Genomic DNA, 121896 nt, shown 5'->3' with positions numbered 1-121896 from the left:
GAGGAGATACGAAAATCTAGGTTCAGGTACGTAGCCGAATGGCACAAACGCTCACGAAACGAACGTTTTCGTTTCGCGTCGGAGAAATGCCATTCGGCTACGGGGCCAGGTTACTGTCCCATACGGAATACACGTTTAATTATGTAAAAACTTAGCTATAAAAAACATCTGTAAAAGTTTAATTCACTAAAAACCAGTTTTAGCTGTGACACAAACACTATATTCTCAAGACTTCTATTTTTAGGTCTACTGCTGAAAGTTTTCAACTGAATGCACCCGTTTACAATGCAAGCTGTGGCCTCATTCTTCGACCCGTCACAATGATATCGGAAACGTATTGATTGTGTTCCAGAACGTCTAATGTACTAACCAGTACAATTCTAGAACGTTCAATACCTTAGTACCTTAGTATACCTATATTCGAGTGCCAGGAAGCTCGTAGTAAGTACGATATATCAGAGATATCAGCGCACGAGTCAATGGATACTAAAAGCTCCTGGCATCCTGGCTCGTTTTGGTGGACGACATTCGATTCGTAAAGTTACGGGTCACGGCTGATGAGAGTAGCTCAGGCCACGTGGTCACTGTTGGCTACTGAGCCGAAAGGCATTTCTGCCGATATCGAAACGCCGCAGAAATGTAGTCTGGCTCTGTCGCGCCAATATGCAAGAGCGATAGAGATAGATAGCTACGAAATAAATTATTATCGTGAGCGTTTCATGAGATTGTCATGCATTCGGATACGCACACAGAAATGCCATCCGGCTACGGGGCCAGTACTAACCAGTAGAATTCTAGAACGTTCAAAACCTCAGAACCTGATATCTATTTGAGGGTTTACTGGTGAAACCCGATAAGTTGTGCATACTGGTTTTTGAAATCCGAACTATGTGTTATTTTCACAATGTTGTTATTTCAAGGACAGATTATCTCGATTTATCGGGTTTCACCAGTAAACCCTCGAATTTCGAGTGAGAGAAAGCTGGGAGTTTGCGAGGTACCCCACTGGTCAGTTAGTGCTCTTCGGTACCGATGAGTTTCCATCAGGTTGATTTTTAAGTCGCGTATTATCGCTGGGAGGACAGTGTGGTGGCGGTTCTGCGTCGGCTTCAAGTCAGGCAAGATGCTGCGCAGGATCAGAACAGGGATCACTGAGCCAAAATAATTAGTTAGTATTGTAATCCCGTGACCACAACATAATGTGATGTTCGAAACGTCGGGCCAAATATAAATGTGTTTACGCGATTAAGTCCCGTTTTGTTCTAAAATGACTTCTTGCTTAATTTAACAGTACTTTAATTGGACAGTACCTACTTAATCATATAGGACAAACTTTCAAAAAGGGTCAAGTAGCCTAGTGTTTGACATTAAGTTTCAATTTAATCTTTGTTTCTGAATAGAGACCCCGTCTCGTATTCACCACACTGGGCGCTTATCCCTATCAACCTTTTTTACTTTTCTTTGAAGGAAAACAATCTGTTTCTGATGGTAATGCGATTTGAATTCGAATTCAAAATTCATTTTAAAATTGGTTTAGATTTATAAAATGTTATTCTTACGTTATTTACGTAAATAGGTTAGACGTTTCTTCGGTTTTTATTCGTTGGCCTATAGTTCAAATACAATTTATATTTTTTATTTTATCATCCATCAACGCAAAAAAGTTGTTAAACATGTTTTATAAAAATAAGTCCAACCGTATATCATTATTTCTATGATTATTGAGGGAATAATATTAAATAAGTGACGTTCATCGTGGAATATGCATCACATAAATGAAATATGTATTTTTGATGTAGACCGGTCCCTACATTGATCTAAACAAATAATTTACTTCTATTAAATACATTCCATTTAGAGATGGGCCGAATATGCGGTAAATATTCGGTATTCGGCATATTCGGCAAGCTTTTCAATGTTCGTATTCGGCCGAATAATTCCGTTGCATTGCCGAATATTTACCGAATAAACAAAGTCAATAACTAATGAAGATTTTACGTATTCCATTGAATAGGAAACTCCTATTTTAGTAGCTTTCTAAGATACTACTAAAAAGAGATATATAATAAATACAATTATTTTGTAAAAAAGTTAAAAAACCAAGTAAAAGAGTTCACAGTTGTTTTAACTAAGTTTTAGTTATCCACTAAATCATAAGAACATAGCCAAATATTCGGCCGAATGTTCGGTTCGGTAAGAGCTGAACCGAATGTTCGGCCGAATATTTCGTATTCGGCAAAGTCCATATTCGGCCCATCTCTAGTTCCATTCATGGAATAAATATGTATTCACAGGTCCTACCCAAAATTAACACTCAACGAAAAAATATGTAGGTATTACTCGTATGGTTAAAACTTAAAATTAGAGAATCGCAACGTACCTATAGTAACCTACCTACACACTGAAAAATATCTAACCACACGATGCCACGATTTTATTTTTTCATAAACAGCCCACAGCGCATGCCTGTAACCACTAACCAGCCTGTACCGCGCAAGCGCGAACCCCTCGCAAAGATGGCCGAACGCGCCCGGCTCTTGACCCATTGTACTGACTTATTTTCATCGTAAATCAAAACAAAAGCTATCATCACGTCCAAAAGAAGATAAAGTTCCAATTTTAAATTATGACAATGAAAAAAAGTAGTGATTTTGTTTGTAGAAGATGTGAAATGTGAAATACGTAGGGGATTTGTGAGACAGTGTTGACAGATCAGTGACATTCCTCAGAGATGAGTGGCTGCAATATTTTACATGGATTATCTGGACTTTGCTAGGATTTGCGAAGTACGGAATGTGCTAGGAAGATCCGTCACTTGTTGAAAAGGGGACGTTGAGAGAAAAATGGACCGTGTCGGAGATTTGTCAAGGACAGCCGGATGCAAAAGGTACTTGTGATGTTAACTATTTATCTCATAAGATCACAGTAGACTATTGAAATTATTAATTATATACATATCTTCTACTGTTTTATTAATTTCTCCAAAACAAACTGCTGTATTTAAAATTGAATTAGGTATAACATTTACAACAAAATTAGCAGTCTTCGCAATTAATGTTATCTTATTTATTAAAATGTACTCGTATTAATAATGAGGACTAAAGTAAAATTTCTTATAGCTATTAATTTTAACTCTTTACAAAATCTTTAGTACAGCCCCATTCAATGAATGAATTGACAATACTTAAATAAATTTGATAAAAATATAAAAAGGGAAAAAAAATCTCAATGAAATATTATGGGCTATTCAAATGTTCAAAAGGTCTTTAATATCGTTTGGTCCTACTTATTGTCACAATTATGAATGAAAAAATAAATTTATCCAGGTTGTTTATTCATTTACATATTAGTATTACATTTCAATTTAAAAAAAAAATTGAAAATATATGGTATCTGTTTGCACAAAAAACGTGGGCTGAGTGCTATCCTTGTTTTCTAAATAATTATGTATACTTATATTAAGGGTTTTGAGGTTATTTTCACTAGACTTTATTCTGATAAATAACTGTGAATAGTAATAACTAATAACGTACGGATAGTTCGGGGTCAATTCGTATTGTCCTGAAACTCCTGAATGATGACCCTAATCTTCTCGACTATTTAGGGTTGTCAAATCAAGTAATTATCTTTCTATGGCAGCTCACATGAAGCGACGACGTCATGTTGCACCAACCCTAAATACGTTCCTACCCTACGCCTAACTAAGCCAAAATGGCCTAAACAAAGTGTCTGATCACCGAAATTATCAGCATTTAGCGCAAGATGGACTAGTCCTGTCTCTGTCACTTTTTACTGTGATATTATTATAAACATCCTGTTATTGCAGGATGTGTGCTTCCGATCCCTTTAAGCTAGCCAATTAGTTTTTGCGATTTGCCATTTAGCTAGCCATAAAATTAGTTTTATTGCGTACAAATTAGTTGCAATTTTAACAAATGATACAATTAAGTCTATTTTAAGAAATCTTTTCAGTTAAAACAAAAAAATGATTTGTCATTATCACAGGGATCGGAACCCGTTCCCAAATCCTAAAAGAACAGTTCATTATAAATTTTGTTCAGTGGGAACAAAATAATTTCGGTTTCGGTTCTTATTTCGTTCCCTCAAAGAACGGTTCCTTACAGTAACGTTTAAATGAACGAACAGAATTTTAGCGTTCCTAAAACCAATATTATTTCGTTCCGAGCCGCGCGGGAGTAGGTATAGCGACTGTAGCGAGCGCCGGAGCCGAGCGTTTTCGCCGACGCACGAGCCGCCTTTCGCTGTCTCTTTTTCACACGAAGTTCATTTATATTTCTGTTTCGGTTAGCCGGCCGGCCGCGGCCGGCAATGAAGGTGAAGGTAGGTTGTTTGTTTTGTTTACTTCATTTACTTGAGTTGCAACTTTCGGCGTATAAACAGTGAACGTGCAGTGTAGTTGGGGAGTTTATTGCAAAACCTAAAATTTTTTGACCAAAGCATGAAACTTGGCACAGTTGTTCCTTATATCAAAATAAGCCGATTAAGATCGGGAGCCTTCGGGAGCCTCCCCCCTGGGGCCCGGGAGGGGGGGTCAAAGTACCGCTTCACCCGGCTTGGTTTGAAAAATTCTAACTTACCCCGTTTAGTTAATAGGTCATGTTTGGTATCGTTTTCGAGTAAATCAATAACGTAGAATTCGTTTTTAGTACTAAAATTATAATTTAATGGTAAATAAAATAAAATTAAAAAAATGAAATTTTCATCCATGATTTACAAATTCAAGTCATCATAAATGACAAACTGTTTGCTTTTTCTATAAATAAAAAATATGATATGAAAGCTTATTTAATATAGATTATAAAAAATATAACTTTTATCCACATTTACAAACGTTAAGTTCCACAAAAAAATTACTTTAAGACGCGCGGCGTCGGGACGCCGCGAGCGTAATTTTAAAATGCCTCTATTTTAAAAACTCTATTAGACCCCGTTTAGCTATTAGGTCATGTTTGATATAGTTTTCGAGTAAATTAATAACAAAGAATTTATTTTTGGTACTATAATTATAATTTAATGGTAAATAAATTAAAAAAAATATTCATTTATGATTTGCAAACTCAAGTCAATAAAAATGTCAACTGTTTGCTTTTTCTTTAAATAAAAAATGTGATGTAAAAGCCTATGCGTATGTCACCAAACACCAAGACAAGTTTGGTGGAAACTTTCTTCACGAACTGCTTGGTGTCTGATGACCATGGTCCAAATGTTTCAAATGCAATTGCCGCAAATATGTAGTTGTTTTTTAAAAATGCATATTTGCGCGTTTAAACTGGGCGTTTTGCAGCAGCAGTCCCTGGTTTCTGGGCCGAGCGTTAGACGTTGGACGGAGCCAAGGTATCCACACAGGTCACGCCCCACGCCAAGGGTCGTCCCAGAAACCAAGGCAAAAGCGAGCAACCATCAGGCCGCTTACCGTCTGCTGCTGACAAGCCGACAGGTTCGAGGGTTGTCGGTATGTTCGATGTGCCGAGAGCCTTGCGGATTAAATCGTTAAGTGCAGCATGTCACAAAATTCGGCCAGCACTAGACTGGCAGTGGAGTCCGTGTTGTCCTAATGCGTCGGCAACAAGGGTGTGGTTGGCATGTCTTTAGCCCCAGTCTTAGACAAATGGCAGTATATGATGAAGTAAGGCAGCCTCGGAAGGAGGTATGTTCTCCAAGTGTCGATCTTTTCTAGTAAAGAGGTTCTTCCGGCACTCATTCACTGTTGTGTAAGGACCCTTGATCTGAAACAATATGTGCATTGTCATTTTATTTAAACAGATTCTGCGACTATCAAATTACAACATTTTGGTGGATCACGTACCTAACCTTCACTATTACACACTTACCTATCATACAAAATAATTACAAACTTAAGTAGAATCTGATTAGCCTATCTATGATATTGCTCCATCTCGTAATAGTTTGAAGCCTTGGGTGGCCATGTTTCTCCCTTGTTGATCGTTTCAAGCTGCGTTTATCGTACCTATCCCATACTATGTCTAATCTAGAAACTTTTTCTTTTGGCTTTGTAGCTTAGCCAGGCCACCCAAGGTGTCAAACTATTACAAGATGGAGCAATATCAGAGGCAAATCAGATTCTACTAAAGTTTGTAATAATTTTGGGCATATAATTAACCGGGCAACTAAAATATTAAACGGGAAGTTATTTTTGAGGCCCCATTTTAGTCGCCAAACTATTATTTTTGATACCCATTTCTATGGTTATTCAGTCGCCCGGTTAAATACGTGCCATAATTTTGTATGATACGTAACGTAAGTGGGTAATACTGAAGGTTACGTGATCCACCAAAAAGTTGTAATTTGATATTTGTAGAATCTAAAATGATAATGCACATATTGTTTCAGACCAAGTCGTTGCGCAACGGTGAATGAGTAATCTTTAGGTACCATAAAAGATCGACAATTGGAGAACATACCTCCTTCAGAGGCTGCCTATCAGCATATACTGCGCACAGTGTACCAGGGGCCCATTTCTCGAAGCTACAAGTTACAATTTACAAGTGGTTTTCAATGTCTAATATGACAAGTTGGAAAGAGACTTCCGCTTGTAACTTGTAACTTTCAGTTTTGAGAAATGGGACTCAGGGCGTTCTTGTTTGGAGTCAGGCGTTGGTGCCACACCAAAATTTGCCAAGTCCGTCTTCTTGGGGATGGAAGGAAGAAGGAGACGAATGGGTACCACACTGGTCAGACAACACTGAAGTGGCCAGTATATGCTTAGAAGTTACAAGATGTTAATGTAAATCAGGTTGCAAAAACCGATGCAACTGCAAAAAGAGGGTAGAGCCCTCTTTATGCAGTTGCATATGTACCCAGCTATGTCTCTGTGAAGGGAATGTATAGTATGAGTAATCTGTCAATTAGGACACCACAAACTAAACTATAAGTGCTAACTTTTCAGTGTTGGATACTCTATGGCAGTTCCGACTCAATTATAATAAGCTCATTATAATTGACTTTAGTTAACTATAATAATTTCAAAAATAGAACTTCATACAATTTCTATACTAATTTGCAGTACCTGGCAAATTTTCCTGCATCTGCTGAAACACATTTTTTTTATCTGTCGCGTTGTCGGCCAATCAGAGACGGTTATTACAAACAATTGGTTGCTAGGTAATTCGATGTTGATACAACGGTGAAAGACTCTATTGACATTAATTTTAACTTGCATGAATGATGATATTTCCGTCCATTGATGATGAAGATGATGACTCGTAGAAAAAGTATTGTATAGACGTGTGCGCCGCGCCGGCGCGCCGCCGCCGCCGGCAATTTCGGCCACGCCGCCGCCGCCGATTATTAATCGGCGTGAAATCGGCGTGACCTTGGTAGTTAATAAATTGCTCAAACTTAGTATTTGATTACATTTTTCGACTTTTTATGCAATTTCCAATACATATAATTTACTTTTATTAAAATATTCTGTATTAAGCACTAAGAAAGATGCGAAAAACCGGATATGGGGGAAGAAGGATCGTGACGACTTTGACCTGGCATACGCCTTGACACATTTGTTTACAGCACCTACGAGAATACCACAAGTGGACAGCCAAGAACTTTCCCTGTTGGATCTTCTGCTATCTTTTCATCTAGATCACCATGTAATCTATTCTAGATTTCATGACTCCTCGAAATATTGTCCGTTCCAAAATACCCACATGCCCACCGCGCCGGCAAATTGCTTATGGCCGCTGTGTGTAAGACTGTAAATCAGCAGATTGAATAGGAGGCGATTGTTTTTTTCGCCGTACTCCCCCAAGTAACCCAGGTTTGCTTCAATTTGCATGATCCTAATTTCGTTACTGATCTGGTTCTGCAGGAAATGAAGCTTTTCATTCCATTCTCTGTTTTCCAATCACTGGCAAATGTCAAACCGGGTTTTTTTGTAAGCAGCCTAATATGTGTCCCACTGTTGCGTAAATGCCTCCTCTTCCGTCGTCCACTCATCACGGTTTGATGCCTGCTCCCGCCGTCTGAGTGATATCTCTATTTTTAGTCTGCCTTTGCCCCGGCGAAGCTGCGGTAACCAATTTCATTCAGTTGCTACTTTGGCCCACCGACCAGGTGCAAACATGTCCTGCACGTATCGTATAGTGCATGGAAAAATATTCAGTGGTTCCAAGATGCAAATAACAGAACCGCATTTCCTAATAAACTGTCTGCGTCCAACTCAAAATGCCGAGGCCTATATGCCGGACGTTCGTTTCCAGCATAGTTCAGCGTGTAAGCTCTTTTTTTCCTCGACACAGATAACGTCGGTATCATTGGAATTTTGCTGAAGTTGTATGCTTTAATTTAAGAGGTCACCGATGTAAATTCAGCTTTCTTACCCTTCTGGCGTAGACCCAACCTCAAAAATATCAGCTTTGGCGTGACCCGATCTACAAACAAGTCCGTTATCATCATCATCATATCAGCCTTTTTTCGCCCACTGCTGAGCATAGGCCTCTTTTCTAGTATGCTACTTGTCCCGATCCTGAGCAACTCTTATTCAGTTATGACCCGCAATTTTCCGGATGTCGTCCACCCGGCAAGCCAACGGATGTCAAGCGTTTCTTACATCTGTAAGCCGACACCGTTCTGTTACAATATTAGTCCACCTGCCATAGCTTTGCCTAGCAACATGGGCCCCACTCCCAACTCCATTTTAGTTTGATTTTATGACGAAACCCACGTCTTGCACCTTGTTACGGAAACCAGCCTGCTCGGAAGATTGGCATTCATCAACTCAAGTTCGTTTTTACTACTCCTTCTGTACTGTACCAAAAAGACTACGAATTGTAAATAAAGTAACCATAACCAACAATACGATATCTAGTTTATTAGTTTACATGGCACATCATTGAGCACCGGCGGGCAAGTCAAAGGGTGGCCAAATAAGCAAAAGGCATTTCGAAATGAGTTTGATACAGCTATAGCCGACGATCGCGTTTGGCACAAAGTTCTTCTTTAATTTCATCACTAAGCTCATCATAAAGAAAGAGATAGTTCTAGATTCATGATCACTTAGAGCAGGAATCTTTTGACGGAAGCCAACATTGATCAAAAAAGATTTTGTGCCAGCAAAGGGTAACTATTTGGGTATACTCGAAAGTGTTTTTTCCTATCCCGTGTTCATTTATATGTGTTATTTAACTCATATTTTATATAAAAGTATACTTAGTACACCTGTATTAATCAAATTTTCAAGAATAATGACAAATAAATGATTTTTATATAAGAAACATGAAATCAAGGTCACGCCGAATTCACGCCGAAAATACGCCGCCGCCGCCGATTTTTTGGCAAACGCCGCCGCCGATCATTTTTTGATCGGCGCACACGTCTAGTATTGTATACAATAGTGATATAATTAAACTTTTCACTCTCGTACCGTACTACACATGGTACTCGACTGAAAAGTTTTGTATTATATCACGATTGTATAAAATACTATTATATAAATTTCTTTCAGGATTCACTACAATGAATAAATAACAGGTACAGTCGGTCTTTAGAGTGTGTGGTCCGACCCGAGTGTTGCCGTTGTCGAAACCGGAGTCCATAATAATGAATCTTTTTCTATTTATGCATTAACACACCTCTGACACTGGAGATCAAATATATGAAAGAGGCGCGTTCCCCGCACACAGTCTAAGCTCGCGTAGGTGAACGCGTACTATCCTTTGTGAATAGGCTTTAATATCATATTTTTATATTTATAGAAAAAGCAAACCGTTTGACATTTATGGTGACTTGAATTTGTAACTCACAGAAGAAAATTTATAAAAAAATTTTTTTTAATTTCATTTAACATTAAATGGTCATTTTAGTACCAAAACTAAATTCTACGTTATTTATTTACTCTAAAACGATACTAAACATGACCTAATAGCTAAACGGGTTCTAATAGAGTTTTTTAAAATAAAGGCATTTTAAAATTACGCTCGCGGCGTCCCGACGCCGCGCGGCTTAAAGTTTTTTTTATGAAACTTAACGTTAGTAAAGGTGGGTAAAAGTTATATTTTTCATAATCTATATTAAATAAGCTTTCATATCATATTTTTTATTTGTAGAAAAAGCAAACAGTTTGACATTTATGATGACTTGAATTTGTAAATCATAGATAAAAATTTCAAACTTTTCATTTTTTTTATTTTATTTACCATTAAATTATAATTTTAGTACCAAAAATGAATTCTACGTTATTGATTTACTCGAAAACGATACCAAACATGACCTATGAACTAAACGGGGTATGTTAGAATTTTTCAAAGCAAGCCGGGTGAAGCGGTACTTTGGCCCCCCCTCCCGAGCCCCAGGGGGGAGGCTCCTGAAGGCTCCCGATCTTAATCGGCTTATTTTGATATAAGGAACAACTGTGCCAAGTTTCATGCTTTGGTCAAGAAAAAAAGGTTTGGCCTCTTTTTGTCGATAAACGTCCCCACTAAGTGATAGTGTATGCTGGATATTGAAACTATTGAAAGTGATAACGTGAACATAATAACATTAAGATGGGAAGGAAGAAACAGCATAGAATATACACCATGTATATGTATGACGAGGCTACAAAAAAATCGAAATGTTTAATGGAAAACTGTGACATAAACATAAGTTTGTTATTTATTTACTTTGAGCTATTGAGCTAGGTTTGGATAACTTTACATTAATATTAAATAATATCTGTCAATGTTAACCTGATAAACATAACAGTCCCAAACTATGTGTACGTTGTACGTAATTTGTGTATGCTTATAGCGTAACTAGCGAATAAGTGTAGGTACAAGGTACATATACAACCTTGGAGGACTACACATTTATTTTATTGTCACCATACCAACTGGTAAAGGCTCTCTTGATTTTCTTTCTTTCTTCTTTCAGAGCTTGTGTATGTTTTTAAAGGTTTCATTTTGTAAGTCTTTCTTCTTCGATGTCAATATTAGAGATGTGTTTCATCACTCATCAGGACAGGAATGACACACTTTTATATGAACTAGTTATAAATATACGTATCGTTTTTAGGGTTCCCTAGTAAACAAGCAAATTTTGTCACTAAAAAGGGCGGCAAATTTTAAAATTGTAGGGCTCACCGGCCAATTGTCTTCATAAAGCCTGTCTACTTAAAGTTTCACGTTAACGGAATCATTAAAGGATTAAGACGATACAGGAGGCAAGCACGAATTCAGATTTTTAGGTCTTTATCGCCGTCGCGCTGACGGGGGCGGAACCCACAGAGGGGCCCTGTATAGTTGTGTGTGCGCGCGGCGCACGCACACAGACGCGTACGCCGGCGGCGCAAGTACTCGCGCTCGAGCCGACCGACCGGCGCCCGCAATCGCTCTCTATCTATATTTTTCTAGTTTTGGACTTCTGATTTGCGTATAGTTTTGGGCTCCGTGAAGTATACTCGTACTGATTTGAATAGAATGCAAATTTGTCATATTTTAGGTATTCTAAATATTATTCTTTACCTTATACATAATGTAATTATCTTAAAAGGAATCATGATACCGAAATAAAGTTATTCGGTATGTAAAAAACTAAAGCCTTTTCGATGTCCCCGCAAGCATATAGCTCTGGAACCCCACTCTGGACGGCCGGTTAAGGCAAACAAGTAGGTTCTTATTATTTAGGATTATACCGTTTGATAACATATGTACGACGCCGACGATATGAAAAATACTAAATGTCGCTCATATGATATGTTATTTTATTTTTATGTAATTTTGACTAAATTTGATTTTAATCAATTCAGATAATCTGATACGTAATACTGATGATATTTACATCGAATATGTCGTATGTTAGACCAGCTTCTCCCTGTTTAGATATCAGATTGCATTGACGAGGTTTTCATTGCCGATTTATTCAAATGCTAAATGCTTCACTGCTACTGTGGATTCAGCGATCCAAAAAGAACATTGGAATTTTCCAAACACCATTCAGCCTTGTTCTTTCTCACTTCCTATCTTTCATGTGCATGAGATCATTTACAAATATTCATGACAAAATAGATTAGTAGTGGTCATTCAAGGAGTAATATTTAATATTATTAATAATAATCGCTTTAATAACGTAAATGTATCAATTTTATCTTAAAATTCAACGTTTTTAACATGATTTTCTTAAATAATGCAATGGTATTTTTGTCTTAAACAATATTCGAATTATTCGTTTTATCCGAATTTCAACTTACAAAAAATCCGGATTTTAAAATTGGCGGATATCCGGATAAAACGAATATCCGGATTGCAAGCCCTAGTAGAACTGGAACTAATTAAGTACTATGGACAGGGACCTTTATTCTGAAAACGTCATAATTACTATTAGCAAGGATGATTCATATAGGATTGATTATGTTCATACTAAGAATCTTACCTGAATTTTTTAGCGCCACCTATTAAATAGTATCATAACTACACTGATGATGCCTACAAATATCTTTTCTAGGGTTCCGTAGTCAACTAGGAACCCTTATCGTCATGTCTGTCTGTCCGTCCGTCCGTCCGCGGATAATCTCAGTGACCGTTAGCACTAGAAAGCTGAAATTTGGTGTCAATATGTATATCAATCACACCAACAAAGTGCAAAAATAAAAAGTGGAAAAAAATATTTTATTAGGGTGCCCCTACACGTAAAGTGGGGAGAGATTTTTTTTTTATTTCAACCCTGACGTGATATACCTATTGTTAGATAGGTATTAAAAAATGAATAGGGGTTTACTACTCACATTTTTTGATATTGTTAATTTTTTCGGAAATAATCGCTCGGAAATGTATGGGACATTTCAGGGGTAAACTTTTTTGTATGGGCTTTGTCAGTCCCGGTATATATCGTCCTTGCTATTAGGCAACTACTGAAATAATATTTGTGTGCTCTAATTCAATGTGCACCTCTAACGACTCTTACGCAGTGGCCATTGAGGCCAATCAATTAAAGGTGAGGAAACAGTCTCAGCTGTTGCCATTAGATTTCGTGAAAATAACATTGATCGCGTTGGATATGGTAAGTATGATTAAGAAACTAAAGCCTGACCAGAAATATATAACTATTGTCAGGAGTGCGCTGTTATTCTGATGTATGGAGTGACAGTTCAGTATAGTATGATGACTATGAAGAAAATAGTTTTAATGAAATTCCGCTACATGGCGCGTAGTCATATATTTCTGGTCAGGCTTTACATGTGTATAAAATAAAACAAAACTTATGAATCTTATGATATAATCTTTCCAGTAATTGCCTATATGTTTCCAGTAATTGCCACAAAAAAATTGTTAAAGTTAGTGGTATTCCCAGTAGTTACTAGGAGTAAAAGCTGGGAAAATAACATTGTAGTTACCACTGGTAACAACTTAGTGGTAACTCTAACTAGTGGAATAACCCTTATTTTATAACGATATTTCACTAACGAATGTACCAAAATATGATTGACTTTTACACTGAAGCTATAATTATGATAGAGTACACATAATCTTGATACACATTTAATTCTAAAAATTAAATTCTCTTCGGGAACTTGTTCTAACTTTTTTCTTATAACGACTGCAACTATATTACGCTTGCATGAATAAGGGCACATCGCGTCCAGTTCCGGTTCACTATAAATAGTATAAATGGATTGCATGGGTTGTGCTCTCTCAAGGACTGCATCTTGGTCCTTAAAAACATTTAAAAACATATCACTATTACAAATTCACACAGATTAAGTAACACACATATTTATACAAATTAGTGCAGATTATATTTTATACAGCTTTCTCACACTATAAGCACTTACATCCACCTCAAGGTCATCAGAATCGCTTGGATATGGGGTAGTTTTTTCTCTATATATATATTTTTTTTGAAGACTAGATCTTCATCATCTATGTCAAAGCTTTTATCTGCAATAAAAATATTTTATTTATTTTGCATACTTACATTTCTAGATAATTATTACAATAAGTTACAATCTTTTGAGAATTGGGCCCTTGGTGTATCTACATGGAATACACAACTGTAGTTGGCGAGTGTATTAGTGTCTACACTGTCTACAGACGACCAAACCGACCAAGGTCAACAAGTACGGGATTGTAAGAGCGGGAGAGCTACGTCAACCGGGGTGGCTTTAGGAAAATTTGGGGTTACTTTGATGGTATTTGAACGGCTTTAAAATTAACATCATTCATTATTTACTGAAACTGTTCATGTAACTAGTAGCTGGATAATAGATCAATAAATATTCTTGTAAATCTACCATAGAAAATCGCGAATTAATTTACAGTATGACTTTAAAACTAAATTTTCAAAGTCACCCCTGCGTTTTAAAGCCACCCCGGTTGACCGTATAAGGCTTTCTCATTTTTTACAAATAACAGCGTCCCTAACTGACCTATGTCGGTACGGTCACCTGTAAGTACCTACTTTAGGAGTGACACCGAATAGGGCTTGTAATCCGGATATCCGCTGATTTTGAAATTCGGATAATTTACGCGTTAAAATCCGGATAAAACGAATAATTCGAATATTGTGAATGACAGAAATACCATTGCAATTTTTAAGAAACTCATTTGGAAAACAAATTTTAAAGTAAAATTAACACATTTACGATATTAAAGCGATTTATATCAAAAATTACTCCTTGAGTGGCACTACTACCTAAACTACCTTATTTAATAAGTAAATAAATAATAAATAAATATTGGGGGACATCTTACATAGATCAACCTAGCCCCAAACTAAGCAAAGCTTGTACTATGGGTGCTAGGCGACGATATAAATACATACTTATATAGATAAATACATACTTATATACACAGAAAACATCCATGACTCAGGAACAAATATCTATGCTCATCACACAAATAAATGCCCTTACCGGGATTCGAACCCGGGACCGCGGCTTAGCAGGCAGGGTTTTTTTCATGAATATTTGTGGATAATCTCATGTAAGTATATCAGTTTAACTCAATCAATCAAGTGACACTGAGTACCGTATCAAACGCTGCACTTTCATTATTGTTAGCATCCGAATACATTATAAATAAATAAATAAATTGCTAACAGAACTAAAACTGTTCAAATTTTCTGACAAAAAGAAGTCTTCTATGTATCCCGCGGCGGAAGACCTGTTTAGTATTGAAGTGCAGAACAAGATGAAGTAGTTAAGCAGATACGCTTTTACATTTTATCCTTTCATAAATACTGGTGTACCTTTGAAAAATAGACTAAAAACATTACATGTGCCTATAACATTTGAAGAGTTCCCTCGATTTCTCCAGGATCCCATCATCAGACCCTGACTTGGTGCCAATGGGACCATCTCGGGGTTATACCGGTTCGATCCAAAAAAAAATTTTGAAAATCGGTCCACGATTCTCGGAGATATCGAGTAACATACATACAAAAAAAAATAAAAAAAAAATAAAAAAAAAAAAAAACATTCAGTCGAATTGAGAACCTCCTCCTTTTTTGAAGTCGGTTAAAAATAGGTTGCAAGTGTTGCAACACCAAAACTTTTTCGCTGTATACGTAACGTAAGGCCCTCTGGCTAAGAACGTCTACCCGAGAGTCCCAAGTGTAACTGGAATGTAGTCACGAAGTCATCAAAGATAAGAGGTGAAAATTATTAGAGAGAAAGATCATTCAGCCTTGTTATTTAACAAAGCTAAATGGTGTTTGTAATATGTCATAGTTCTTTTTGCATTTGAATAAATCGGCAATGAAAACCTCGTAAATGCAATCTGATATCTAAACAAGGAGTAGGTCTAACAAAGGTAATATTCGATCTAAACGATCACAACATGACGTTTTGCCTCATATGGAAATCAGATTATGTCTTTAGCATTAAAATTCATTAATATCAAATATTAGTCAAAATTACATAAAAATAAAATCATATATCTTATGAGCAACTGAAGTCATTTCATAAAAAAGGCAAGAATGAAATAACTAAGTAACCTAACCTAACATTAAGGTTACGAACAACAGCTGAAGCCTGATTATAAAATAACAATTTCCTACGGCGTTTTTTTCGTATCGTAGTACATAATTATGTTACAAAATATGAGATTTATTAAATAAAATAAAAATATTCGAAATATCCGTTTTATCCGAATATCCGAATTTTCAAATATCGAGTCGAATCATCCGGATTTCGAATTGGACGGATAATTGCAAGCCCTAACACCGAACCACTGGGCAGAGTTTCAGTATTTAGGTTTATGAAGGTTTAGTATAGGTAAGTAAGTTTTACTCAGTGGCTCATTCTGTGCATCGATCAAGTCATAAATATCATCATTAGTGCCCCTTTCACTCGCAGCAGTATAAGAACATTGAATGAATTGGGATTCTTCGAGTTCTGGGACACGGGAGTCTTGAATACTAAAAACAATTTATTTTTGTGACTAATTGCACATTGTCTTATCTTTAATTGTGACGTTTTTAGACTAAAGGTCCATTGTTGATAGTAGCTGATGTAATTTCTATGGTAATTGACTATCTACAGTACCAACAATGAGAGTCCTTTTAATTTAAAATGTCACAATTAATGGGAAAGTAGTCTGGCAAAAAAATCTGGCTGTGAGCGTTTGTGCATTCAACTACGCACACAGATGAGATGACCGTACCAAGGTCAAATAAGGACGCTGCTATTTGTTAGAAATGTTAGAATGAGAAAGTTATTTAACTCTCACGCTCTTGCTAATAGCGGCGTCGCGTCCTTATTTGACCTTGAAAGGTACGGCCATTGCAACAGAACCGCTTTGTTCGGAAGTCCATCTCACAAAAGTGCTTACAGATTCCCATCTGTACTGATTGACCGTACCAAACCAAGGTCAAATAAGGACGCTGATGTTTGTTAGAATGAGAAAGTTATTCAGCTCTCTCGCTCTTGCTAATAGCGGTGTCGCGTCCTTATTTGACCTTGGACTGTACGATTGCCTGTAAATAAATAAATACTTAAGCGTCGTGACATTACTTAAATTTTAAAATCGGTAAAATTGAAAGCACAAAATTAAAAAAAAAAACAAATCAGCTGTAAAAATATCTGCATATATATATATATTTACATAAACTCTCGCCTGTATTCCCGAAAAAGTGGGCAGAGCACATGAAAATTGTTTCACTGTATCCCACTGGGGTTGAAAGAAAATGAACGTTTGATATTGCAGACCTCATTTTAGGTAGGAGTTTAATTAGTGATCTAGTGATAGTAGCGATGGGCTTCATTATCACAATTTGATATTATTTCAGCCCCATAATTGCTAAAAGTCGTAATGATCTAGCACAATCGGTTTGATCATCATCGGATGTCTTCTGGGCTCACTCCATCGTAGGCCACGTCTTTGCCTTTGGCTAGTCTGTGGCCAAGAGTAAGCCCATTTATAATAATAATAAAACAAAACCGGCCAAGAGCGTGTCGGGCCACGCTCAGTGTAGGGTTCCGTAGTTTTCCTTATTTTTCTCAAAAACTACTAAACCTATCAAGTTCAAAACAATTTTCCTAGAAAGTCTTTATAAAGTTCTACTTTTGTGATTTTTTCAAACATATGGTTTAAACTTTTTTTTCCTTTAGGAGCGATTATTTCCGAAAATATTAATATTATCAAAAAACGATCTGAGTAAACCCTTATTCATTTTTAAATACCTATCCAACAATATATCACACGTTGGGGTCGGCCCCTCCTAAAAATCCTAAAAATATCAGCCCCCACTTTACATGTAGGGGGGGGGGGGTACCCTAATAAAACATTTTTTTCCATTTTTTATTTTTGCACTTTGTTGGCGTGATTGATATACATATTGGTACCAAATTTCAGCTTTCTAGTGCTAACGGTTACTGAGATTATCCGCGGACGGACGGACGGACGGACGGACAGACATGGCGAAACTATAAGGGTTCCTAGTTGACTACGGAACCCTAAAAAACCAGTTCGGTGCCCGGTGGACTTGGTCACAATATCTACTCTGAATCGAATGGAATTTTAAAGCCGTAAATTATCGAGTTAAATCGTATCCCACTGAATTATTAATGGGATTGATCTGAAGCCCTGTCTTACCGCAACAATACGCTTTTGTTGGCGCCTGCTTTTGTTTTTATGACAGCTCGATTTAAATTAAGGGCGGCTTTGCTTTGCTTATTGATTTTTACTATTAGAGTTTAGAGAAGAAAACTTAACAATATAATAGAAGGTTAGTCCGAACGGTTCTCTGCAGCCCTAACCATCGGCAGCTTGGGCCCTGCCCCGCTGCTGGCGGTACCCTAGGTTAGGTTTTTTTTTATAATATATTTTTTTTTGTATTTTACTTTTATATCGTACCGTACACTCTCGTACCGTATTAGGCCACTCAGCAAGCTCCGTGGCCTAAACATTAGGGTGGATCAAAAAAACATTTTTTTGGAATTAGCAAACCTAATAGTTATCAATCAATGACCCTTAGTCTATTACTAAACATGGTACCTACTCGACTGAAAAGCTTTGTATTATATCACGATTGTATAATAGTATTTTATACAATCGTGATATAATACAAAGTTTTTCAGTCGAGTACCATGTTTAGGCCACGAAGCTTGCTGAGTGGCCTAATAGTACGGTACGAGAGTGAAAAGCTTAATTATATCACTATTGTATACAATACTTTTTCTACGAGTCATCATCTTCATCATAAATGGACGGAAATATCATCATTCATGCAAGTTAAAATTAATGTTAATAGAGTCGTTCACCGTTGTATCAACATCGAATTACTTAGCAACCAATTGTTTGTAACAACCGTCTCTGATTGGCCAATAACGCGACAGATAAAAAAAAATGTGTTTCAGATGCAGGAAAATTTGCCAGGTATCGCAAATTTTTTATTGTATATATTATTTATATTGGGTTAATTGGATGTGTCAATATTATGAGCCAAGAAGCTTGAAATAAATGAATTTTTTTTTATTTTTTTTTTTTTTTTTTTAATTAGTATAGAAATTGTATGAAGTTCTATTTTTGAAATTATTACAGTTAACTAAAGTCAACATTGCGCATTGTGCGCATTGTAATATGCCTACTTGAAAAATAAATATTTCATTTTCATTTTCATTTTTTCAACTATAATGAGCTTATTATAATTGAGTCGGAACTGTCATAGAGTATCCAACACTGAAAAGTTAGCACTTATAGTTTAGTCTGTGGTGCCCTAATTGACAGATTACAGTCGACAAGTAGAAAAAATACTATTTTAAAGCAGGAAACTTTATTATACAATTTATAATCATTTGTAACTGTTACAAAATAATTGTATTCATGCGGGCGTGCAAATATTGTAAAAACAATACTCTCTTCAAAAAGAATAAAAGGCAACATAAATTATAAAATCATATCAAATTAAAAACCTCATTTTTTTACCAATTATCTGTACGTAAGTGAGCTGCAAAAGCGCATGTGCAATAATTTGGCAGTGAAAACGCCAAATATAACAAAAAATAAATAATATATGAAATGAAATGAAATATTTATTTTCCAAGTAGGCATATTACAATGCGCATATTATGAACATCAAATAAAGCTACGCTGGCTCTAACCCTACGCCTCAGCCTCGAGAAGATTTCAGTCCCCCCTCAGTTAGAGGGGGGTATCCACTATGGGACCGGCAAGAAACTCGGCGGGCCACTTCTTTTCAAAACATTACATCTTATAATTAACATGCATTAAAAACAAGATATAATTTAATAAGTTCAATTCAATTCAATTCAAAATATCTTTATTCATGTAGGCCTATATCTCTTATTACGGTAACAAAACTGTGTTATGATATACTTATTAAACATGTTGATTCACATAAATTATAAGTTATAAGTATAATATAATACAGTAGTAGTATACTGTTACTGTACTCATAAATCACTATTCACTAGGGCTACATTTCAAAATCGCTAAGTCTATTCACTTAATTCCACACAGAGGCGTGCCTGACGCGGGTTTTAAAGATAAACCCGCTTCCTATTATGAGTTAGACCGGTTTAGTTTGTGTTTACATTAGGGATGTACCGACTAGTCGCCGACTAGTCGGGAAAGCCGACTATCCGGCCATATTTGTAGTCGGCCATTAGTCGGCGACTAGTCGGCAAAAAAGGCCGATTAGTCGGCACTTGATAAGTAATAGGAAAACAGTACAAAAATAAATTAACGGATGATTTATGGTTATATTATGTACGTATTCGTTATGCCTTTGTTTGTCAAAAGAACAAATATCTGTAATTATAACAGAAATAAATGTCCTACCTAAGTCTATCGGTTTCATAGGCAGGATCACTATTTATATAAAGCTAAAACATGGAAAATGTGTATAAATATTCTCATAAACCTTTGAACCTGAAAAAAACATTAAAAGCGCGAAAGAACCAAAAATGTCATCCAAACATTCTGGTGAATTTAGTCGAAAATTATGTTATGGCCGACTAGCCGACTAGTCGGCCGACTAATCGGCCATCCAGGCGCCGACTAGTCGGTAGTCGGCCTAGTCGGCCAAATCACTAGTCGGTACATCCCTAGTTTACATTTCACTAATATCCGTTTATACGTAACTTTATTTGTTTATGGGTTTACTATTGTTTTTTTTTTGCATTAAAAATAGTACCTGGGTGAATCAACTTTTTCTTGCCTGTTATTGCCATGGTTACGGTCTCCTGAGTCACGCTGGCGTTACGCAAAGTTATGCTACTTAAACTATGCAAATATGCATTTTCAGGTGTTAACAAGCCCTTTCCTTAATTTGCCACCTACAAACATGGACTACTATACATGCTTGCATAATTTCAGTAGCATAATTTTGCGTAAAACCAGCGTGACTCGAGGGACCGTAACCATGGCAATAACAGGCAAGAAAAAGTTGATTCACCCACCTACATTTTCTATTTAGAGCGGAAAATGTTTTTCATCACACTCGCGAAGTAATAACCAAATTTGAAACAAAATGTATTGAAATACTTACGCTGACATTCCGAACATTAGTTCGCCATCTTGTAATTTTTGACAGGTCGTGGAAGGCCTCGCTCAACTTTACCGCCCTAGGGCGGTAAAATAGGTAATAACACCGTTTACGAGTAAGTATAATCATATGGCATAGTGCCTATTTTAGAGTCAAAGAAGGACAGATGTCAGATACATATAAGAAAATAAACTTAATTGTCCAATATTATACATAATTACGATATAAACATCTTTTACTAGCATTTGGTTCCTAAATGAACCGATAGATGGTGGTCGTAAAATGAGTTCGATTTAATACGTCCTCTGGCTGCGTAGCCAACATGCCTAACGTTTACGCTAGCGAACTAAACTATTACTGTCGTATAGTAAAAATTTTCTAAGATGTCCGAATGGTCATAAAACCCTTTTTCGATAGTGGTTCAGATCGAAAGGTAATATGTAAAATCATTATTCGCATAAAAAGCTACCTTCTATTGTAAGAAATAAGGTTCATAATAATATACACCGTGTTTTTTTTGTTTTCCGTTAAATTCGACACGTAGCTAGGTTCATTATCAGGAACCACCCTGTATGTCACTTTTAGTTAAATTCGCAAAAAAAATGTTCATCATTTTCATACATTATAAATGAATTTATTAGTGTGAGAGACCCTTAAGAACAACATTCAAGTTAGTGTCAAGTGATTGACGGCACATGTCAAAACAAATAGCATTAGGAATTGGTAAAGGCTGTCACACACGTGTTCAGTAATTATCTTTATTTTTTTAATAACTCGATAACCGTAAGAGTTAAGACGCTAGTTTCTTAAAGAAATTAATTGTATTCGATCTAAAAAATCTTCCCTTAAAGTTAACGGAATTCAATAAAAACAGGTTGTATGTATATGAGTAAAAGAGAGATTCAAAGAGCTTTGTTATCGTAGAGTAGGAGATCATCACTTTGGCTATGCTGGTTGGGCTATAACAGTGATACAGTGATACAGTAATTTATTGGTAAAAAATAAAATATACATTTACAAGTCATTAATTTCATTTTTTAAATACTATTTACATTCATATTTAATACCTGTAATCATTATATTAATTATAACAGATTATACATAAGAAGAGCGTTTATTAGATTTTTTTTTCAGTATTAACCATAATTTATTATAGGACCAGGTTACACAGAAACTTATATAACATATCTATGAAATATTTGTTTATAATATCTAGTCTATATGTGGGAGGGCAGCATCGTCGTCAAAGCCGAGCCATCGGGTGATGGCCTTGAAGCGGTGGCGTGTGCCTCGGATGCACATGCTGGTCGCGCGTATTACAGCAATGTTGATTGAGCGTTTATTCGAACTCTATAAAGTTTATTTTACTTATTAAATGCCTACTCATTACATAACTTTATTTTGCCATATTTTGCAGTGCATCCACAGAAGCTTTTACTTGATTATGCCTAGTATTTTATTAGAAGCTAGTATGTTTGTTTCGAATTAATTATAGTTTAAAGTTTTTGTTCTATTATATTAAAAAAAACTTTTATTAAAAAAAATCGTCAAGTTTTAGGGCCACCCTGTATAACATTATGGCGCTTCCCCTACCCTCAAATTTACTACATCGTCCATAAACATCGGACATTCAAATTCGTCAATATTCGCGGTAACATTTTGAGTGGCCATAAATTTTCCCGCCATAAACACTTTGATAGCTTATTTGTCAACCCTATTATCATGTTTACGATGCACGACCCGACAACTGCTTTAAACCTGTAGTTTGATTGTGTATAAATAATAGATTGTAAAACGGGGATGTAAAACAATCCACCCTGTATAAGGCAATTTAGGGTAGAGCTAGTTGGATTGGGTCATGGGGTGAAACGGATCAAACTATCATATTTTTTTTTAAATTCCATTGGACTTTTTTATTGATACTTTTTTGGTCTTCTATGTATGTATATCGAATATAAGTTGAATATCAAAGGGGTGTATTTAAATAAAACTATTTTAATTCGACCTTAGTAGAATATAAAAAATGTAAATATCCTCTAAAAGGTGAATGTTTACATGTTTGAACCAAACTTTATTATGTGAAATAGGGTCCGAACTTTGTATGTAAATCAAAAAGTAATTTAATGGCGATTATATGAAAAAAAACCCCGGATTCGGCCCATGTAAACTTTGTTAAAAATTAAGAATTTAGATTTTTACTTAAAATCTTAAATAAAAGAGTACACGCCCATCTTAAAGACTGGCAACGCACGTTAAATCCTTCTAGTGTTGCGGGTGTCCATTTCTTAGATAATTATTTCAGAAATCATCCCTTATTAAGGGTTAATTTCAATAGAAAAGGAGTGCAAATTCAAAGGTCGGCAACGCGCCTGTGACACCCCCTTGAGGTGAGGTGAGTTGCAGGTGTCCATAGGTTACGGTGACCGATTTCCATCAGGCGGACCGTATACCTGTTTGCCACCGACGTATAATAAAACACAAAAAAAGACGCTTGGGTTTTTTGTTCATCTTTTTAGTATATTCTACATTCTGTGAAGTCGCCATGAGATAAATCGGAAGCGGTCAAAGTGATCACAAATATTCGAACACGCCTGCATTGTCCAGATATTTGTGTTCAGATATTTTTGCACGCCCCGGACGCTCAGATACAGGGTGAATCTGAGTAACCCGTCAAATTGTAACCACGCATTTCTGAGGTGAAAAGAAAGAAAAAATGTTGTACTTATACAAATGAGGAAATGTTGCAAAAAAAATGGATTTTTTAAAACTATTTTTGAATGTATTTTCACATAAAAAGTAAATGTTATTCACAAAACTGGCACTTAACATATTTTTGACTTTTTTTTTCTCTAAAAATCTCATTTTTGAAAGCTTTAAATACTTCTCACTTTTTGACATCTATCAATGAAGATAGTGAGACTATTTCTCATAAAAATAAGATTTTTGTTTAGTTTAACTCTGAAATTAGGCGAAATCCAGAAAAGACTTAAATGTCAATTGACATTTAAGTCTTTTTAAAATGGGATCAGGAATACGCTGTTAAAATATGTCGGGTTACTCAGATTCACTGTGTATATCTGACTGTATGCTGATTTTTATTTTATCGATGGGCCAATAGTTGACTATAAATAAAGATTTTCATTGCATTTCAATAAAATAAAGTCGAGCGCAACCAATCAACGAAATAACCACAGCGATGCCCGTGCCGTGCAATTTGAACGGGCTTCGTATAGTGTCCGTGCTGTTCAATTAAAACACCCTGTATAGGTATGGGGGGTTATTCTGGGAACTAAATAGAAATAATATCAAATTTCATTACATAGAGATTTCTTGAAAAAATCTCTTTCTGATATTTAACTCCCGACGCGAAAACGACGGGATGTTATATTATAAGTTTGACGTGTCTGTCTGGTCTGTCTGTCTGTGTGTGTGTCTGTCTATGGCATCGTGGCTTTCAAACGGATGAACCGATTTAAATTTCATGGTTATTGTTTGAAAGCTAAATTAGTTCGCGGGAGTGTTCATAGCTATGTTTGATGAAAATCGGTCCATTATGTCTGGGGCTTTTTCAACATTAAAATGTTGTATCGTGGTTATTCCAGTCGAAATTCAACCTAGAGCAGTAAGTATTGCATCAAAATGACTGCCGTTAGTGTTAAAAGAAGGTGTAATTGCCAGAAAATTTCATTTCGGCAGTCATATCACGCTGCAATACTGCATAATGCTGATAAAATTGCCTCATGCATAAAAATGTCTACAATATATTCGTTTTTTGAGTAAAATAAGGAAAAATACTTAAACATATACAGGTACTGGTTGAAAACACAACAGTTGCATAAATAGTAATATGTATATAATGCGATGAAGGTGAAATTTGTCGACGAATTCTTCTATGAAAAGTCGCACGCAAAATGTTTCAGAATAGTCTCCCCACAGAGTCTCCCTTAACTGCAGCCGCCTGCCTACTGCTACTAGGAACACTTCAGTTACATCGGGTCTCTAACATTGTAGGATGCAATGTTAGAGATAATTTCTTTTGATTTTATAGGATTTTCGGTCTGTCTTTTATAGAAATTGACATATTATTATCGGTCTGTTTTTTTACCGGGATAGTCGCATTTGTTAGTTTATTGAGCATATAGTTGTGTGCATGCGAGATAACACGACTCGCGTCGTTCGCATGTACATATAAGTACAGTCAACCAATTGGAACCCCAGGCCACTGTAGAACTATGTCATAGTGACGTTATAAATCAGATTGTAAGAATTCTCTTACTGCTTATCATTTTGACATGGTTGTAGTGGCCTAGGGTTCCAATTGGTTGATTGTACACAGATATGGAAATGATGGACAATAGGAGCGTCAACAACAGGACAGGAGCGACAGGAGTATGCAATACAAATCTCTTGGCATCTCCTGCCATCCTGTATCTGTGACTGTTGCAGTGTCTTTGTTGCCACGTTAACATACATACATACATACAGTTCCTTTGTAGTGCGCGTGCCGCGGCCGCTGCAGGACACCATCGCGAGCGCGGACTTCTGGCCGAAAGGTGTGATTTTTCGGCGGTTTCGGGGCAACCTGCCAAATTCTATACCGGGACAAACGACGCAACGGAGACGCGCTGTGACGTCATCGCCCAAATCAATCGTTTAATTTTGTTGTTCGTATTTTTTTGCAATGTTCTTATTTACTGTTGTTAAAATTTAAGTTTCATGGCGCATTGGATTTATCTGTAATGTCATTGAAATATGTTTTCAAATAAATAAATACATACATATTATCACGCCTGTATCCCATAAAGGGGTAGGCAGAGCACATGAACTACTGTTTCAATGCCACTCTTGGCAAAAAGGGGTTGAAAGAAATCCAAATTGTGACATTGGAGTGACAGGTTGCCAGCCTCTCGCCTACGCCACAATTTAACCCATATCCTACAGTCGACTTCTACGACACCCACGGGAAGAAAGGGGGTGGTGAAATTCTTAACCCGTCATGTTACCCTCTGCTGGGACACACCTCGGACACTGGCGATCAAATACATGAAAGAGGCGCGTTCCTAGCACACAGTCTAAGCTCGTATAGGTGAACGCGTACTATGCTTGTATGCGTGAAATATGATAGGTCGACTGTTCGCGTTTTTGACAGGCGGTAACTGTGAGGTAACCGAGAGGGGGTGGGCGGCACTTTCAGCGGGGAGTAGGAGTGGCCATACTGTACGATAGTACTCTTTATTATACTGTGATCTGTGACTGTTGCAGTGTCTTTGTTGCCACGTTAACTTGATAAAATAGCTTTATATACATGTAGTGCTGTAATATTAATGCTTCTTTATGAAAATGAAAACACAGTGGGATTATAACAATCCTTTTTTCACCTCTTACGAAGAATTCGCGCACGTAAAACTCTGTTGCAGTCAAAAAGTATCCGTGTATGCGGAAAAGTATGCTTTTCCAACTTTTATCCGGGATCCGGAACTTTTCATAACAGATTTCCTTTTTTGTTTACAATGTTCCAGTGCTGGATACTCGCATGAACAAATATTTGAGTACTTTTTGGGATTTGGAAGTTGTTTAAAAGGTTATGTTAAGTAAATGTTATGCTCACATGTTTTATTACTGACAGCAATGTTTCAATTTTTTTTATACCACGTCGGTGGCAAACAGGTATACGGTCTGCCAGTTGGAAAGCGGTCACCGTAACCTATCGACGCCTGCAAGTCCTGCAACTCAAGGGGTGTTACAAACCGTTATTAATTAGTTTTATTAAATATGCAGGTTACGATGAAAAGAAGAAGATAGAAAAAGCCTTTTCCCCTCACTAGCTCGGAAACACGTGTTTTGTCCTTTAATATCAGCGGGTAAAAACGCATTTTATCCATTAGTGGGTAAAGTAATTTGACCTTGAATAAAGTCAAATTAACTGCTTTAAAATTGAAAAAAGTAGGTGAATCTAGTAATAAAGATGATTTGCCACCTGTGGCATGTATTTTACTTCTCGTGTGTTAAAAAACTCGCAAGTTCAGGATTCTATTCTCGCACCACTCGCTTCGCTCGTGGTTCAACTATAGAATCCTTTCACTTACTCGTTTTGCAATTCCACACTCGGCGTTAAAATACAATGTTGCCCCCTTGTATAACAAATAACTATTAAATACTTGATTCTTTGGAGATTTGTTCACCTAAATATGTAGTTGCCAATGCATTGAAATAAATGTTTAAGACGATACGGTAGGGGTCAATTCTCCATACAAACGCTCTCGCTTATTTCCTCCCTGATTTTTGAAGACAGAGCAATGAATTTTTCAACACAGATTGTTATTATTTTTATCAGTGTCAAACCGTTTTGATTTTTTTGATATTCTGTTTTTTAAAGACTCTAGAGCCAATCAAAAATTTCCAAAAACGGCCTTTTTCATTGTGGCGCAAAAAAAGATGTGATACTCAAGATTGGTAACAATTAACCAAAAAAGCTAAACGGTCCGACATAGATTATTTCATTTTTATTCAGATTCTCAAATTTCGTTCCGATTGATTAAGTTTTGAAGGAGGAAAGAGTCGACAGCGGAACCTCGATTTTAAAGATTTTTTTGAAATTTCTTTTGACTGAGTTGTTCTTAATGGACAATTTTTTTTCGATAAATCTAGTTAATAACACTTGTATATTTAACTAAAATTCCCAAGTTGAAAGGGGGGCCCCTTTCCATTTTAGCATTTTCGCTACCGTATCCTTTTAAACTTGGCTACATGTAGATCATTTCACTCACGCAGACGTGAACTCTGTGTGCTAAAAAATGAACTATCAGCTGCAAAAGTCCATGGAGAAATGATGAATGAATTCATTAGCAATGCATTTTTGCAGCTGCAGGTTAGTGTTAGTCTACAGGACCCGTAGCCGAATGGCATTTCTGCGATAGGAAACACCGCAGAAATGTATTCTGGCTCTGTCGCGCCAGTACCTACGCAAGAGCGATAGAGATAGATAGCTATACGAAAGACATTATCGTGAGCGTTTGTGCATTCGGCTACACACACAGGCTCCGTAGCCGAATGGCATTTCTGCGACGCGAAACGAAAACGAAACGCCGCGAAAGGTAGTCTGGCTCTGTCGCGCCAATACGAAAGAGCGATAGAGATAGATGCCTACAAGCGTTTCGTTTCGTGAGCGTTTGTGCCATTCGGCTACGCACACACGTCGTGCCGATCGCGATCGGCCTCCACAGTCATCAAACCCGTTGTCTAAACAGCAGTGTGTAAATCGTCTGCAACAGACGCAAAGGCCTGTGATGATGGTGACAGCTACACAAATCAAAGGTTGTCTGGAAGAGGTCGCACTTAAAGATAAGACCACCTGTTGGGCATTTTCGCGAAAAAAGATTCAAAAATATTTTTTTCTAAAATAGGCAAATTTAATATTTTCCCTACTCAAAATAACGATCCGTCCTTTCCATCCTTGGCAGAAAAAAGCGTCCCAAAGTTAATTTTTCCCTTTGTTACTATTTTTCAAACATATTGTACAGCGGTTACAAAGTGGAAAGTTTGCAAAATAATAGAAAATTTTGGGACCATTTTTTTGTCCTAGATCGAAAGGGCTCGTGATTCTGAATAGGAAAAACATTAATATTTACCTACCTTAGAAAAAATATTTTTGGTGATTCTTCTCGCGAAAATGCCCTGTTACCTATGTTTATTTTTTTTTCTTGTGTACTATGTGAGGTGTGTATTTAGTAAAACGTTCACTTTGTCGGTTACCATTAAGGCGAGATTTACTTGTATCTTTATATGTACAAACTGACAAAGCGGCTTTATAGTAATCGACAAAGTGGGACGTTTTGCCGTGCACACTTACCAATAAAGAGTATTGTATTGTATTTGCGAGCCATCGCGAATATCATTTTAGTAAACATGACCAAAATAAAACGAATTTAACGAACGGGAAATAAGTATCCTTTCAACCATTTTACTCGCTCCAATTTTTACAACACATTAAACGGTCGCATTAAAAGCTACCAATAAATAATTATTTTACAATTCGAAATAACCCAACTCGCACTTAACCGCGATCCAATGGAATAAGACCCGAGTAATACCTAGTAAAATTTTATTATCAATTTGAGAATTTATGCCCACAGTTCGTTCTGAATCCGCTCAGTGCGCGGGGTAATGAAATAAGTCATTTAAATTGGAATAGAGATTTCAATGGCGGTTACAGATCACTTGCGTGGTAGACGGAACAAGTACATAAAAAAAAGTATTTTAATCCCACTCATTTCTAACTTATTACTACTTACCTACATCTAAATATTTAGACCTCTTCGTGAGTGAAGGCCTCTCCCAGTTTCTTGGGCTTCGGTGTGCCAGTTTCTCAACCTATTAGTCTGTCAAGTACAAACAATCTTACTTTATATTTTTGTAGGAAAATATTTCCACTCTCATTATAAATCAGCAACTTTCAAATCAAGGGTTCCTTCTGGGCAATCTCCATTGTAGCCCACGTCTTCGCCTCTGCTAAGTCTGTTTCCATGAGTAAGCTCATTTACAGTTAAAAAAACATAAAATATTTTGCTTCAAAATGCGGTAACGATAAAACATAGCAATACAAATTACTGCACAATGTCAAATTGTAAAGCGTGTTTATTTTTTAAAATACGTATATGAACATCAATGGGAAAATTTAAATTTATAAAAAGAAAATTAGATCATGAAAAAAATATTAACTGCTTCTTCAAAAAACACAAAACAATGGTAAATCCACAACTACAGGCATCGTCAATAAACTAAACCTAAAAGTACAAAAAAGTCAAAACGCATGTTTAACGTGGAGTCTAAACACGTAGTCAATGACGGGGGGACATTACGTGGGGGATAAATGCGGGTAATATTGGATTATATCACTGATTTATGTAAAATCTTTATCGGTGGCGACACCTGGGATTGGATTTTGGTATCGTCAGCATTAGGTGTGGTCGGAATTCGGAATAAAAGAGCGTAGCCGTGTTTGCATAGAAAATCGGCCCTTTCGCCAAATGTTCACTGTAATTTTTTTTTAAAGAGCTCTCGTGACAAATATTATTTACTGTAAGTTTGAGGTTTCTATCTTTTTTATTTTCTGAGATATGATTTTTTTATTAATTTACATAATATCCATTTTTTTTAACATTGGCTAATGCGATTCACTTGAACTTTTGGGACAATAATATACATGTAATGACTCACATGTTCTAGCAATAATATTTAATAGTGCCGAAAAAATCTTGGCTTAAAGTAGGAAACAAATCTTCAGTATTTTTTTTCTCGCTTTTTAGAAAAGCGACACCTATAGTTCTTTGTCAAGTAATTGCTTATATAAAGGCCCGCAATATATATTTTTTTCAAAATAATCCAGGAGGTACTTCATACTTGAAAATGGAATAATAAAGGATACTACCCATACCGCAAACGAGCTACACAGTAAATAGGTGAATTTTAGTCGCAAACCTCTTTATTATTAACAATATTGGTACTGGAAGATTGCATTCATAAGGGTATTACGACTAAAATTCACCTATTTACTGTGTAGCTCGTTTGCGGTATGGGTAGTATCCTTTATTATTCCATTTTCTAGTATAAAGTACCTACTGGATTATTTTGAAAAAAATATATGTTGCAGGCCTTTATATAAGCAATTACTTGACAAAGAACTGTAGGTGTCGCTTTTCTAAAAAGCGAGAAAAAAAAATACTGAAGTTTTGTTTCCTACTTTAAGCCAAGATTTTTTTCGGCACTATTAAATATTATTGCTAGAACAAGTGAGTCATTACATGTATATTATTGTCCCAAAAGTTCAAGTGAATCGCATTAGCCAATGTTGAAATAAATGGATATTATGTAAATTAAAAAAAAAATCATATCTCAGAAAATAAAAAAGATAGAAACCTCAAACTTACAGTAAATAATATTTGTCATAAGAGCTCTTTAAAAAAAAATTACAATGAACATTTGGCCAAAGGGCCGATTTTCTATGCAAACACGGCTACGCTCTTTTATTTAGGAGCATTTTTTTTACTGGTGTTAGAAACTAAACACATCCAGTGTGAATTTCGTGATTTTCGTGTCAGGAAATAAAAGTTATCGAAACCAATTGATTCAAAAACATCATCATCATCCTCCTTGCGTTATCCTGGCATTCGGGTCATAAGAGCCTGGGGTCCGCTTTGACAACTAATAATAATATAATTAATTTGGCGTAGGCACTAGTTTTTCGCAAGCGACTACCGTCTGGCCTTTAAAGGGTAACTAGGACTTATTGGGAGTAGTCCGATTTCTTCACGACGTCTTTACTTCACCGCGAAAAGTGACTGGCAAATATCAAATGACAATTCGCACATAGGTTCCTAAAAACTCATTGTTACGAACAGGGGTTCGAACCCGCGACCTCCTGATTGAAAGTGAGCATGCTTACCACCAGGTCACCAGCAGCGCTCTTTTCAAAAACATAAGGTTAAGGTTCACTTGCACCACCTGCTTAACTCCGGGTTAGTGGGCTGTCAACTGCCAAATTCCATATAAATATTCCAAATAGCAAAGTATAATTCCAAAGTATACAACACATTCTCCTAGAGTGCCCATCTACTCGATACACTGGAGGCCCCCCGGAAGACCTGATAGAACTTAAAGACGAAGCTATAAAGTGGATTAATTCTCTGGAGTTAGATTTATGAATTCTCTGTATTTGAATATTTATTGCCATACGATTAAATAAATAAAATATTCCAAATAGTGGGTTAACCTCGGGTTAACCCTCCATTTCGGTGGTGCAAGTGACCCTTAATGTTTTTAAATTGACTCTTAATGATGATGACTCTTTAATTATTGACGTTTTTTAACCCCCGACGTAAAACGTACGGGGTGTTATAAGTTTGACGTGTCGTCTGTCTGTCTGTCTGTCTGTCCGTCTGTCCGTCTGTCCGTCCGTCCGTCCGTCCGTCCGTCCGTCCGTCCGTCCGTCCGTCTGTCTGTCCGTCCGTCCGTCCGTCCGTCCGTCCGTCCGTCCGTCCGTCCGTCCGTCCGTCTGTCTGTCTGTCTGTCCGGATGAACCGATTTTGATTTAGTTTTTTTTGTCTGAAAGCTGAGTTAGTCGAGAGTATTTTTAGCTATGTTTCATGAAAATCGGTCTACTATGTCGCAGTCAGGGTTTTTTCAAAATTTTAATTTTGTGATTATTGAATACGGTACCTACTACCGTACCGTACCGTTTTAAGACGTCACGCGTAATGTTCCTGGTGTTTAATTCTAGCAAATTCTAGTTAAGCTGCCGTTTGGGGGCGCAGTTCACCTTATGATTAATGTAATTTTCAGAATATTCCAGTACATAAAATAAGCAGGTTTGTGCATTCTAAAACCCGTTGTACACCTGGCCATTCTAATAACTGTTTTAAATACTATACTTTAATCAAATTTCTTTATTATTAATATCGTATTTTGCGCAAAATGTCCTATTATTTACAATTGTTTTGCCAATAGGTTATTACTTAGTCATTTGTTTCCAAGTCATTTATTCGACATAAATTTGCTTCAACTATTCACGTACAAAATAGATCACGTAAATAATGTCTAGGCATCACAGGCTCTGAATAATTTATTTTCAAATAGCTTTCTGTAAGATGTTTATCTTTCAGGTTAAAAGTCGTTGAAATATCGAGAAAAAACATTTATGAATAAATCAATCAATTTACAAAACAAAAATAAATAAATACGAGTACCTATAACAAAACAAATATTTAACAAAAAAATAATAAGTTCAAAAACTAAACCCCGACTACTATAAAATGTGCTCTAATAAAAAGTAAGATAGAATTGTTTTATGAAATTATCATGCATGAAATTCACAGCTGTGTATTCTTTTCAATACATAAACATGTTATAATAAGTTTGTAAATTTTATAAATACTTGCAGAGATTCCGAAGATAACCGTGGTCGTATGCCACAATTATAAACTTTAAGGTAAGTACAAGAATCTCTGCAAGTATTTATAAAATTTACGAACTTATTAACATTGAGTTTATGTATGGAAAAGAATACACATCAGTCTGTCAATATCATGCATGATAATTTCATAAAACAATTCTATTCACATCTATATCACTATATCACATTTTATAGTAGTCGGGGTTTAGTTTTTGAACTGAACTTATTTTTTTCTAACTTACTTTGGGGTTACTATTTATTTTATTTATTAAATATGAGGGCGCCGAGGCTTAGGAAAGCATGCGTCCGGCTTCGCCCGACACCTTAAGAGTTAGAGGGCGCCGACGGCGCCCGGCTTAGGACCGCGATCGTAGGGCTTCGCCCGACACTTTAAGTTAGAGGGCGCCGAAGGCGCCCGGCTTAGGACCGCGATCGTAGGGCTTCGCCCGACACTTTAAGCGCCGAAGGCTTAGGACCGCGATCGTAGGGCTTCGCCCGACACTTTAAGTTAGAGGGCGCCGAAGGCGCCCGGCTTAGGACCGCGATTGTAGGGCTTCGCCCGACACTTTAAGTTAGAGGGCGCCGAAGGCGCCCGACTTAATACCGCGGGGTCGGGCTTCGCCCGACACTTTAAGTATGAGGGCGCCTTCGGCGCCCGGCTTAGGACCGCATGGACAATTTTAGTTAGAGGGCGCCGAAGGCGCCCGGCTTAGAACAGCGTGCGTCGGGCGTCGCCCGACACTTTAGTTAGAGGGCGCCGCTTAGGACCGCGTGCGTCGGACTTCGTCCGACACTTTAAGTTAGAAGGCGCCGAAGGCGCCGGGCTTATTACCGCGTGCGTCGGCGTGTGACCCGGCCGTCGTTTACATAATACATAAAATACCTACACCTAACATCCCTAATGCTATCAGAGTTAGAATCAGCATGTTAATCATTGATATAGATTACAACTTTAATGTTCTGTGATCATAACCTCACTCCGAAATTACTTGATTAAAACTGTAAGCACTAAGTAAGTTTAGACACCGTCAGCGATATCAGTAATTTCACAATCTCGTGTATGAGCGTTATATTAAACAAACTTCCTAGTTTCTAAGCGCTAGTTGTAGATTAGTTTCTGCCTGGTAAAAACAGTCGGGTAACTCAGAAGTTTGCGGCCAACTCAGATCGGTAGCCTGATTTCATCAAAGCAATACAGTAGAACCCGATTAAAACGATCACGTTTAATACGATTTCCCGCAAATTACGCCATTTTACGCCGGTCCCTACAAGTTGAGACCTGTTTTCAGACATTTTTTCACGGTTAATACGACTCGCGTCCCCGCTTAATACACCATCTAAAACCACCCACCTTGCATTACTTTACAACTTAATTTATGCGGGTGACAAAAATAGGAACTAATTGTAGTGAACTGATTACGCGATTCTGGCGACACCGCCACCCGTAAAGATTGTAATTTGTCGTCCTAACTCAGCGGTTAGTGCGATAGTTCGTACCTACCTAGGTACATACACTTCGCTCATTATCACTGTTGCGGTGTTGAGTTTCTGAATTCTTTGTCCTATCTTTGGTTCAGTGATGGCAAAAATAAGAAGAAAAGCATTATCGCTCCAAGAAAAAGTAACAATATTCAAAATTTACGATTAAAAATCACAATTTTGTCGCGTTTAATACGATTTCCCGTATAATACGCTTTTTTGGCTGAGTCCCCTCAGAATCGTTTTAAGCGGGTTCTACTGTACTTTAAATTACGTAGGTAGGTAAAGTTTAATAGCAGAAAAGATTGGTAGGAAATATCTATCTTTGATCTAGAAATATACGCGGGGAACGATGATCAGGTTACGTAGCCGAATGGCACAAACACTCACGAACTCATATAACCCGGCAACCTTCAAATCAAGAGTGAACAGGCATCTTCTGGGCGAGCTCACTCCATCGTAGGCCACGTCTTTGCCTTTGGCTAGTCTGTGGCCAAGAGTAAGCCCATTTATAAAAAAAAAAAAAACGAAACGCTCACCAAACGAAACGCTCGTAGATATCTATCTCTATCGCTCGTGCGTATTGACGCGACAGCCAGACTACCTTTCGCGACGTCCCCAGGGGACAACTTGCAAAGTCGAATAGGTAGACACTAGGTGGTTAAATGGTTGAGACTAACTCCCTTTTTCATTAAACATTCACTAAAATCACTAAAGTTATCAAGCCGATAAAGTTAATTTGTCCTTTTCCGTATTGGTGTGATAGAAAGGGACAAACGAACTTAATTGGCTTGATAACTTTAGTGAACATTTATGAATAAGGCGGTATAAATAAATATTAAAGTACTTATGTACAATAAAGAAATAAAGCTAGTTTGGCATGGTGCTCAAGCTCCTTATAACGAATAGATATTAATCATTTGAACAAGGTGTAGAGGTATTCCTTCAAAGAGGAAACCTTTTACACTAAATAGCTCTTTTCAGTCAACAACTGCATGAACTTACTTCTAAATCTATATACAAGTGACTCTCTTAAAGATTTTGGTAACTTTATTAAAAACTTCATTGCACATGACAAAACAGTGATTATAAAATGCTGTTCTAGGAACATAATTATGTTTTTCTACTCCAGCACTTAAATCTGTCAATTAGATTATTGTCAGCAGTATCCAAATTAAGTTCATTTGAGTAACGATGAGAAAGTCTATTTGTCTATAGGTTCATAGGATTACTGCTAGCAGTAATCATATGAATATAGGAGTTCTGTTAATTTTTTTTTAAAAGCACAACTTCCATTTATCAGGTATGTTTTCATTTACAGTAATAAGTAACTTTTAATAAATAATATAATATTTAGGTTCATAATTTAAATCAAGATGAAAAAATAAACTTAAATGCGTTTTACATATTAGATATTGCAAAACAAAGGTAAAAATCATAAGTTTATCCAATAATTTTACATTCGACATTTAAATATTCTTGAACGCAACCACATTTTTCGTAATTGAAAACCGGCTTATTTTCTATTTCTCTTGTCTATGGTATGTTTGACATTTGTAAACTTATCACGAAACTATTTGAACTATTTCGGTGGTGTGTAGTTTGTTTTAATTCGACGTTTTTGTGCAAAAACATAAGTAATTATGAGTGATTCTGGTGAAAAATTCACTTCCGAAGAAATCAAGGCTATGGGCGCTCAAAGTGACTGACAATTTGTTACATGAAAAGTCAGATAAAGCGTACCAAAAATGTTATGATTGTTTTGACATGGAAATTGCAAAAAAATGTTTCAACTTTCTCTGAAACGGCGTTGTTGGCATATTTTGAAGAATTGTGCAACAAGTTCTCGCCATCAACATTGTGGACAGAATACTCAATGCTACGACGATCCACACAAATATTCCCATTCATTACATGAAGTAAGTAACTAACCCATTTTATTATTCTCGAATAGGTATGTATGTGGCTGTCGTAGAAAAAGTATAGTATACAATCGTAACATTATGAAGGCTATAAAAGTCTCGTACCTTACTTAGGCCACTCGGCAAGCCTTCGTGGCCTAACCGCGGTACTCAACTTTTATAGCCTTTATAACGTTACCGTTATATAATATACTATAATAGACTTCCCGGATCACGTGGACCTGAAATAATCACTGCTATTCAATGTGGTTGGTAGGTATCTGACGGAATTAAACAAATCAATTATTGTAAATTCAGGGATATTTTTTCTTGTTAGCCTGTTGTGTCCCACTGGTGGGCAAATGCCTCCCTCTGTTTCTTCCACGCGTCTCGGTTTAAGGCAATGTTTGGCCAATCTTTTCGAAAGACGTCAAGATCGTGCCGCCATCTCCTTCGCGGTCTGCCGTCACGCTCACGCCGCACTATGTTTGGTGTCCATTCGGTACTTTTCTTGGCCCACAGGTCGTTTGGCATGCGGCAGATGTGTCCGGCCCAGTCCCATTTAAGCTTAGAGGCTGTCAGGGCTACGTCGGCTACTTTGGTTAACATTTATCTAAATAAATAAAAGAAGAAACTGACTGAGTGACTGACATATCAATGGACAGCCACACACAACCGCTGGTCCTAGAGATTCCAAATTTGGCACTGAGGTTCCTTAAAAGGTGTAGAAGAGCACTAAGAAAGGATTATTAAAAATATCCTCCTAAGTGCGTTTTCACATTATCCGATGTCGGAAGGATTTAAAAGACAAAAATCAAAGATTGCGGCTTCAGCGTATGGAATATCGGTCCTACATCCGATATCGGATCGGATAATGTAAAAACGCACTAAGGCGGTGAAATGGGGGTCCAAAGTTTGTATAGGAAAATAAATATTACTACGCGGGCGAAACCGCGGGAAAAAGCTAGAATCATCATAATTATGTATAGCAATACACTTGCCAGTAATTAATGAGCATGCCCTGTACCTATGACCCTTTTAATTATCTTCATAATGATGATAAAACTTTGTAAAACAATTCTCTTATCAATCACGTTACCGATTCCGCGAAATGTTTTTCCAATTAGGGATTTCCGAGTTACAATGACGTACCTATTTGTTGAAATTATCGTAAATATATAATAAAATATGGATATATAAGTACTTTAACACTTTTGTTGACTACGTTCTGGACAAAATGTTCAGATTAAAAATTAAAATTTATTTATTTGCACACAATGTTGTAAAATCGCCGTCAATGTTGAAATACACGTATTCCAACACTCTTTTATTGTTTTAACGGTCTTCGATCATGGTGTGATATGAATTGACTGAATAACACATTTTTAAGCCAGTATTTGATTAGTCAGAATGGAAATTAAAGGCATTTTGAATACAAGGTTTGTGTACATTGTTCGCAAATTGACGGTGACTTTAGTGCAGGGTAACACTTTAAGTTCTCGCGCTTCAAAAATAACAATTTATAAGAACCAAAAATCAATCAGATCTAGGTATGACAATCGGGAAGACAATCGACTTTTACTAACGAATTCAAATGTAGAATGCAGCATAAAGTGCAACCAATGGCTCTTCAGCATACCACAAATGCCTTCACCCAGCCACCAAGCCTTTTCCATTCCACCGGCAACTGAAACTGTGACCTCGAATTAGTACTGGAGCTATGAACAAGTCCTCTTTAGGGCACCGCAAGATGCCAGGCTGTTCGAGACCAGTATAATCTGGTCTACATTAATATGTAGGAAATAGACCAGCCGGCGTATCATGCTTCCAATTTTATCACTTATCCACGTGGATAAGACATCTGTCACTCTCACACTGACATACTTGCTAAAGCGTGACGGATGCTTTATCCACTTGCTAAGTTAAAATTGGCAACATATACGCCGGCAAATAGTCCGTCCCTATCGCTTTTACAAATAGTCCGATAGGCACGACCTGATGTTTTACCATTTATCGCGCGACCATGCTTGCCTGCCAGTTGCTGCTAATAATTTGTACATTTTTCTATGTTTAATCGCACACTGTCAAATTTTTAGTACACCCCAATATACGTAACCAAATGCACAAACACTTACCATAATACCGTTAATATAATAGCTATCTCTATCGCTCTTCTGTATTGGCACGACAGAGTTGACAGAGCCAGACTGCATTTCGATCGGCGTTTAGGGTCAACAATTATCATTTCGACTAGGCTGGCAGTATTTAGTGTAACGGAAATCACATGTAGCGCATTTAAACGGGCATTTTATTATTGTTCCGAGGTACGTTTTTATTATATTTATCTCATAAAAGAGCATTTCTTTTTTTTTGCCACTTTTATGAAGTGTGATATTTAAAAAAAAAATCCTATTCCTACTCAGAATTCCTACTAGCTTTTTCAATCCTACTAGCTTTTTCAATCCTAGTAGTTAAAAAAATTGTCCCATACGATTTTTTCTTATTTTGTTACCATTTTCCGTACATGTTGTATGTATGGGGTTAACAAAAGAGGAAAGTAACAAAAATGTATGAAAATTCTGGGACACTTTTTGTCTCCCAGTGAGATTGAAAGTACTCGTAATTCTGAGTACAATGCACCTAAAATTCCCTAAAACAATAAAAAAAAATTTATTGGCAAAAAAAAAGAAATGCTCAAAATGTTTTACGGCTAAGAATTTCACCACCCGCACCCCTTTCCTCAATTGAGTGTTAGATTATGACTACGAATCGTTGTCGTTTTCACTTTCTTTATTTCCTTTATTTTTGTACCTACTTTTTCTACTCAGAATCATGAGCTCTTTCGATTCTTCTAGGAGACAAAAAATGTCCCAAACTTTCCATACATTTTTTTGTCTTCCTCTGAGTTACGATCAAACAAGTTGTATGAGAGATAGTAACTCAATGTAAAAAAAATTAGATGAGATATTTTTTTTCTCCTGCGAAATTCATGATTCTAAGTAGAAAAAGTACAAAAAATTTCCACATTTGGAAGAAAAAGTAAAACAGACAAGAAAAAAAAAATACGTCCATAAATGGCACTGAAACTTGATCAGTTTCATATTATGTTCTACGAAACCCTTTAGGGAATTGTACGTAAATTGTATGTCCATAGTTCTTGTTTGCCTCGAGGTCTATTTAGATTGGCGTGTCTCGACTCTAGAGCGATAGAAATGGCAGTATACCGGTATTACCGGTACTGCATTCCTCCCGATTCTGCCGTAGAGCACCACTCGCAGATATGTCACTTGACGATACTTTGGCTTGTTACACGGGTTTGTTCAAGAACTTGCAATGCGGTTTTACTGGTATTACAGTATTTAGTTTATCGACTAGTTCGCCTGTCTTTTTATCTGATAGCACTTGAGCCGGTCATTAAATAGGCGTTAACAAAAGACTTAGTGAAAATAAAACTTACCTGGGTGCGTAGCCGAATGGCACAATCGCTCATGAAACGAAACGCTCGTAGATATCTATCTCTATCGCTCTTACGTATTGGCGCGACAGAGCCAGACTACTTTTCGCGGCGTTTCGTTTTCGTTTCACGTCGTAGAAATTCCATTCGGCTTGGGGCCTGTGTACGTAGCCGAATTTCCCAAACAGGCCTTAGGGCTAACAGTACAAGGTAAGCAGCATAGCTTCATCTTAGTGGAGTAAAATAATGATGATGATGATCATACCAATACTAAGGGATGAAATGATGATCGCTAAGGTTTCTATTTAGCCCAATGGTTGACTGGTAGAGAATGCCTCAGGGCGTTAAGTCCGCAATTTGTACTCTTTTTTTTGTAAATTAGTCCAATAAAGTTTAAATAAATAAATAAATAAATTACCACTTTCACCCCAATTGAACAAAAAATACTAATTAAAATACTCATACTCATTTATTTATAATATTGTTACATATTACACGTCACAATTGATTTAGGCACATAATTATTATATGGTATATTAAAATTATTATCTTTAAATTATCTGTACTAATAATAGGTATTACCCTGTACATTCTGTGGCAGTAGAGACATGCAATAACGCCGGGTCCACACTCGGTTAATTACACGGAACACCGGCGACTAATGGATGTTGCCAGCATATTAACAACTATTACTTTACTTGACATTCTAGAGTACAGTGAAGTTATTGTATCCTTGTAGTAGAATAAATGAAACCATCTAAGCTAACTCTGCACAGTAATGCAGAGCAACAAAGTGGTCCCACCATAATAGTTCGAAACGCAAATACATACATAAGTATATACCTACCATAACAGCTCTAAAATAAAACTCAAATACATAAGTACAAATCCATACTAATATTATAAATGGGAAAGTGTGTGTGTTTGTTTGTTTGTCCGTCTTTCACGGCAAAATGGAGCAACGAATTGGCGGAAAACGTGATTTTTTTAAGTGGAGGTAGTTGAAGGGATGGAGTGCCATAGGCTACTTTTTGTTTCTTTCTAACGAGAGCGAAGCCGTGGGCAAAAGCTAGTATAATATATTTTAAATTTTCGTTGAAATTTCATGTTCATCCGTTTTTAATTTTGTGAATTTCGCACAGTTAGCTAGGTCTCGTTTTATCAATAAAAAAACCATGAGACACCGTTTCAGTCTCCAACGGTCCACCTACACGAGATACCATTGAATTGAAGCTTCTCGTTATGGAACAAAACATAACCAATCTTTGACTTACACACAAATTACCTGCTATATATTCAAGTTTTCTATCAATAATAAACAACTTAAAACATCTATCCCATAATATGAAACCATTCAGTAGCAGTGGAGACATGCAATAACGCCGGGTCCACACTCGGTTAATTACGCGGAACACCGGCGACGCCTAATGGATGTTGCCAGCATATTAACAACTATTACTTTACCTAGTAATACTGGCATCGCATGGAACTATACCTTCGAGTACTAAATACTAAACCATATACATATGATACATACTCTACACACTTGTAGTAACTTCTAACACACGATGTGCTATTTTTTCTGATCATCATTCCGGATAAAGGCTATTTCTTTCTTGCTAGAAGGAACCAATTGATACTTTTCCTCCCTCTTAGAAGGAACCAAAATGACACTTTTCACTGAGGCGCTATTTTTGGACTATTTATCATACACTGTTGTTGGTTTTAAATGTTTTTATAATGCTTTTAAACATAAATGTTTCCTCATGTGAATGGCATCAGTCACAAGGTATTACTCATACTCATACTCATTTATTCATAATAGTCTTAAAATATTACATGGCAACATCAGGGAATAAATTATTATATAGGTATCACCAATTCATCACGTTAGTTTATCTTCGTAAATATGTCATTTAGCCCCCTTGTATCACAATCTACTATAACCCCACGTATATAAGAAGGTGAGCAATATGAATCTGCATTACTCTCAAAACTACTCGTGCCAAATTATTCTACTGAAAGTCAAATATATAAGGTGCAGCGGGACAAATCTCGACTGGGGGGTAAATGTAACTGGTCTATTTTTTCCATGTTTTACAATGTTTGCATCATTAAATAGTGTCCACCGGTTATACAGAGTGGAGCCTGCAACAAAGGCGAAGAATTTAACTCTAGGCTATTCTTCTTATACTGATCAACATTTGTTCGGCGACTTTTAAAAATAACTTGTATTTTGATTTTTATCACCCTTGAAAGTTTTTTCTAAGAGGTAATGTATTGCGAATTCTGTTAAGTCTATAGTGTGACAGACAACGTCAATGACAACAATAATGGCGTACATTGAAGCTAATATTTATCTTGTATGAAAAATTAAAAATTTAAAGACTTCATAATTTTTAAAAGTCACTGAACAAATGTTGATCAGTATAAGGAGAATAACCTACAGTTTAATTCTTCGCCTTTGTTACAGGATGGGGGCTCTGTATATGGTAGGCGTGTTCAGTGGATACACGTAGAACTCAACATCATAGTGTAATAAGGGAAAAAGATGGATTGGTTACAATTGGCCCGAGACTTACAATCGAGATTTGCCCCGCTGTACATTACAATGAAACGTGAACTTCAGTGTTCTCACAAAAGTCTAAACAAAGTCAATAATTGTAGGTGTCTCGGCAAATGTACTGGAATTAAAGAGACATCTCCACTGGCCCGAAAGTTAATGTCCAACAAACTTCTGCAATAATTTTGTTCTTCCCTTAATAAATAAGAAGTGAACGCGACAAAGATAGGGCAAGTTTAATCGATAATTTGTGTTGAGATTAAGATTTGAATGGATAAATGGTTTAAGTTTTGTTTACGGAAAAAAGTCAAATTCTCATTTAACTCTTGAATTATTCGTGTCGTGACAGGCTATGAATATCACCAGAACCTATCGTCGCTTGAGTGTTGTACAAGTCGATTGTAAATTGTAAGATATGTGTCCTGTGCTAAGCAACCGGTCGTCTATTTCATTTTCTTCCAACCCCTTTTCTGTCATATGACAATTAAAGTAAATCAAATAATGACTTTGACAAAGCTATGTCTCAGCTCTTTCCAAAAAACATGCTCCTTTAATACCAGATTAAAAAACGTAAATTAACCAAAGTCGAATCTGATTCTCTTTCAATTCGTTTCCATTACATTTGAGGCCTTGTAATGTCGGATCAAATGGTTTAAATCATGTACTTACTTTGGTTAGGAGAGGGTGGACGAGTCCATATTTCAAGTCAACCAGTGATAATGTGACCTCTAAAGAATAAGGTTGTAATTTATAATTTTACGAGAGGGTGGCGGCGGATTATTCCAGCACATGGCTGTCGCATATGTGAAACACGCCACGAAAAGCTACAGTTATCTCATAAAAGGATGTAATAACTGTTCATTAAAGGGTATAAATTCCTCTTTGAATTTCACCTGCCTACTAGAGGTATTTATAATAATAAATCCGTTTATTGCAGACAACATATGGTCCAATTAAAATAACAGTACAATTAAAATAAATAAATCACAGATAAAAAAAAAATACATAATTTACCAGTAATTTCAAAAATTAAAATTATATTTGCGACAATACTGACATATTTTTTTTCTGTTTATATTATAGCATTTTAAAAGATAAAATCATAAAAATACAAAATAAATATTAGCTTCAATGTTTAAATCATAAAAACTCACAGATTAAATTAGAATTACATATAGTCCTAGGCTACTTAAAATTCAAATAAATATATTATAATTATAAGTCAATGTATAAAAATGTCAGAATTTATGAGTCTGCTAGTATTTTCTTAGAACATATTTGGTCGAACTGAGATCGATTAGCTCAAGTTTATTAAGCAACTGTAATATGACCCCAGATCGCCGCGAGCTTGGCTGATAAAATGGCGTACGCCGAGATTTACGTCGGCCTAAGTGTGTTTTATGCTTTATGGCTTATAGATGGGAACTCTGGAAGTAATGAGTATCTATTATGAGAAATATTTATCGTTGTATTATGGGCTCATTCTACGAAAATACTGCGTTATTCTCCACACAGCCCATAAGTCTTGGGTATTGTTAAAATATACAATTAGGGTAGAATAAATAAAACATCAAAGGATAGGAGAAAGAATAAAACTATCGCCGTAATATTATTCATCGATACCTTTTACTTTCAATGTTTTTCTCCCTTGTCTAAGCGACCCGCCTTTTTCAAGTCACTACTGCCATGTTATTTTGGCTCGCTCTTGGTTAGCATAATAAAATCTACTGCGAACCTTGCGAATTGACTTTTCATTATGGAAAGATAAACTTCGCCCACACAGCTTTGCATACAAAGTCACTAAAAGATTTTTTCTTTCTTTTCAGATGGATTTCTCCAACATCTAAGTCACACACAGGATGGCTTAGTATTCGCAAACATTGCTAAAAATATGCTTTGTGACGATTTATGAGCAAATATGGACAAAAATTCTAAGAAGAAAAATCATGCCAATGGTAAATATAAAAAGAATAACAAAACAGACAATTATAGAATCGATGATGAGATCGATACTACTTGCTGCTTCTGCATCAAAACCAAAAAGAGCCAAAAGAAAAGTCTTATCGCAGGATGCGTCACAAACTTAGGGATATTTGCTCTTCTTCTCGGATATACTCTGTTAGGAGCGTTCGTATTCCTTGCCATAGAAGGGAATGCCTCGAAAGTCCATCAGAAAACATTGGCTACTACATCATACCAAGTGAATGAGGTCGCAAAGACAGTTCCGATTTCAAAATTGAACGGGACGATTGCTCAAGCTAGTGCGGAGTTGAGGTCCCAGACTGTTGAGAGCATTTGGGAGATAACCGTATCGTTGAACATTCTTTACAAAGAAAACTGGACGAGGCTAGCTGCGCAGGAAATCGCGAGGTTTCAGGAGAAGTTGGTAGCGAGAGTGGCGGCTGATGTGTCCGCGCAGTATGGAGGGGCTAGGGCGCTGGAGTCGGCGCCTGCTCTCATAGTGGATGATTATGAGTGGAATTTTGCCAAAGCCTTCTTGTACTCATTAACGGTTCTAACGACAATAGGTGAGTTAATTTCATACACACAATAAAATTTTAACTTTTTACAATATCAGTTAGTACCTACCTACTCAATTTCTTCTTGCTGCTATCAGACTATTCATAACAATTAGTTACTTATTGAAACATTAAAAAGAAACGATGTAAAATAATCTATGTAGATTATTCTAGATTAATACCATTTCTATCATCGCTTTAGATTTTGTAATATTTGAAATTTGCCCGACCATAAATTTTTAAACAATTTTTGTGCAGGTTATGGCAGTGTGGCTCCAAGGACGGCATTAGGAAAAGCTGTTACCATAGGATACGCTGTGATAGGGATACCCTTAACCCTACTCTATCTGTCCGTCGTCGGCGCCTTGCTGTCAAGAGTCGCAAGGAGCATATTCAGCAGGGCACTCTGCTGCTGTCTCTGCACAAAGTGTGGATATTGCTGTCTCGACGAGAGAACAATAGGAGGCAAAGACAGAAAAGAAAAAGTAAGAAGACAGGACGACTACAGAAACCCATCTTTACACCTTCAAGAACCGTATTACGTGAGGTCACCATCAGGTACCATTATTTCCGCATCTCAAGCGCATAGCGTCAGCACAACTTCTATTAAAGACAAAAACCAAAGCTTAAGCTTCCTCCGAGACTGCGATTCTCTAAGCTGCACTGATACCGACTCCAAAGTCTCATTACACGGTTTCTCGATTCTTGCCCCTCTGTCTTTGTGCTTAGCTGCCATTTTTACATATATTTTCTTCGGCGCGTTAGTCCTTCATCAGTTGGAAGGTTGGAGCCCCATCGACGGCGTCTACTTTTGCTTTATGAGTCTAAGCACGATTGGTTTCGGTCATTTAGCGCCAGGAGCCACTCAGAAAAGTGGCGCTTCTACTGGAACAGTTTGGTTTTGCTCGATTTACATAATGACCGGTTTAGCTTTAACTGCAATGTGCTTCAACGTTCTGCACGACGAGATCGTTCACCGCCTAAGACACCACAAAAAAATCATAAAGAATACTCAGAAAGTGTTAACCCCAGAGTTCTTGCATCGGTCTTGACGAGATGAAAGTGCAGAGCTCACTGAAGACACTATGATTGATTCTGAAGGAGAGTCGTTGCCAGAGGTTCTCCACCATGTTTCTGGTAGATGTAAGGGAGGAGCGATCCGTCGGTCAGTGTACACACTCCGCGCAGAGAAACAGCCAGACAGGACGACTTCCATGTAATATAGGAGGCATTATCTCAGAGATTTTCCCTTGATATTTCCCTTTAGATATTAGAAATGGGCAATTGTTTTATTGGTAGAAAAATGATCATTTTTCTTTCAATAAGCAATCAACATTACAAGATACTCACGTAAGGAGTTTATATTAAACCCACAAGTAATATTAGACTCTGATTTTGGCGTGATATTAAATCGATAATACCTATTGTACGCATTACTCCAGGGATGTCATTGTCCAAGATAAAGTGGCTTGAAAATATATATTTTACAGAGTTCTAGTCACAGACAGATTATGACAGACTTGATGATTTTCCGCTGCTTGTCTTTGGTACTATTTTAATTTTTTCAAGATATTTATGTAGGAAATGATATCCCTAGTAAGCAAATAAATAGAAGCTCACGTACTCAATAAAGTAATGACTGACCATATTTGTTAATTATTTTAAAATATAGTATAGAAGAAGATATACAATTAGATTCATTATTTAAAAACGGGAGGTGGAGGGGAGCTGTGTTGAAAGTCCTATTAAGGGTAAATTACAAAAATCTTGATCTTTTAAGGATATTTCACATTATACTTTTAAACTAAATTAACGCAAAAACCTACATTTGTACAGTTTGAATTATTTTTAAATAATTCTGAATGCGATTGCCTAATGATTTGTCTGTATTTAAAAATCTTGAAGAGTCAATTGATTGTATACTTACATAAATTGACGAACAAAATATTAATTGTCTTCGGTTAATGGGATATGGGAATCTGTTTTTGTACATTTATTTATTAACACGACCAACTTTAACCAAATTATTATTTTTGAATAAAATTGTGATAAAAGCATAATGAGACATAATTTTTCAAAGTCTTTATCGTCGGAATATCAAGGTCAAGGGCAACTTACAAAAGGTCACATCCACGAACGAAGATCAAATTTCGTTAGCAGCCTGTCTAATACTCTTGCCTGTTAGATTGGTCCTACGACTCCTACGTTAATATAATGTTGTTTCCTCATATTATCGGAATGGAACACGTTGTTAACCTATATATGTATATTTAACAGCCTAAAATATACTAGACAAAGCAGACAAATTTGCCTCTATGGTATTAGAAAATATATTTGAATGAAAATATCAAAATCAAAAGAAATGACAATCATTTTTAAGTGATGGGATACTTGTGGTTAAAGTTTGTCTGGTTAATGAGACATGTTAACTTTAAATTGAAAATATGTCAACTGCCAACTGAAAAATGTGACAGAAATGTCAACCAATGTCGATTTTTTTGTATCGGAAAAATGTAGCTGAATTGAATTCCTGAAACAAATAGGAAAGAAACAGAGCCACGGTTATAAACCTAGTATATGTGTGATTATTTAAAGACGTAATCTAAGGATCACCACACACTAGCGTCCTTTGAGCGTTGGCGCCTAGTCAGCGCTATAAAAAATTGCGTCGTTGCGCAACTGTGTCGACGCTCGGGAGACGCCAGTGTGCAGTGGCTTTAACAGGCCAATTAAAAAAGTGCACTGACATCAAACTGACGTTATAATAATATCCGCCGGTGTATTATGCTTCCAATTTTATCACTTATCTATGTGGATAAAGCATCCGTCATCTTTTGGCAAGTACGTCAGTGTGAGAGTGACAGATGCCAGGGTGGCTAGCCGAATGGCACAATCGCTCACGAAACGCTCACGAAACGAAGCGCTAGCAGATATCTATCTCTATCGCGCTTGCGGATTGGCGCGACAGAGCCAGCGCCGTATCGCTTTCGTTTGGCGTCGGAGAAATGCCATTCGGCTACGGGGCCAGGTCAGATAATACGCCGGCAGAATCATCAGCTATGTCACTCCCACCATACAAGAATAGGCCCGTGCTAATTTGCGTCTTGAAAAGTCTAAACGAAATTAATGCGCGAAAGGCAGCTTACTGATATGATATGAAACAGATATTATTTCCAGGCCTCGGATTATTTTTCGCATGGTAAGATGAAAGAAAACTATGGAGTCGATATTGAAACTAAACTTTAATTCATATTCATACTCATACTCACTAATTTTCTTAGTCCCGTAATACTTTTGTCCCTTGTGCAGGTTGACAGATCGAAAATGTTAATCGAAAATTAATCTTACTGAATGTAATTAAAATTATTTATGTGGTGTGATTTGGGAAGCCTTTTGTTTGGTAAAGGGTTACATTTACCCTGTAACTATATCAAATTAGTTACTATTTTGTTTGGTTCAGACTACTTTGTTGCGGTAAACGTAATGTTAAGTACTAGTAACACATTTCTCATGATCGTATTTTAGATCTTTGTAAGGTTCTGTCCAGAATAAAATTGCAGAAACTTGCGGATCAGACATAATTGTTTACGTAATTATTGCACGCACCGATTGCAATAAATAATTAAGTGACACATCGCGTCGTGAATGATTGACATGACATTGACATGCAAATGATTTTTGATAAATCAGCTAGTACTTAGCATTACGTTTACCGCAACAAAGTAGTCTGAACCAAACAAAATAGTAACTAATTTCATATAGTTACAGGGTAAATGTAACCCTTTACCAAGCAAAAGGCTTCCCAAATCACACAACATAAATAATTTTAATTACATTCAGTAAGATTAATTTTCGATTAACATTTTCGATCTGTCAACCTGCACGAGGGACAAAAGTATTACGGGACTAAGAAAATTAGTGAGTATGAGTATGAATATGAATTAAAGTTTAGTTTTAATATCGACTCCATAGTTTTCTTTCATCTTACCATGCGAAAAATAATCCGAGGCCTGAATTTCACATATCGATTTGATGTCAATACACGAATTGGCATTTAGTTGAACATGGGCCAAATATCTTTCTGCAAAATTCCTATTTATGATTAATTTATAGAAACCAGAAGACTCACATAATGAATTGAATAGGTTGTAGCTCATACAAAGTGTGAATTGAAGTGTCAGTTTTTGTGCAATTGTATGAAGTGTATGATAGACTTTTGGGAATAGAAAAATAAAACAGTTTTAAGCACATTTGTGTTTGATTTCGTAACAGTACAGATTACTATTGTGACCAAGCCTAAGAGCCACTCAACATCAACGGATTTTGAGCGTCAACGATAGGTATATTGTAGAAAAATGGCGTGGCTGCGATGTTGTACCAACGTTGCTGAATTGAGTAGAATAAAGAGTTAAAGACGCATGTCATAACAAACTTTAGGTTTATTAAGTGCAACATAGTCTTAAAATTCATAATCTGAAAAAATCATAATCATACAAAAATCAGATCGAGTGCACGAAGTTCCATACAATTTCGCGACTGTCACACACTCTTGTTTGTTAAGATTATGAATTTTCAGATTGCTCTGACAGATTGCATACATGTCTTTTTTTAAGATTATGAATTTTAAAACCTAATAACTAGCTGGGGAACAGACGCGAAGTGCTTTGTACGCGAATTGGGCCGTCGACTCAGGGAATAACCTAACCACAAAATTAAAATTTTGAAAAAACCCCCGACCGTGACATAGTGGACCGATTTTCATGAAACATGGCTAAGAACACTCCCGACTAACTCAGCTTTCAGACAAAAAAAACTAAATCAAAATCGGTTCATCCGTTCGGGAGCTACGATGCCACAGACAGACACACACACAGACAGACAAACAGACAGACAGACAGACAGACATACAGACAGACAGACAGACAGACGGACAGACAGACAGACAGACAGACACGTCAAACTTATAACACCCCTTCGTTTTTGCGTCGGGGGTTAAAAAGGAGAAAGTCCGAGCCCCGAGTCGTTCCTGGGGGTCACTATCAAGTTTACCTTATCGCTAAACGACTATTTCGGCTAGATGTCAGAAAATTTAAATATACAGTCGTATAAAGTCAATTCAGCTGGGATGACATGAAAGTAGAATACTCAATCAGCAAAAAGTAAATTTAACTGGATGGATAAGACTTAGAATGAATGAGTAGCCAAACGTCTGGAAATATACATAGTCCGTATGATTAGCATATCTAAAAAGCCAAAAGTGTAGTTAGTTAATTGACGTCAACACAGAACTATTCAATAGCAAAACGTCCGGAAATATAATGTGTCATCGCCATGGTTTATAAATATGTAACAGAACAGTTCTTATTAACAGTGCGAGAAGGTTTGAATTCTCAAGACACTTAAGCATTTTAAAACCAGACGTTTTGCTAACGGGTCGTTTGGCGTTTATTCTATTTAGCAATAAAAACATTAAACAATCCAGATTTTTTGCTCCTTGACCGTTTAGCGTTCATGTCTGTTTTGTAATACAGACATTCGAAGATGAAGATGTTTTGCTGTTAGATCATTTTAAATTGTTACGTTTTAAGATCCAGACGTTTTGCTAAAGACACATTTAGCATTCATGTCTACGTAGCCACAAAGACATAACACAATCCAGTCGTGTCAGCTATATAGTCTTTTAGCGATAAGGTAAATTTGATAGTGACCCGTTCCTGGTGCAAAAGCTGTCATAGTAATTCAACGCGGAAATGCTACGAGCGTCATGGGCACTTTTGCACCGGGAACGACAGGGAATAGTTTATTTGGATAGTTTTATGTTTTTATTCTTATAAGTTATTGCTATATTTTAAATAAATATTTGAATTTTAAGACTGTCTGTTGCCGGTCTAACAGTTACATAAGTCAGTTTTAAAAGATACTTAACACGCTGCGCAAAAGTTTCATAAAAGCATCATCAATTGCTATGTATTTATTACATGGATAAACTCGCAATTTCGTAGCACCCATAATCGCTCTCATTACTTAACTGCGCAAAAAGTATCCATTGAACGGTAGACCTAAAACGTCGTATGTATTATAAAATTATACAGGCACTTATGACAGTGCTAATACAATGATTATCGTAAATGATTATATTGTAGAACTTACGGAATAATTGTGATTAATGAACTAAAATGTACATTATTTCAAAGGAAAAACGACTTGTGACAGAAAATGTCATTTGCCTATCCCTAATGTTAAAAAGGATAATTATTTGTAAATAACCACATATAACTAATTATTTTGGCGCAATATATAACATGTAGAATACTATACATATTATTTATGCAATGTTTATATTAGAATAAAAACTATTTGATAGGCTTATTTATTCCATAATGTTTTCCTATAGCTACCAATAAGGTTAAGTTATATGAAAATATGTAAACTGTGGAATAAAACACACCCCAAACTGTAAATATTTAATAAATAGATACAATCGTTTAAAGTTATAGAGTAATATGTCACAACACCCTTATAATTTCCTGACTACAAAGAACAACGTTCATACACATTTCTTTTACATGTATCAAGACAAGGCCGACTAGATGACCAGATGATCCAGCTGCTCACGGTGTGGCGGGATGGCTGGCGGTCATATGCAACCCCCACTTCGTCGTCATCACCAACGTGCAGCACACTACAGCTGCAGCAATCTTCATGAGCCGTTCGGGCTCCACTTCACTTCGCAACCGGCGCGGCGGGAAGATTGGCGGCCATGAGAAGCCCCCACTTCAACGCCACCGCCAACAAGAATCGGCATCTTCAAAATTTATTATGTTTTTTCATGTGAAATAAACGTTTTGCCTTGTTTTTTTACTTGAAGTTAGGTGAATTTGCTAACAGCTGTCATGTCAATGTCATCTAGTCATGGCCACAGACAATTAGCTGTCAGAAAGTTCAAAATAAAAGGGTTTAGTCGATGGGCAGGGGTTAGGTTTTTGCCATTGGTTTTCCTAACCATAGTCCATATCTGACTAATTTGCGAGGACCTTGGCTATAGTCCAACTATCCAAATTATGGCGGTCTCAACCGTGGACTAGGCAACCACGCAAAGAGCGTTAGATGTTGGCTACCTTGAATGAGGCTGTCACTATTGGGTGTTAGGAGATTTTTTTTTGTGTGTAGGGGGGCCTGGCTTAGGTAGGGCCAACCGGTAGTTAGGGTAGAATAGGATAGGATAGGGTGTAGTATTGTGAACAATGGCTGCTTCTAACATAAGGGGAGGGATATGTAAGAGGTTTCGCATTCAGAATGAAACCTTTTACAGCAGTCATGGTCGCTGACTGGCAGTCCCTGATTTAAAATTGGAACAGTATAAGAACGTCAAGGAAAACAGACACTTCAATGGGGCATTCATATAGAAGCAGCGATTGAGAGTAAACGGTTGTACTTAGCTCCTAAAATATAAAAAAATATTGATTCAAAGCGTTGTTTAAATGTTTGGATGCTCTCCACTGATAGGCCGACTCTCTTACAGTACATTTCTGGTAAAAAGGGTAGGTAAGTACAGGTACTTATTTGATTATTTTTAACCCCCGACGCAAAAAACGACGGGGTGTTATAAGTTTGACGTGTCTGTTTGTCTGTCTGTGTGTGTGTGTCTGTCTGTGGCATCGTAGCTCCCGAACGGATGAACCGATTTAGATTTAGTTTTTTTTTTGTTTGAAAGCTGAGTTAGTCGGGAGTGTTCTTAGCCATGTTTCATAAAAATCGCTCCACTATGTCGGGGTTTTTTTTTTTAATTTAAATTTTGTGGTTAGGTTGTATATGTTGTGTAAGAAACGTGAACATTAATTTTAGTATTAGGCTATTTGAGAGCTTGTAAAACCAGCTTATGCCTACAAATGTTACAGAATAATGCTACGCCGTGTTCTTCTAGGCGAAGTCTAGAATGCCAAAAGAGATGTTGGGAGACCATTGCTCCGCTTCAAAGACTGCGCCAAGAGGGACATGGCCTTTAAAATCGACTACCAAAACTGGGAAAATCTTGCGGAGAAGCGGACGGAGTGGCGAAAGTGCGTTGGAGATGGTCGCAAGTTCGTCGATGAGACCTGGTTTGCGGCACTTGCGGACAAAAGGAAAAGAAGACACGATAGCGAAACGTCGCAATCGGTTGCTGCAAGCTTCCCTTGTCAGCTATGTGGCAAAATATGTCGCTCTCGCATAGGTCTCTTTAGTCATCAAAAGCGATGTCTCTCGGACATTGCACCATAAATCGTCTGAAATAGACGCTAAGGCCAGTGGTAGTATACAATCTGAAATAATGGATTTTGGTATAACTCTGTCGGTAAAATTTACACACGTAAGTCTAACCGAAACCGTAACTTTTACATTAAATTTGTTATACTTACTTAATCATGTTATAATATTAATCAAGCAATTATAAACCCTCGCAAATTCAATATCACGTGCGTAGCAGGTATAATCAAACTCAATGGCTGTTACGAAAATTTCTCCGACAAAAATAACCTCATTTTAGGCCGCCGCTCAATTTCAGGCTGATGCGCTAATCGAAGCTTCCCGGCTCCGTCGCATAGAAAATTAGTATACACAAATTAATATTAAAGCCTATTCACTATAAACATTTTTGTTTCGAAACAGGGTCTATTAATATTGTTTCTCAAAAAATCAATTACGAAACATGTTTAGAAACCGTGTAAAAAGTTTTCTGACAGAAACAACCAATCTTAGAACAAATTAAATTATTCTCATTTGAAAATATTTTAATTTGTATTTTTAAGTAGTAACACTACTATTATACTATAAACATTAAATAAATGTCATATACAAAGAAAAAGTGACCAAGAACTCTAAGTGTTCCGAGCTGGACCCGGGGGGCGCCAAGCCTTCGGTAATTGTGTCATATACTTGGAAATTTCGACCCTTGCTTTCGTGATCCGATGGCCGAGTGGTTTTACAGGCATCCGTCTGGTTAACGGAGTACGCTGGTTCGATTCCAGCTCGGAACACTTGGAGGCCTTGGTCACTTTTTCTTTGTATATGACATTTATTTAATGTTTAGAAACAACCAATTCAAATTTCTTCGAATTGACCTGATAGAGCCCATTTCTCGAGGCTACAAGTTACAATTTACAAAAGGTAGTAAATGTCTAATATGACAACTTGCAAAGAGACTTCCGCTTCTAACTTGTAACTTTCAGTTTGAGAAATGGGCCCAATTTTATGTCTAATACTTATGACAACTTGGAAAGAGACCGCTTGTAACTTAATAGGCCCCTGCTAATAACAATTTGACGTCAGCAGCTAATTAACCGTAGGTATCAGGAATAATAAAACTTTGTTTTTATAGAACTGGGGTGGAAGCAAAGTTATAATTATAATAACATGAGCTTTACGTATGGAAGCTTTTGAGATTTTGTTAAAATAACGACGGGAACAGTTTTGAATTATTTTATGATATTGGTCCTTCCGTCTATTACAAACTATCACAAGTAAACATACCGCCGAATGTAACTTGTTACACGGGGAACATGAAACAGAAACTTTTATGATCAGTCTTTGGAATGTTTTGCTTATTTCACAATACAAGTAATACCCAGAAACGTTGACAATTTAGTCCAAACTTCGTCTGCACCAACATTACAGTCAAAGTTAATATGTACACGGACATAGTGCCAGAACTATGTATACACTGCTATAAAGTGTTGAAACAAGGTCGTGTATACATAATTTTAGCCCGTTGTCCGTATCCATATTTATTATCTTGAGCGTACGTGCTGCAAATTGGAAACGGTGTCAGTTATTGCAACGATGTCACCTTGCAATTTGTGACATGTAGCCACCAAACTGGGGCAGAAATGAACGCGCAATTTTTGTTTTGAAATATTTGTAGTGAATGACTTTTTAGTTTGATAATGATAAGTGAAAGGCCATTTGAACGTAGAGAGGACTCATTATGACTACGTTTTTTTACTAAATTTAGTATTTTTAAACACGTATCCTTTATTTATCTTCCTTCTTAAGTTAGGTTTTGTACAATATGAGTATAAAAGTAAAATAAAAATAACACTTACAAAACAATATAAAACATATAAACACATTATAAAAAACCTAACCTAGGGTGCCGCCAGCAGCGGGGCAGGGCCCAAGCTGCCGGTTAAAGACGTATTATTATTATTATGCTGTCTCTTTAAATAGGTACCTACAGGTACTGCAGGTGCACTTAAAATAATACAAGCGGATAATAAAGCCAATGGCCCATTTCTCGAAGCAACAAGTTATAATTTACAAGTGGTAGTCAAGTGGTAAATTGAAAAGAGGGGCTTGTAACTTGTAACTTAGCATTGCGAAATGGGCCATAGAATTTTGCTTCTATCTAAGTAAATGAAGTAAGTTTAAGTACCTAAGTGTACCTAAGTTTGTCTATCTTGCGTACTGGAACGATCCTCTCATCTACTCCAAGGTTAGCTGGAAGAGAGCCCTTATAGGGATAAGCTCGCCTTTGTATCTCTATTCCTACAAATTGTATATAAACTGTTGTACACAATAAAGTGATTACACTACTACTACTAAGTAATTAGGTACTTACGTGTGTAATAAAATATCACTGCTAAATATACTTGTTTAAACAATTTAAAATTAAGGATGACTTATTTCACGCGGCGCCCATTAAAATCACTACAATGTCCAATTAAAAAATCACCAACATCCTCCCGTGGACGTGCCGTCGCACGAATTTATTTTAAAATGGCGGACGCTCCGCGTCAAAATGGCCGGAATCGCCGTGGCTCCGTAATAGCTTTTTGAGCTGCTGTTATTGCAGCTTTTGGATATCCTAGATACTTTTAAAACTTCATATCTCACATATGTTTTATTTTCCAAACTGTACCTTAACTGTGAAGCTGAAAATTCCAATTTTACTACCGAGATACATGAAGATAAGGCCGTTCGAAACTGTTTCGCGATATTGTGCTTGTTATTATTGTAATTCTTTCTATTTCCGAAACGCCGGGCTGAATTGAAATTAATATTTCGAGCTTTGATCGTTTATTGCCGCTGAAATGTGAGGTGTTTATGGTTTATGGGATATTTTGTATAGTGGAAATAAAGGTTTTTTTCCATCTGATAGGACAGACGTTCAATATCGTTCGCATGTCATGAATTTATTATTGCTTTTGCATTCATGTTGTAGGTATATAGGTGTAAACTTTGGGATACTTATAGTTTTTCAATATAGTGTATCTTCTTTTTGTAATAACTTCAAAATCAAACAAGCTACACATCAGGTTTTTAAACTTCTTTGACCATCATTTTGAGAACAGTGGCTTGTATGTTCTGTTTATAAGATATCATAGAAGAATGTACACCAAGTGACAAATTTACCTCAGTTGTCCTTATATGTCCTTTTTGCCAAAGCCAGACTGATATTCTATATTACTTATCGTGTTTAGTTGATGTCATGTAGTTATTATCATAAAAACTATTACAAGTATAATATAGTATGTTGTATATAGTATTTTAGTACTTAACCTTCACATTACATTATACATGAAAGTTAAACGAAGAAAAACCCTACCAACCATAAGATAGGACTTAAACAATTTAACAAAAAAAAATCAAAATCGGTCCAGTAACGACGGAGATATCGTGGAACAAACATTAAAAAAAAAACATACAGACGAATTGAGAACCGTCCTTCCTTGAGTGATTTGAGGCGGCGGTTAAAAATAAAGCAATAACGATCAATGTCCCAAAACACCTAAAAGGTATCATCGGCTTATATAAATGATAGGGCTGAGCCCGTAAAGAAGTCTTTAATGTATAATCGACCATTCCATGTGAACCTCTGAGATGTCCCAAGTAACAATTTATATGTAAGTACGTTTTTTCATGTAATATATTTTGGTAGGCTATGACCTAGGTGTCCTAGGTACTTCACCTTGAGACCGATTCCACGTCTTATGAGTTTTTGAAGATCTCTGTCACAATTCACAATGCGTAGGCGATTATTCTTGCACTAATTATTTACGATCTAGGAAGCCATCAAGCATAAAGATCACCTGTTATCATTTTTCGTCACCAATCTTCTCAACATCTGCAACGTCAGACGTGTTAAAAGTGCTTTGGTTGGCTTATGAGGGTAAGTATGGGGATTGGGGATATTATTAGTATATATTTTTCGCAATTGAAGACTTCTAATCTATCTGCGTGTGGTGACGGGTTAAGAATTTCACCACCCCCTTTCTTCCCGTGGTTGTCGTAGAAGGCGACTGTGGGATACGGGTTAAATTGTGGCGTAGGCGAGAGGCTGGCAACCTGTCACTGCAATGTCACAATTTTCGTTTTTTTGTTTTCAACCCCATTTTGCCAAGAGTGGCACTGAAACTTGAGTAGTTCATGTGCTCTGCCTACCCCTTTATGGCATACAGGCGTGATTGTATGTTGTATGTTATGTTAATCTATCTGCCGGCATAGCCGAAAAATCGTTGTTGATGCTTGACGCCAATCGAAACGCAGTCTAGCTATCTGGCTCTGTCGTGGCGTGGCCAATACGGAAAAGGGATAGAGATAGATCGTATGTAGTTAGACGATAACGATATCATCGTAAGCGTGTGTGGATTTGGCTATGCACGTACCCACCCTGGTTAGAAAATGACAATGTGGATCATCTAATGATTTCGCTCCTTTCACTTCATTTCACGTGCATAAATTAATTTTACGGTCGTATCAAAGTAAGAAAAAACATGTAACAAATTGTTAAATGCAAATCGAGCTCCATCCATGTTACACGAGTAATTAGATATAGGGTAGGTTCTGCTCCTGCGAAAAGTTATTTCTCAGCTAGTTAATAAACGGGCGAGAGTGGAGGTCGCTTGCTGGAGTGCCTAGCAAAGTTATGCAACTTTTTGCTTAGTGGACAGCTAAACCCAGAAGTTTGCCCCTATATTTATGGAGCGTCCTTGTGCGCTCTTTCGAAAAAAGATGGCGGGCTAAGGCCAATCGCAATCGGTAGCACATTTCGCCGATTAGTGGCTAAACTGGGGTGTCGAGCGGTGCGAGACGAGATGGCGGCATATATGCGACCTTTCCAGTTAGGTTTTGGAACTAGACTTGGTTGTGAGGCTGCCATACATGCGACTCGAGCGTTCACACAGGATCCTAGAAATAAAGAATCTGTTCTAGTAAAGCTCGACGTAAAAAATGCCTTTAACTCGGTTGAGCGTGATATTTTGTTGTCAGAGGTCAGGGAGAAGGTGCCTTCTTTATATCCCTTCCTGTTCCAAGTTTATTCCGCCCCATCCAATCTTTTTTACAACGGCTCCCTTGTCCTTTCCCAGGTAGGCGCGCAGCAGGGGGATCCTTTGGGTCCGTTGGTCTTCAGCCTGGCTATACAGAAAGTCATCTCTGGGCTAGCTTCGCCGTTAAACATTTGGTACCTGGATGATGGCACGCTCGGGGGCAAGCCGAACGAAGTGGAGCAGGACCTGCGTAATCTTCTGCCACTTTTTCGGGATCTGGGTTTAGAAGTAAACCCTGAAAAATGTGAGTTTTTTCCCTGCAGTGTAGAGTCCCGTGTTTCTTTCCCTGTGTTCAGTAGTTTGCTTCCTGGACTCAAGGAAGTGTCGGCTCACTCTTTATCTTTGCTGGGCTCTCCAATTTGTTCAGAGGCTGTTCCTGAAGCCTTTAATAAGAGAAGGCAGCTTCTTTTGATGGCTGCGGAAAGATTAAAAGATCTTCCGGCACACGTAACACTGGTTCTTTTGCGGGTTTGTTTTGCTGTGCCTAAAATTATTTATTTTCTGCGCACCGTACCAACCTGGTTGCACCCAGTTCACATCGACTCCTTTGACGGTGTATTGAAGGAATCGGTGGAACGTTTGTTAAATGTCTCCCTAAATCCAGATCAGTGGGCTCTAGCGTCCTTGCCCATACGGAAGGGTGGATTGGGTATACGACGTGCTCGGAATATTAGTCTGCCGGCCTTCTTAGCATCGTCAGAGGGGGTCGTGGGTCTTGTTACTAAAATACTATCTTTGAATGACGACAGAGCCACGATTCCTTTCGCGTCTGATGCTGTGGCGGCCTGGCAGACTTTAAACCCAAATACATCGTTGCCGGATAAACCGCACATACAACGGATGTGGGATGAAATAGGTGTGAGGCGGGTTTTTGATAGCCTGCTGGAAAATGCTGTAGGTGCAGATAAGGCGAGACTTTTGGCTGTTGCAAGGCCTGAAGCTGGTGCATGGTTACAAGCACTACCCTCTCCGCACATAGGTACTCTTCTCGACAACGACTCAATGCGGGTGGCTGTCGCTCTTCGCCTGGGCTGCGATGTTTGCAAACCTCATAAATGCATCTGCGGCTCTATGCACGTTTGCCGCCTCGCACATCGGCCGGACAGTCCGGACTGCTGGAGCAGCGGCTGAACTAGCAGCATCACGGAAGCGCGACAAATATTCGGCACTGCTGTCGCGCTATCTATTTGTCCCGTTGGCAGTGGAGACGTCGGGGTGTTGGTGTGCGGAGGGGAGAGCCTTTTTGATCGAATTGGGGCGGCGGCTCAGCGAGAGAGGCCATGACCCTCGTTCCGGGTCTTTTCTGATGCAAAGGCTGTCTATCGCAATTCAGCGTGGGAACGCATCGAGTGTGATGGGCACCTTTGCATCTGAGAGGGCTCGGAACGAGTTTTGTGAATAGAATTTAGTTTTATAGTAATGTTAGTTTTAATAGAGTAGTACTATATTAATTAGTATTTTTAAGTTAGTTTTACATGTACCGATGACTTTTGAATAAATGCTTTTTACTGTTGATTTACCTACATATACACATAAACAGAGGGCGGAATTGCTCATGGCAAAAATCAAACGTCAATAGAGTTGGAACGTTGAATTCTATCGACTATCGATTACACTGAAATTATCAGTATATTGTTGAGTTTTTTTCGACGTAAGTACGACAAAGATACCTTTTTATCTATTTGTTGACTGTTTTTCGTTTTGGATTAACCATTTTTTTCAAACGTGAATTAGTTTAAAAAGGACTAGTGACAGAAATGGTAATTATATGTCATACAATTTACTTTTAATTTAATCAAAGAGGTCAAAATCAAATGGTCGAATAGCTAATCAAAGAGGTTTAAAGTCAGAAATGTAAAAGGAGACTGAATTTATCGATAGCTGAAAATGTCGATAAAATTTAACATTCCAACTCTATTGACGTTAGATTTTTGCCATGAGCAATTCCGCCCTCTGCACATAAACTTTCTTTAATAAATTAGATAGGTACCCTTTGCACCTTCTGCAAATAAGAAGACTACGTATCTAAGTAAAACCTTGAAAACCCTGCATTTTACTCCTTCGTAAATAATCTTAATCCTTTAGATACGAAGGATAATCCCGTTGGAGGCAAGAAACGGGAGAGGTCCGGAGTGTATGAGGCGATCAGCTCCGATTACCGAGGTTCTGCATATTGATGAAATGGGAATTTGTCTGCCCTCCCTTGTACCTAGGTGGGTGTGGTACATGTTATAGGACAACGGCGGGCATGTACCTACCAGTGGCGGAGCGTCGATACAACTCGATTCCCAACGGGTTCCCTAAAATTCTCTAGTATCTGTAGAAGTCCGTACAAAACAGATTCCAAAAACCCCCCCGGCTTTATCAACGAAAATTTTCACGCCCCGCCACTGGTACCTACAGTGGACATATTTGTACAACTTTGCTCTCTCAGATAAGTACATTGTACAAAATGATTATGAAATTTGAAATGAAATCGAAATTGAAATTTGAAAAATGAAATTTTTATTTGCTAGACATGGTTACATAATTGGTGAATATGATATGGGTAAAGACCGTTTTATAGTAGTGACACTGTAACCTAGAATCCAATACTACATTAGAGCACAATACTAAATTTTAACAAAGTTTGTAGCAAATTAGGCACATTTTATGTAAGTACTAGTACAGTATTGTAAATGCTATATATACTTACGATAGCATAGAACTACCATCACAGTGATGTCATCGATGAAATATAAAATAATAAATAAATAAATATCACGTGGAAAATACCGCTAATAAAAGTGAACTACCTGTATAAATACAAGCATAAAGTATTATTATTTCAATCAGTTTATACACAGGTAGTTCGATCGATAGTCTTTTGATTCTGACATTTGTGTTATGTTAATGCGAATAATATTTGCTATTCTCCGCTCTATTCTCGGTCTATTCACCGCTCTTGCTTCCGCTTATGGCTTGTAACGTCCTTAAAGGTAAACGTGACGTATCGCATGCGGTTTGCTGAACAGACCCTTTTGCCAATTTATTTAAAACATAGGTTCAAATGTAATAAAAACAAGGGCTCACTGGACATCTGGATACATGTTGGATTTCAATTAAATTTAAATACGAATTAAACTAGATTGTAAAACACTTCATGAGCCGTTTGTGTATAGTTTTCGAAAAACTGACTGACGAGAAAGTTGTTTTTATCCACAAGAATTGCACAATATTCGGTATTTTCCTTATCATGAATGAATCGTTCTAATTGAAATATGCGTATTTTGATTTGATGTTTAATATATCACATTCATACTTAAAACTGAAAACGAGACTGGGTAATAGTCAGGACCAAGTGCGGGTACTTCGAAAAACTCGCTAGATTTTGATGTCAGATTTAGGTATAATAGTACAAGTGCAGAAGGCTCACTCCTTTGTTGTTCACAAAATGCCGCCATTTTAAATACTTACCTACATTAACAAACGGACCGCACGCGAGCACCCGACATTGAATTCTAATGTGCCGCGCGAAGGTCGTCACCATTGAATGGGCCGTGAACTCGCGGCCGCCGGCATGTACTTATAGCACGGCGATAGAATCGCGGAGTGAGCCGCCCTGGAGCAGATTGACTAAAGCCAGGGCCCCTGGCTTTAGTCAATCTGCTCCGACTACGGAGACAACGCTGTTCTTGAAACGTCGGAGGTTAGTTTTGAAAACACGTAACGCTCAAGTTCTTCGCAGATAATCATTAACATTCGAGCTCATTTCAACATGTAGTTTAACTGTGTACACAGAGTTTCGTGATTGCTCCAACACGATTAAACTAATCCTTATTCTTGATGTCCGTATCTCTGGGAATCACATAAATCCACAGCAACGCTTGTTTAACTAGTGCCCACTTAGACTAGTCCGTTGACTACAACCATTGATTATAACCGGCAGACAACGCAGCAATTTGAAATGACAAATAATATTTTATAATATGTGAATATGAAAATTAACGCTTGAACTATTTTTATCATTGGATTGAAATAGTCGGTAATACCTAGCAGGAATTGTGGTATTTAAGAGCATTTGTACAAAACCATTTTGCACAAATCCAACTCTGGCTACCATTTTTCTGCATATCAGGTGGTATTAAGATACACGCGACGTAATAAGTTGCTCAAAGGTTAGCTTTTTTTTTTTTATGGGATAGGAGGCAAACGAGCAGACAGGTCGCCTGATGGTAAGCGATCACCGCCGCCCATGGACACCCGAAACACCAGAGGTGTTGGAGGTGCGTTGCCGGCCTTTAAGATGGGTGTACGCTCTGATGAGATTTTTAGCGTTAGTTCACTGTCTTTTTTACACACTCTTTGTATTTTCTTTTCATCAGCATGCACCATCTAATAAGCTTGTTCTTGAAACGAGTGATTTCTCCTGCAGACGCTCTATATTAAACAGGCCCCGTAGCCGAATGGCATTTCTCCGACGCCAAACGAAAGCGATACGCCGCTGGCTCTGTCGCGCCAATACGCAAGCGCGATAGAGATAGATATCTACTAGCGCTTCGTTTCGTGAGCGTTTCGTGAGCGATTGTGCCATTCGGCTAGCCACCCTGATGATTAAAACAGGGTACGTAGCCGAATGGCACAAACGCTCACGAAATGAAACGCTCGTAGATATCTATCTCTATCGCTCTTGCGTATTGGCGCGACAGAGCCAGACTACTTGTCGCGGCGTTTCGTTTTCGTTTCGCGTCGCAGAAATGCCATTCGGCTACGGCACCAGGTGTGTTATGTGGTGTCAAAGAACCAAATGTTTTAATCGTGCGAGTGACTTGAATAGTCGTAAATGTAGTTCATAGTTAGGCCGAACGCCTCAAACGGCGCAAATATGCAATCATAGACTCTGATTGCATGTTTGAGCCGTTTGGGGTGGAGACCCTGGGAACCCGGAGCACACTCTGTTTTCAGGGAGCTGGCGAAGCGTCTCATTGACCTCATTGTTGCTACGGGTGACCAGAGGGCTGGTTCATTTCTTGCGCAGCGAACAAGCATCGCGATCCAGTGCGGCAATGCTACCAGCCTTCTGGGCACCCTACCATCCGGCGCCGAGCTTGCTCCTGTTTTTTATTTGTAAATTTTTTTTGTTCATATATTAAATTTATTGTGTTAGATTAAGTTTAGTAGTTTAAGTTCCTTTTATGTTTTTTTATACAGATGTACCAATCTATGAATAAATTTTCTCATATCGTTCATATACAGTTCGCTCGAGAGTAGTGCTTTGCTGGACTGCTAACCCTTTATCTATTTTTCACACTTTATTTATGAAACTATGCGCAATCTAATATGTGGAATCCTTGAGTGATTTGTGCGGTAGACGTTCATTGGAAACTGCCTTTGATGGTTAGTGCTTCAACTGGACAGATATGCACAGATTATTAGAACAGATGATACACATTTTCACAGAACTAGATTTAGATAGAACAAACAAGTTCATCTATTTGTAAAGGCAAAAATCAAAGATGGCGGCTTGAATGTATGAGATATCGGTCCTACATCCGATATCGGGTCGGATAATGTGAATAGTTAGGTTTTATTTTCCCCACTACGCACTTCTCACATAAGTTCATAAATTCAGATTCATCAGCTGTTCGGAGCTGGAACTCGTAACTCGTAATTAATTGAATGACCATTCGCCACCGAGCCGACTTTACCGTGTTCTTTCAATATCAACGGCACTGGCGAGTCGAAGCTTTGGAAAACCAGGGTAGCTAGGTAATTGGCAATGTGCATGAAGGAGCGGTGCTGATTCTCACTAATAGGCGTCATATTTTGAGAATAGTACAACATAAATGCTAGCAGCCGCCGTTGAAACTAATTTAATTTGACACCATATACCTAATTTAACAGTTCAGCACCAGTTATGACCATATCTACCATCGGACTCAGACGCACGGCCGGTTTCCATCCTTACTTGGTAGATATTCCGCGTTTTCGCACGAAGCGCTTTGCTTCTTCTTTATGCGTACTGCCAAGGAGTGGAATTCCTTGCCGGCGGCTATATTTCCGAGCTCATATAACCCGGCAACCTTCAAATCAAGAGTGAACAGGCATCTTCTGGGCGAGCTCACTCCACCGTAGGCCACGTCTTTGCCTTCGGCTAGTCTGTGGCCAAGAGTAAGCCCATTTATAATAATAATAAAAAAAATGTTGTTATTGTTTATTCTAGGGCACCCCATAGGTGCATAGGGCATCCATAAGATCCTTCCACACCTTTCTTTCTTTCAAACGCGATACTGGCGCTATTGGCAGCTCCTCTTTGATGGATATGACCGATTCATCTCCATTTCTAGTTTTCCAGTACCAGTAATGCCCGTATATAGTGAATATATTACTCAGCTGTGGCGCAGGGAAGTGGAGCTTGACCTCAAACCACAGACTGCTACGTCATGCATAATCTGTCTAAAGAAGTTTACGTCCAGTGTGCGTAGCCGAATGCACAAACGCTCACGAAACGCTCTCGATAATATATCTTTCGTAGCTATCTATCTCTATCGCTCTTGCGTATTGGCGCGACAGAGCCAGACTACCTTTCTGCGGCGTTTCGATTTCGGCTACGGGACCAGTTTATAGCATAGAGTTCGTTCAGATCTTTTCCACTTCATTAGACTTATATCGTCCGGGTTCCAACAATACCTAGGGCGCGGGCATCCAGATTTGCAATAAATAGACCGATTGAATTTCTTGACGTCTTAACCAGCAATGAGAACAATGGGGAGGCATACTCAAAGGTTATGACAGATGGCGCCACCCTATTAGTCCATTGCACTTGCATTGCACAGATATAGAATTTCATACGCGAGAGCGAGAAGATGATATGTTTTTTCTCTCTCTCACATACGAATGACAGTGACATGCCTAGAAACTTGCACAGGCGCTGCCTAGCGGGATAAAATGTAAGTGTGCCACCTCATTCGCATGCCATTTGTTGCATTAAGTTCGGAACTTGAAATTGTGAGTATGCACGGGCCGCTTTGTCAGTTTGAAGTCACGAATAGACCTCTTTATTATTGTTTAGCGATTGCCCAATGATCATTCACTTGGTGGAATGGAAGAAAACCTATCACCATCATCCAGAAATATAAAAGCGCTATTGTTTGAAAGTCGAAAAGGTACGTTTGGTAATGATTTTGGATAGGTACCTAATTACATCTCGCTCCTGAACATACATTCCTATAGAGACTTACTTAGATATCAAATACGAATTATACCTCTATTGGTTCACTATTATCTGGCAGAAACTTTTTACGCATATATTTGATTTAGTTCTTGGCAGAAGTCAAGTTTGGCAGAAACACCTTACGCAGAATATGCTTTGGCACAAACCATATCGCAGATTTTTGTAATACCGAATCGTCTGTTGTCATAATGTTGATGAGCATAATATTCTTCTAGTCGAACAATACATTTGCAGATAATATTTGTGCATAATATTTAGGCGGCATAAAGTTGTAATTTGCTATTTGATAGCGAGTTGGATGTGTTGGGGATGCAAGATACCTAACACTCCTCCTCGCTTCGCTCGTCGTCGTACCTAACGGTGATATAAGATATTATGCTATAAGATTATTATGGTACATACAATTATGCTAAACCAAAGTCGACCAAAGTAATGTTCTGTAAAACAATATTCTGCCAAATGTATCTTAAGCGTGGTAGTAATAATGCCAACTAAGTTTTCTGCGAAATATGTTATGCGAAGTGTGTTTCGGAGTAAAATTATTCATCCAGATGAGGGTAACCCACCTCTATTGGTCTGATAGAGCATTCGACTCAGCGCCGGCAAACATAAGAATCGTGGTTGCAGCTGGCTGTAACCCCGAACGCTGCAACCAATCAGTTTAGTGGCCGCCTTTATCTGTAACCAATGGTATTACGAGTGGGGTTGCAGCGCTGAAGAGTTCAAACTGCATGCCAATTCTAGGACTTATCGAGACCAGCTTGCTCTCGTGCAGTTATTGAAGGTGCAGTTGGATCTAATATAGTACAGTTTCGTATTTATTTATTAACATACCAACTGTCAGCGTCGAATAATGCTTATTACCACAGAATATATAATAGTACAAGTACAGAAGGCCCACTGCTTTGATGTTCACGACATGCCACCTTTTTAAATGCGGCCTACTAAATTCTTACAAAGAAACGAGCCGCACGTGCGCAGCGCCCGGCGATGGGGGCATTTGGATTAAAACGAATTAATACTCAGATAAAATGTTATACTATTATATTCAAGTCGTGGGTACTTTCTAGGTTTATATATAGTATTTATATATTTTTGTTTAAGTTCCAACATCACAAGCCTTATTGAATCTTTTCGGGGAACTTAATCAGTATTAGTAGATCTGTGTAAAAATGTCCTATTGTATTTATTTTATTCATGATGTCTATTTGACTAAGCATTATTAGCCATTCCACACGCAGACATCGCAAATGAATCTTAAAAAAATTCGCGACGTAAAGTAACATTAGAAAGTGCGAACGTGCGTTCCGTGAGAACGCGCGCCACCCCTGATTAGGCCGCGAACTCGCGGCCGCGTGCATGTACTTGTAGCGCGGCGATAGAATCGCGGAGTGAGCCACCCCTGTTATTACTACATAGATAGCACACTGATTATGATACTGATCTGCTGGCCTAGCTAAAGTAAACATCGTTGACGCTAAGTGGCAAACACAACGCAGTCTGGCTCCGTCGCACCTAGCTACGAAACTTATACGATGCGTAATCAATTGTGACTTTGACTTGGTGAGCTTGGTGTCACAAATGACAATTTAGATTGAAAAAAAAAAAAGAATCAGGCACATATGTTTAATAGCGGAGAATGAACATAAAACCTCAAAAGCGTCTACATTTATGCTTTCAGTTGAAGATATGAATACCAGACGGAATCGTTTTACATAAATAAATCACACATTATTGCTACTTTCAGTGTCGATTTATACCGAAGCAAGATCTGATTTCAGTCTGGCGTTGCGTTAGGTTCGCCGCTTGCTTGTAATGGCTACTTTTTACTCGACTGCCGCAATTTTTAGATATGTAAGACAGGAAAAGATTGACTTCTAGGAATGCTTACTGGCACTTGACAATTAATTAATTGTTTACCATAATATATATGAATTGCTTAATACGCTTCAACATATCTGATGGCAAGGAATTAGACCAGCGGGCCGATTTTTAAGTCTCACGCGTTCGAATTCAGAAAATTGTCACTGAGAATAATAAGCAAGTCACCGTTTTCAACCGGTATTTTAGTGACAAAATCCCGTATGCGAGATTCAAAAATCGCCCTCCAGCTACCTGCCGACATCGGCTCACTGAGTAGCTACGGACCTTAAAAACAAATAAATACTAAGGCGGAGGCACACCAAGAGTTTAAGATAGATAGATGTCGCTACTGGAACCATTGTAGGTATGTGGTACAGTCGACTACAAAGAGATGTATCCATTTTTTCACCTTATTACAATGCAATAAGGTGAAAAAGTGTATACATCTCTTTGTAGTCGACTGTACCTACGGAACGTACAGCATGAGTTGCCCAGACAGAAAAGTCTTCGAAAAAGGTAGGTACAAAATGTATGATTTGAAAGTAAGGTGTATTAGGGTAATTCCGAATGACAGAAATGCTGTGGTAATTCCGGAAGGGCAATCTTGATATGATGTAAATAATGGTGATTTTTCGTAATTATACGATTTTCAGAATTACACTAATGCACCTTACCTACATTATGGTGACATCACTAAACTAAAATTTTAGTTTGCCTGCTCATTAATTTAGATTTTTGATATTTATAATAATAACAATTTTGAAAACAATTACATTTTCATATTTTTTAAACATACGGTTCAAAAGTTAGAGGGGGGACGCACTTTTTTTTCCTTTAGGAGCGATTATTTCCGATTTTTTTCCATTTTTTATTTATTGCACTTTGTTGGCGTGATTGATATACATATTGGTACCAAATTTTATTTTTCTAGTGCTAACGGTTACTGAGATTATCCGCAGACGGACGGACGGACGGACGGACGGACGGACAGAAAGACATGGCGAAACTATAACAGCCCAGCCACGACATTGGTCTAAGTGCGGCAGCGGTGAGCGTCGCTGTGTCTCGCTCCAATGTATGGCCGCCGCTCACCGCTGTCGCGCTTAGACCAATGTCGTGGCTGAGCCGTAAGAGTTCCTTGTTGACTACGGAACCCTAAAAAGGGAGATTGTCATTCTTATTTCGCGAATTTTTTGCGTCGCGTCATATCCTTTATCCTCTAGTTTCCTAGCTTTACGTCCCTTCTTAACAGTCGTCATTTGTAACCAAATAGGAGATAAACTCCCCATAAATCCGTAAACAAACGATTTAAAATCAATGCACAAATAGTCATGAGAGCCGGCATCAATGGCGTTGTGAAATCAACCCTTCCCTAAATGCCTTATCCGATACAACGCCTTTATTATGCAGAACGTCTCGCTAGATCTCTTTGGTTAGTGAAGTGGCAATTCCGGGAATGTAGACTAATATTCCGGGAAATTCTTCAAAGCGGTCTACATTTCGCGGTCCGTTGCCCGATAAAAAAATATTTTATTATCAAACAAATAGGTAACTTCATAAATGTGTAAGGCTATAAGGAACTCCAAGCATGAGGCGCTAGGCCTAGCGGTAAGAGCGTGCGACTTTCAAACCAGAGGTCGCGGGTTCCAAACCCCGGCTCGTATGTATCAATGAGTTTTTCAAAACTTATGTGCAAAAGCTCATTTGATATTTGCCAGTCGCTTTTTGGTGAAGGAAAACATCAAAATCGCACTAATTGCAAAAAGGCCAAAGTTACCCTTCGGTTTTGAAGTTCAGATGGCTTTCATGAAACTCGTGTCTACGTCAAATCTTGGGATCACTTGTCAAAGCGGATCCGAGGCTTTCACGAGCCATTGCGAATGCCGGGATAACGCAAGGAGGATGATGAGACTCCGGGTTTACGGATTTTTAAACCCCAATATTCCCGGGAACATGGGCATGGGCAATTGGGCATTACTAGTCCCAGTACAGCATTCTTTCTCCCATTTTATGAGCTCACAATGCTTCGTGGCGAATATTTAACCGATAAATATCTCTTAAGACATTTCCCTTCTGTTTATCGTTAGGATTTCGCTGATTCCTTTAACAGTTTCTCTTTTAAACCGCTCTTTATCTCAGGCTAGATTGCGGATTCCTTGGCTGTATTGTTTTTCTGAAATGGCTGGAGTTTCAGCAAATTGGTAATAGCCGGAGCGATTTTTAATCTTGAAGTCTTTTTGTGGATCGTTCTTGATACACCGCTGAGAGGAATTTACAAGAGGTTTCCATTTATATTTTTAACGATGTTCATTTTATTTTTCCTGTTGATTTAAGTTAGTTGGTGGCTTAATTTCTTATTACAGATACCGAAACAAAATAAATGGATGATTATTATATACGATAATTATCACAAGTACACGACTGTATAGAAAAGTGTAATATGCTTGTCTATAGATACCACTCAGAGTATGCAATGTTAGTGTACGAGTACATATTTTAAAGGTGTTGACAGTATTTTTTTATATTCTAAATATGGAAGGGTCTACAAGACGAAAGTAGTAAACCAAGTATACACCTAGTATTAATAAATAAACGTGAGTGTTCAGTAAAACGTCCCACTTTGTCGGTTACCATTAAGGCAAGATTTACTTGCATCTTTATATGAATATAAACTGACAAAGCGGCTTTATAGCAATCGAGAAAGTGGGACGTTTTCCCGTGCACACTCACAAATAAGTATTCTTTTCTCTTTTGTGTTTTCTAAGCCTATCGCGAAGGTCTACTACTCCCAGATCCAATAGTACTATTTTGGGAACACTTCTATTTTCTCCTATTAACACCTCAAGTCCTCATGATTTTGACTAGCAATAATTAAAAATATCAAAATACAACTTTAGGTACTTCAAATTGCCCTAATGTCATTCATAGCGTGGGCGATTTCGTTCACTTTTGTTTTCTTCTTAAATAATCGTTACCCTTTAAGGACTGCTGATAGTGTTCGGTCACGGAAACCCACTATAAGCTAACAAAAGGCTCCCCGAGTATGATTGAATCAATTTGCCGGTTCCACGTTTCGTGCGGTCTGTAAAATTGGTCCACTGTAGGTTTCAGGCTAAAAAAGTCGACCTTTGTAAAGTAATTGAGTTAGGAATGGAGGGCGATTTGATTTAAAGAAATTTTTTTCAAACATGCAATGAAATATTGTCTTTACGTTCCTTAAAATGGGCTGGGAAGTATCGCTTTTTGGGCGCAACAACTCGAGAGGAATGTAAAGGGATTTCATATTATTTTTCAGGCCTAGGCCTGCAAAGTAACTTTTTTTTATAAAATATTGTCCTTTAGAGCATTTTTTTTTTATTTCATTGTATGTTTGAGAAAAGCACTATACATGCCTCGGCGTGAAAACGGATTCCCGGCCTCGTATCCCTATCCGGCCTCGCTCGCACACTCGCTCGGCCGTATATATCCACTTGGCCGGAAATCCTCATTTTCCCGGCCTCTGATGTAATGTACTATTAGGAGATAACAGCAAAAATAAAAAGGCCAATTTTATTAAAAGGTTGGTAACCTACCTACAAAACCTTTACCTCTAAAAAACATATTACATTGTATAGGTATTAGGTAATTACATAATTTATTAGCAACTAGCTTTTGCCCGCGGCTTCGCTCGCGTTAGAAAGAGACAAAAAGTAGCCTATGTCACACTGAGAGAAAATACAACCAGTTTTCATGTTCGATCAACAAGTTTTTTGGTTAAAATAGCGCCTACGTGCTCTTTGGTTCAAACAACAAGCTACTTGTCATTTGAATCGGCAATATATTTGAATCAACAAGTCGATTTTATAAAAACAACCTGACATATATTGTTTTAAACATATGTTTGGCTGATTCAAACGGATAAACCGCAACAAGTCGAACTTGTTAAATTCACAATGCAAATTTCTCTCAGTGCACTCTCCAACCCTTCAACTATCTCCACTTAATAAATCACGTCAATTCGTCACTCCGTTTTGCCGTGAAAGACGGACAAACAAACAGACACACACACTTTCCTATTTATAATATTAGTATGGATACCTTCGTCTTGACGTCCTTACGTATGATACCCTTAATATGGTCCAAAATATAATATACTTATGTAGGTATACGTAGAGGAGCAAGGTTTGGTCAGTTCAACCGGTAGACCATATTTTTAACCGACTTCAAAAAAGGAGGAGGTTCTCAATTCGACTGAATGTTTTTTTTTTGTATTTTTTTTTTTATTTTTTTAATCGTAGAAATGTATGCGGCCAGCTCGCTCCATTCGAAGGCCACATCGTCTCTAGCTAGTCTGTCGCCATGAAGCAACGCTGTAAGCCCATTAAATAAATAAATAAATAATGGGGGACACCTTACACAAATCAACCTAGCCCCAAACTAAGCAAAGCTTGTACACTAGTATTACGGGTGATAGGCGACGATATACATACTTATATAGAGAAATACACACTTATTATACTGAAAACATGTCTCAGGAACAAATATCTGTGTTCGTCACACAAATAAATGCCCTTACCGGGATTCGAACCGGGACCGCGGCTTAGCAGGCTACTAGGTTACTACCAACTGCGCCAGACCGGTCGTCGCTTATAGTACATATAAATAAAACCGGCCAAGAGCGTGTCGGGCCACGCTCAGTGTAGGTTTCCGTAGTTTTCCGTATTTTTCTCAAAAACTACTGAACCTATCAAGTTGAAAACAATTTTCCTAGAAAGTTTTTATAAAGTTCTACTTTTGTGATTTTTTTCATATTTTTTAAACATACGGTTCAAAAGTTAGAGGGGGGGGACGCACTTTTTTTTCCGTTAGGAGCGATTATTTCCGAAAATACTAATATTATCAAAAAACCATCTTAGTAAACCCTTATTTATTTTTAAATACCTATCCAACAATATATCACACGTTGGGGTTGGAATGAAAAAAAAAATCAGCCCCCACTTTACATGTAGGGGGGGTACCCTAATAAAACATTTTTTTCCATTTTTTATTTTTGCACTTTGTCGGCGTGATTGAAATACATATTGGTACCAAATTTCAGCTTTCTAGTGCTAACGGTTACTGAGATTATCCGTGGACGGACGGACGGACGGACGGACGGACGGACGGACGGACGGACGGACGGACGGACGGACAGACAGACATGGCGAAACTATAAGGGTTCCTAGTTGACTACGGAACCCTAAAAAGACTCTGTCTGCTCGTCCGTAAGTAGGTACCAATATTATAAATGGTAAAGTGTGTCTGTTTGTTTGTCCGTCTTTCACTTCCAAACGGAGCGACGATTTGACGTGATTTTTATGTGGAGATAATAGTTGAATGGATGGAGAGTGACATAGGCTACTTTAGTCTCTTTCTAACTCCCCCACTTTCCTAAAATGTGGGGGGGGGGGGTGAAACGTATGAAGCATTCCGCAATTTTCGAATCCAAAGCGCGCGAAGCCGCGGGAAAAAGCTAGTATTAAATATATGTAAAATGCTTTAGTGCACTGAGAGAAATTTGCATTGTGAATTTAACAAGTTCGACTTGTTGCGGTTTCTCCGTTTGAATCAGCCAAACGTATGTTTAAAACAATATGTGTCAGGTTGTTTTTATAAAATCCACTTGTTGATTCAAATATATTGCCGATTCAAATGACAAGTAGCTTGTTGTTTGAACCAAAGAGCACGTAGGCGCTATTTTAACCAAAAAACTTGTTGAACGAACATGAAAACTGATTGTATTATCTCTCAGTGTGTATTTACCTACGTGGAATAATGTTTACACTAGTGGTGTTATGCCATTCAGTTTCCTTATTGAGCCCAACGCACTTACGACCAAGGAGGCAGGGGAGAGATGGGGATGCAGGTAAATTCGACCATTGTGTCGAACCCGTGGGAATTCTCCTTGATTACGCCGTGTAATAAGAGCTTTGCAGCAGATCAAGTGGCTCTATTGGGGATTAGGAACATGCATGTAGTTATATTTATCTTAGTTTAAAGAACTGGCCCCGTAGCCGAATGGCATTTCTCCGACGCCAAACGAAAGCGATACGCCGCTGGCTCTGTCGCGCCAATACGCAAGCGCGATAGAGATAGATATCTACTAGCGCTTCGTTTCGTGAGCGTTTCGTGAGCGATTGTGCCATTCGGCTAGCCACCCAGACCTGTTTCTTTTTCTTATCATGACAAATGTGTTTAGTTTAAATTATTCTCCGTCGGTTCCATTATAAAATACCTCCAATAAACAAAAATATATACCAGGAAACACCTTTGACCTAACTAAGAAAGCCTTTTACTATTTAAAGGTAGACTTTGTTCAGAAATAGAAGAGTCGTGGATGTATTGGAACCCATACATTTCACGACTCTTCTCCTTCCGAACAGACTCTATGTATAACCTTATGTTTTTGAACATAGAAAATTTCCTTGACTTGAATATTGACTGTGTTCATCGCGAAAATAGGTATATGCCCGGACCTGAATTCGAAAACCGTCTTCATAAGCAGAGTCACTAGTTCACTACCCAATAGGACAGACCAGTCAGCTGTACCTATATTACAAGGAATGACGGGGTAGATAAGAGTATTTTTGTTTATTTTTAACTAGGTACATTTTTATAGCCATAATCAAATGGCAGGGCATAATTTTATGTAAAAATTAAAGGAGTTCTTTCTTGAAAAAGAAGTCAGGATCTTCATCAGTCTTGAAGAAAGTAAAGATCGAGTATTGTGTAATCTAACCACATTTTTTTTCGTAAACTTAGCAACGGTACCCCAGTTCAGTTAGATTATAAATAGCACCCGTTAATTACAGGTCAGCCGGAAGGTTCAGGAAACGGGGAATAAAGCAATAAGTTAGATTTACGGCTGCCGGGAAGATTATTATTATTGCCCACCTAATCTATGCTCGCTTGACATCGCCACTTAGTGGCTACTTGGCTAGGGGACTTCAGAAGTACAGTTTGTTACTGCATTGAAACATGAACGACCTGTGTTGTAGCGTCCTTCTGTATTAGTTACTAGTGGAAACTGTTTTGGCTCATGTTTTATTTATATTGCTGTTTGTTTCCCGAAAAAAAAAAAAAGTACAGGCGGCATTAGATAAATGGTGACAGGTAAGTGGGCAAATCTATAGTAAAAGGCATTAGGTAGTTTCCTTACCTACCTTAGAAATCCGTACTAATATTATAAATGGGAAAGTGTGTGTGTCTGTTTGTTTATCCGTCTTTCACTGCAAAACGGTGTGACGAATTGACGTGATTTTTTAAGTGGACATAGGTAAAGAGAAGGAGAGTGACATAGGATACGTTGTCTCTTTCTAACGCGAGCGAAGCCGTGGGCAAAAGTTAGTAAGGATAAATTATAAGTATATTTGTCAATTTTGGTCGTAGCTTACCTATTTGATGCTGATTCAATTTTTTTAATACGACGCCTGTGGGAAATTGTTATTTTGTTATACAAGGGGCAAAGTTGTATTTTAACGCCGAGTGTGGAATTGAAAAACGAGCAAGTGAAAGGATTCTATAGTTGAACCACGAGCGAAGCGAGTGGTTCGAGAATAGAATCCTGAATTTGCGAGTTTTTTAACACACGAGAAGTAAAATACATTTGCACCCGCGTGTAACACAAAATATTTCTTTTCCCCTCACTATAGCGAGGAAACTACAACGCAAAAAATGCGTTAATCACAGCTTCCAGTAGTTCCACAGGTGGTCAATAATCTTTATTACTGGATTCACCTACTTTTATCAACTTTAAAGCAGTTAGTTTGACTTTATTCAAGGTCAAATTACTTTACCCACTAGTGGATAAAATGCGTTTTTACCAGCTGGTATTATAGGACAAAACACGTAATTATTTTTAAAATCGGGACTTAATCGCGTATAACTACATATTAAACTGACCTCCAACGTTTCAAGGACGGCGTTGTCCCCGTGGTCTCGGAGAAGCGATTAAGTCCCGATTTTAAAAATAATTAGGTGTAATAATCGTGAAAGTTTAAATCAGTGTTTTGACAAAACACGTGTTTCCGAGTTAGTGAGGGGAAAAATAAAATGTTGGTGATCCTCTGACGAAGATCCACTGTACGAGTAAATCTCGTTAATCCTCGGGGAAACATCGGCATTTAACAGAAAAAGCCCTAAAACAAAAAAAAAATCTAATAATGTGATGTAAGTATCAGATAAATATCAAATCTTGTTACTTAGAAAACCACAAACGAACGTATAGTTTTTCAAGATGTATCAAGAAATGCAAACACTCAGACATGAGTTAATATCGTAAAATGCATAACACATTTTACTTCTAGTTTCTCGTTTGGATTTCTCTTAGAACCATGAATATGTTAAACCATATTTATGTAAACAGCCGTCCATCACGTAATAACATTATCCTCTCAAAAAGCTGGGATATCAGAGCAACTCTCAAATATGAGAGTAAACAATAAGTCGGGCCGTGCATGCATCAACTTGCTTCATTCCGATATTGCTACTCTGAGACGCAGTGGATTCATATTTTTAGTAGGTGGGTAAACGATACGCGCTTAAGGTCGCTCAGAAAATGCACGAAACTATTAACCCCACTTCACAAAACTGCAGCTTTCAGAGGGAGTTTTAAATTTGCCGCCAGTAAGGTCTGGAATGACCTTCCACCCCCATTGCGAGAACCGTCAGCATTTTTAAAATACAAACAATTAGTTCGAACACATTTCTTAAATATCCAAAGTAAATTGTAAACTCCAATTATTATTTAATTATTTATTTATCTATTAATTTACTCATTGGTACCTTTTTCCGTCTTATTTATCTATTTATATATTTATCTTCTCTATGTAATGTCAAGACACAATTAAGTACGCTATTACACACACATTACACCACATACACTACACATACAAACACCACGTACCCCAAAAAGCACAGAAAACCCTACTTTACACATGTTAGCAACGACCGTCCCCACCCCGTCCGGGACCAGTCTGAAAACCAGCGCAGAGCCATTGGCGCTGCACACGCTGAGACTGGGACCCTTTGCCTCATCAAATATACTTGGATAGGTTAACAATAGTTCTTACGTTAAGTTAATAAGTTTAAGTTTGTTTTGTTTGTTATCTTACTTTGTTTGTTATTCTTTCCTTTAAACTGTATAATGTAATGTTTTGTCATCATCATCATCCTGTCCCGACCGGTTTCGGCCTCAGCGACTGGGTATTGGTTTATTATTATTGAGAGCGACGGTCGTGAGCTCTCAGGTGGCTGACGTAGCCTATTTTTGCAGTAAATGTACGACCACACTCACTGCATGTCAGCACCCCTCCGATGAAATTATAGTTGATGGCTGCAGGTGGTCGGGCCTTTATCTCGTCGCGCTTGGCGTCAAGTTCCACTCGTCTCTGTTCTTCGAAGGTTTGCACTTTTGTTCTCACTGTATGCCTCCATTTCGGCCGATCTTGTGCCGAAGTCTCCCAGTGCGATGGTTCAATGTCACATCTCCGCATGTGGCGCTTAAGCACATCTTTGTAGCGCAAAAGTTGGCCGCCCTGTTTCCGCTTGCCACTTTGCAACTCTGAGTAGAAGATGCGCTTAGCAACTCTGTCATTAGACATACGGGAGACATGACCACACCATCGCAACTGTCGTCGCATCAGATAGGCTTCAATGCCGCTGACATTAGCACGGCGTAGTACTGCGGTGTTCCTGACACGATCGGACCAAGAGATGTTCATAATGTCACGCAGGCATTTAAGGTGAAACCTATCCAATGTACGAATGTGTTTTCGGTAAAGACACCATGTTTCAGAGGCATACAGGAGACTGGGCAGAACTACTGCCATGTATACAGAGATCTTTGTCTGGAGCTTAATATCGTGTGATCGGAACACCTTGACGCGCAGTTTGCCAAAGGCAACGGCAGCCGCTCCAATTCTGCTGTTAATTTCGTCGTCAAGGTGGCACTTGGATGTTATTGTGCTCCCCAGGTATCTGAATCTGTCTACTTGCTTAAGAGAGTCATCGCCGAGCCTGATGTCAGCGGGCGCTAAAGACTCCAACCCCATGATTTCGGTTTTCTTGACACTAATTTTAAGGCCGAATCGCTGACATGACTCGTTGAGACTCGTCATAAGCGTTTGTAGACTTTCCGGGGATTCCGCCACGAAGCAAAGATCGTCTGCATACATTATCTCCGTAATAGTGGCTTGAGATATTTTCGTGCGTGCCTTCAGTCGTGCTAGATTAAACACACTGCCATCAGTGCGAAAACGAATACGGATGCCATCCGCTAACGTTTGTAAGGCATCTCTGACGACAACAGCAAAGTAAAGAGCGAAAAGAGTTGGCGCCAGAACACATCCCTGCTTAACACCACAAGTGACACCAAAGTACTCAGAATTTTCGCCCTTTACGCTGACACAGCACTGCATGCCGTCGTGCAGAAGTCTAATGAGCCTGACAAATTTAGCCGTACACCCCTGTTTCGCTAGCACCATCCACAAGGCTTCACGAGGCACGCTGTCGAAAGCTTTTTCAAGGTCAACAAAGCAAAGGAAAAGTGGCTGACCTTGCTCTCTACTCTTCTCTTGAAGCTGGCGTATTGAGAAAATTGCTTCGCAGGTACCTCGATCGGGCCGGAAGCCAAACTGTGTCTCCGGCAATATGTTTTCTGATAAAGGCAAAAGGCGATTCAGCAGTATGCGGGCAAAGACTTTACCCGGAGAAGTTAGGAGAGAGATGCCCCTGTAGGAATTGCAGTCTGATCGATCGCCTTTATTTTTGTATAAGGAACTGATGCGGGATATCCGAAATTCATTAGGGATTCGTTCCTGCTCCCACATCCGTTTAAATAATATCCAAAGAGTCTCATGCAGCTCCTGCCCCCATACTTCAGCAGTTCTCCGGGTAAGTTGTCGATGCCTACAGCCTTTCTATTTTTCTGCTGCTGTACTGCAGTAACAACCTCTTTCAACGTCAGTGGCTCATCCAGCTTGGAATCGGTAGGAAGCGTCGCAATGGAGTATATATACTGCATATCCGCAGCACGATCGACATTAAGCAGGATGTTGAAGTGCTCTCCCCACCGATTTAATACGTCTTGCTTGCTGGTCAGCAACTTTGTTCCGTCTTCAGTTTTTAGCGGTACATTGCTACGAGTAACCGGTCCAACAAGCTTACGTACTTCCTCGTAAAACTCAGAGAGCTGGTTGGTATCTGAGAGCCATTGAATGTGTGCGGCTTTGTTCTGCCACCACTTGTCTTTTACCTCGCGAACTATCCTGCGCAGCTCCGCACTGCTACGTTTGATAGTTTCCGAGTCTTGACATTGGCGCAGTAACGGTCGGTGATTTCTGACTGCATCGGTCAAGGTATCGTCATTGTCGTCGAACCAATCCTCGCCTCTGTTACGTTTTAAGCGTAATACTCTGGAGGCGATATCAACGACGTTTTCCGACAGAGCTTGAAAATGAGCCAGGGGGTCACCAGTCATAACATCTGATTCTCGAATTTTGCTATTTACCGCTTGGATGAAGGTCTCTCGAATTGGTGGGCGTTCTAGTTTATTTACATCCAAGCGGTTAGATTTGACAGCTTCTCTCCTACGAGGACGCCGGAGACGCAGACGAATCTTGGTCACTACGAGTCGATGGTCACTCCAGCAGTGAGCGCCTCGCATCACACGCGTTACACTCACTTGAGCTAAATTCTGTTGTCTAACGATAGCGTAGTCAATGAGATGCCAATGTTTAGACCTCGGATGCATCCAGGTGGTCTTGTATCTGGCCGGTAGCCTAAACATGGTATTGGTAATAGCTAGTTGGAATTGAGCACAGAGAGATAACAACAGTAGACCATTGCTATTCATATTACCAATACCGTGTCTTCCCAAGACATTTGGCCAAGCCTCGAAGTCACGCCCAACTCTCGCGTTGAAGTCGCCTAATATCAGTATCTGCTCTCTAGGATGAATTCTAGAGAGGAGGCTGGCGATTTCCTCGTAGAACTTGTCGAGCGAGCGCGTCATGGCGAGCCAAAGCTGATAAGCAAACGGTTTTTCGGCGGACCCAGCAAGCCAGCAAAGCTTTGCCGAATGCTTAGGGCGGCGTTAGAGGTCAGAGTTGACGTCGGTCAGAGGCTGCATCCGGACCCTTTTCTGGTCGTAACGGCTTTCCGTTCCACCGGGCACAGAAGGGCGAGGAAGAGTGAGTGCTCCTGTGTCTGCGCGCACACTTGAGCACTATAATATATCCTGCGCAATTAACTGGTACTGGTTAACGGACTCCGAGTTATGTTAAAGTCCTGTGGCGATGGGCAGAGACAGAGAGGTTCAGTTGTGGTGCCAACTGGGCTTTGGTTGATGCCTGCACACAGGCGGCTCAGAGAGAGTGGTCGCTTCTGTGTTGCACTGGGTTAACAACACAGACTCGGCAGCACTCTGGGTGACGAAGCAGCCCTATTTAGGGAGGCACTGCTTCCCCCGCTTAGCCGGGGAAGGGACTAGAAAAGGTGTCCCAAACAAATGCTTAACCCACCCCCTGACAGAGGCAGCAACCGCGGTTGCTTCTGCACTAAAAAATCGCGGTCGAAAGAAAGCAAATAAAAATCAAAAGATCTTTGGAACCAGAAATATGACTTTTGGCGCATGGAATGTTCGCACTCTCCTTGACCGTGAGGGCAATATTTGCCCCGAACGTAAGACTGCCATCGTTGCTCGTGAGCTCGGATGTTATGGTGTGGACATTGCTGCACTTAGTGAGACACACCTGGCTGACGAGGGTGAGCTGGTTGAGCATGGTGGTGGCTACACATTCTTTTGGAAGGGTACTCCAGCTTCTGAACCGCGTCGTTCAGGCGTCGGGTTCGCGATTAAGAACTCCATCGTTAATAAGCTGGAAGAATGCCCCGTACATACCTCTGACCGTGTTACTTCCCTGCGCCTAGGACTCGACAACGACAACTATCTAACGATAATTAGTGCGTATGCGCCAACGATGGACCGAGAGGACGACGTGAAGGAATGTTTTGTATACTTAGTATTAAGATGTGGCAATAAAGATTATTTTATTTTTTATTTTTTAGGTTAGCAATGTCAGCATGTATGTACAGTCACCGTCATAAAGAAGTGATGATTTCTGTACCTTGTCGCCTTTAATCGTTTGACAATTTCGTATGACATTGAACACGACGTTAAAGTGACAAGGTACCGAAATCATCACTTATTTATGCCGGTGACTGTACCTGGTACACGTAAGTAAAAAGTTGACGACCGGCCTGGCGCAGTCGGTAGTGACCCTGCCTGCTACGCCGCAGTCCCGGGTTCGAATCCCGGTAAGGGCATTTCTTTGTGTGATGAGCACAGATAGTTTTTCCTGAGTCGTGGATGTTTTCTATGTATATAAGTATTTGTATATTATATATATCGTTGTCTGAGTACCCACAACACAAGTCTTCTTGAGCTTTCCGTGGGGCTCAGTCAATCTGTGTAATAATGTCCTATAATATTTATTTTATTTATTTATTTTTGTAATTTTTGATAAATCAATAAAAAAAAAAAAAAAGTGCTGGCACCGTTGGTCTAGCAGTGAGACCCTCCAGTGTGCGACTTTAAATCCACGATTCAAACGGCCGTATATGACTTTGTCATAACATGGGTACGAACTAACTATATATTATGATATTATGATATTTTTTTAGCTTTCCGGTTAAGAAAAATGTTACGAGAAAAGCGCATTAATTATTTCAGGGTCAATAATAAATTTGAAATATATTAACTAAGCAAAGAATAATACGTAAGTTTTTGTAAAAAATTAACTATAGCTTACTACAACCGAAAGAATATCTTAGGCGTAGGTACAGGCGCCTGAATTTAAGGTAAGACGTATATAGCGCTAAACCAAAACCCACAAATTTTTGTAAACTTTTGTAAATGTACTGTTATATTTTATCTACTGTGATGCGCCCTGCACCGAAATCCAGCTTTTACATATCTGACTTATCTATCTGCATTTTGCCTTATAAAATCCTTGGGAAACTTTAAAATCTCGCAGATACAATGTTCCGTTCCTTCGGTCGATTTCACATTTTTATCTTTACACGGATGACCAGATTCTGTTGGTATTGCTTTGCGTGCAGTTTGTTCGACTTAGTCCGTTTTCATATTATCCGATCCGATATCGGATGTCGGAAGGATTTCAATAAAAAAAAACAAGATGGCGCCTGTAATGTATTTATGGGATATCAGTTCGACATCCGATATCGGATTGGATAATGTGAAAACGCACTTAGCATCTGAGGCTTAGCATGTCACATGTGGCGGAGCATATTCTATGAACTGAAGGTTGAAGGTCCTTTTCTTTGGGTTTTTGCGTATATCTCGAAAACTGTGCATCCTAGTGACATGCTGATGGAATAGAGAACCATAGACCGACGAAATATCGTCATCCAAATATTCACCTGTTGTCGAATTTATAGTCATATGTTAATGCTTTGACATGAATAGCTTCCCTAACTTTACATTTGGTTAATACCACAGAATATATATAGTTTTATACCGCAACAAATCTATCGGCACCTTCTTGAGCCGGATTACATTGTCCTAGTTCCATAAAATGTTGATTGTCTTTTGAATCCAATCTGATATTATTCTGACTGTCATGAATGTCATGATGTATATTATAAGCAACCTCTAGTTATAAGCCCTTTGATATTTATATTAGTCTTCGCATTTGCAATTCGAATCGTGTGAGCAAAATCCGGGACGCACTTTTTGGCGTAAGATTCTTCAAGAAATTGTTCTTCTGCATTTCCGGAAATAGCTAGAAAAACTGACGAGTGATGGTGGATTTGAGTTGTCAATGTAGGTTTCCCTTATTTAAATAAATATTTGATTATTACATTGTTAGGATATCATAAAAATTAACTAAGACTAAAAGCTGATGCTTGCTCTACTGGGCAGATTTCTTTCTTATCAAAGCCCTTTCCATAAGTGAGTCTCGTGATCATGTCCCATGCTCGTTCCGGCTGGTCGGCAGGCACATAGTGCGTAGCTTTCAGCACAAAAATGTCCTTCAGAAGACGCGCGCTCCTCACACACCCCGCTAGTTCACCATTTACCCTCCATGAGTACCTCTTCGTGGATTTATATTCATCTGCACCCGTAAAATTAAAGTGGTTCCTTAAAAAATCAACAATCCCAGCGTAGGGCACTGTATGATCGTCTTCTCCGCCGTAAAGGGTTACTGAATAGTGGTCTAGCAGTTCCGACAACCAAGGCGCCATTGACCGCGGAATATCAGCAAGCAAATAGTTGTAAACTGTATTATTGAACTCGCTATATGGTAATGCCCCAACATGGATAGCTTTCCGAATTTCGTTTTCTGTTAACACCGGAATAAATGTATCGCCACCTTCTTGATCCGGATCACATTTCCCTAGTTTTATATAATTTGAATTATCATCTGAAACTAACCTGAACTTATTCTGACTTTCAGGATTTATATAAGCACCGCCGATAATAAGCCCTTTAAGGTTTATTTTAGTTTTCGCATTGGAGTTCTTTTTGTGAATCGTATGAGCAAAAGCCGGGACGTACTTTCCTGCATATGATTCTCCAGTGATGAAGAAATCGTTTTTCTGTAGCTCTGGGAACAGTTGGAAGAACTGAGTGATGGTGGAGTAGAGTTGTTCGCCGACTTGCGTCTCGTCTGTGCAGTATCCTTTAGTGTCGTTTGTGAAGCTGAACCCCGAGCCCACGGGGTTGTCAATATAGATCACGTGGTGGTTTAAAGCCCAGTGGTATTGTCTGGGTACAAATTGGCCGTTTTCTTCTGCGATGGGGCCGTTTTCGCAGAATAAGCCGAACAAGGAAGATCCGCCCGGGCCGCCCTGGAGCCACACGAGTACCGGCGCCTGGTCTTTGTCCGGGAACATGCTGGGGAAGTACCAGAAGAACTGGTTGGAGTCGTGAGCCTTATTGACGGTGAAGAATCCCGTGTAGCTCTCGATTGGTAAACTGTCGTTGAGGTTTACTCTGGCTAGATGCCTGGCTTTCTTGATGTCACCTTTTTCGATTAATGGGGTCAAAAATAAGGGCTCACCGGGGTCTTCACCTGTTTTTACTTTGCGGACTCCAGTATGTTGGGGATGGCCATATGACAATATGGCTTGCCACGATAGTAGAATTAATAGTAAGCTTGACATTTTGATAAAAAGACTGAATAGGTAATGCAATTGAATGTCTGCTTGCATTTACTTATATTGAAAAACGACATCATTAAAGTCTGCATGCATACTTGTAATACCTAAACACACATGTCAGCAATAAACTGGCAAAATATTTCAGTTATTGTAGATAAAAGTTACATGCGTAAATTCATAAACTTTCAGTTGTGTCATCGGATTATCGCGTGTTTAGTGAAATAGTTATTTGTTATACAAGGGGGCAAAGTTGTATTTTAACGCCGAGTGTGGAATTGAAAAACGAGCAAGTGAAAGGATTCTATAGTTGAACCACGAGCAAAGCGAGTGGTTCGAGAATAGAATCCTGAACTTGCGAGTTTTTTAACACACGAGAAGTAAAATACATTTGCACCCGAGTGTAACACAAAACTTTTCCCCTCACTATAGCGAGGAAACTACAACGCAAAAAATGCGTTTATCACTGCTTCCAGTAGTTCCACAGGTGGTAAATCATCTTTATTACTAGATTCACCTACTTTTATCAATTTTAAAACAGTTAATTTGACTTCATTCAAGGTCAAATTACTTTACCCACTAGTGGATAAAATGCGTTTTTACCCGCTGGTATTAAAGGACAAAACACGTGTTTCCGAGCTAGTGAAGGGAAAATATAATTACAGCGCGATCCTCTTCCATTTCTAGGTAAGTAGGTAGTTGGTCGAACTGTGTTGGTGAGAATGGTAAGATTATCAGAATGTTTATCGAGGGTATTGTGTTTGGTTCGGGAACGTGCATGTCACAACCAGTTTCAGACATCCACAGGCCACGGTCCTAGGGTGACTAACTTACATATTTTGTCAAACGCTCGCTGTGGAAAACATCCGTCGGTGCCCTATTAACATTTTCCCTGTACGCATTTCCCTTTAGGACAAGTATACCCCAAACAATGTCAGTGGAAGTACCCTGCAGGCGCTTTTAAAATCTAAGTGGGCTATTATGGCATCCTAGCTCTAAATTAAGGAGAATAAATAAAGCTGTACACTGCGTTGCCGTTAATTTGTACCTTCTGGTGGAATTTTACAACGATGTTTGTATACTAGAAGTGCCTGTTGTAGTAGTTTCAGGGTGGGATAAAATTGAGGGATGTTCCTTGTCCTATTTCCAATATAAACGCAATTTTACCTTTAAACCTAAGTCCTACAAAAACTTCTTGAGTTACGGAAACGCATTTATACACAGAAATTAAGTGATAATTGTTATAAAATTCACTTAATTTCTTTAATTGTTATAAAATCTTAACAAATGAGAATAAGAAAAAAACCCAGCTCGAGTAGAAACAAATACAATGGTTATCCTGAGAAATGTGATGTGCAGCGTACAGAAATAGACAGAGAACGGAGTGTTTGAAAAGACCTTTCCTTTAGATCACAATATGATTGAAAAAAGATACCTACTTAATTAGTAGTATTGACTCCTTTTACTAGAGACTTTAGGGATTCCTACTTTTTTAACTTCTTTTGGATAAAATAAATTAACAACATATATAGATCTAAAATAGATATAGAAATACGAAGTTTCAGGTTTTTGTTTAGTCTGAAAATAGCAAAAATATATTAAATCCAGCGCTTCCAGAGCCTTAGATTCGTGTCTTTGCGAGTCGCCACGACCGTAAATCCCCGTAATTGGAGGGCGCTTCGATCCCCCTTCAGGTGTAGGACCTACTCATGATTTTATTATTGTACAACGTTTGTTAACCGGCGAAACACTGGCTTGTTTTATGTGGATTAAGGTGAGGTCAGGTAAGATTTTACCCTTTCTTTCCTTAATTGCTACGTTATGAGGATTTACGTGCTGACTGTTAACGAATACATGTAGAATATTGTAGAAGCACTGTCCTAGAGGTAAAAGCGAGCGTACAAGAGTGCATTGTAACTGAGAAATCCATGACGGGTGACGCCTAAGTGCAGATGGGTTAGCAGTTCTGGCGTCAATACAAACAAAGGTTTGATTCTTGATACGAGCATTGAAAACCATGGATATATAACACTTATTTCAGTTCAAAAAACATATCTAAGAACCAATTAATACGTAAATGAAGAGTTTTTGAACCGGGTGGCTTTGTCTTAGATTAGGTTATTGAATTCAATCATTAATTGAAAACTAGAATTTATAATAACTTTTTCTATATTTGAAACTTATTTCCGTTCAAAAAACTTATAAAAACCGTTTAAAATTAAATCTCAGATTTATGACAGCAATTTGTAAAATATAGCCAATTCACAGTTTTATCTACGATATTTATTAGTTCATTGTTTGGGTATTATCTCCGGACGATTTCCACAGCAGCGGCCAGCGAAGTTGGTCGAGCAATTGATTTACGAAGCTGATATAGAGTAGACATAATCATTTATAGACGCGTCACAAAATTTAAAGATAATTTTTAGCTAGCTGGCGGTTTAGTTTCAACACAGATTATATAAGATTCACTGACCCGAAAAAGAAAAGAGATTTTGGGACGTGTGACTCAAATTGAGAAAATTGACGTTCGTTTTATTAGATTTGAACCACCACATGTATAACTACATGTTTTTTTTTGGTTACATAGTACGATGAAGTGTATTAATTGACAAATCGTCACTACTTTTAAAAAATCTCGTATCTCACGCTGTTCCTCAAAGTTAAAACGCAGTAAGTTTATATGAATTCCATACATACTTACTACAATTTTCTTTTCATTGACAGACGAAGATACAAGTTTTTTTAAAAGTAATGACGAAATGTAGGCTATAAATGTTGTAATAATTTTGTGATGAATACATTAAATTAAAATGATAATTATATTCCTTTCATTGCGTTGTCCCGGTTTTTTGGTAAATGTCGGTATCATAGAAACTAATGAAGTTTTTATGAAATCGGCTACCATCTGATATGCTATCAGTGCCTATTCATTTAAAACACTAAAATTTATTGTTATATTTTCAGTATCTTCACGATTGTAGCAAAATATTAAGTTTTGAAGATGTTTTACTTAATGCTAGGTTATCATACACAGTAATTATGACCTCGGTCTCTTTAAAGCAAGTATGAATAGGCTGTTACTGAATCGGTGAGCTCCATCTTAGAATCTGTCTTCAATTTTCATCAAGTGTGGCTAAAAAAAAAGGGTCAGTCGCCGATCAGTATAGAATTAAAAGAATTCCACAGTCTGCGTAGGTATGCATTCTTTGCGCACTCACAGCTCATTGGCGCCTTGCGCAAATAAATCAAATTTAGCTAAACTGTCGACTGCGCATCTTGATATACCAAAATACAAACAATAAAGGGTTATTCCCAGTCACCTGCGATATAGATAACTATATACAGTTCCCATGTCATATCCATACTAATATTATAAATGGGAAAGTGTGTGTTTGTTTGTTTGTCCGTCTTTCACGGCAAAACGGAGCGACGAATTGACGTGATTTTTTAAGTGGAGATAATTGAAGGGATGGAGAGTGACATAGGCTCTGTCTAACGCGAGCGAAACAGCAGGCAAAAGCTAGTATGACTATAAATAAATATTATAGGACAGTCTTCCAGAGATTGACTGACTCCCACGGTAAGCTCAAGATGGCTTGTGGTGCAGGTACTCAGACAACGATATATAATTATATATACGATAGATATATGTAATACAAATTGAAAACATCCATGACTCACGAACAACTGTCTGTGACCCGGGACCGCGGCGTAGCAGTACATTAACTATGAGTTATGACCCTAATGACTACAGGCATTTTTTCATCTTTTTGGCCTCAGCAACGCGTGGTTAGTCTTTCGGGTTCCTCGTGTTGCACACGGGCATCGCGTATACCTAATTAAATTTCTCAAGAAATTATAAATTAGAAAGTTTGATAAAATTACATAAGGATCGATTGAACATTTTTTCCGTAATTTGGACCATCTGAGATATTGTTACGGTTTAGGGTTCCGTACTAAAAAAGTACAAAAGGAACCCTTATTTAAACTTCGAAATCAACAACTCAAAAATTTGAGGGATGAAAAGTGTACTTATTAGTAAGTACACTGTACACTTTTCACTTAGTAAGTACACCTCAGTAGTAAGACATCATATTAAAATAACACAAAAAGAACCAGTCGCTATAATAAACGTCGATAATAATTCATTGTTCTGTGACCTAGACCCGTTTTTCGTTTTACTACCGTGACAATGACAACTATCATCAGACATCAGTGATATTTTGCTGACTGTCGCTATTGTTATATACTGACGCCATTTAGGTATAAAGTAATGGTACAATATTGACCTAGTGATTGTCAGTATCATGTTCGTGTCATTGTCACCGTGGTGAAACAGGTCATTGGTTGTACGGTTACAGCCGTACCACAGTATAATAAAGAGTACTATCGTACAGTATGGCCACTCCCGCTCCCCGCTGAAAGTGACGCCCACCCCCTCTCGGTTACCTCACAGTTACCGTAAAAGCGCGAACAGTCGACCTGTCATATTTCACTCATACAAGCATAGTACGCGTTCACCTACACGAACTTGTGTGCTTGGAACGCGCCTCTTTCATATGTTTGATCGCCAGTGTCCGAGGTGTGGCCGTACTCAAAAAAACCGGCCAAGAGCGTGTCGGGCCACGCTCAGTGTAGGGTTCCGTAGTTTTCCGTATTTTTCTCAAAAACTACTGAACCTATCAAGTTCAAAGCAATTTTCCTAGAAAGTCTTTATAAAGTTCTACTTTGGTGATTTTTTTCATATTTTTTAAACATATGGTTCAAAAGTTAGAGGGGGGGGACGCACTTTTTTTCCTTTAGAGCGATTATTTCCGAAAATATTAATATTATCAAAAAACGATCTTAGTAAACCCTTATTCATTTTTAAATACCTATCCAACAATATATCACACGTTGGGGTTAGAATGAAAATAAATATCAGCCCCCACTTTGCATGTAGGGGGGGGTACCCTAATAAAACATTTTTTCCATTTTTTATTTTTGCACTTTGTTGGCGTGATTGATATACATATTGGTACCAAATTTCAGCTTTCTAGTGCTTATGGTTACTGAGATTATCCGCGGACGGACGGACGGACGGACAGACAGACATGGCGAAACTATAAGGGTTCCTAGTTGACTACGGAACCCTAAAAATACAGTGAAAATGTAAACTACACTGGGAACAACCCAGTATAAATAGGCCATGATAAATGGTCCATTCACTGTCCGTTGATTTAAGTGTTAATAAAGGCCCGAGTGCAAAACCGTGGCAGTGCCAGTGTTATAATATAAATATTGTTTAATTTTTGAATGCGACGAGATGGAAAATGGATTTCTGTTGACTTTGTTTCTTTTTAGTTGGTATTAAAGGTTACACGGAGACTAGAAACCGGTAGGTAGAAGAATGGTTGAGATTTAAATTAGGCAGCGCTGACAAAGTTGTAAATTCGGGGGTGGTGAAATTCTTAACCCGTCACCACACGGGCAGCACACACACAACATTTAACACATTACATTTCAATCTTAGGTCTGAAGAGAATATAAAATAGCCATGAAAGTAAAGTTTAGGAAACAATTTCAAGGAAAACCGTAGCGAAACTGGGTACGTAGCCGAATGGCACAAACTCTCACGAAACGAAACGCTCGTAGATATACATCTCTATCGCTCTTGCGTATTGGCGCGACAGAACCAGACTACCTTTCGCGGCGTTTTGCTTTGCATAGATGAAATACCAGCTAAATGAAGGGAGAAAATAGCTAAATCTACTGATCTTCCACTATGAGCAATATTAGATGAAAGTGGGGGGTACACTGTTCATCCTGTTCCTGCTCCATTTTCTACAATTCTACTTGAAATTAAAAGTATAATTGAAGGAGGTAATAATCAAAATCTTATGTTATTTATTCGTGGGAAAGCTATATCTGGGGCTCCTAATATTAATGGAACTAATCAATTACCAAATCCTCCAATTATAATAGGTATAACTATAAAAAAAATTATAATAAAAGCATGGGCAGTTCTGTTACAATAGTATTATAAATTTGATCATCTCCAATTAAAGATCCTGGATTTCCTAATTCTGCACGAATTAATAAACTTAAAGAAGTTCCTACTATACCTGCTCAAATTCCAAAAATAAAATATAATGTTCCAATATCCAATCATAAGATTTGTAGAATAAAGTCATTTTCGCTAATAAAATGGCTGAGAATAAGCGATAAATTGTAAGGGATCATCCACATATTACGTCACACCAAATTTCAGGTTTTTGGACCCCCCCCCCCCCCTATGTCACGCTTTTTTGTATCCCTTTAACAGGGATTGTCACATTTAGTATGACCCCCCCCCCCCTTACACTGTGACGTAATATATGGATGACACCAAATTTATTAACGAGAAATATTTCTCTTTTATTAAATAGTCTTATAGTTAAAATATAAATAAAATTGCAAATTTTAAGATGAAATTTGAATGCCATTCGGCTACGGCACCTGATCCGTTAAACTATTTAAACTTGACAATACGATATTTTGACGGACCTGTTCTAAACCCCCCCATGAACTCCGGAGTCAAAAAGATAGTTTTTTCATGAGGAGAATTACAGAATTCTTCACTAAGCATGGTCCGACGTCCACTTGGTCGGTTTTACTCTTTATTTTAATAGTGACAATAGAGGTGCTATTTATAAGTAGGTCTGCCAGTCCGATCGTAATCTAGGCATACTGCACTGCAGCGTATCAAGCCAGTTTCAAGTAAGAAAATGGCGACGCAATATCATTTGCATCACTATTATTTGCATTTCTACGAAGACAAAATGAGATTAAAAGGAAATTATTATTAACTTACTTAAGGAGGTGACTGTGATTATTCAGTATATATTTTTACAAGCTTTTTTAACTTGCCTTGTTATTAGTACCTATGTTAGTTTGGATCACAACGTAGAAGCTAAATTTGACCCACTTCCCGGTTTCTGATTGATCTGAAATTTTGCACACATAAATAAATAAATAATAAGTAAATAAATATTATAGGACATTCTTACACAGATTGACTGAGGCCCTCGGTAAGCTCAAGAAGGCTTGTGCTGTGGGTACTCAGACAACGATATATATAATATATAAATACTTATATACATAGAAAACATCCATGACTCAGGAACAAATATCTGTGCTCATCACACTAATAAATGCCCTTACCGGGATTCGAACCCGGGACCGCGGCGCAGCAGGCAGGGTCACTACCGACTGCGCCAGACCGGTCGTCAAACACATAATTATGTAAATCACGTGACAATGCAATTTATTTATTATTTATTTATTTATTAGTAAAAACATGTTTACATGACATTACAGTAAAACCAATGCGTCACGAAGCTTAGGTAACAAAAAGGAGAGAAAATAAAAAGAACAATAAAAATAAAATTAAACAATTTATTTGGGCGATGACGTCACAGCGTGGCTCCGTTGCGTAATATTATGGTATCATGGAGCCGATCTAATGATGGAGTAGAAAGGTGGTCATAGGAACTCTATTATGAAATGTCGTATCCCCATCGAGTAAGGGGTTTTTAGAAACGCCTCGGGAAGCAGCAGATGACTGTTGAAAGAAAGGTGCAGTCGGCGATAAATATTGTTCCAAAAAATATTTTTTTGCAAAAAAAAACTCATTTTTATCACTGAGCCCATCTCAAAATTTCGTTTCCTTTCAGCCCCTTGTTTGCCAAAAGTGGCACTGAAACACTGATTTAAACTTTCACGATTATTACACATAATTATTTTTAAATCGGGACTTAATCGCGTATAACTACATATTAAACTGACCTCCAACGTTTCAAGGACGGCGTTGTCCCCGTGGTCTCGTAGAAGACTGGCTTGAAATGACATCAACACCTTCTGACAGCCGCGCGAGTCTTTCGAACTACCCGCACTTGGTTTTGATTATCAACTTGAACTGTTTGCGCACTATACTCCAATTGCTAATTCGAGTCCAAAAAAACTACTACGATGTTGCCACTGCAATAAAATGTTTGTAAAATAGTATAATCCTTTTTTATAAAAACACACGCCAAGATAAATTATTTATTACTTATTTCAATCCTTTGATTTATATATTTAATAGTCTTTTATTATTTACATAAATACTAGGACGCTCGATTTTTTTTCTTTTTTTCCGTGATTTTTAGTTGTAAAGTTGGTATTGCGCTTGTATCACTTCAGGTATCAATAACATTTGGTGCTATATTTTGCGGTATAGAACAAACTATTGATGATATAGATATTGTGACCAATTTTTTATACATATATTTTACAATTAGCTAATCAGCGAAATAGTGTATAGTGGGCTTTATGGTTGCCACGGCCGCCATTGTTTTGGAAGCGGCCATGACACCATGGTCTGTCAAACTGTATTTGAATTTATTATTATGTATGATACACAGATATACAATTATACAGACTACATCTCTGATATATGATAGACAGACGTTAATATGCAAGTAGCGCTTTATTGACAACCGACACTTATGAACCTTTTAGATAAAAAATGGCACATGTAATGATCTATTGTTTTACCTTAAAGAGAGTATGTAAGTAAGTTTGAGTAATGTTCTTCAATTTATGGTTCCAAATCTCCTGAGGAGTCTCAGAGATACATTGGGCACTCGTTCAATACGCTAAGGAAATACCTTTCGTGAGCCCCTGACTTCGCCACGCGCCATTCTGAGAGCCAGTTCAGGTGCTACCCTTCAGCAATAACATTCTAATATTGGTAATGGGTTGTTAGACTCCAATGACTAATTTAATAAACATTGGCGAAAATTGCACCTGACTGAGATAGGGTAGCTTTAGTGCATACGTTTGTCTGGTTTAAGTTTTATTATTATTAGCAACGTGAATGAAGGTGATGTTGATTGTCACATATACACGTAATATAATGCGAATTACCAACATTTATCATTAGTGGCGACCGGTGGAACTAATTTGACGTATGAGAATTAAAACAAAAAAACTAAAACGAATTTTCTCCACAATTTTATCATCAAGTATTCTTGGATTTCTTACGTGCCAAATAAAGAATGTAGAAGGTTGGCGAAACCTGAAAAGTATTTTGACAGTGACATAAGTGACATTGACAGCTGTGACATTGACGTATCTGTCGTAGTTTTTTTGGACTCGAATTAGCAATTGGAGTATAGGGATGTTACTTTGTCGACATACAACACTGACGATATTCGATTTAACGACTGTCGATATTATTTTCGGCTTACACTTATTAATGACAGGATTCCATGTGGATGAGATCCTAAAACGAACGATCTTGAAACGTTGGAGGTCAGTTTAATATGTAGTTATACGCGATTAAGTCCCGATTTAAAAATAATTATGTGGCACTGAAACTTGAATAGTTTCATGTGCTCTGTCTACCCTTTTATGTAGCCCTGTATGTACCCACATCTCGGACACTGGCGATCAAATATATGAAAGAGGCGCGTTCCTAACAAACAGTCTAAGCTCGTGTAGGTGAACGCGTACGAGCCCCAATGCAAATGATATCGTCTAGTATGAAATAAATATTATGTCCTAACTTCGACCTCAAAATTCAGGATGAATTAGATGATTAGTAGAACATGTAACATAAAAACAAGAGAGCTTATAATGCATATTTTATTTATTCAAAACATAAATTAACAATTTTCCTCACTAGTAAACAAAAAAACATAATTTCACCAAATGTAACACTCGCAAAAATGTTCGTCTTCAGCGTAGCCGATGCAGAAAAGAACAACTACCACTTGGTGGCGTCACCTTTTGCATCTAAAACGGCCTTAATTCTGAGCGGCATTGTATCTACCAACTGTCTATACTCCTCAGGGGTTATTCCATTTCAGACACCCACAAGTTTCTCCTTAAAATCAGCTTTGGATTTAGAAGGATCTTTTCGCAACTTTTTCTTCATTTACCACTACAAAGTTTTTATGGGAGACAAGTCTGGACTGCTGGATGGCCATGATATGGTAGGAATTTGTTTTTGTTTCAGCCACTCCATCGTTGTCTTGCCAGTATGACATAAGGCACCATCTCGTTGAAAAGTAAATCCATTTATATACTTGAACTTTCTTATAGACGGTAGTGAACTCTATTCAAAGATGCTTTTGTATTTCTCTGCATTGACGGTTCCATCTATAAATTGCAGACATCCCACACCCTGTGCCGACATACAGCCCCAAATCATTTAAAGATGCTGGAAACTACACCTTGCGTTCAAGACAGTCTTTGTGAAATGCATCTCCTTTATCTTGAATGACTTTACTTCGTTCATCGCCAACTATGACCTCAAATTTGGATTTGTCGCTCCATATTATTTTTCGCCACTGATCGGCAGTCCAGTTTCTGTACTTTTGTGCAAATTTCAACCTGTTAGTTTTCTGCTTTTGAGTAAGTAATGGTTTCTGTTTAGCGGTGTGAAAACCGAAGCCCATTATTTTCATTACTGTCTTTCAGGTATCGACTGAAATGTTTATTTTGATCGCGTCATGCCATAGTTAGGTAAGTTCTCCTGCTCTTGCATGACGATTTTTCCTGATGATGCTCCTCAAAATCCTGTTTTCTCTTTGGCAGTTATTCTTCGACGGCCAGATTTATTTAAACAGAAGACGGTTCCGTGTTTTAGTTGATGCTGGATGATTGTATGCGCCGTAGATCTTGGCAAAAAAAGGTCTTTGGATATTTTGGAACGTAGATTTGCCGCTATTGTTACTGGAAATTATAATTTTCCTCACTGATTCAGGCACCGACTTACCTCTTGCTATTTTGGTATAAAAATGTTGTAGAATAATTATATTTTTTACAGAATTTACCTTTTTATGTAGCCGTATATCATATCAGACGACTTATAATATTATTAATTCAATTTAAAATATTATTGTATAATATTAATCTTACTAAACTATTTTTATTTAAAATAGACGACCTATTATGCCTCAAATATGAACTAGGCGTATTTTTTTGCTTTAGATATGTTATTTTTATGATATGATTATATTAAAACATATAACATTAGGGCATTTTGTACGGCGCAAGATTAAACTAGTTTTAATGGCTAAGTGTGTCGTGTATTCCATTTATCATCAAAGTCAATCTGGGTTTAAATACCAGTTTCGGAAATAAATATCGCACGTTGAAGTGTGACTAGACGATATCATTTGCATTGGGGCTCGTACTATGCTTGTATGAGTGCAATATGACAGGTCGACTGTTCGCGTTTTTGACAGACAGTAACTGTGGGGTAACCGAGAGGGGGTGGGCGGCATTTTCAGTGGGGAGCGGGAGTGGCCATACTGTACGATAGTACTCTTTATTATACTGTGGTACCGGGCCCATGCCTGAATCGCAATTATAATTTTGACTATTCATAGACATCCGTGGCATCACATCTACCGGAACGGAATGTATGAAAAAATAATTTATTTCGCGTTTTCCGCAATCGTTCGCATAATTCGCTACGCAAAGTTGAGCTGGTAAAAAACCTGCAGTCGGTGTCTTATGTTTATATTTCATAATTATGACATGTTACGCTGACCCCAAACAAATGGGATAGGGGCAAGCGATGATGATGTACTTTTAGATGTATTAATTTCTGGCCAACATTCTCGTTGTAATACCTATGTTTATTGTGTCTCACGAAATTACATTCCACAGCAGTAAACGCCAGTATCCATGACGCCCAGATTATAACTTGTAACTTCACACCTTCCCGACCAAGGGGGTAAATGCATAATTTACGCCCGCTGTCAGCGGCGTCGGGGGTGCGGTAAATTCTTATAATTGAACCGTTCTACAACTAGCCTGAGTTATAGTCTCTGAGAACTTTATTTCTAGAAATATTAGATATTTTACAACGAAATTAGATCGGGGTTTCTGACCCTGTTTTATCGTGGGCGATAAAAATTCACTTAGCTTCTGCAAAATGTATTTACTTAGTGTAGAAAGTACCACAAAGTCGTGACGACTGGCGGCTTTTATTTGTATTTTTTTACTGTAACGCCGTGTCTTGCGTGGGCGACGGTCGCGCGACCGTCGCCGTCGCGTCTCATACTTCCATATCGATAAGGTTTGATTTCTTATGCGTCGCATCACCGTCGCGCGACCATCGCGCGACCGTCGCCTACGCAAGCCACGGCGTAAGAGAGGCGATCGAAGTTAAAAAGCACCCTAAACATTTGAACAAAGAGGACGAGTACGCACTAGTTACCGTCAACATGGGGACCAGTGATTCAGATGTTGAAACCAAGAGATCTATCTTCGGACCAGTGCGCGGATGTTGTGAGTGTTGCGTGTCGTGCGGTGGACAATAGGTAAATATTGAACAAATACGAGAGATCAATTTTATTTATAGGTAAAAATGTTATTTTATCGCGTTCGACCCGTGTGTGACTTAAAAAATGTGATAAAAGTATTCCAAAGAATAAAGTTCTTCAAGTATCTGAAAAGGCATTGAACACTGATCGGGTCCGGATATGGATCGGATCCGGAGCCATTAGCCTGACGCGTGGCTCGTCAGGGCTCATTGCTGGCCGAGATTAATGAGCGCTGCTCACGCGCCACCATCATGCGATGGTTAAGTGGTTCAGTTTTAAGCTTAGCGTACTCTACACCTACGAACACGGAGACTTATAGGGTATTTGAAACGTTGTGCGAGGGATACCTATATGGATAAGTAGAACAATCGTTAGGTAAAACTTATTAAATTAGTTTTGCGTTATATTTATTTTTATATGTAACAAAGTTTAGATAGAAATTCTATCTAATACCTACCCGCAGTGGGTGTCGCCACGTGACCCACGGGAGGAAAGAGGTTGTGAAATTTTTAACTCGTCAACACACGGGTAACTGAATAAATAAAACACAATAAAATAATGAATATAGCACGTTATACATAGACTTGAAGAAAGAAAATTTTATTCAGGACGCTGATTTTTTATTTTTATTAAATAAATAAATAAGACGACAAAATTAAATGCTGCTGGAGGCTATTAATACAACCTGGCAGGCAAGTATGGCCGCGCGATAAATGATAAAACATCAGGCCGTCCCTATCGCACTATTTGTAAGTGCGATATGGACGGCCTGATGTTTTAGATGTTTTATCGTTTAATCGCGCGACCATGATTGCCCTACTGTTTTTATTGATTTCCGTTAACTTAAAGGGAAGGTTGGGTCAATTAGAATTAATTTCTCTAAAAAATGAGTGTCTTAACTCTTATTGTCGTCGAGTTATTAAAAGTAAATGTACCTAATTGTTTAATAAGTGTAGTGCGACTTTTATATTAACTTCCTAGTATTATTTATTATGACATAATAATATGCCGATCCGAGACACCCTTAAAAATAACATTAAAGTTTTTCTTGGCATCAACAAACCAGCCTCATCGCTGTCAATGCGGTACCATGGTGGACATATTGGGTCACCATGGCCTCTCATGCGCCCGAAGCGCTGGGAGGATCCCGCGCCACGCCAGTATCAACGATGTTATCCGTCGGGCCCTTGTCAGCGCGAAACTGCCAGCAGTCCTGGAGCCCAGCGGCCTGGCTAGGGACGACGGCAAGAGGAGGCTGACGGTATGACACTGGTGCCTTGGAACAGTCAAGTGCAAAAATACGTATCGAAATAATCGTCTCATAAATATGGTACTACGCTCTTATTACACCGGACTAAGATGCTATAGGACATATTTTTGAGTAAGATGTTTACACCCATATTTTTACACTTGACTGAACATGGGTCGGCCGCTAGTTAGGGTGTTTGGGAAGCTACTTGCGTCCACACTGGCGCCGTCCCATGTTCCGGTCACCAGCGTTGCTGCTGGCGCTGCGGCATCCTTAGCTGAAAACATCAAACGACGCAAATATGCCGCCATAGGAACCAGCTACATATTTGCGGCGTTTGACGTTGAGACCTTGGGGCCATGGGGGCCCAGTGCCCGTCATTTGTATAAACATTTGTCATCTCGCCTAATAGAGACGTCAGGCAACCAGAGGGCTGGCCAGTATTTCGCGCAACGTATAAGTATCGCTCTACAGCGTGGAAATGCTGCCAGCAGGTCTGCAGGTACCCAGAAACCTTGCCCATTGACGGCGATTTAGGCCAAATTTTTTATTTATAAGTAGGTTAGGTATTTAGTTTTCAAGTAATTTTATCATGTTTTTATTTGTCTCACACTAATGAATTCACTTATTAATTATGTATGAAAACCATGAAGAGAAATTGTTTCGAATTTACCTAATATAAAGTATGACCACGTTCCTGATAATTAACATATTAACGACGTGTCAATTTTAACGGAAAACATATAAACACGGTTTATATAGGTAGGTACTTTCATAAAAATTACACTACTCAGGTCACTATCTACACATCAAGGTAACCAACTGACCAGCAAAACCTCATTATCATCTATCTTCGTAATAAAATCGCAACCTGTATAAATAACACATTTAATACAACAATAAATAGGATAGTTTGATGAATGGAATGACTGATCAAAATGAAAATAGCTTACGTTACTGGGAAATTCTGCTAAGACACGCTCGGGTGGATGACAAAGTGGAATAGAGAGTCTGGATAAAAAAAAACTATATGAACTCATTAAGGCATTGGAAAAATAGACGAATAAGCGTTCAAATAACACTGCGACTTTAACACTATTGGCATAACTTTTGAATCTCTGGAATATTTTTCAAGAAGATGTGTGTATTCTACACAAGTATAATTATGATTAAACACAACGTTGTGTTGATATTGTTATATTTAGTTTATTCATCGTGCGAATCGTGCGATTGAAAATTGACAACTGAAACTATTTCACATACTTACGACTATTAATTCATTTTTCACTTTTGGTTAATTCTGTATTCATTTGTGCTATTGTTAACAAAACGTCAAAAAAAAAATTAAACGCGATAGTGAAACTTTTAATTTTATCTCAAGTGAAAAAAAATCTGAATTGTAATACGAGTAGTAATAGTGGTATGTATGAATCTATTGTTTTTGTTCAATATTTATTTAACTAGGTAACACAATGCCTAGAATAGTTATTGAATAGAATAGAATAGAATTCATTTATTCAGCCAATACCTCACTATGAACATCAGAAATAGAAATACAAAGAATTAACCCTTAAATGCATGATTTTTTCTTTAAAGAGATATTAATGTATGTGATAGACAATGGTTTTCTGACTCTGGGAAAAATAAAAAAAAATATTTAAGATCGATTTTTATACTAAATCGGTGTTAGAAGTTAAATAGCCCAAATCTTATTTATATAAATATATCGTAATTGGTTAGTTTTATTTTAAATAGTTACTACTAGTAAAAAGGTACACTATTTGTGAAACCTTTAGGATAAAATGTTTAAACATAAAATAATTACTAACTCCGAAAAAATCAGCCTAAATCACATACTAAATATCGCCATCGTCCTGTTTTTTCACACTTTTCCGCCATTTAATCTTAATACTTAAATATTAAATAGTAAATCATTATATTATTTCATTTACTTAATTGTATATATTAAATAATAACAAAATAATGAATAATAATTATGCAGTAAATGTGACTTTGGATCGCTGCATATCGAGCCACAGGCCATCAAATATACAGAGTGGGGCCTGTAACAAAGGCGAAGAATTGAACTCTAGGCTATTCTCCTTATACTGATCAACATTTGTTCGGCGACTTTTAAAAATAACTTGTATTTTGATTTTTATCACCCTTGAAAGTTTTTTCTAAGAGGTAATGTATTGCGAATTCTGTTAAGTCTAAAGTGTGACAGACAACGTCAATGACAACAATAATGGCGTACATTGAAGCTAATATTTATTTTGTATGAAAAATTAAAAATTTAAAACTTCATAATTTTTAAAAGTCACTGAACAAATGTTGATCAGTATAAGGAGAATAGACTACAGTTCAATTCTTCGCCTTTGTTACAGGCCCCACTCTGTATGATGCATAATATACATCACCATGCATTTCAAGGTTAAAAACCAAACAGAAGAAATAGAAATGAGAGGCCGAATTAGTCTCCACTCAGCAATGCAGCCGACACGACAGGCGTGTCAACGCCATATTGGCCATTTTCGTGTAATACAAATTTTGTAACGAAATGCAACTCCGCCCCTCCCGTAGGCCATCAGCGCAATATGCGTTCGACCTCACGAATGTGCCGTCATTACTCAAAGTCCGAACCCTCACAACTAACTTGCTTTTTTCTCATACACCGCTTTCTCATACCAAACATTCGGCCAGTTGCAATGGGCTATATAAATGAGTTATACCCATGAATGGGATCCATTTATACGAGTTGAGCGATGGATCAGCGTATTGTGAGAAAAATTATACCCTAGTGACGTGCAGTGACATGGTTCACGCATTTTTCTAGTGGCTGAACATTATTGCCTATTTGTCTTTCGGTAAACGGGAGCAAACTATTAACGGTGCCAAAATTGTTTACAGTCTTTGGGGGATAAATAATGGGAAGTGTGTATTTTAAAGTCTACGTGAATGTTGTTAATACGACGAAGACCTTCTTTCAAGTTTTTTTTTTGTTTTAACGGATTCACTGTCAGCGCAATCCGAGCTGTGACGCTTAATAGCCGAATAAGGTGTTTTTTAAATTCATAGCGGAAAACGCTTACGAACAGAGAACTCATTGAGAGTCGTTACGTCATCATATAATTGTGATAATGATTGACTTTAGCAAAGCTTTTGACACTCTGGCTCACACTAAACTATACAAAAAACTAGAACAAAATGGGATACAGGGACCCATGCTGGAACTTATCAAAGACGATAGTCACATATATAGTAGCATGATAATGCTAATAGACACAACGCCGTAACCATAGCGGGCGAACAGAGTGACCTAATTCCGACCTTATGCGGCACCGCCCAAGGCTCGATTTTATCTCCAACGGAATACTTGCTATATGTAAATGATATGTGTAAAATCTTCCGGCATGGTTCGGTATACCAGTTCGCAGATGACACATGTTTAATTACAGCTCATGAGAACTTGGAAACTGCACAAAACATGATGCAGCATGATTTTGATATATTGTGCAAATGGGCTCACGACCTAGGTCTGACACTCAACTACGCCAAAACCAAAATGATGCACATTCACTCTCCATACAAAAAAAAACTACTTTACACCAAAGATCGTGGCCCACGAGCACAAATGTCTACACATGCCTAGCACTAATTGTAAATGTAGTCACCTAGATATTGTAAAAGAACATACTTACCTCGGGCTAGTTATAGACCATAATTTTAATTGGGGCCCACACATCCACCGAGTACCTATGTAATAAACTTAGGGCTATATTATCTAAGCTATGTATTCTAAAAAACAAAGTCCCTTTTAAGACTACTATACATGTCTATGGCGGATTCTGTCATAAGTTATGGCCTGGCTAGCTATGGTAGGTCATACAAAACCTACCTAAACGATATATATTTATAACCTACAATTACGTATCCTTAAGACTATTGTACCTACAAAAATTAAATATAAACATAAATGTAACTATGAGAATCTATTCAGTTACTGCGGGGTGTTAACTGTTTTTGAAAAGATAGATTTAGCTATTATAACTCAATACTACAAGAACATAAAATACTTACGGAAAAAAACACGACCTTTGCGGCTTCGTAACTTAGATAACATTCCAACATACGAGATCGAAAAAACTAACAATGAGTACGGGCGAAGAGTATGGAAATGCACATTACCGCGGATACTGAATAGACTCCCAAATGAATTGATAGACTCATTAGAAAGTCGAACCTGTAGCCAAGCTCGTTATATACTGAAAAAACACTTATTAAAAACGAAAAAACTTAATTATGTATAAATAAAATAAATAACAATTCATATGTAACTAGACTCCTTAACTCAAATAATCTTTTCAATTTAAGATTAGCAGTTAAGTATATTATAAATGCATGTACGTTTCTTAGAAATAAACAGATTAATTTTTTTTTTTAATTTTTTTTTACGCTTATCTGAAAATTCTAAAACCATAAACCTTACAGAACATAGTTCGGGCCAGGGTACGTAGCCGAATGGCACAAACGCTCACGAAACGAAACGCTCGTAGATATCTATCGCTCTTGCGTATTGGCGCGACAGAGCCTGACTACTATTTGCGGCGTTTCGTTTTCGTTTCACGTCGTAGAAATGCCATTCGGCTACAGGGATAGGAAAAATATGAAAAAAAAATATCTAGTACCTTTTTCATTTCCAGAATAAATCAAGCATTTTCCCAATCTAATGGTTACCTTCAGATCTCAGTTTCACCTTCAAAAGGGATCTTAAAATTTCATTTCAGAAATTCGAGTCGCGACCGAGGGCCTCACAAAGACGAGTTAAGTGGGCAAATTAGACTACCGACTGAGGTGCCCTTTCAATTAATCTGTACGATTTTGGTGGGCGGAATGTCTATAGTGCATGGTTATTGGAACGGATTTCGAATGCAGTTATGGAATACGACAATACTGTCGATAAATAGCCGGTCAAATAAGTTGGCCATTAAAAAAGGCACGATATTAAATTTTTCTATGGGACGTCAAATATTCGCGCCTTCATTTGACTGCAACCGAGGGCCTCACAAAGGCGAGTTAAGTGGGAAAATTAGACTACCGACTGAGGTGCCCTTTCAATCAATCTGTAAGATTTTGGTGGGCGGAATGTCTGTAGTGCATGAATATTGCAACGGATTTGGTATAAAGTTTGGGAAACTACTACACGTGTTAGCACGTCAAATAGGTCGTCACTAAAAAGGCGCGAAATTCAAATTGTCTGTGGTGGGAGATGGACGATAAACATGCGCAGCTATATTTTTTTTCTATTTGCCGCTTTTTTCTAACGACGGAAATGGCAGCATTTACAAAAATATAAAGGGTCTTTATTTTTTCTTTGGCGCACCGAAAAAAATAAAATGATTACATTTTACTAAACTCCAGTACTTTTGTAGTTTATTCAAATGTCGGGAAATGCATTAAAGTAGTGACCGCGTACAATGAACGATATGAATAAACAAAATGGTCCATTGTTATGATAACTACGAGTCGGGTCCAGATAAAGTAGTTTGATATTGTCAGAACCTTTTAGCAATATAGATATGAATATTTTCTTTACTTTTATACATCTACACTCAAATTATACCTAATCTAACTCTCAGACCGGAACTATAACATTCTTCCAAATTACATAATCAAACCTAGCTGCGTAGACAAAATGGTAATCGTTAACGCTCCGTAACGAACGAAACGTGACTGTCTCTGTCACAATAATCCCCAAGAGCGACGTAGAGGGATAGTAATACCCGCTCACGTATGGAAAGGATACTTCCTACAAGATCGAACTTTGGCAAGGGTTCAGAGTCGAATCGTGTTGTCCTTTTCAAACTCACGTCACTATCCCTTTCAACTGTTTTGGATTGTCAATAATCAATTGATTATCTGTGGTAATGTGACGTCATGTTGTATCAGCCCTACTAATTGCTAATAACGTAGCATCGTGACCCGAACGGAGCCGGAATTGCCCGATCGTCGATCGGGAGCATTCGGGACAGTGTCCGATGACCAGTAGGCCTAGCACATGATGGCCGCGAGAGTATGTCACCGCGAGATACATGACACGTCTTCTTCTAACTGTATTAATGACATAAGGACGGGTAGTCTATCTCGCGGCGACATACTCTCGCGGCCATCATGTGCTAGGCCTACAGGGCTGGACACAGGTCACCTCACCTGTCATAATAATAAATCAGCGCTGGTAGCTCTATAACGTGAGTTATCCTACTTAAATTTTATCCGTTGAAAATAGAGTACCGCTGCATGTATATCTAAAACATAAATACTTATTAAATTTTCATGTACCCCGAAGCCTTAGATTGTGAAATGTGCATGTCGGTGCGGCGTGGAATATAAATTCCTGACTGCCCGCTGGCAACACCTGGTATGCGAAATTGTGGATTGAGTAGTTTTGGGAGCAAATGTTGTTTTCAACTATTCTGGAGGCTACATGTGCTAAAATGGAATTAGGTTAAAGGTTTCAAAAGTGAACATAGGCAGGCAAGTTAAAGGTTAAGAATGTGACCACCTCCTTTCCGCTGAGTATCGTAAAAGTCGAAAGGATGTAGCTTCAATTGTAGTGTGGACGAAGGGCAGACATTTTTTATACCACGTCGGTGGCAAACAGGCTTACAGTATGGTCCGCCTGATGGAAAGCGGTCACCGTAACCTATGGACGCCTGCAACATGCGCGTTGCTGACCCATTAGAAACTTATACACTCCTTTTTTGAAGTACCCCATACCGTTGTTCATCGGGAGTTCCTCAGCAGGGAGCTCATTCCACAGCCGGAGCGTCCGCGGGTGGAAATTCCTCTCAAACCGCACGGAGCGCGACCATTGCAAGGTGTGTTGGATGAGCGCCAATCGATGGCGAGGAACCTGTCACTGTAGTATCATAATTTCGATTGTCGTTTACTTTGAATCTCTTAAACTGCTATATAACTTGGCGTTTATTTTCAACGCAGATACCGGCATTTCGACCTCAGATACAGGAGTTTTAATGCATACATGCATCCATGCGTGAAATCACGCCTTATTCCACAAAGGGGTAGACAGAGCACATGAAACTACTCAAGTTTCAGTGCCACTCTTGGCAATTAAGGAGTAGATAGAAAATGAAACTGTGGCATTGCAGTGACAGGTCGCCAGCCTTCCATCTATACCACAATTTAACCCGTATCCCACAGACGACTTCTACGAAACCCACAGTAACAAACCCTTAACCCATCACCCGATCACCACACAGGGTGACGTTTTAAGCTAAATATTCTTTACCACATCTTTCCCCAGAGACCTCAAAAGTGTTGAAAACACTGCACACACGATGCATAAAGAGCTCCGAATTTATCGCGCTGGATTGAATCGCGTTATCGGTAATGCACTCTCTGAATGCGAATTGCGTCGTTACTTAGAATGTTCATAAATTCATGCACATTCAGGCGTGTGCAATGTAATTCGGATTCAATTTTGATATAGGTACACAAATAAGTCGTGTTCTGCATGTCTCAGGAAAGTGTTCTCAGTATGATTGCTACTGAACAATAATTATTATCTTAGGTATCTAAATGAGATAGTTTAATCGGCAATTCTTTAAGTTTGATTTTAGCTTAGATCATAGGGGGTGGTGAAATTCTTATTCTTAATTTCACCACCCCCTTCCCGTGGATGTCGTAGAAGTCGACTGTGGGATCCTGTCGCTGTCACTGCAATGTCACAATTTGGATTTCGTTCAACCCGTTTTTGTCAAGAGCGGCACTGAAACTTAGTAATTCATGTGCTCTGGGACCCTTTATGGGATACAGTCGTGATTATATGTTGTTATTAATCTGTATTTTGTAGAGTTAGAGGTTACAAAAGGCATTTGACACTATAATTATTTCTCACCTCACCAAACAGACCCAGATATCCAAATTTCCAATGTTATCTCAGTTCCACAGGATATTATTACCACATTCAACCCAAAAAGCTCATACAAAATCGATAAAGGCCATAACACTACTCCGTGTAATTCTAAAGTTGCTGACTATTACACCCAACAACGCTAAACAAGTTTGCACTTAAATGTAAAACTCAAATAACGCTACCCTCATTTAGATGTGGAACACACGGATCGGTTGGTTAGGCAACTCTTATATTAATAACCTGTAACCTGTGTGGTGACGGGTTAAGAATTTCACCACCCCCTTTCTTCCCGTGGGTGTCGTAGAACTCGTAGAAGGCGACTGTGGGATATGGGTTAAATTGTGGCGTAGGCGAGAGGCTGGCAACCTGTCACTGCAATGCAATGTCACAGTTTCGTTTTCTTTCAACCCCTTATTTGCCAAGAGTGGCACTGAAGCAAAGTTTCATTGCTCTGCCTAAATACAGGCGTGATTGTATGTATGTATGTATATATGTATATTAATAACCTAACCGCAAAATTAAAATTTTGAAAAAACGGACCGATTTTCATGAAACATGGCTGAGAACACTCCCGACTAACTAGGCTTTCATAAAAAAAAAACTAAATCTTAATTGGTTCATCCGTTTGGAAGCTACGATGCCACAGACAGACAGACAGAACAGACAGACAGACAGACAAACAGACAGACAAACAGCCAAACACACAAACAGACAAATTTTCAAATTTTTAGCTGTCGAGGTTGTCAATTCGTGTTAACTTATCAAATTTGATTACACGAGGACTTATTTTATTACTTTAATATTGAGATTGTGTTTTGAGGTATTTGGTGGCGTACGAAAGACTGTAATTACTTCAATAGACCCACAAGTGGCAGGATCAAGTGGATTGCAAAAAAGACCGTCGCGTAGTCCTCCGAATGTTTTGCCTTCTGGAACATACGTATATAAAAATATAAAACAAAATAACTAATATTAACCTGTTATATTCTCGTTCCGGTTTAAATTGCTAACATTTAATATTGGTCCTAAGAAGAAAGGTTTACGACCACTTCTTCTTTGTTCACCCGTTTGACAGATAAGTCTTATCTTTAAAAAAAACGGAGTATAGGGGTAGCCTCAGTCTTACTTAAATTTTATTTAAGTGTCGAAAGTATCCTATGCTGACTCTGCGCACTTTTTCTACATGTCAACATTTTCAAATTACGTGTATATGCCTTTCAAATAATAAATTATAACATGATTATGAAAAAACTGAAGTCTTTTAAACATAAGATACAGTGTGTACGTAAAATCTCTACATAGCAAATTAACAAGTGAAACTAGAAATTAATTACGACCAGTGGACTTATAACTAGCCAACCCTTTGGGCCCGGACCCTTTGCTCCGAAAAATGCCATAACAACATTTTAAAGAGCTAGTTATGGTTTACAGCGGAGTTTGAAATTTGTTATAGTAAATAAAATGGAATTATAGACATAATTTGTTTCTCAAAACAGTTTTATGCAGGCAAATTTATATATTTATCAGTACCCGCATCTTACAAATTTCCAGATAACATTGTCAAAACACTACTTTTTAACTTTTATGTTTTTATTTTTAGGATGTATGTATATTCGGGATCATTTTGTGTATGGTTACCTGATTTACTCTGAGACCCGTGGTTCGATTTGAATAATTCTTTTTTCCCCTCACAAGCTCGGAAACACGTGTTTTGTCCTTTAATACCAGCGGGTAAAAACGCATTTTATCCACTAGTGGGTAAAGTAATTTGACCTTGAATAAAGTCAAATTAACTGCTTTAAAATTGATAAAAGTAGGTGAATCTAGTAATAAAGATGATTTACCACCTGCGGAACTACTGGAAGCAGTAATAAATGCATTTTTTGCGTTGTAGTTTCCTCGCTATATTGAGGGGAAAAGTTTTGTGTTACACTCGGGTGCAAAATGTATTTTACTTCTCGTGTGTTAAAAAACTCGCAAGTTCAGGATTCTATTCTCGAACCACTCGCTTCGCTCGTGGTTCAACTATAGAATCCTTTCACTTGCTCGTTTTTCAATTCCACACTCGGCGTTAAAATACAACTTTGCCCCCTTGTATAACAAATAACTATTAACCGTCGCCTCATATCTCTTAAGAAGGACGGTTATCAAGTCGTCTGTATGTTTTTTTTTATTTTTATTTTTTATGTTTGTTCCTCGATATCTCCGTCGTTACTGGACCGATTTGGAAATTTTTTTTTTGATTGAATGTATATTCATACAGATTGGTCCCATTTTTCTCAGAATCCAGTCGAGGGAACTCCTCGAATCTGAAAGGCATACATATGGTGATTTTTGTGTTTTTAAAGGAACAGCATGCATTTAGGTACGGAACAGTGACATTTGGTGCAGTGGAACTGCTGATGATGGCCAGAACGGAACTCTTCAAATCTGAACGGCACGCTTATAGTGACTTTGGTATTTTTATAAGAACAGCATGCACTTTCGTCCAGAACAGTGACATTTGGTGCAGTGGAATTGCTGATGATGGTCAGAACCGAACTCCTCAAATCTTAACGGCACGCTTATAGTGACTTTGGTATTTTTATAAGAACAGCATGCACTTTCGTCCAGAACAGTGACATTTGGTGCAGTGGAACTGCTGATGATGGCCAGAACCAAACTCCTCAAATCTGAACGGTACGCTTATAGTGACTTAGCCATTTTTATAAGAACAGCATGCGCTTACGTCTAGAACAGTGACATTTGGTACAGTGGAACTGCTGATGATGGTCAGAACCGAACTCCTCAAATCTGAACGGCACGCTTATAGTGACTTTGGTATTTTTATAAGAACAGCATGCACTTACGTCCAGAACAGTGACATTTGGTGCAGTGGAACTGCTGATGATAGTCAGAACCGAACTCCTCAAATCTGAACGGCACACTCATAGTGACTTTGGTATTTTTGTAAGAAAAGCATGCATTTAAGTTCAGAACAGTGATATTTATTTAGTTATGTTTGTTAAGCATATTGAGTTTTCAAGTCAAAGTTTGTCAAGCTTCGATTTCTTATAATATAATCGGATTCATGAGGAATTGAAGAAACTCCTCAAACCTTAACGTTATTCGTATATTCATTTGTGTTGCCATCTAATAATTAAAGCACAAAAAAATACTTACACATTTTTACATAATCCAACATTCGCAAGTAGCTTTCACCAGAACCCGAAAGGCGACGGTTTTTTTTCTTAAAAATTATTTGGTTGAAAGGAGCTACCTGCAAGGTGGTCCCATATCAATCTGGAGCTGTTCTTATTAAAATGTTTTTTAATATTAATCGCCGTTTGCTAGTGACATATTCCTCGAGAATATTAAAATAGCATGACTTTACAGCAAAGAATTCTTCAACAATATGGAAGGAAACCCGAGAAAATGTTTGCCGTGGAAAGTTTTAAGATTTCAATTTCCTGTAATATGACCCGGCCTCCTTGATCGAAGTTTTCAGTTTGTTTATACCAATAATATAGGCATTAGTTATTGGTAACAACGGTATAATTTTACGGCAGCGTTATTGAGTTCACGGAATCGGTACAGACAAATTAAGGTGAAATTATTAACTAAGGTGAATAACCTTAGTATGAACTTGAAATTGAATCGTCTACTTAACCGCATAGTTGTTAATGAGGTTCAGAAAAGGGGACGGACTGAAAATCAGCGCTGTGCAGTCAATGTGTAATAAAATGGCTGTGCAGCATAACATGCTGAGCCCGTTCCTTTTGACATGCGTGCAAATTGTTTATCTTTTTTAGGGTTCCGTAGTCAACTAGGAACCCTTATAGTTTCGCCATGTCTGTCTGTCCATCCGTCCGTCCGCGGATAATCTCACTAACCGTTAGCACTAGAAAGCTGAAATTTGGTACCAATATGTATATCAATCATGCCGACAAAGTGGTAAAATAAAAAGTGGAAAAAAAATACTAAAATCGTTTTTTGATAACATTAATATTTTCGGAAATAATCGTTCCTAAAGGAAAAAATAGTGTCCCCGCCCCTCTAACTTTTGAACAATATGTTTAAAAAATATGAAAAAAATCGCAGAAGTAGAACTTTATAAAGACTTTCTAGGAAAATTGTTTTGAACTTGATAGGTTCAGTAGTTTTTGAGAAAAATACGGAAAACTACGGAACCCTACACTGAGCGTGGCCCGACACGCTCTTGGCCGTTTTTTTTTAAAATATATTTGTGTAAATGTTCAATTTTTATTTTTGTGTCAACAAATGTTTTCTTATTCTTATTCTTACTTTATTATTCTAAATAATACTACCACGTAGGTGTCCATTGGCTGATGGCCTACACCTTTGGAGCTTTTTTTACCAATTGCTTTTTTTAATATATATTTTACATATTGACTTATGGTTTGTATACATTTTCTAGGTACTTAATGTAAATTTAGTATGTAATACAGGCCCCGTAAGTACAGGCCCCGTAGCCGAATGGCATTTCTGCGACGCGAAACGCCACCGAAACGCCGCAATGTAGTCTGGCTCTGTCGCGCCAATACGCAAGAGCGATAGAGATAGATATCTACGAAAGAGCGTATCGTGAGCGTTTGTGCATTCGGCTACGCACACTAATGTAGTGCGCAGGACTCGGATACCGGTTAAATTTTCAAACCGTTATCATGTACTTGCGGCAAAACCTTTAAATTTCGTTTTCGCTCGAAAAACCGCTATTTTTAAACCGGTTTTTAGGGGGACGGTTTCATAAAGGTTTCATTCGATTAACCGGTTTCTTCCGCAGCATGATTACTGTTCTAACCAAACAAAAAAGTCGCTGTGTGAACGTAGGTATTTACGCGGCGCCGGCGCGTCTCGCCGCTCGTCGAATAAACCGGTTTATTTCGGTTAAAATAAAGTTCTCATAACGTTCGCGTTCTTTAGCAAGTTCGGAGTAAAATCGAAATAAACCGGTTTTAACCGATAAAAAATAAACCGGTTCCGAACCTTGCTAGTGCGAAAGCTATCCCTTCATATTTTTCTGGAAACGTGTCATGCTATTTTAGGCAGTCTCTGTACAAGACGTAATGACACTGTCTGAACTAGCATGACAAATACGAACGTTTCCGGAAAAATACGATTTTTTTTCGCACTACATCTGTACCTACCTGTTAAACTGATAAGATAGACCGAGATAATGTGAAAGGGTAATATTTTTCTACTATGTAATATATGGACGACCCCTTATATGCAAAAAAAGTTTACCACTCATCCTTACAAAACAAGATCGACCCAATTGTGTTAGTTCCAAGTTAACACAAAACAGAATCTGAAAATCGGAAACTTTCGAGAGCTCCTTAAAATCTAATTTGCTTAACAAAATGCTGTAGAATCGAAGCGACTCGTACAAATAAGAGTGTAAATTCAATTTTTATTGACAAAGGCTGGTGGGGCCTTAATGTAGCGAACGAAGTGTTTAAAATGCGGGGAAAGTTGGTCTAAAAGTATGTTAAGACGCTACAGGAGCAAAAATGCTAAAATGGAAAGGAGCCGGGCCCCTTTCAATTTGGGAATTTTAGTAAAAAAAAATGAAATGAAATGAAACGAAATGAAATGAAATATTTATTTTCCAAGTAGGCATATTACAATGCGCTTATGAACGTCAAATAAAGCGTCAAAAAAATTGTACATTCAGAACAACTCAGAAGATATTATTGCGAAAAAATCTTTAAAATCGAGGTTCCGCTCTCGACTGTTTCCGCCTTCAAAACTTAACCAATCGTAACGAACTTTGAGAATCTGGATAACAATGAAATAATCTGTGTCGGACCGTTTAGTTACCAATTTTGAATACCACACCTTTTTTTGCGCCATAATCAATAAGGCCGTTTTTGGAAATTGCTGATGGGCTCTAGCGTCTTTAAAAATAACAATATCAAAAAATCAAAACGGTCCGACACAGATAAAAATAATAATAATCTGAGTTAAAAAAAAATCATTGCTCTATCTTCAAAAACCAGGGAGGAAATAGTCGAGAGCGTTTGTATGGAGAATTGACCCCTCCTGTATCGTCTTAAGTACCTACAAGAAATCGTGGATGTTGAATATTCGCCATCGGATATATCAGTGCGCCCGAGGTGCTATAAATATGTAAACACATTATCCGATCCGATCAACAAGGTTCGTCAAATTCAAGCCAAAAGTTTGTCAATTTTTAGGTTTCGCTATACATAATCAAAATAATGCGATTTTTATTTGTAGGTTGCTATAATTCATCTCATTCACTTATTTATTGATTAATTCATCCATTCACTCATTCAATTTTCTGTAGACTAATAAGTGTTAAGTAGAAAATAAGTGATAAAGTAAACTTAACTTTGAAGGTTTTGTGACAAATCACATTTTAATAAGAACACTCCCGACTAACTCAGCTTTCAGACAAAAAAAACTAAATCTTAATCGGTTCATCCGTTCGGGAGCTACGATGCCACAGACAGACACACACAGACAGACAGACAAACAGACAGACAGACAGACAGACAGACAGACAGACAGACAGACAGACAGACAGACAGACAGACAGACAGACAGACAGACAGACACGTCAAACTTATAACACCCCTTCGTTTTTGCGTCGGGGGTTAAAAATAAACTCCTCGCCTACCAAAAGTACATCATCATCATCATCATAAGGCCTCGTACATCTTGACAGATGATTTAAACAGCGTCTGAATGTGAGAGACAACTCCTCTCGTGACTATAAAGACGTATCCGGGAGCGACATGAACGTCCGCATTTCTTACATTTAAATTGAGATCCAATCGCCGAGGAGACAGTATCGCGGTTGTGTCTTTTTGCACGCAAAAAAAGAAAGACCAAAGTACAGACACGTGGAAAAGTGTTCCTCGTGTATCCGAACTTTCGAAAAATTTGAATTTAATTTATTCACAAGAATCCACCAAAATAGATATCCGCCCTCATGCAAATATTTGGGTCCAAGTTTAGTCAAAAGGCCACTTCGACGCTTTTTGTTGTTTACGGCGACGGGGTTTATAAGTTTGATGTGTCTGTCTGTCTGTGTGTGTGTCTGTCTGTGGCATCGTAGCTCCCGAACGGATGAATCGATTTAGATTTAGTTTCTTTTTGTCTGAAAGCTGAGTTAGTCGGGAGTGTTCTTAGCCATGTTTCATGAAAATCCGTCCACTATGTCGCGGTCGGGGTTTTTTTTTAAATTTTAATTTTGTGGTTATTATACGAAAAACCCCTCAAAGCGTCCTTGTGGTAAGAGGCAACTGCGTAGATTTTTCCTCTTGTGTTACCATTTTCCATACAGTTTGTATGGGGTAACAACAGAGGAAAGTAAGAAAAATGCATGGAAATTCTTGGACTTTTTTTCTCCTACTGAGAGTATTGAGACACAAATATACAGTGCTCGTGATTCTAAGTAGAATTGACCAAAAATTCACTAAACAAATAACAATATAAAAAAATTGGACAAAAAATAAATTCATTACCAACAAAAAGCCGTCCTTTTTGTTTGCAGATGAAGTAAAAGGTCTCTTTACGCACCGTATAATCAAAATGAAATCGATTTATAAAACTCAAATTCTGAAACACGCGTATTACATGTCTGCTCTTCTAAATATAGGGATTAAAAGAGAATGACATATCGTAATACGTATTTAAATATACATCGGATGAAATAGGATTAGGTAACGTTTCAAGACTAAATTGTTTTTGGGAACAAAGCACCAACGCATGTATTTTAGAAATTCTATTTTTTACAAGCTTTACTCAGGCTTTTTGTCTCGGTAATTTCCCTTATATTCCCCAAGGAAAGGATTTCAAAAAATAAAGTAAATAGTGAGATAGTATTACGCTTTCTAGATTACAATTAGATTAGCCTTTGAAGTCAACAACGGTGATACGATACGAGACAGTCAAAAATAATCAAGTTCATGTTAATGTTCTGCCCTGTGACCTTTTTCACAAAAGTGACAATGAGGAGGCACACTGACATTTTATTTATATTTATATTTATTTATACAAATTACAAATTTATCCCGCCAGGCGGGCATCAGGCATGTCACTGTCATTCATATGAGAGAGAGAGAGAGAGAGAAAAAAATATCAATTTCTCGCTCTCACGTATGAAATTCTTTATCTGTGCCATTGACTAATAAGGTGGCGCCATCTGTCATAACCTTTGAGTGTGCCACCACACCACATTTCATTAAATATAATATTCTAACATTGCCTTGTTTGTATATCTTTGAATCAGCCGTCTATGTCAAAAATAATATTAGCCAATTCTCTGTTTCCAATAGTGCTCGGCGATGACTAATCAAGTTTACACAAGTTCAATAAAAACGGCTCTTTTTGCGAAAAGTATTTTCGGTATGGCACCTAAGATTTACAATAAATTACCAAACAACATACTAGAATTAGGTGACATAGTAGATTTAAAAAAAAGTCTATTTAAATTTTTGGCAAGGAATTCTATTAAAGGATTTCTCTCCGATTCTGAATTGTAGAATATCATTAAGATTAGGTTTAGTCTCAGGTCTTATTTGTTTAATATTTGCTGCATGCTCAATCGCCACAAAAAAATATTTATATGCCTACAGGCAAAGCATAGCGACACTGACACAACTCCATGTAAGATCTATATGTAACTATGTTTACAAATAAAATATTTATGATTATGATTTATGATTATGATTATGTGCCTCCTCATTGTCGCCTGGCAGTGACACTTCGCCGTTCATTATCTACGAGCGTTTCGTTTTCGTGAGCGTTTGTGCATTCGGCTACGCACGCTGGCTTTAGTTCGATAAACTTTATCGCATTAAAATGCGACCGTCTAAGAACGCGCATACACTACACCACACATAGATGGCGATGGCGCCACAAAAAAATGTCTTATAGCTTTCAAATTTTACACTTGTAGATGGCGTTAAGTGTCACTTTTGACATAGATTTATGGCTCGAAAGTGACACTTAACGCCAATCTACATATAATCGATGGCAAAAGGCATTTTTTTGTGGCGCCATCTATGTGTGGTGTAGTCATACTAATATATAAATGGGAAAGTGTGTGTGTCTGTTTGTTTGTCCGTCTTTCACGGCAAAACGGAGCGAGGAATTGTCGTGATTTTTTAAGTGGAGATAGTTGAAGAGATGGAGAGTTACATAGGCTACTTTTTGTCTCTTTCTAACGCGAGCGAAGCCGCGGGCAAAAGCTAGTGTTCTTATATTTAATCTATAGTCAAACTCTGGCAACACTTCTACTCGTACGGTATTTATCACAGACACGTGAATGTTTTCCTCTTCTCACCATTTGTCTTCAGCAAAAGCAACCCCCAATGAACAGCGTAACCCCCCGTCCTTTTTATGGTACATACGGCTTTTCGCAAAGGAGGAAAGCGTTAATTAAATTTTGCCGCAGAGAAACGCGGATGTAAGTCATAATGAACGTAAATACTGCGGTTTCAGAAGGATTGTGGTACTTTGAAGCTGCCAAATTCAATAACGCTGCTGTCTGGATTCGAGTGCCTTGTCAGTTATATTGCGGTGGGTTTAAATTTTATTATTACGGGATGTTTCTTTCGTCTGCAATAATTTACGAAGTAAATAGCAGTTTATTTTGAGCAACTTTTATTATGGGACTAACTCCAAAAATATCAGTAAAAAAATTGTTTTTATAAGCATATATTATAAACGAGTTTTTTCCCGCGGCTTCGCCGGCATACTAAAAGTATAATCTTATCTCAAACGCTGAACTTTGGACCCCCATTTCATCCCTTTAGGATGTGAATTAGAAAAAATAATTTCATAGTGCTCCTCTACACCTTATAAGGAACCTAAGTGCCAAATTTGGAATCTCTAGGACCAGCGGTTTCGGCTGTGTGCAAGCCATATCCGAGCATCACACGCTCGTAACGTAATGTAACCAGGCCCCGTAGCCGAATGGCATTTCTCCGACGCCAAACGAATGCGATACGCCGCTGGCTCTGTCGCGCCAATACGCAAGCGCGATAGAGATAGATATCTACTAGCGCTTCGTTTCGTGAGCGTTTCGTGAGCGATTGTGCCATTCGGCTAACCACCCAGCTAGGGTGGCCGTTGCCGATTGCGGCATGGATAGCTACATATCTGGGTGGCTAGCCGAATGGCACAATCGCTCACGAAACGCTCACGAAACGAAGCGCTAGTAGATCTCTATCGCGCTTGCGTATTGGCGCGACAGAGCCAGCGGCGTATCGCTTTCGTTTGGCGTCGGAGAAATGCCATTCGGCTACGGGGCCAGCGAAGAAGAGATAATGAGTGAGAGAGGAGAGTTTAAATTAGGTAATTTTTTAACATAAATCATACCGGTTTTCCATAATATTCAGGAGTTAACTCAAAACATTAAAATTGTATTCAGTAACAGTGAACCTACACCTGTCTACCAACAGATTAATCTATTTACTACGAAACAATGATTAATTACATTACTTAGCGTTTAACACGCCAAAATGTTGCAACCTCTTAACTGCCTTAAAGTGGTATTGTAAAGAAGACCTTGATTATTTATACATAAGCTTTTAAATAAATACCAAAGCTATTATTGCTCAAATAAGAAATATAAATTTAATGGAAGAAGCTTATGGATCTGTCAAGTTGGTAATTGAATTGAGTGAAATTATAATAATGTAGGTAGGTACTTTACAAAGGTATAAATAGATTATCGATAAATTGTACATATTTTATTAATCTGAACCTATTTTTATTGTCGATCGATCCTAATATTCCAATGTACAGTCAAGTGTAAAAATATGGGTGCGTACAACTTATCAAAAATATGTCCCATAGCACTTTATGTCGGCGGAATAAGGTCTCGGTACATATTTTTGAGCGGATAAAATCGATACGTATTTTTGCACTTGACTGTACCTAATGTTTTGATACCATATACATCTAATCTATGTACTCGTAGCTATTATAAATTCGTTAGGTTTCCTCAGATTGCCCGAAGGCCAAACTATTCAGAAATAGGAGCCCCGCATTGCGGGCCTTCGTCGACTCAATAGAACCTATGTACCTCCCGAGGCAATGATTTCGCGTTTCACATGTTTAGGAATTTAATGATCTAGCGGATATTACTATCGGCGACTTACATATATGAATGAGTAAAAAAAATGAATATAAGATTGATTGATTGATTGATGAAGATATTCCTGAGAGCTAAACCAATGGACGCGGCTTCGAATCTCAGTAAGGGCAATTTGTGTGATGAGCACAAATGAATTTCTGAGTCATGGATGTATTCTATTTGTTATACATATGATGGTCTGATACCATAACCAATATCTATTCGAGCATGTAATTAGGGCATCCACTGGGACTGCAACACAGTGTAAACTAACGCAGTCTCCAGGACGCTATTTCAATGTACCATGTTAACCATGTATCTTTTGATCAATAAAAAAAATATTTATAACACAAACTTTCTTTGGTTTATCGTTGGACTCAATTAATACGTGTAAGAATGTCCTATAAAATTAAAATCTAGCTTTTGAAATAAAACTATGGAAACGGATTAAATCGCGTGTAATGAATTTACAATTCATTCCGACGTAAATTCATTATACGCGATTTAATCCGTTTCCATAGTTTTATTTCATGAGTAACTATCGCGGTAACCGAAGACAATATTATCTAGCTTTTGGTCACATAAATGCTTGTTGAGAGCTTTTGGATAGGTGAGCATTTCTTTTTTTTTTCACTTTTATGAAGTGTGATATTTTTGAAAAAAAATGCTATTTCTACTCAGAATTACTAGCCTTTTCAATCCTAGTTAGAGATGGGCCGAATATTCGGTAAATATTCGGTATTCGGCATATTCGGCACATTTTTCAATGTTCGTATTCGACCGAATTATTCGGTTGCGTTGCCGAATATTTACCGAATAAACAAAGTAAATAACTAATGAAGATCTTACGTATTCCATTGGATAATAACCTCCTATTATAAAAGCTTTCTAAGGAACTACTAAAAAGAGATAGTTACCTATGCATCAAAATATAAATACAAAGTTGAAAAAACCACTATTATGTTTTAGTTATCCACTAAATCATGAAAACATAGTCGTAGTAACATGTGTAACCATTATCATTATCAATCATTTAATAGTTTTAATCTGAACATCCGCTTTAAAAATATGACGTAACCGAATATTCGGCCGAATGTTCGGTTCGGTAAGAGCTGAACCGAATGTTCGGCCGAATATTCGTATCGGCAAAGTCCATATTCGGCCCATCTCTAATCCTAGTTAGTTAAAAAAATTGTCCCATACGATTTTTTCTTATTTTGTTACCATTTTCCGTACATGTTGTATGGGGTAACAAAAGAGGAAAGTAAAAAAAATGTATTGAAATTCTGGGACACTTTTTGTCTCCCAGTGAGATTGAAAGTACTCCTGATTCTGAGTACAATTGACATAAAATTCCCTAAAACAATAAAAAAAAATATATTGGCAAAAAAAAAAGAAATGCTCAGGTACAGTCGGGTATTTTTACAGTTACTAGCAACTGCTGCACAATCATTATGTAGTTTGGCCCTATCTACATGTTCCCAAAGTTCTCCTCAGGTGCACCAACTGTAACCGCAACTCAAAATGTTGAATTTAAACAGACTTTGTTTAGAATTAAGTTAAATTCCAGACTTTCGGTCGTTAGTCTAATGGCGTCTGACATATGAGAAGAATGCTTTCATGTAGGGACGAGTTTATTTAATATTGTTATATGGAAGTTACATGTGTTTTGTTGGTGGCTGGTGTCTGTGCATTTTTGTGGGTAGGTACAGTCACCCGCAATAAAGGTATGTTTACACATTGATTAGTGCAGACAATGATTATTTAAATAGGATTTAATTCATACTACCTCGATTTTTTAGCGCCACCTATTAAATACTATCATAACTACACTGATGATGCCTACAAATTTTTTTTTTCAAAATGTTTATTGACGTGATATCATGATTTTGAACTATAGAAATATCTCATTTGACAAATGTCAGACGCCATTAGACTAACGACCGAAAGTCTGGAATTTAACTTAATTCTAAACAAAGTCTGTTTAAATTCAACATTTTATAAAACATAAAAGCACGTAAAATATTTGGGGTAAATATGACTTCGGCCACTTCCAGGCTGCGAACAGCGCCATCTAGTTTTAAGCCCATACATTTCAGGGGTAGGTACGCTTTTTTGTATGGGCTTTGTCAGTCCAGTATTAAATCGTTCTTGGTGCAGGTGAGAAGTGCAAGTGGTACCCAAGTGATTAGTGAAATCAATGTGTAAACGGTCACGCAGAGTCAGTGAGAATGACTTAGTGTAGGATAAGTTCGCCTTTGTACTTCGCATCTTCGTCGTACATCGCGTCAATAAAGAGTTACTACTACTACTACTACAATGCGAGTGTGAATAAATTTTAGAGGGTAAAACTTGTTAACTTAAAACTTTAGAGGGTAAAACTTGTTAACTAGTCATTTACCTGGCACCGTAGCCGAATGGCATTTTTGCGACGCGAAACACCACCGATACGCCGCAGAAATGTAGTCTGGCTCTGTCGCGCCAATACGCAAGAGCGATAGAGATAGTAGCTACGAAAGAGATATTATCGGGAGTGTTTGTGCATTCGGCTACGCACACAGCTTGCTTCTTGCTTGTTCACAGTCACCTGCAATAACATCTCACATTAGCGACGACCGCAAAAATATCTGACACGGTATTATTATTTGTCGTCATAAGTGCGCGACATATGTTTTTGCGGCCTCCGAAGAGTAATATATTATTGCAAGTATTATTTATTTATTTATTTAATCTTTATTGCACAAAGAAAATACAATTGTACACAAGGCGGACTTAATGCTATAAGGCATTTTCTACCAGTCAACCTTCGGGCAAAACAGAGAAATTGTAGGCGATGCAACATTAAATTATATTATGAACAAAATAGTTAAGTTATTTGCACAATATTATTAAGCTAACCTATAATTATAACACTCAGATTATAATATACATACATACAATATATTGTAAGGGTTGCTTTCTTCATACAATGTATGTCATTTCTCATTCCTTATTAAGTAAGGGGCAACCCTTTCGGAAGAAAGCAATTTTTTCATACAATGTATGTCATTTCTCGTGATATATTCGATATCGAGTAATGTATTACAAACTCACGGTAGTTAATACAGAGATCAAGTTCGCGCCTGCAGGCGCCTAGAATATTGTTGAAAGCAATGTACTAGTTTAGTTACTTGAAGTTGAGTGCTCGGACTTAAGTTTACTGTTATATTTATTTTGTCGTGTTTGTTAGAATTCAATAATCATGAGTGCAATATACAGATATACAGAACTATTATCTAATAAAATTTTAGGTACAAAGGTACATACCTACCTATGTCCGACAAAATCTTCCACTGAATTACGAAAACGCACGGTCAATGTCTCTCATTCCATTTAGAATTAGAATCTTTTTAAACTTACTGAAAAGCTTCCATGCGCGCAGAGCGTGCATGGAAGCAGAAGAAACCACCAAACACTTTCTTCTAGAGTGTAAACAGGTAGAAGTAAATAGGAACAAGTAGGTATCTAGGTATGCCAAACACACTGAAAGAGGTATTTAGCAACCTGAAAACACTGCTAGGATTCGTAGAGGAGCTGGGGTGGTTGGAGTAGTGCTACCCCGTCTATTTCACGCAAAATAGGCACAATGGATGTCGACTTGCGGAAAATGCCCAATAAAACTAACTAACTAACTAACTTACCGAAAATCTAACTCAAAACGACCAAAAATTTGGCCCACTTACCGCTCCAAAAACCTCGATTCGAGTGAATTGTATTGTAAGTTCTATTGTCCATTCACCAAATTACCTAAAATTGGCCTTCTTAGCATACGAACTAACCCCTGACCGTTTTGCATATGTATGTATGTAAAATAGTTGTAATCGAACATATTCGAAGGCTCACCACGTATTGTCGACAATGTGTGCCAATTAAAATCAACCACTATTGTTCAGTAAGGTCTCTGTACGGTCGAGCACATACATCTTTACAAATCAGTATTCCAAATATATGTAGTCACGATCTTATTGTCATGGCTTGGGGACGTGGATACATATTTTTGGAATGTTGGTTTGTAAACATATTTCAAGACTCAAATGTTCAGTTAGTTGCAAAGTCTCCTACAGGCGAGCGACTTGGAGGTCTTCCCATTGTGTATGTAACATAGAAGGTACACGAGAAACACAGTTATAGAGTTAATTGTAAACAAAGACTAACTTAACTTTGTAAGGCCCACTTGCACCAACCACTTAACTCAGGGTTAGTGGGCTGTCAACTTTCAAATTCCATATGAAATGGTGGGTTAACTCTTCATTTTCGTTTGTGCAAGTGGCCCTAAACAATATATTTAAGTTAACGTTTGAGGAGATAAAATAAGAGTACCAGGCAGGCAAGCATAGTCGCGCAATAAATGATAATTTATCATTTATCGCGCGACTGATAAAACATCAGGCCGTCCCTATCGCACTATTTGTAAGTGCGATAGGGACGGCCAGATGTTTTATCATTTATCACGCGACCATGCTTAGATATATGCCTTTTAAACACTGCCGCTTATTAGCCTTGGAAGTAATGTTACAGGAAGCCATAAGTGGGAAGATTTTGTCTGCAAAAAATAATCAGTCCAATCAGGGACGCCCATTCAAATTCAAGTAACGGATTCACAGTAGCGTAAGACCTCTATAATTTGTGGCAACCCTGATCATTCAGAAATTCAGCGTATCTTAACATTGTTCTCATCTGAACTTTTCTCTTAACAATTGAAGGTTGATATTTCTGTAAAGCAAAAGAGAGATACGAGATTGTAAAGGTTGTCGATGTATTGATAAGATCAGTAGTTATCCTTTTGTTATCAGTTCTTGGACAAATGGTCTCAAGTTAAGGGGAAAATGTGGTACCTACGTCTATTTGAAGACGATTGAAGATGTTCTGTTATCAAGGGTTGATAGGGTAGTGTTACGTTTTAGTGTAGGTTCATTAAAGCCTTTGGTTCTTGCCTTCCGACGAAGGACGAAGGGGGTTTAGTCAAATCTATGCAACGAATGAGGAGGCACACTCAAAGATTATGACAGATGGCGCCACCCTATTAGTCCATTGCACAGATAAAGAATTTTTCCCCTCACTACCTCGGAAACACGTGTTTTGTCCTTTAATACCAGCGGGTAAAAACGCATTTTATCCACTAGTGGGTAAAGTAATTTGACCTTGAATAAAGTCAAATTAACTGCTTTAAAATTGATAAAAGTAGGTGAATCTAGAAATAAAGATGATTTACCACCTGTGGAACTACTGGAAGCAGTGATAAACGCATTTTTTGCGTTGTAGTTTCCTCGCTATAGTAAGGGGAAAAGTTTTGTGTTACACTCGGGTGCAAATGTATTTTACTTCTCGTGTGTTAAAAAACTCGCAAGTTCAGGATTCTATTTTCGAACCACTCGCTTCGCTCGTGGTTCAACTATAGAATCCTTTCACTTGCTCGTTTTTCAATTCCACACTCGGCGTTAAAATACAATTTTGCCCCCTTGTATAACAAATAACTATTATACGTGAGAGAGAGAAGATGATATGTTTCTCTCTCACACACACATATGAATGACAGTGACATGCCTAGGCACTTGCACAGGCGCCGCCTGGCGGAATAAAATGCCAGTGTGCCTCCTCATTGCTCTCGTTCAATTTTAAAGCAAGAAATGGGAGTAAGGTACTAATATATACCATTGATTCAAATTCGATTAAAGTCGCCGTCAATAGAATTTGTGAACAATTTAAACAAACCTTGTAGTCAAAATGTCTTTAATTTCCATTCTTAACTCATCAGATACTGCTAAATCCATGTGTTATTTAATCAATTCATATCCCATTATCACCCTTCAC

General features: G+C 38.0%; 2 protein-coding genes across 2 annotated transcripts; one reads left to right on the top strand and one right to left on the bottom strand.

Moving 5' to 3' along the window:
• Positions 1 to 2535: 2535 nt before the first annotated feature.
• Positions 2536 to 47709, top strand: LOC125236708 (potassium channel subfamily K member 18-like). Its single transcript, XM_048143627.1, has 3 exons — positions 2536 to 2887; positions 44132 to 44833; positions 45083 to 47709. Exons 2-3 carry the CDS (start codon positions 44224 to 44226, stop codon positions 45874 to 45876), a joined length of 1404 nt encoding a protein of 467 aa, XP_047999584.1. The 5' UTR covers positions 2536 to 2887; positions 44132 to 44223; the 3' UTR covers positions 45877 to 47709.
• Positions 47710 to 82046: 34337 nt separating this feature from the next.
• On the bottom strand, positions 82047 to 83410 carry LOC125236766 (venom serine carboxypeptidase-like). The gene has a single exon (XM_048143691.1). The coding sequence runs from the start codon at positions 83408 to 83410 to the stop codon at positions 82127 to 82129; it is 1284 nt and encodes a 427-aa protein (XP_047999648.1). The 3' UTR covers positions 82047 to 82126.
• Between the last annotated feature and the right edge of the window lie 38486 nt (positions 83411 to 121896).

Source organism: Leguminivora glycinivorella, chromosome 19 (genome assembly GCF_023078275.1).
Source record: "Leguminivora glycinivorella isolate SPB_JAAS2020 chromosome 19, LegGlyc_1.1, whole genome shotgun sequence".
Taxonomy (NCBI): domain Eukaryota; kingdom Metazoa; phylum Arthropoda; class Insecta; order Lepidoptera; family Tortricidae; genus Leguminivora; species Leguminivora glycinivorella.
The sequence above is the reverse complement of the archived record's forward strand: the minus strand, read 5'-3'. Positions and strand labels throughout refer to the sequence as shown.

Coding starts and splice junctions, on each gene's coding strand:
- LOC125236708 (XM_048143627.1), top strand. CDS start 44,224: ATGGACAAAAATTCTAAGAAGAAAAATCATGCCAATGGTAAATATAAA. Junction 44,834..45,082: donor AACGGTTCTAACGACAATAG/GTGAGTTAATTT, acceptor ATTTTTGTGCAG/GTTATGGCAGTGTGGCTCCA.
- LOC125236766 (XM_048143691.1), bottom strand. CDS start 83,410: ATGTCAAGCTTACTATTAATTCTACTATCGTGGCAAGCCATATTGTCA.